Source organism: Curcuma longa, chromosome 17 (assembly GCF_044706935.1).
Source record: "Curcuma longa cultivar G26 ecotype Majalengka, Jawa Barat chromosome 17, ITB_CL_G26_1.1, whole genome shotgun sequence".
Classification (NCBI taxonomy): domain Eukaryota; kingdom Viridiplantae; phylum Streptophyta; class Magnoliopsida; order Zingiberales; family Zingiberaceae; genus Curcuma; species Curcuma longa.
Window position 1 is genome coordinate 10,104,430 of NC_133877.1, and position 117,790 is coordinate 10,222,219.

Consider the following 117,790-nt stretch of genomic DNA (forward strand, 5'->3'; position numbering starts at 1 on the left):
TTTTTTTATTCTTTTTTGTATGTTCTAAATATTATTTAAGGTATCGATATCATTTTAAATAGGAGAAATTATTCTTTTTTGTCTTGGAACTCTAGTTGCTTGGAGAGCATTGTTTCGTATAAAAAAATTTTATCTTGAAACTCTTATTGATTGAAAATCATAATTTATCAAGCTCTAAAAATTAAATATGCTACTATGTCAGGGCCCAAAAATTATAATTTTGCCCAGAGCCTTTATACAACAAGGACCGGCTCTGATTATTTTCAAAGAATTTCACAGGTTTCATGAGATTTAGCACTTGCACACTACTCAAGTTAGCGCCCACATTCACATCTACAAACCACACTTATGTCTAAGCCAATACGTTTGTTGGGACAAAACACACCAACCATTCATTACTTGAATAATCTTGGACATTAATTTCCTATTCATTTAAGAAATTAGTTTATGACGATTTCCTTGAAAAATAGTCAGCCACGTTCCTATTCAAACCAATTGGCTATGAAAACCAATTTCAACAATCAAAAGCACAAGAGTATCATTTTTATGTCATCAACAAAATAAAACAAATGAAGATATTTCAAAAAATAGCATAAATATGAATATCTATGTGTAGTCTTTTTAACAACAATAAACTCATCTCTAACATTTTTGTAAATATTGCAAAAATGTACAATTAAAAAAAACTCTCCAACATTGACTATGGTGACATTTTTTATGAATGTTACAAATTTGAATTATTGATACTTTTCCTATCATATATGGTATTGAATCATACATATAATAGGGGTGGGCAAAAAACTTGATCAAATGGATTTGTCTGCTTTGACCTAAAAATTTGGAATATTTAGGTTGAGTGGGTTTACAAGTCCCGAAATATAGCATATTTGGATCTTGGGTTGAATGTGGATACCTAGTTCAAAGTATCAATTAACCTATTCGACCCAAGTTTAGTAAGAATACTATAGTTTTTGTCTTAGAGACTATAATTATATAGCATTAAGTAGGAGTTTTAATATCATAGTTATGTTTTTTGCTTTGATAGTGAACAAAAATGGTTAACTGACCATCTTAACCCAACTATGATTGATTGTTTCTAGCCAAATACAAAAGAAAAAGATAGAAGGCCAAGGGGAAGATCTATATACTATCAATTACTTTTCTATATATAAGACAAGTCAATTGAAGGAATAGAATAGATTGTTACAATCATTAATCAACACCCGATATTATTAATAAGCTTAGAAGGAAAAGATGAAGGATTTAATGAGCAATGAAAAACTGTCACAACAATATTCACAATAACATTACTAGTGGATATTTCTAGCGATAGTTTAAGATATGGTTCAATGGCAAACATAGCCAAACCTAAATAATTGGAACATATGGATGTCAACTTGTCATGTCTAATAGAGAAGGTTTCGACTAATGTATTAAGGAACAAATGAGACAAGATGGAGGGATGGAAAAAAGGAGGAAGCAAAAATTCTTCAAATTGAAGCATAGGTTGACATAGTTATTAAAGGTGCTCGCCTGGCTACACTTAGGCACAAGGTGCAGTCAGGCGAGCCTCTTGCGCTTGTGCACCTTAAGCGTGCGTCTTGTGAGAGGAGAAAAAAAATCAATCTTAAGGAAATCGATAAAAATTCAATAATACAAATCTAAAACATCTGGTAATGATAATAATGATATGATTGAGGAAGATGATGAAGATTTTGATGATTAGATATTTGCAAAAAAAAATTAATTTGAATTATGCGCAAAACATATTTATTTTACTAGTGAATTTTATATTTACAATATTGTTTAATATTTTATGGACTATAGTTTTGTTAGTGAAATATTTTGACAGAAATTCCTGTTTGAATTGTAAAAATTTATAACCAGAACGCCTTATTTCAATAAGGTGTGAGCCTCACCTTGCGTCATGCGCCTCAGGCCCCATAGCACCTATGCGTTTTTGGACGCCTCACACCTTAAATAACTATTAAAGCTGTCATATCCCACAAATAAGATGTCATTTAAAGGCATTGGAGGAGAAATTACCCACAAATAAACCATCCTAATTATTGAAATGCCCTTAAAATATCTGCTTGCAATACTAAATGAATTCCATCTAAACACTTCTCCAAAATGTAAAATCAAACAGCATGGTAAATAAAGTTGAAATAAGGAAATGGTGGCCATCAAAAAGTAACATATTATGAACTTACCAGCAATTTGATTAATCTGGTTTTTTAAGGTTCAAACAGTAATCTGCTGCTTGATTGAAGAGCTCCTGAACCTGCTTCAACTCTTTCTCTGTGTTAAGATAAATTATCCAAAAAGAATTAAATTCACGAAACTCCACAATTTAACACCATTACATACCATTTGCAAGTTAAACATATATCATATTACCTATAATAATCAACTATCTAGTACCTTACATTTGAAAAGCTAAACAAGTTAGAATAGTAAATTGTAGGAAGAATTACTTTACATCGGACACTTTGGTAGGTGATAATTAACAAACAAAAACAACAAAATAACACTAGGAAGCCTATCTTTGGTATGCTTCTGTTACCAAAGAGTGTATTAGAGTAACACCAATTTTTCTGAATTCTATGTGACTTCTCAAGTATTAATATTTCTGAATCAACAAGAGGGTAGTAGGCTGGGAAAATAAGGAAAAGGATACCTTAGGCATGAAGAAAAAAGAAACTGGAATCTTCGTTCATTTTCTTCAGTGAATAAGTTAGTAGTTGCAATGAGAATATGAAAACAACTATTTTCTATCTTTATAATCTTTCATTAAAATGAAATATCAAAGCATAAACCACCTTTATTTTATCGTGATTTTCATACAAAAGCAAGCCAATGCTAGTTTCTCAAACTTTGGTCCAGATATCATAAAACACAGTGCATGGCTGTAGATCAAATAAACCATCATATAAAAAATAATATGATTTGAAGTAGTACAAGCAATCAAACTGAAAAACTCCACACTAGAATGGTAGAACCACAACATGCCTGCAGCCTCTAGTTGCTTTTGAAGCTCCAAACCTACTGCTTCATTCTCTGCCTGAAAATCAAGTGATAACCAAACATTTCAGCTCACTAAAGTAGTAGTAACATAGAGATGTGTTGTTTAGCCTTCCAAAACTCCAATTCATTTCAATGTGAACTGTGAAGACTAAGCCAAATTATTCATTTTACCTGGAGTTCTGCAATTCTTTTGAGCTGAGCCTCTTCCCCTGATAAGGGCAAGGCAGTAACAAGGACATCAAACTGCTATGAAAGAAACACTCTGCTTAGTGGAAATAAAGCGGATACAGTAATGAACTAGAAAAGACAATACTACTTCAGGTTAGAACTTGAAAGTATATGAGTATTTTTAAAACACCGGATAAGGCTACAGAGTGGCACAAGAAAATATATCAATGAACAAAAAAAGTATGGCATTGATCACTGATACGGATGGTCAAGATGGCGTGGCTCTCCTGTAGGCCAGGGTCAGGAGTCTTCTGATGGTCAAGGTCCAAGCTGAAGTGTAAGCACAAGTCAACATGACCTTAACCCCGTCTCGGCCGACTCCGTCTCGGCTATCTCTCGTCTCGGCCAACGACTGTCCCTAGTCTCGGTCGACTCCGTCTCGGCTACCTCTCATCTCAGCCAACGATTGCCCCTAGTCTCGGTCGACTCCGTCTCAGCTACTTCTCGTCTTGGCCAACGATTGCCCCTAGTCTCGGCCGACTCTGTCTCAGCTACTTCTCGTCTCGGCCAACGACTGCCCCTAGTCTCGGCCAGCTCCGTCTTAACCGACCTCATCTCGGCTGCCCTCATCTCGGCCAACCTCATCTCAGCTATCCCTTTGCTTGGCCAACCCTGTCGTGACTATCTCAAGTCTACTGTCTCAGCCACTCCACTCCACCTCACTTTGGCTCACCACGAGTCTTGGCTTTGGGTCTCTGACACACTAACCTTGTGTACTATATCCCAAAGAAGGACCTGCCTGCAAGTAACACAGGTTTGGTCCCCTCTGATACCCTCCCTTCTGCGTCACCGTACGGAGGGCGTATCAAGTTGTCAGACGTGGTCTCCCGCTAGCCTCCTAGCTCTGCACATAACGTCAAAAGGAAGATGTCGGTGCCAGACCTGATCTCCTCCGATGCCTTTTCCCTGCATATGCAGCCAAAATAGAAGGGGAATGGAAAGGAGTTGCCTTCTATGGCAGGCGGCCACGTACGAAGAGGAAGACGTCACCCTACCCCACAGGGAAAGTCTCTATAGCCTCTTTTTCCTGCATATACAGCCCAAGGAAAAAAGGAAGGGAGAGGAGTTTCCTTCTGTGGCAGGCGGCCACATGCGAAGAAGCGGATGTCATCCTACCCTGCAGAAAGAATCTCTATACAGGTTATAAAAAGATCAGCTCACTACCATGTTCGAGGTCTGATTTCTGAAACTCTTACTACTCTTGCTACTATTTGTTTTTCGTTCTCCTTATCCTCACCAGAACCTTAACTTGAGCGTCGGAGTGGCCTGCCGGGACTCCCCGCCGCCAGTCTAACCTCTTTCTTCAAGTGTGTTTCAGGTTCGGTTTCGGTTCAGCTCTTCAGTCCAACCTCTCCTTTGCGCCTGGTCAGGATAGTTTGTTGACCGGTGGCTTGACCATCCACAGTATTTGGCCGGAACAATTACTAAAAATTAGAAAGAAAATTTCATCTTCTGGTTTTCATCTACTCGTTTTAATCTGTCCCATTTTCCACACAAGAAACTAAGACATATCCATAACAATCACTAAATTTTCGACTTCGTAGGACACTTAGAGTGCACAATTTCTGGGAAATTCACTGCAATCCAGTAAGATCAGAAGAAAAAAAGACCTTCTTTGCAGCTTCAACTAGTGCGGCGCTCATTGTCTTTGGATGCTCCATAATGTCAATGGTCTCTTCTGAAGCATTAGCTGCTGGCTCAGGATAATTAGGTGATAGACGGACAGGGGGAGCATCTCTCTGCAAGGTTCCAAAGGTATTCAAGGTAAGCAAGGCCATGGCGTTCACTTGCTCTTGTAGCTGAGAGATAATATCCATGACTCGAACTCAATCTATCCAGAAACAAAACATTTCCAGATGAGCAGAAACATATAAACATCAACAACAAAAAAATTTAAAAAAAAGTTAGAAAAGACATTGATTCATGTTGATGATTAAGATGGCAACAAAACCCTCGCCGGCCAACTGGCGACTACCAGCCGCCGAGAACGGAAGAATACCAACGACGATTAAACAGAGTTGAAAAGAAAGGAAATACCTACGCACGACTACAGGAGGAGGATGCGCCGCCGGCGGACGAGGGAAGGAAGCGAGATCGGTCGGGACGGAGAGTACGGGCCGAGCGGAAGTCTGGGCCTTTTCGGACGGACTGATTATAAGACAGTCCGCCGCCCAGGACACTACCCGTTGAAATCCTTCGTACCCCGTTTGAGCCACACCCTGAGTTGTTCGAATTAGGAGGGTAAATAAATCAAACATTTTTAAATAAATTTAATATTTAATTTGATAAAAATTTATTTATATTCCTTCATTATATAAAAAATTAATTAAAGAAACTATTTAAATCGTTGATTAATATTCACAAACAAAATTTATACATTAGATACCTCAATAAAAATTTCATCAATATGATAAATAAAATTTTAAAATAAATAAACAAATTTATATTATTAAATTTTATTAATCAATCAAATAAATTTAAAATAATAAATTTTTTTAAATAAACTTACATCGAAAATTCAATAACATTTAAACAAATTAAATTTAAACAATCATTCTAGTAACTTCATTCATTTCAAACTCAATTTAACTTGATTATTTTGTCAAACTTAAACATTATAAAATTTAACTTGACTAACTTGTTTATTGCCTTCAAATCAACTTGATGGAACAAGAAATCAAATTGTACCCCTTCAATCTTATAGGTAAAATTGTCAAATGGATCAACTCATGATAGACAAATCAATCCACCTAGAAACCCATCATATGGTGGAATAAAACAGAACTAACTCACTAATTTGATGGGTTAAAAAATCTTCAACCCAATCCAACCCAAGACATATTGTGAATTAAACAAGCCAACCCACAAGTCTATCAAAAACATAAAAATATATTAAAATAATAAAATATTTAAATTTAGATTATAATTTAAATTAATCAAATTAAAATTTTTAAATTTGAATTATAATTTAAATGGATCAAACCACTAGTCTATTAAATTTTATATTTTAATTTTAAATTTAAAAAAAAATCTCAATTTACGAACCAATCCAAACTCGTCACAAACCGACCCATACAAATCACAAACCTAGACAAATCAATCCATTTGAACCCGTCCTAAAATGAAATTATAAAATTTCAATCTAACCCGTCTAAATTATTTGACAAAACGAATCAATTCGACGGACTCAATCTAAATTAACAGCTATACTCTTGATCCGGCGAGGATAACATGTGGTGACGTAGATGAGGGGTAAAATCCAGGGAAAATACTTGGCGAGGATGTGGACCGAGGGTAAAGAGATCCCGATCTCTTGAGGCCATAAGGAAGGCAAGGAAAGACCGACCTCTCTAAGAGGACAACCAACTCCTCAATACCAGATATGAGGTATTCCTAGCCTTCATCCAAAAATGTCCTAACGTCTCCTCCTCTTGGGTTCAATATTCGCACCCCAAGCAAATAGCCAACCTAACCTAGCAAACCGCCAACCTCATTAAGAGGTCGGCGCACACCTTGATACTTAAGACGACCTTCTCGAAGTTTCAGTCTACAGCTGACCTCATTAGGAGGTCAGATCTCTTCAGCCTCTCCCCCTACAAAGCTCGATCTTGCACAATAATTCATCACCGACCTCACCGAGAGGTCGGCGCATGATTAGGATTTAAGATATAGACCGATCTCGTCCTAACCTCGGTGTTTATATGATCCGATCTCATACGATCATAGTAGTGTCAAACTGATTTCATATACCGACCTTATTATAAAGTCATCGCAGGCCGCAATACTTGGAACAATGGTATATACACTCCGCCCTTTTGCGACAAGCTCAACAAAGCACAAACCTCACATACCGACCTCATGACCTGGTCCCAGCATCGTATGCCGACCTCATGACATGGTCCCGGCATCATATGCCGACCTCATGACCTGGTCCCGGCATATGCCGACCTCATGACATGGTCCTGGCATCACATGCCAACCTCATGACCTGGTCCCGGCATCACTTCCTTCAACTATGGCGTACATAGAAAGCCCGGGGCATACCTAGCTCAGCTCATCAATCCATCTAGGCTCACGACATACCTGCACATCCCTACCACTCATACAAATCGCCCATTTTCGACCTCAGGTTGTTGGACAGATGTCAACGGATCAACACACTGACCTTTTCATCAAGCTTAACAACTTACCTACAAGGATTAGGATAGAGACCCAGAACTCCTACCGGGGTCCCGGTAGCCGTCAAAGAAAGATAACTCACGTTGTTAAACCATCAGATGTTCAGAATCCGTCATAAGATCGATCCGCTGATCTCGCCTCCACAACCAATTGCAAACAAAGAGATCTGAGGATATCGCTCCCGCCACCTCTATATAAACCCCGTAGGTATGACAATCAACCAGATTGAATTCTCTCTACATATTTCTACTTCTCTTTCTGACTGAGCATCAAAGTGGCCACGCCGGGAATCCTCGGTGCCTCGCTAATCCCGGTGCGTTCAGTATTTGTTTCTTTAGGCCCTTCTCGTCAACGTGGAACTGCAGGTTGACGCAGCATTATACTGCCTAATGGCGTGACCGTCGTCGGCATTGAGCCAGAATATTTTGACGCCGTCTATGGGAAAACTGAGCTAGACGACACGATGGTTAACACCAGACGCACCGCTAGCAACGGGGAGCAAGTTTGAAGGCCCAATTCCAAGAAGTTACCCTTCAGAAAATACCTCGGGCAGACAACCATAAGGCCGACGAGCTGGCTAGGCTGGCCAGCGCGTTAACCACTTGGGAAAACTCCGACCCCATGGTACAGGAGCAACTGATCGCCCAGATAGATCAAGCTCCGCGATCCTCCCGACCAGAAGACTGGCAGACACCTATCATTTCCTTCCTAACACAAGGTACTTTACCGGAAGACCCAGAACAAGCTCGGATTCTCAAAAGAAGGGCCACTCGGTTTACTATGGTAGGAGATACACTATTTAAGCGAGCTTTTTCTCGCCCCTTGCTCAAATGTCTCACTGCCGAAGAAGCCGACTACGTGATGCGAGAGATACATCACGGATGTTGTGGCAATCATGGAGGGGAAAGAGCTCTGATTCGTAAAGTGCTCCTTGCCGGTTACTTCTGGCCCACTATGCAAGCTGATGCACAGCAGCTTGTACGCACCTGTATGAGTTGTCAGAAACATCAAACCCTGACTCACCAACCAGCCGAACTCTTGAAGACCTCCTCTGTATCATGCCCTTTTGATCAGTGGGGAATGGATATAGTGGGACCTTTCCCACTAGGGCCAGGACAGAAGAAGTTTCTGTTGGTTGCTGTCGACTACTTCTCCAAGTGGGTAGAAGCCGAGCCCCTAGCACACATCACAGAGAAGAATGTGCTCAAGTTCTTATGGCAAAACATTGTATGCCGCTTCGGCATTCCCAGAAAGTTGGTCTCCGATAACGGAAGGCAGTTCCAGGGACAAAAGATAAAAGAATGGTGTGAGGGCCTACAGATACAGCAAGCCTTCACCTCGGTATATTACCCACAAAGTAACGGGCAGACCGAGGTAGTCAACCGCGAGCTTGTCAAAGGATTGAAGACAAAGCTGGACCACGTAGGGGGCTCATGGGTGGACGAACTCCCCGACATCCTCTGGGCATACAGAACAACACCGAGAGATAGCACGGGGCTGACACCATTTCATCTTGTCTATGGAGGAGAAGCGGTGGTACTAGTGGAAATAGGATGTCAGTCCGTGCGGGTGGAGACCTATGACAACACCGAAGAAAACGCTGTTCGCAGAGCAGCCGAGCTCGATCTCATCACAGAAACAAGGGAAAGAACCAACACACGGCTCAGTACTTATCGACGGCGCATGGGTCAAATGTACAACAGACGAGTCCGACCTCGCTCGTTTCACGTGGGGGACTTCGTTTGGAAAAGGAGGACACCCATGGAAGGATTGGGTAAGCTCGAACCTAAATGGGAAGGGCCATATCGGGTTACCAGCCGGCTTGCAGGAGGATCATATTACCTAGCTGATCCCAAAGAAAAAGGGTTGCCGAGGCCCTGGCACGCCACTCACCTACGACCATATCGTATCTAAAAAGGACAGTACCAGTTCCCTTTCTGCATTTTGAAATTTATGTTTAGCATTAATTTCATGTCGTTTGCTACTTGTAATAAACATCTATGATGTATTTCAGCTTTCTCAATAAATATCGACCTCAAAGCCCACTTGGCTCCGAGGCCGACGACCTCATCCTGTCACCAAAATGAATTGTTCACCTCTTCCCGAGCTCCGCGCTCGCCAACATGGCCTTACGACAGGCCAAAACTCCGAGCTCCGTGCTCGATGACTTAGCCTTATGACAGGCTGGATTCCCGAGCTCCGCGCTCGCCAACATGGCCTTACGACAGGCCGGAACTCCGAGCTCCGTGCTCGATGACTTAGCCTTACGACAGGCTGGATTCCCGAGCTCCGCGCTCGCCAACATGGCCTTACGACAGGCCGGAACTCCGAGCTCCGTGCTCGATGACTTAGCCTTACGACAGGCTGGATTCCCGAGCTCCGCGCTCGCCAACATGGCCTTACGACAGGCCGAAACTCCGAGCTCCGTGCTCGATGACTTAGCCTTACGACAGGCTGGACTCCCGAGCTCCGCGCTCGCCAACATGGCCTTACGACAGGCCGGAACTCCGAGCTCCGTGCTCGATGACTTAGCCTTACGACAGGCTGGATTCCCGAGCTCCGCGCTCGCCAACATGGCCTTACGACAGGCCGAAACTCCGAGCTCCATGCTCGATGACTTAGCCTTACGACAGGCTGGATTCCCGAGCTCCGCGCTCGCCAACATGGCCTTACGACAGGCCGGAACTCCGAGCTCCGTGCTCGATGACTTAGCCTTACGACAGGCTGGATTCCCGAGCTCCGCGCTCGCCAACATGGCCTTACGACAGGCCGGAACTCCGAGCTCCGTGCTCGATGACTTAGCCTTACGACAGGCTGGACTCCCGAGCTCCGCGCTCGACTCGCCAACATCTCCGAGCTCCGTGCTTACGACAGGCCTTACGACAACTCAGAACTCCGAGCTCCGTGCTCGATGACTTAGCCTTACGACAGGCTGGATTCCCGAGCTCCGCGCTCGCCAACATGGTCTTACGACAGGCCGGGAACTCCGAGCTCCATGCTCGATGACTTAGCCTTACGACAGGCTGGATTCCCGAGCTCCGCGCTCGCCAACATGGCCTTACGACAGGCCGGAACTCCGAGCTCCGTGCTCGATGACTTAGCCTTACGACAGGCTGGATTCCCGAGCTCTGCGCTCGCCAACAAGCCTTACGACAGGCTGGATTCCCGAACTCTGAGCTCCGTGCTCGATGACTTAGCCTTACGACAGGCTGGATTCCCGAGCTCCACGCTCGCCAACTAAGCCTTACAACAGGTGGGATCTCTGAAGCGAAGAGGTTATCCCCCGCACTCCGCACCCAAGGACCTAGCCTTACGATATCTTCTAGCTGAATAAAATTACAAGTAAACTTGAAACCCCATGGGGTACACATCACGCAAATGGCACGAAGCCAGATACATTTCATAAAACAAGATATCCCCGGTCAAATACAACTAGGATAGAGGGCCAACAACTAGCCCATCGCCGCCATCCTAATCATTTTGGCCAGAGGACGAAGCATCAGCTGGACCATCGGATAGCATTTCATCCTCCAACGCATACAGTTTCCTTAAGCCATCATGGTATTCTTTCTCGAGTCGCTCCACCTCTTGGACGGCGCTGGTCAGTTCTTGCTGATACTTCTTAGTTTGCTCAGAAGCCCCAGCAACGTCTTTCTCGAGCTTATGCACTCTTCTGATAGTTTCAGTTAACTTTTGCTTTAGTCGCTTGTTTCGAAGGTTGCTTCATCCCGCTCTTTCTCAATTCTCGTAACCGCACTACCATACATGGTCGCCCGTAGAGCCCAAAGCCCCGACTTCTGTTTGGCCTCGTCCCTCTTCTCCCTAAGCCGCTGTAGGCGCTCCTTAAAGGTGTCATCCATTAGACCTACTGGGGAGCCAAGACCCAAAATCGGAGCAGAACGCAGATGACGAGGAAAACGGATAATCTCCCTAATATATATCGGCCACGGGCCAACACCGTCCGCACATACAACCCTAACCACCGATCAAGGCCAGCAAGGCACAGAGAGAACAAAAAGAAAAGCGACCAGCTGTTCCTAAAAAGCTGACCTACGCGGCCTAGACTCCACGGAGAATGACAAACGAGAAAGGTGGTAATATGGCACCTCCTCAGGTCTTGTCATGTAAGCGTCAGAGGGTCACGGGCGAAAAAGAGACGATGACGTTGGCCTCGAAGAACACGTCTGGAAGGTAGGTACCCACGAGAAACAACCACGACGGTCAACCGTGGCTACGCCGAGCTCGAGAAATGATTTCCCAAGGACCATGAAAAATAAGAAAGGTCCCTTGGTCCGCATCTCACCCGTAACGCTTGGAAGCAGAGCTCAAACAAGTGGGACCTCGCCCGTCCAAAGGGTAAAATAGATCCTTCGGATGAGTAAAGACATCAACCCCAGAAGAACGACTGACATGCATATCGGACACAATCACACTCAAAATGTTTATTTATATTCAGACCAAGCAAAAGAACTTAATCAAAGACACCAAGCAGGAGCTCTGAGGGTTATTTGGATCAGCCCATCAAAAACCAAAAAACACAAAAAACCATGCAAACACATAGAAGCAAGAAAGTAAAGCAAAAAGAGAAGCCGAGGTTCGTTAGACCTCGGCAGCCGACTCCTGACCTTTGGAAGCAAGAAGGTCAATAGACTCTGATACGTGGGTAGCAGGAGGGAGATCTGCCGGTATCATGGACACCTCCACCTGGCTAACTGAAGCATCCAGAGCTTCGGGTTCGGTAACCCCATCCGAAATAGGAAAATCTTGTCGGACGACCTCAGGTAAAGCGTTCCATGCTGCCTTTAAATCCAGAAAACTGAGGTCGGCATCCCGAGCAATAAGGCCCGACCTCATGAATTGGAGAATGACACCGTCAAAACCATACTCCATCATTTTGCCGGCCCTTAGAGCGACCAAATGATAAAATTCGGGCGAAGAAAGGAAGGCCTGGTGGCGCTTTGCAAACCGAGCTTCCTCCCTCGTTTGCATATCTTCCATCTCCACTTGGGCCGCGTTGAGCTCGGAGATAAGTTGTTCTTCTTTAGTACGAGCTTCTGATAACTGACTGAACCCACTGTTCACGCTCCTTAGCAAAGTCAGCCTTCAACAGTTGAATCTGATCTATGGCCCCAACCAGGTCGGTCTCTCGTTGCGCAGACAAGCGCTCCGCTTGTAGGCAGGATTCTTGAAGTTGTCTCTTAGCATGACATAATTCTTGGACCTTCGCCTTCCATTTTTTGAGCCTCTTCCTCCGCTTTTGATTGAGCGCTTTGGGCCGTCATCACCTCGGCCCGAGCTAAGTCCACATCCCGCAAAGCCTCGGACAAACCTTGAGGCATAGGAGGTCGGTCGGCCAGTTCTGCCCGCAAACGAGTTATCTCATTGTCCATCCGGGCGATGCGTTTCTCCGACCTGACCACTTGACGGTGCAAAGCTTTTTGTTCCATACCGGTCTGCAAAATGAGAAATTTAGTTAGCTCACGGTATTGTAAAATACCCCCAACGCAAATAGATATACCTTGATATAGGATTCATATAAGTGCTCACTCAGTTCCACCATCCCGAGCTGAGGAAGAAGCCTCTGATGAGCTTCAAGGCGCTCAGTAGCAGCTTCACAGACAGTACGCGAGAATAGACTCCCAGGGTCAATTTGCATGCCCGTTACCGGAACGGAGTGGGGCACATAAGGTTCCAAGATATTCTGCTCATCAGCCACCACCGCACCAGATAGAAGAGAGGGAGAAGGCACTTCATCCCTCAAACCTTTATCAAGACACCCCCGGCCTTTATTCCGAGAGGTCGGAGGTCGGGGCAAGGAGGGAGGCCCCGAACTAGCATTCTCGGCAGTGGATGAGCACCGACGCTTGTTCAATAACTCCACCTCGGCTGATTCAGTCGGAAGCCGGATCTTTTTCTTCTGTCGATTATCCCTAGATGAGGAAGGTCGCGAAGAGCCTTCGGAAATAGCGGTCTTCTTTAGCCCGGAAGCGCTTTGAGTAAATCCAGCGTCTCTGGCCTTAGAATGAGGAGTGTCGTTAGTAGGGTCGGGGTATAGGAGACACCCGAGACGGGGGCAGAGCTGCGGGATCTTCAGTAGGATCCCCGGCCACCCATAAGCTCTCAAGACGGGTTAGATCCCATTTAAGAACTTTATTCATGGAAGCATTCAGCATGATACGACCTGCAAAGAAAATGGAATGTTAATGAGCAACAGTGAAGTCTAGTTACCAAACGAAACTCTTACTTAAGTGATCCCCTAGCCGGATTTGGATAGGACTGAGCTCTGCTCGGTGTAACAAAGCCTCGTTCTCCACCAGATCAGTGACATTGAAGCTTAATCCCTCTAGTCTAGCAGACGCTTCTAAAAAAGCAGGAGATCGACGTATCCGACCTGAAGCAGGAACTGACGGTAGATCGGTCGCCCATAAGGTAGGCCATGAATAGGATTGAGGAGGCCTGATGAAGATGAAGCAATCTTTCCAACCCTTATGAGAAGTCGGATACTTAGTCAAAAAACTAAGTCCTTGCCTAGCCGAGAAGTAAAAAACCCCGCATTCAAACCGACGCAGGGCATACAAGGCGTTAAATAAGGCGGGGGTCAGCAAAATTTGATACAGCCGACATATAATGATAGTACCACAAATAAGGCGGTAAGAATTTGGTGCAAGTTGGGAAAGATTGAGGCGATAGTAGCGTGCCAAGTCCAAGAAGAAGGTAGGGACGGGAAACCTAAGGCCACTAGTCATCTGGTCATAAAAAATAGTTATATGGCCATGTAGGAGGTCGACAAGGCCTATGATCAGAAAGGGGCACATAAAGTTCATGATCAAAAGGAATCTCGAATTGACTCCTGAACAGGCCGACGGCGTCCTGATCATAAACACTGCGGTGGATCTTAAACCAGGGAATTGAAGGAGATAAAGAAGCCATGCAGATCGAAACGTTGACATTAAAAAGGAATCAAAACCAGGCCAAGTAATCAGAATAAGCAACAATGCAATTTAGCAGGCACTTGTATGCAAGGAACGGCAAATATACCGACAAAAGTGCCCGGTGGAGATGGCGATGGGAAGAAAGGAAGGTTGTTAAAGGGAAGTCGGGACGCTAAAAAACCCAATGAGAATACAAGAAAGCAATATGTGCAGTTGTATATGGGGCGGCGCCAACCTACTTATATTAGGGTATCCAAAATCTCCTAAACGTCATAGAAATAGTCCATTCCCAGACTTATTCTACTTACTTATTTAGACCTATCTTTGAGGAAGACTCGGCTCTGTGTTTATAAATACACCAAAAGATCAAGTCATAAAAGCCCACCATAGGGAAGGGGCTTAGGATATCTCTAAAACACCTATTCAAGAAAGTGCAAGGAAGCAAAACAAGGATATAACGAGCTCGGCTGGTTCCCAGAGAAACCTGTTGAAACGTTGATAAAGCTCAATTGAAAAGCAATACATCAGATCAGGAAAAGAGGTAGCCCCTACACTATATTTAAGAGGAGAAGTTCTAAAACACCTATGACGGAGGGGATAAAAGCATGTGAACTAATAGTATTATCCTACGCCTTGCAAGAGTCATATGAATCAAAGACCTGTTCCTTTCAACACCTTCTCAAATCACACAGACTGTCATCAAAGCAAATAAATGAATAACAGGAAGCAATAAGACAAATAAGGAAAATTCCTAACTCAGAACTAGTTCCAAAATGTGCAACTACTACACACCCAAAAAATATTACATAAGAACAAGTTTATATGTCAAGACAAGTTTGAAAGTCTCGTAAAAGAAGTGATCAGTCTTGTTTCTCTGAGGCTGGAAGGCTGTCCCAAACTTTCTAAGGATCCAAAAAACTCAAGTCGGATCCCTTTGGGTATCAGCCCTGACTGTATGAATTGCTTACCAGCGCCATCAAATCCGTGTAATAACATTTTGCTAGTCCTCGCCCCTAGCAATTCATAAAATTCAGGAGAACGTAGGAACACCGCTTTTTTCTCTTCCCAGTGGTTTTCTTCACCCTCCTTCAGGTCGGCCATTTCTTTCTTAAGCAACTCCGAGGCGGAAGAGAGCTTCTCATGATCCAAAGTTAATTGATCTGGCAGTTTCTTCTCCTCAGCCAATTGTAACTCTAGGGATTGCCTTTGACGGGCAGCTTCTTATCTTTCTCGGTCAAGCCTTTCCTGCTGGGCAGCCAATCAACTTCTAGTTTAGTTTTTTCTTCCCGTAAGTGACTCACCTCCTCTTGAACCAGGGCTTTTTCCCCCTGGGAGGTCTTCAAAATAACTTGAGAACTCTGTAGTTCTTGCTCTAACTAGAAGAAGGAGGGAAGTCCTGGAGCTCGGCATCCTTCTTCATCTTTCACTGAATCTGCTGAGAATCTGTTAACTTCAGCATGAGCCTCCTCAGCTTCCAAACAAGCCTTCTCCACAACAGTTCTAGCCTCAACTATCTCTGCTTCAAGAACAGAATTTTTTAGTTGACTCTGGAGCTCGGCCACCTGAACCTCCAATTGACTGATTGCAAACTCCAATCGTGGGACCCTACGTTCTAAGCTCCTGATACTCCTTCAAAACCTGAAGACAAACACAATAACGCAGCCACAGGGTTAGGAATAATTCATAAAAAAGAAGAAAAAGAAATATAGATATACCTTGGCAAGAGAACCATTTATGCACTGACACAACAAGTCATTAGGCAGCTTGGGCAGAACCTCTGTCTCATATCGGCGGTAGTCCTCCACCGAAGTGCAAGCTCTTTCAGCTTGACCTGCAGGAGTGGTCTCGTGGAGATGGTTCTGAACTAGCAGGGGGAACACGAGGAGGACGAGCAGCCCGGGACTTCTTCTCACGCCTTGTAGGCGCACTGGGAGCTGGGGCAGTCTCGGAAGAAGTGGTTGAGGGATTTTCCTTTATCATGGCGCTGCTTGGTCCGAACTTCAGGAGGAAGAGACCGCAGGGGAGAGATTGCCAAGGGCTCTGGCTGCAGAGGGGGTGCCCTGATCCTCCAAAGTCTCAGTCTCAGGAATCTCTATGACAACAGTTGCTGGCCTCCCCGGGTCTTCAGAAGCCTTCTTCCCCTCCTCCCTGCTCCTCTTCTTAGAGCGAGTTTCTCTGACCGTCTCAGAAGTAGGGATTTCTGGCACTGATGCATCTGGAGTTGGCTCGGCCACTGAATAGTTGTCCAATTCCACAACTATGTCTGAGGTCTCCCCTTCAAAAGGTCCGATGGAGGCGTATATGTGGACAGGGTCCTCGGAGGGGGCCAGACTGATAGTCCATCCTCAACAGTAGCCACAGCAGAAGTCCTTGGCTCATCAGCAGCTGTAGAACTCCTGGGCTCAACAGCAGTAGCAGCAGAAGTCCCTGGCTCAGCAGCGGCTGCAGAACTCCCTGGCTCAACAGTGACAAAGTCTCCCTCTTCGGGAGTAGCTGCTGAAGACCCGACAGCATCTTCAGAGACCCACCAACTATCAGTGGTGGTGAGGTCCCACTTTATGTTCTTCTTCATTGAAGCACTCAACATGATTTCTCCTACCAAAACAGAAGAAAGAGAAATTAGTTAGTATTAAAAATGAACCTCAGAGGATACAAAAGAAACTTACTTAATGATGCATCCATGGGGATATTATTTGGACTTAGGCCAGCTTTGTACAGAAGGGCCTCGTTCGCTATCAGGGCATTTACATTGAACTTAAGATCGGATAAGATCTCATCAGCTGTAAGAAAGGTATGACTCAACCTGTACTGATCCAGACTTGGTTGGGGAAGGGGCTCTGGACGCCAGAAGGTGGGCCAGGTATAAGGTCGAGGAGGTTTGAGGAAAAAATACTTATCCTTCCAACCCTTGTGAGAGGTCGGGTATTTAGTCTAAAAGCTGTGACCCGGTCGGGCCGCTAGATAAACCACACCCTCTCCTCCTTTCTTGAGGAAAAAGAAGTAATGGAAGGTGGTAGGATCTACAGGAATTTGGTAAACATTAAATATGATGGAGGCACTGCAGGCTAACCGAAAGGAATTCGGGGCAAGTTGAGAAAGCGAAAATTGAAAGTAGGAGGCTAGGTTTTGGAGGAAAAAGGGCAAGGGAAAACGTAGGCCTCCTTCTATCTGTCCTCGGAAGAAGGTCACGTACCCCGGGGGAGGCTCGTGAGGTCGTGAACACGGGTAGGAATTTGGATTTCATGGTCGAGGGGAATGTCGTATTGGGCCCTAAGTAGAATCTCATCATCCTCACTGAAGATGGAGGACTTACAAGTCTCGTACCACGGGGCTGGCGCAGACATCAGGCCGGACGAAAAAGGAAAGTTACGGTAAGGAAGGCGACTGTAAAACCCTAGTAGAACTGAGAACGATGACCAGTCGAACTAAGAAGAGGACTGCAAAACCCAAGTCAAGGCCAAGAAAAGAACGGAGAAGGCAACCAAGGAAGGATCAGCAGAAGGGTCAGCGGGCAAGAGGAATAACAGGCGCTCCCACAGGAAAAACTAGGGTTTAGGAAAAGTAGACGAAGGCGAAAGAACGCAATTTGACGGAGACATTTAAGGAGACACTTGAATGGAAGAAAACGGACTTACGGAAAGTGCGGGGCTCGTGGAGGAAGAATGAGCAAGGAAGACGGGAAGCAGAGGAGCAGAAGGAACAAGAAGAGGAGGAAGCTAGGGTTTGTCGACACGAGTGGCGGGGACGAAGAAGAAGAAGGGTTTAAGTCAAACGGTCGGTTGATCTCAGCCGTTGAGCTCTAGTCTTAGATCTACGGATAGATAAGCCAATAAATAAGGCAGAAAACTTACCAGAACGGCTTCATTAAAATTAGATCGAAGAGAAGGCATTAGCGGGTTAACTCAAGTTCAATCAGTCGAACTACGTCTCCTTCGACTAAACTAGGTCGGGAGGCTTGTGATCCGGCGAGAATAATCCGTGGTGACGTGGATGATGAGTAAAATCCGGGGAAAATCGCTGGCAAGGACGTGGAACAAGGGTAAAGAGATCCCGATCTCTTGAGGCCATAAGGAAGGCAAGGAAAGACCGACCTCTCTAAGAGGACAACCAACTCCTCAGTACCAGATATGAGGTATTCCTAGCCTTCATCCAAAAATGTCCTGACCTCTCCTCCTCTTGAGTTCAATATTCGCGCCCCAAGCAAACAACCGACCTAGCAAACCGCCAACCTCATTAAGAGGTCGGCGCATACCTTGATACTTAAGACGACCTCCTCGAAGTTTCAGTCTACAGCCGACCTCATTAGGAGGTCAGATCTCTTCAACCTCTCCCCCTACAAAGCTCGGTCTTGCACAATAATTCATCACCGACCTCACCGAGAGGTCGGCGCAGGATTAAGATTTAAGATATAAACCGATCTCGTCCTAACCTCGGTGTTTATATGATCCGATCTTATACGATCATAGTAGTGTCAAACTAATTTCATATACCGACCTCATTATAAAGTCATCGTAGGCCGCAATACTTGGAACAATGGTATATACACTCCGCCCTTTTGCGACAAGCTCAACAAAGCACAGGCCTCACATGCCGACCTCATGACCTGGTCCCGGCATCACATGCCGACCTCATGACATGGTCCCGGCATCACATGCCGACCTCATGACCTGGTCCCGACATCGTATGCCGACCTCATGACATGGTCAGCCGACCGACATCACATAAGAGCTCAATGCCTGGACCTCATGACCTGGTCCCGGCATCACTTCCTTCAACTATGGCGTACATAGAGAGCTCGGGGCATACCTAGCTCAGCTCATCAACCCATCTAGGCTCGCGGCATACCTGCACATCCCGGCCACTCATACAAATCGCCCACTTCCGACCTCAGGTTGCTGGACAGATGTCAACAGATCAACACACTGACCTTTTCATCAAACTTAACAACTTACCTACAAGGATTAGGATAGAGACCCAGTACTCCTACCTGGTCCCGCACGATCCTAGCCGTCAAAGGAAGATAACTCACGTTGTTAAACCATCAGATGTTCGGAATCTGTCATAAGATCGATCCGCTGATCTCGCCTCCACAACCAATTGCAAACAAAGAGATCCGAGGATATCGCTCCCGCCACCTCTATATAAACCCCGCAGGTATGACAATCAACCATCTTGAATTCTCTCTACACATTTCCACTTCTCTTTCTGACTTGAGCGTCGGAGTGGCCACGCCGAGAATCCCCGACGCCTCGCTAATTCGTACGTTCAGTATTTATTTCTTCAGGCCCTTCTCGTCGACGTGGAACTGTAGATTGACGCTGCATTATATTATCTGGTGGCGTGACTATCGTCGGCATTGAGCTGGAACACACCACATTCCTCGACCAGGCTTAATGTAGGAAACTTATTTGGGAAAAGTACACTTTAAGCCTTCTATTCTCATTCATATTGGAAATAAAGCTTTTTTAAATTGTCTTCGTTAGTATACCTTTAATCGTTGTCTTGAACTCTTAAATTTAATTTAGAGAGCATGACACATTAAACCATTCAAAACAAAGGTCCAGCAGTAGACTTGCATCTTGAAAGAGAATGATGATTCAGTCACATCTGATATGACAACCTTCATTAAAACACCAACAATTGAGCATCAACATCGTTCGTCCACATTGATATAAACAAGTATTACATGTCAAAGTGCCATTGTATCATCATTTGTGCTAGCCTTCTGGACCTGAGTATGCCTTTGACACAAAATGGCAATGCCACAAGGCCAGAAAGAACACGACTGAAATCTTAAAAATTAATACAGTCAAGCAGGTGTACTGCATGTTAATACTGTCAACAGGACAGATCTGTCTTAAATATACAAAAAGGAGTCTCAGAGTAATAACAATGAGCAACAGATACTACAATTGGAACATACTATATCAAAATCTTGTACCGCAGGTAGGGAAAATTGAACTGAATACATTCAGCTGGTCACAAAGGTGAACAAACAGGAATATTATTTATTTCATCAAGTTGACTATTCCCTGAATTTTCTATCAACGAACGCCTTGGGCTTCCAAATGTTTTCTTCAACTCAATTGCTTCTTTCTCTATAAGCTGCAATTTTAAAAAAAATAATAATAATATGAACATTGGACAAATATACAAGGCATACCAAGCTCGACTGTATTCAAGCTTGTTTTTAGAAAAATACAAGAACTTGGCCGAGCAATCTCAAAATATTTTATTCAAGCTTGTGTATTAAAAAGCTTCCTATTCTCAAGCTTTTACCAAAGCATTTGCATACTTGTTTATGCCAAGCTGGTTCAAGAATCAAAGCATAATAATAATGCAATCTGTCACAATTAGTATTGAGCTGAAATTTAGGGGGGCTGTCAAAAGATCATCTAACATGTTTTTGGACATTTTCAATTTTTTTCACAAAGCTGCCGCCAACCTCAGAACAGTATCAAATTATAAGCTCTTAAATTGGCATAACATATAATACAGAAGGTCAAACTAGATCAATTGGTATTAAATTCTCAACAGGTGGGTGATGCACACTTAAATTAGAGCCCCCTCTTAGTAACAAGAAAAAGGTGCTCAAAGGGTTAAGAATTATTGGCGTATACCTTCAAAACCTTTAACAGTTATGCTTGCACTGTCACAAGATAATTGAAAGAATTAGATCCCGACAAGGTCAAGGATCTTCTAGGATACAATGGCTCTTTCCAAGAAGCTTGATTGTAATAGCCAGGCGAACCTGAGTGACCTAATCTTATGCTTAATCAGGTCCAAACTGAATATAAAATAGATTCCAACACTAGCAGCAACATCAACATTCTGTGACTCAATTGTGAACGATAAGAACCTGGTTGTAAAAAGAAAATGGTGCACAAAACAATCCATAGGAAGAAAAACAAAGGTAACGAATAAAAAAGTAAACCTCATAAGGCTACCACGACCTTGCAGCAGCCTCTGCGAGGTCACATTTTTTTTAATTTTCATTTCTATTTTTTTTCATAGTTTTTCAATTCCTTACCCTCTCTTAATTTTTTTCCCCACCTTTATCGTTCATTTTTCATATTTCATCATTAATTTGTTTTCCTCCATAAAGAGATAAGAAAAAAATATATATTATCCTATTTAAGAATGGTTTTTTTTTCTCGTTCATTCTTCCATGAGATAAATAGAGGGAAAAAAACTCCTAAAGAATGGTTAATTTATTTTCTCTCTTTCATTTGTTCACGAGGTAAACAAAGAAAAAAAACTCCCTAAGTTGGAGGAAACAAATAGTGTGAAAAAATAAAATAAAAAATTCTACACTGATCAAAATAAATCCAAATTAAATCTAATTCAAAGCTATTTGATACTACCGTGTCTACTTAGTTGACTTCAACTAACCCAAAATTGACTTTTAATTAATAAGCAACAATAACATTTCGTGAGATAATATTAAAACTTGAACGAAACATTCAACATCTCAAATAGTTCTTAATAGCAAGCATTTATAACAATCAAATATTAATAAAAATAATTTTCAATTAATATATTTAGATTTAAAAAAGTATCCTGGCACTGCACGATATAGTACCAAAACCATATCATTCTGGTCTTAAACTAAAACTTCATCACGGCTCAAAATTTTAAACTTTGGTTAACCTTAGTGTTTCATATCTTATACTTAATCAAGTCTACAAAAACTAGATATCAAACTTTATCCTATTTAAAATTTCATATCATAAATTTTTTTGGATAAAAGTCAAAAGAACACTCATTTTTTACCAAATCGTCAAAGGGACGTCCTACAATGATTTTTTTTTTATCAAAAGGGAGTCTGACTCCCTTGTAAAATGACACAACTATCCTTGAGTTCTATTCTCATTATTATCTTGCTTATATCTCCTGCATAAATGCTGAATTGGTCGAGCACATTGTAGTAGCTATGAAATCGTAGCTACTACAGCATAGGAAAAAAAAATTAGGACAAATTGTTCAGAGCCCCCGAAAAACTTTAAACGATGTTTCTAGGCCTGAAATTGAACTGTTATGGATTCCACCCAATAATTAGTTGTAGATCTCTGAACAAGCTTCGATTTGATATATTATGCATTACGTGGTTCAACTAGAGTCAAAAATTATGACCTCTTAAAGTTTAGATTTAACAATCACGTTATAACAACTACGAAACCGTAGCTGCTACCATGCTTTCAAATCTTGAGCAGTTTTGCCCGATAAGGCGAAACATCTCATTTCACCAGGGAACCGACACCGACACAAATGATATCGACGTCGGAGGCATCGCATGGGACCTCAAGATCGGTAATGCCTTCGGAGGCTTCTGTTGAGACTGGCGGCAGCTCCGGAGTTCACTTGGGACGCACGATTGCAATGGAACATACGCTTGAGCTCGACGATGCGTTCGGAGGCTTCGCTCCGGTCCGACGACGCCTCCGGAGGCTTCGTCCAGGATGCGCGACTATAGCAGAACGATGGAACATACAATATTTAATTAAAAATTTAGGTTAATAATTTTAATTAACTCCTAACTATGATTGAGATAATTTAAATAAGATTAATTAAAACCTAATAAAATTATCCTATTAATTTAATATATATATTAAAAATTATTTTATTTTTTATTTTTTAATATTTAAATTAAATTATTTATTTTTATTTAATATATTTTATATTTAATAATACTGAAACTATATCGACACGATACAGCACCGAAATTGTATCATTCCGATCTGAGATTGAAACCTCGATACGGCTCGAGATTTTAAACTATGACTGCTATAATGTGAATATTAAACCCTAAAATTTAAGAAACTATATCTTTAACTCGGGTTGAACTACGGGATGCACAATATATCAAATCAAAACTCATCTAGAAATTTACAATTAATTATGGGGTGGAATTGTAACAATCTGATTTCAAACTCAAAAAAATCATTTAAATCCTTTTCTGATGCTCCGAACAATGTCTTAAAAGAAAATTCCTTGTAGTAGCTACGAAACCGTAACTGCTACACAATTATAACAACTACAATTTCATAGCTACTATAACGCATCCGATTTAGACGGGAGAAAGAATAATAATGAGAACGGTACTAGAGGATAGTTGTGTCATTTTACAGGAAGTAGGTGCCTTTTTGATAAAAAATCAACATATGACACCCCTTTAACAATTCAGTAAAAAAGAGGCGCCCTTTTGACTTTTGCCCTTTTTCTTTCAAAATTTAGATAACAAATTAAATTAAATCAAACTAGTATTTAGGGTTTTCAAGGTCAAAGTTGGTATAAGTTTGGGTAAAGTTCATTGAGTGGTCATGTTAATTGCATGAAGTGGATTTAAATCGAGGTCGATTTGTACTCATTTTAGCTAATTTAGAGTTAAACTATCTTCACATGTGGGATAGTATTGTTTGGTTGTGTTTAGGTGAGTTAGTGGAGTTTTGAGAGAATAGAACTATTTACACCCTCTTGTTACCACAAATTCTCCACTCCCCTCCTCTTTCAATTCTCCTTCCTCCCCACAACACCACCACCCTACCTATGTATGCATAGCCCTACCTAACATCGTCAATGAGTTTCAAACATCCTCCCGCTCTCCTCCAACAACAAGCTCCCTTCTACTCTTTTCCTTCTTGCTCCCTTTCTTACTTGTCTCTACCCCTCCTGCCCACTATCCATATGTGGCAATGCCACTCAGAGACAAGCATAAACAATCATAGACAACACCCCTTAGCTTTCCCTCTCTCTCTCTCAACTTCTTCTCTCACTCTTGGTACCATCTATTTTCGACGGTGGACTTTCCACATGGGCACCTTTCGTCTCCCTTCCTGTTTTCATCTCTAGATTTCGGTGGCAAGCCATTGGCCTTCTTCAGATCGAAGAGCAACCTGTTATATTTATCTTTGTCTAAGATTCTCTTGATTTCCTTAATTTGTTTGTGTTGATAATGATTCCTATAAGGTTTAACCTATAGCTATTGGATATCCTTGGAGATCCAAGTTGTTCCCATAATTGTGCACCTTGTTATCACCTCCTTGGTTAGTGGATAAGAGTTTGATTTCATTATTTAGATTTTATTATGGCATTTTACAAAATCACACACCTAACTTCACTGTTACCCAAACATCCACCATACTTTCGTATTTACCAATTCACGCATCACAGTCCCATAATACCCCTGACGAGTCCACGCATAAAGCACGTGCCCGTCGAAACCACTACGAAAATCCGAGCCACTAAACTATCGACAAGGGAAAATTTACACACATCCTAAAAAAATCCATTTAACATGCAACTGCTACTAATTTGTCATCCTAAATCCTATTTTGATGGCCAAAATGTTCAACGAAGGCAATCTTCTATAGCATCGGCGACATCTAAAATCTTATTCCCACCGAAACTTTCGGGTCTTAATAATCCTAAGGGCCTAAGTACATCATACCCACGCTAAGATACCATTCAAAGAATTCCTTGGAGCCTCTTGAGTTTCACGAAATTAACATTCAAGATTTTGAACATTGTACACCATCAATGAGTCTTGGTCAAAACTCACTATGGCCCTAGCCACCTCAAAATCGACATAAACTATGACTAGTGTGTACCTGTAACCTCTTGAGTCTGACTATTCCCTTAACCATAATTTTCAAAGCTTGGATTTCTTTTTGTGAGTTTCTGAAATCTACACAAACTGGACAAATTTTGGCACAAGTTCAATGAGGGGTCTAGGCTCATCATACCCCACTCTAAGTCACCATTAATAGATTCTTTAGAGCCTATTGAATCTAATCATGCCCAACAATTCTGATTGTGAACACTATATGATCATTAGTGAATTTTCACCAAAATAAATTGATAGCCCAAGCCACCTCAAAATTGAATCAAACCAAAACCAATCATGTCCTTGCATCCTATGAGTTTTTGAAATCTACACGGCCTTAAGAACTTTTGATGCACTCACTAAGAGGCCTAGAAACATCATACCCACTCTATGACACCACCACCACCATAGATTCCTTAGAGCCTCATGAGTTTCCCCATATCCAAAATTTCTAATTTTGGACACTAGACACTATAGGACCATCCATGACTTTTGGCGGAAGCTTACTAATGGCCCTAGACACCTCAAAACCAACTCAAACCATGGTCATTGCATTCCTTACAACCTCTTGAGTCTCACCATGCCCAACATTTTGTATTATAGACACTTCTATGACCATTAATGAATTTTTGTCAAAACTTGTTAATGACCCTAGACACCTCAGAACCGATACAAACCAAGATAGTCCTTGTACCCCCCTAAGTCTGACAAGCCCTTAAACCTAATTTCCAAAGTTTGAATTGCATTTTATAAGTTTCTGAAATCTACACAACCTTGAGAACTACTGGCACACATTCACTGAGGGGTTTAGGCTCATCAAATCCACTCTAAGACACCACCAATGGATTTCTTGAAGCTTCCTGAGTCTAATTATACCTGCCATTTCTAATTCTTAGAAAGTTTTCATCAAAACTAACTAATAGCCCTTGCCACCTCAAAACCAACTCAAATAAAAAACTAATCCAATCCTTGCAACCTCTTGAGTCTGATCATGTCTTCAAATCTAATTTTCAATGTCTGGATTACATCTTGTGAGTTTTTGAAATCTATATAGTCTTGACAAGTTTTGGCACAAGCTCACTAAGGGGCCTAGATAAATCATACCCACTCTAAGACACCAACAATGAAGTTTTTGAAGCCTCCTAAGTCTCCCCGTATCCAAAATTCCTGATTCTGGACATTGTACGATCATAAGTGACTTTTGATAGAAACTTAATGATAGCCCTAGACACCTCAGAATCGACACAAACTATGACCACTATGCTCCTTGCAGCTTCCTGAATCTGACCGTGCCCTTAAACATAATTTCCAAAGCATAGATTTCATCCTATGATTTTTTAAAATCTACACATCCTTGAGAACTTTTGGCACAAACTTACTAAGGGACTAGGCACATCATACCCACTATAAGACACCACTAATGAATTCATTGGAGTCTCACCCTATGCCCAATATTACTGATTCTGGACACTATACGACCATTAGTGAATTTTGATCAAAACTCGCTAATGGCTTAGACACCTCAGAACTAACTTAAACTATGATCACGACGTTCCTTGTAGCCTCCTAATTCTGATTGTGATCTCAAACGTAATTTCCAAAACCTGGATTATATCCTATGAGTTTCTAAAATCTACACAACCATGAAAACTTTTCGCACAAACTCACCGAGGGGCATTGACACATCATACCCACTCTAAGACCACCAATGGATTCCTTAGAGCCTCCTGAGTCACTCCATGCCTAAAATTCCCGATTCTGGATATTGTACAATCATTAATGACTTCGACTAAAACTTGATGCTGGCCCTAGACACCTCAAAACTGACTCAAAATATAACCACTACGTTTTTTGCAACCTTCTAAGTCTGACCATGTCCTCTAACCAAATTTCTAAAGTTTGGATTCCAAGTTGTAAGTTTTTGAAACCTGCATGGCCTTCAAAACTTTTGGGACATCATACCAACTCTAAGACACCACCAATAGATTCCTTGGAATTTCCCCATGCCCAATATTATTGATTATGGACATTGTACGACCATCAATAACTTTTGGTCGAAACTCACTATTAGCACTAGACACACCAAAACTAGCTCAAACCAGAACCACTACGTTCCTTGCACACTCCTTTAGAGTCTCACCATGCCCAGCATTCCTAATTCTAGACATTCTTCGACCATTAGTGACTTTTTGTCAGAACTTATTGATGACCCTAGAAATCTTACAACTGATACAAACTAGGACCACTACGTTCTTTGCACACTCCTAAGTCTCATCATCCCTTGAGACTCTTAAATTTTGACAATTTGTATTAATCTAGTTAGTTATAACTTATAACTTTTTTAAAGTAAATGTAACTTTTTGAGTAACTATTAATATAGGGAAGATCCCATTCAAGACGAAGCGTTCTTTTTCATTAAATATATGTTGACTCACAATTAGAGGAACGACACTCGTCTAGGGAGACTAGTAATTATAGATTCGACATGAATCAACAAAGTCCATGATTGAAGGATGATATAGGCGATATTAGTATACGATTGAGAGACATTTTTAAGGATATTTGAACTCAATAAAAAATTAATGAAAAAAGAGTTAAAGCGAAAATTGAAAGGAATGTCTCTGAGGAAAATTCTTAGCAAATGATATGCACTAATCATTGGAAGAGTGTGTCAACGGTAATGAATACAACGACCTAGAAGAGCAATTTCCTTTAACTCTAAACTTGTATCAGTACAAAGGCAAGAACCAGATGAATTGATTGAATTCTATGTTGGTCAAGTAATGTATTTTATAAACTTTTTGTAAATGGGTTGTTAACTCTGCCAAATTTCAAGATTACAAACATAAGTATATATTTATTATTGTTTCAGGTTTTTGATAATTTTAAGGATGCACTTGTTAAGTATGCAATAAATAGGCAATTCGAAATACAAACCAAAGGACTCCAAGAATATTATGGTAAAGGCAATTTGCAAGAATGAAAATTGTACATGGAGAATAATTGCAAGGGGATATATTGAGTTCACTATTATAAAATATATAAAGTCTCACTAATGTGACAATGCTCTGAAAACAATCAATCACATTGCATGCACTTCTTCCTTTATAGCTTCTCAAGTTGAAGGGCAGTTTGTGTCGTCATATAATTATAGACCAAGGATGATTCAAAGAGAGATGCAATCACGTTTTAGAGTGCATATATATCGTACCGGAACATATACAATGCATGTGAGAAAGCTGAAAAAGATGATTAGTGATTACGATAAATGTTACTTTGACCTTCCTAGACTTTTACGCAAGTTAAGATATATGACTCACATATATATATACTACATTGAAGACGAATGGTGATAATCAGTTTCAACGTTATTTTTGATCTTTTGGCGCATGTTGAAAAGTTTTCCAAGCATATCTTCGTAAACTAATTAAAATTAATGCAACTCACTTAAGTGACAAGTATCCCAATGTTCTATAGATGGCCACAATAGTACATGATAATAGAAAACTTATTCCTATTAGTTTTTCAATTGTTGAGGTTGAGTGTGGTCTTGCTTAGGAGTGATTCCTAAATCTCCTAAAGATATTCCTTACAGTTGATCCATCAACTATAACTATTATATTTGACAGACACATGGAATAATATATGCAATGAATAAAGTTACCCTACTACTTATCATGCTTTTTGTTGTTATCACTTGTCCTGTAACATGGTTACAAATACTCGTGATAAACCTACATTAGAATTGTTTTATGTTACAATTAGAGCAAACACAGTTATAAAATATGATCAAGTTATGCGACTATGTTTGAGAAACATATAGATGCTCATAGCTAGTTACAAAATAGAGATACTATGAAATCGACAAATGCACACTTCTCTGATAGAAGGTATCAATGTTAATTATGAATTATTCTGAAAGCTTAAATGCATTGTTTAAGGATACTCAAGAACCTACTTATTGCATACTTGACAAGTGCATCCTTAAAATCTTTATCGCATTGCAAAAACCTAAAACATTAATAAATATTTATAAAAAATTTAAAAAATTTACATGATCAACATAGAATTCAATAAACTCACCTGGTTTACTCATCTAGTTCTTGCCTTTACACTAGTACAAGTTTAAAGTTCATTACACATAGATCTTCAGATAAAGGAAATTGTTCTTCTACGTCATTGTATTCGTTATTGTCAACATACTCTTCTAATGAATAGTGCACATCATTTGCTAAGAATTTTCCTCGAAGACATTCTTTTCAATTTCCGCTTCAACTCTATTATCATTAATTTCTTGTTGAGTCTCAATCATGTACTAATATAACCTAGATCATCCCCAGATGATGGAGCTTGTTGATTCAAGTCAAAGCCAGAAGTACTAATCTCTTTGTTCACAACTTCAGTTGAGCCAGATGTAAATATCATACCAGTAGTGTCCATATTAATTGTAAGTTAACAGATTTAATGAAAGAGAGCACTTCATCAGGAATGGTATATTCCCCCTACATGATCAAGTTACTCAAAAAGTTACATTTACTTTTAAAAAGTTATAAGTTATAACTAACTTAATTAACACAAATTGCTAAAATTTCAAAATCACAAAGAATGGTGAGACTTAAGAGTATGCAAGGAACGCAATAGTCCTAACTTGTATCAGTTCTGAGATTTCTAAGGGAGTCAATGAGTTCCAGCAAAAATTCACTAATAGTCGAAAAGTGTCAATGTCCAGAATTAGGAATGTTGGGCATGATAAGACTTAAGAGGCTGCAAGGAACGCAGTAATAAAAGTTTTAGTCGGTTTCGAGATGTTTAGGGTCATTAATAAGTTTGGAACAAAAGTCAATGATGGTCGTACAAGATCCAAAATCAGGAATTTTTAAGTATGGGAAGATTCATGAGGTTCCAAGGAATCCATTGGTGGTGTCTTAGAGTGGGTACGATGAGTTTAGGCCCCTTAGTGAGTATGTTAAAAGTTCACAAGGCTGTATAAATTTCAGAAACTCACAAAATGCAATCTAGTCTTTGGTAATTAAGTTTGACGGCACGGTCAAACTCAGGAGGCTGCAAGGATAAATTGGTTTTGGTTTGAGTCGATTCTGAGGTGGCTAGACTATGAGCTAATTTCGACAAAAACTCACTAATAGTTGTATAGTGTCCAGGATTAGAATTGTTGGGCATAATTAGACTCTGGAGGCTCCAAGGAATCTATTAATGGTGACTTAAAGTGGGTATGAAGAGCCAAGACCGCTAAGTGAATTAGTGCCAAAGTTTCCAAGGCATTTCAAATACTCATAAGATGAAATCCAAGCTTTGAAAATTAGGTTTACAGGCACAATCATACTCACGAGGTTGTAAGGTACGCACTACTCATAGTTTGTGTCAATTATGAGGTGGCAAAGGTCATCAGTGAGTTTTAATCAAGACTTATTCATGGTCGTACATTATCTAGAATTATGAATGTTAGATATGGTGAAACACAAGAGGCTCCAAGGAATCCTTTGATGGTATCTTGTGTGGGTATGATATTCTTAGGATCCTCAGTGAGTTTGTGTCAAAAATTCTCAAGGTTGTACGGATTTTAGAAAGTCACTAGATGCAATTCAAGCTTTGAAAAGTAGATTTGAGGGCACAGTAAGACTTAGGAGGTTGCAAGGACTAGATTGGTCTAGGTTTGAGTCAGTCCTGATGTGTCCAGGGCTATCAACGAGTTTCAACCAAAGTCATTGATGGTCATACAATGCCGAGAATTCAATGAACTTTGACATTTTCAAAAACAAATTAATCCTCGAAACACATAGGTTTCAGTTTTAATTAAATATGATAAGGCAATATGCACGAGTAGTATATATTTTTTGGCCAAGACTCACTAAAGAAATGAAAAGAGAAGATAGGGAGAAATCGAGTGTTCAAAAAATGTACAGCGAAAAAAATAAATTATAATAATTTTAAAATAAAAAAATAAGATCATAATAATCGTAGATTAGTAAGAGACCATGGGAACATACATATCTATGCTACGAATTATTGATGTTGTCTTTGACAAGAATAAGATGTTAGATGTATCCAATGCTAGTGAAGATTGCCTTCGTCGAATATTTTAGCCATTGGAACATGATTTAACGTGGCAAATTAGTAACAATTGCATGTTTCATCTAATTTTTTGGGGATGTGTGTAACTTTTCCATCGCCAACAATTCGATGGCTAGGATATTCGTGGTGGTTCGAACGAGCACGTGCTTATACACGGAATGCGTCAGCGATATTATCAGAATATGGTGTGACTTGGTAAATACAAAGTACGGTGCATGATTTATTATGATAAGTTAGTGTACGCTATTAATTTTAAGGATGTTAAGGTTAATTTATTATGAGTGTTGCATTCTACTAATTAGATAAAAGTTATAGCATGCTAATTAGAGCAGAATTTCATTTATTGATCATGTGTTTTAGTTAATTCTTAGACTTTATGTTATTAACATAATTAGTTTTTATCTTAAACCTCTATAAATTTTCCATACACATGCATTTGTATATACTCATCAACTAGTAGAGTTTTGGACCTTTATCTGATACATATTTTAGGTAAGTAAAAGTATTGTTCAACTCGCTTAAATAGCTTTTGTACATAACTAAAATGTGTGAAAAGATTATATCTAATGTCACAATTTTTTTTACTACATTACATTGTGGGTGATTTGTAGGGATTAAAATTAGACTTATTTTCAAAAATTAATATTAATACTAGATTATTCACATTTGATAGATATCTTTAACAATATTTTCCCAAAGGACACACCCAAAATTCTAAAATTCCTAAAGGGAGCAGCATACTTTGCTTTTTACCAAAAGGCGTACCTAATTCCAATGTTATCCCTCCCGCCAATGGATGTAACACTACACATTTTTTCAAACATCCGAGCCACAATTTGAAATGGGAAAAAGTGTTTTTTGGGTTCAGATGCACTGGCCAACCCATGGCGAGACATAGGCCAACCCGTCAAAAACCTATCATATGGTCGGACGGGGCAGGGTGGGGCGAGCCGACCCACCAACTTGGCAGGTTGAGAAATTTCCAACCCAACCCAACCCAAGATAGGTTGTGAGTTAGACGGGTCAACCACGGACCTGTCAAAATATAAAAAAGTATAAAAATATTGAAATTTTTAAGTTTAAATTATAATTTAAATGGATCAAGTTGAAATTTTTAAGTTTGGATTGCGATTTAGACGGGTCAAACCCATTAGTCCATTGAGTTTTATACTTTAATTTTAAATTTTAAAGAAAAAAATAAGTATTCTCAACTAGCAGACCAACCCAAGCTTGCCACGGGCCGATCCACACGAGTCCCGAGCCTAGGCGGGTCGGTCCAATTGAACCCACCTTAAAATGAATTGATAAAATTTCAACTCAACCCGCTTAAATTGTTTGACAAAGCGGGTCAACCCGACGGATCCAACCCAAATGACGGCTCTACACGAACCTTGGACATCTCCTCTCAGCTCGCCGAAAGTGATATCCTCAAGAAACCAAAAACCTACACACGACTCATCTTCTTTCCCTCTCTCATTCTGTTTTAGGGTTTATATCGAAACTCTAATAATCTCTAATCCAGTTTAGCCTTCTCATCCTATGTCCCGACACTAGCTCATCTCTCTCTCATTCTACAATATAGCCTCGTAAATTCGACTTTTATTGCAGAACGTCGAATGAATGTGATTCAAGCTCTTACTTATCTTCAAAGGTATGTTTTCGATTTCTGCTTTAGTCAACATGAAGCCCCCATGTTTATGTGTTTCAATTTTTCTCTTTTATATGTTTACTTGAATTCCTTTGATTTTGTAATGGTTTGCATTGTTCCCAACAACCACACTATTTAATTGTTCTATATTCGAAGTTTGTAAATCTATTAATGAGTTTTTCTCAAAATTCATTAGGGCATAGAATATTATCAATATGAAAACCTACAAACCATATTGTTCCCATTTGAAATTTTGGTTTTCATTATAATATGATGGAAATTTCAGCATTATATTAATTTTATTTTTTTTCAACATTTTAGACATCAATTGATGTTGGAAAGAAACTCTAATGGACCAACCTACGTTTTAGGGCATTTTCATCATTTTTTGGTGGTCCAATAAGTAAAGGAAAGCAATGTAGCTCTGTTCATTTACATGACAGATAAAAAGATCATTAAACAATCCTCATTTGCTTTTTTTAACATACAAGAAATTCCACAAATCCAAGGGCTATTGGTGAATATATTTCAAAGCAACATCTCAAAATGTTAGGTTTTCAAGTGTTCTAATTGTTCAAATCCAGGGGTTTTGTTGTTTGGTATTATAGACAGGGTGCTTCTGTTCCTATTATTTCGACTAATGCAACGAGTGACCCCTATCTTTCTTATTTTGTAAAAAAAGAACCAACTAGATCAAGAATTGAGATTCTTAAAATATATTCTTATAGAGTTGAAGTAGATGAGGATGTTTAAGTATTTTGTAAATTATATATATTTACTTGTGTGTTGTTTTCTTCTAGTCCATATAAAGTTCTTATAGGTCTTGTAGATATCGTAGATGATTTTGACAATCTAAGTAGATTCAATTGGTTTAAAGTCCTCAATCAATTTATAGCTCCACAGTTACCTACCATTAGTGAATTTTTTTCATCAACTAATTCATATGAAATGACCACATCACTTATCTAAAGAGATTTGTTGGACATTTGACTATAAATTTCTATTTTCTAGTTTATATAATTTTTTATAGTGACGAACAAACATGGTTTTTAGAGCATGTCCCAATCCAAATACCATACAATATTAAAGTACACAAATAAATAAGTGGAGGACTACTCCTTTACATATTAGAGTTTTATTGGACTAAGTCTCATCTGAAGAGGTAAATATTAACATTGCCAACTAACTTTCTGTCATTTTTAGTTTCTAAATAATTATGTCCATTTTAATAGGCTATTGTTTATCTAATCCCTACCCCTGTTGAAAATACATTGCTTAAGAACCTTCATTACCTCAATGATACTCCACATCTATTAAAGACATCATCACTACATGTATAGAAGCAAGATACCCTAGTAGTGAATATCATAACTACATTGTTCATCAGAACCAAATCAAGGAGCTAACAATAAATAACATGCAACTAAATGAAAAGGTTAAAGAATTACTTGAAATTATAGAAACAGAAGGCATCCAAGTTGAATCAAGCGATCATGTAGTGTATCCTCATCCTAAAGCAGTTACTACTACAAAGAGGATTAAGAGAGGGTGCGACAAAAGTCGCTATAATTACAAAGATAATAAGCTAGTATCTTAAAAGGAAGGGGAGCAAGAGAGAAATCTATGACCAAAAGAATTTAAGATTATGAGAACATCACGCGATAAAAAGAACAATTGATTGAGCTATCAAAAAGGAAGCTTGAAAAAAATATTTAAAAGTAAAAGTTAATAGGGGCGTGAGAAAAATAAAAAATGATATCGATGAATTGCAAGAAGAGAGAGATACTATCTCAATTTCTAAAGGAATCTGAATAAGAGGTCGATAAGAAGGTAGCAAGGATTGTTGAACTCAACAAAATGAGATAAGAAACCATTACTGTAAGTTAGTATGTGCAAAAGAAGTAGTTTTAGTATTTTTATTTCAATTACTAATTGTATATATGTTTTCTTTATTATACTATGTCAAAAAATAATTTAAGACTCAAGAAGAAAAAAAACAAGATGATGTGACTTACATTGAAAAAATTAAAGTATAGTACTTACATCCCTGTTAAGAAATTATTTAACTGTGTTACAACTTTAATAATATAGAAATTGCAAATATTTATTTACGTTATTGAAAATCAATATTTTTCTTTGCAGACCTATTACAAGTTTTGTTTTGGAGAAAGCGTCTTTTACTTTAACACTAACTTCCCTTCTTCTCTGGTGTAATAGACATTGTTTTTACAATTGAAAAGTTAATTAATACGCATTATTCGATTCTTTTCAGAGGGGCATCCTCATCGAGTAGGTCATACTATAAGTCTATATCTTGCTCATCCGAGTTCCTTACAAGGAATTGAAATTATGAATAATATAGTGATTAAATATGTTATATTAATTTATCAATTATGTCTTTATTTGTAAAATTACAATTGATATCAAAATGTTTGTAAAAAACTGCTACGACACACTATCAAAACGAACTTAGAAGAGGGAACAGTTAGGTATATTTTTATATCTATTAACAATGGTAAAATACATTTTCACTTATCAATTGATACAAAAATAATGACTTTCAATCATTACAACTCACGTAGATATAATGTTAAACCAACATCTGAATTTGAAAGAGTGACTTTGAAGTAGTGGTGAATATACAATATTTTAAAATATTAGTATTACATTATTTGTGAGTATAAATTAATGTTTATGCTAGTTTTATCATTTTATGCTTATAGATATCTGAATTCAAAGAATATTTTTGTGAGAAACTAATATTCGTCCTTATTAGAAGATTACCACCCCATAAATAAATAACTCCAACAAGAAGCGAGGTAAGTAAAATAAAAACACTATGAATATGAATTTTTTGAAATACTAAATTGCTCATGATATTGACAATAATAACTATGGCTTTTTTGTGATGCAATATATGATATGTTTATTATATGATTTGAAGATGGACTTCAAACAAACTAACATGACCAAATTTAGAATAGATGTCTCAGTCTTAATCCTGAGGGACACATTCTTCAAATTTGCAATTGAATGATCCATCTTGCTGTAAATGTCAAGAATACTCGGATAGGGATTGTAAACCTAAATTTATGACTTGTATAACTGTATTAATTAAATGTTTAACTATTCCTATATATTTTAAATAATACAACATAGGGCTATAGTTACAACAGTCTTCTGTAACTTGTATACTAAATTGGTTACATTTTTAATAAATATATTGATTATTTTTTTATTATGGTGGTTTCTATTCTTACTAATGGAGTATTGCATAGTGGTATATATGAATTTATTAACAAGATGTAACTATAGCTCTGTGTTGTATCATTTAAAACATATAGGAATAGTGAAACATTTAACAAATATAGTTATACAAGTCATACATTAAATTTACGTTTACAATCCCTACCCAAGTATTCTTGACATTTACAGCAAGATGGATCATTCAACTGAAAATTTAGAGAATTTATCCCTTAAAATAAAGACTGAGACAAATTTGGTCATAGCAAAAATCTTATATATTCCATCACAAAAAAGCTAGTCATTGTTGTAAACATCATGAACAATTTAATATTTCAAATTTAAAAAAATCCACATTCACAATGTTTTTCTTTTACTTACCTCGCTTCTTGTTGATGACAATTAACTGTAATATAGAGGCCCAGTTATCTATGGGGTGGTAATCTTCTAAACAAGGATGAATATCAATTTCTCACCAAAACATTCAAATACTTATAAGCATAAAATGGTAAAACAAACATAAACATTAATTTATACTTACAAATGATGCAATACTCATATTTCAAATATTGTATATATTCACTGCTGCTTCAAAATTGAATACCGATTTAACATTATATCTAAGTGAGTTGTAATATTTGAAAGTCAATGCTTTTGTGTCAATTAACAAGTGAAAGTGTATTTTATCACTGTTAATAGGTATAAAAATATATCTAACCGCTCCCTCTTCTAGGTCCTTCTAGGTCTGTTTTGATAGTGTGTCTTGGTAGTCTTCCACAAACATTTTGATACGGATTGCAATTGTACAAATAGGGATAATTAATCAAGTAATATAACATATTCAATCATTATATTACTAGATAACTTCAATTCCTTACAAGAAACCTAGATGAGTAGTATACAGACTTGTTATATAGCCTACCCGATGACGAGACCTCCTAGAAAAGAATCGAACAATATGTATCAATTAACTCCATGATTGGAAAACAATGTTAATTACACCAGAGAAGAAGTCAGAGTTAAAGAAAGAAAGTCCCTCCCACACAAAACCTCTAATAAGCCTGAAAAGAAAAATATAAAAAAATATTGTCTTTCAATAATGTAAATAAATATTTACAATTTCTATATTATTAAACTTGTAACAATTAAATAATTTTTTAACAGGGATGTAACTACCATATTTTAATTTTTTCAATATATTTAACAAGTAGGTCACATCTTCATTTCGTTTTATTTTCTTGAGTTTTAAATTATTTCTTGGCACACTATAATAAAGAAAACATACATAATTAATAATTTAAATAAAAATACTCAAACTAATTCTTCTATATATTACAACTTATAGCAATGGCTTCCAATCTCAAACTAATTCTTCTATATATTACATACTAACTTATAGCAATGGCTTCCAATCTCATTTTGTTAAGTTCAGTAATTCTTACTACTACCTTATCAACCTCTTCTTAAGCATTTCCTTCAAAAATTGAGATAGTATCTCTGTCTTCTTATAAGTCATCCATATTATTTTTTATTTTTCCATGTCTCTAATAACTTCTACTTTATATTTTTTTCAAGCTTCCTTTTTATACCTCGACCAATTGTTCTTCTTGTCTCGTGATGTTCTTAGAATCCTGAATTCTTTTGGGCTTATAGATTTCTCTCTTGCTCCTCTTCCTATGAGATACTAACTTAAGCCACATACGAGAATCAATAGAAGTATCCTTGTAATCATAGCGACTTTTTTCGTTATGGTTCAGGATGAGGATCCACTATATTGTCACTTGATTCAGCCTAGATGGTCTTCTCTTTCTCTAATTTTAAATAATTCTTTAACCCTTTCATTTAGCTGTTTGTTTTCATTCTTAGGTCCTTTATTATGAACAATGCAATTATGACATTCACTACTAGCGTATCTTGCTTCTATAGCATATAATAATGATGTCTATAGTGGATGTGAAGTATCATCGAGGTGATGAAGGTCTCAAGCAATGTAATTTCAATAGGGGTAGATATTAGATCAAAAATAACCTATCAAAATAGAAATAACTATTTAGAAACTAAAAATAAAAGAAAGTTAGTTGACAGCCTTAATATTTACCTCCTTAAGTGAGATTTGGTTCAATAAAGCTCTCACCTTGCTAATATGTGAAGAAGTAATCCACTTATTTATTCATGCTCCTTCAATATTATAGTCTCTAGATTGGGACATACTTCAAAAACCATATTTATTTAATATACAAAGTATTACATGCTAATGTCCATATAGAAAATCAAATAAACTAGCAAATAGAAATTCACAATCAAAAGCTCAACAAATCCCTTCTTTAGATAAGGAAGTGACGTGCTCATTTCATATCAATTAGTTGATGAAAAAAATTCACCAATGGTATGTTGTGAAGTCAAAAAATTATGGATGACTTTAACCCAATTGAATCTACCTAAATTGTCAAAATCATCTACAATATCTACAGGACCTATAAAAACCTAATATATACTAGAAAAAAACACAAGCAAATATATACAAAATATAAAATTTACAAAATACTAAAACATCATCATCTACTTCAACTATATGGGAATATATTTTAAGCATCTCCTCAATTCTTGTTCTAGTAGGTTCTTTTTTTTAAAATGAAAAAGATAGGTCACCTATTGCTTCAATTAAATTAATAGGAACAGAAGTACCACTCTATGCAATACCAAGCAACAAAACATATCTCTTCTGGTTAAAGCAACTAGAACACTTGAAAACCTAGCTTTGCGATATATTCACCAATAGCCCCCGGAGTTGTAGAATTTATGGTATGTCCAAAAAAATAGCAAATGAGGACGGTTTAACGATCTCTGTGTCTATCATGTAAACAAATAAAACCATGTTGCTTTCCTTTTTGGACAACCAAAAAAATATTAAAGTGCCCATTAGAGTTTCTTCCCAACATCAACTCATGCCTAAAATATTAAAATATAATACAATGCTGAAATTTCTATCATATTGTAATGAAAAAAACCAAAATTTCATATGGAGGTAGCGTAGTCGGTGGATTTATTTTTCATTGATAATACTCTACATCCACCAATAATTTTTTTTAAAAAAACTCATTAATGGATTTACAAACTTCGAATATAGAACAACAAAACAATGTAGTTACTTGGAACAATGCAAACCATTATAAAATAAAAAAAAATCTAAGAAAATGTGAGAAAAAAACTTGAAACATGTAGAATGGGGACTTCATCATGCTTGACTAAAGCATAAATCGAAAACATACCTTTGGAGTTGATCAAGAGTTTGAACCATATTCTTGCACCATTCTACAATAGGAGTAGAGTTTACAAGACTAGATTGCAGAAGGAGAGGAAGGAGATAAGCCAATGTCAAAACACAGGATGAGAAAGCCACACTTGATGAGCGATTATTGAAATTTAGATGTAAACTCTAAAACCGAATGAGGGAAAGAAGATGAGGTGCATGTAGGATTTTGACTTATGGAGGATTTCACTTTCGGCGAGCTGAGAGAAGAGATGTCCAAGGTTACGTGCATCCGAACCAAAAAAAACTTTTCCTATTTCAAAGTGTGGCTCGAATGTTTCAAAACATGGATTAGTGTTACAGCTATTGGCGGGAGCCCCCTTTGGTAAAAAAAAAGAAGCATGGTACCCCCTTTAGGAATTTAAAAACCTTGGGTGCGCCGTTTAAGAAACTATTTTATCTTTTCACCCCACTAGTTGATTTACATGTAGTTACTTGAATACTTCTCTTATGTTATACACCTTATTTGAAGATCATCTTCTAATATATGGTTAAATTCAAACACATTTATTGAAACGTGGCTTAGGTCAATCCTTGAAATTAGCAATTACTCAAACATGATATGGTTAAACAATATGTAAACTCAAAATGAAAGAATTGTTGAGTGGTAAAAATAAATAATAAAAAGTGAAAACTCTAAGATAAGTATTTTATCATAGCACCTAACCACCAATAGACATGTTGTACCCATATGAAGTTTTATCATCTTTCATCATAGCACCTAACCGTTCATAGAGACGTGGTACCGATAATGGCTTTAATCCCTGTGTTAGATTGCACTATTTATACTCTAAGGAGTTAATTCTAGCAATTCACCTTTTAGCCTATTTATTAGTAATAAATAAAAAGATAATAATTCAAAGTGGATTCTTTTGGAAAATAAGTGACTTCACATAAGAAAAATAAATAATGATAATCAAGTGAAATGACTTATGAAAAAAAATATATGGTAACAATTAAGAAGCATACATATAAGAGTTGACTTTATATTAAATAAAATAACCAACTTGGAACTTTAGTGTTGTAATGTGATTAAATATTAATTAAGATTAAACTTAATATACATATTTTTTTGTTTACTACTTAGCAATTTGTATTCCCTCCCCATTTTCTTTGGCTATAGTTTTGTAGGCAATTGAATTCGAAGTTATCGATACTTTCAGCAATTGTTTAGAATTGCTCGAAAATCTTGATTTAAAATAGGATTTTGATTTACCTACTTTACTTTTTGTTCTACTCATTTAGATATTTTGTTAAGACACATTCTTGTTGTGCTTGGTTTTACAAAATGAATGAATTACTTTTACATATACTTTTTGTTCCTTAATTTAATTATAACATTTGCCATAGTTTTTGATTAATTAGGTAGGGTACCTTTTAGTATGTGGAATCACTGATAGTTAAAGCTATCATGAATTATGAATGTATTAGCAAATATTCCCCAAGATATTGAATAATATATATTAATTGTTTGTTTTTAGAAAATTTTTTGTCATGTCAAGCAATGCAAATTCAACTTTGTTGTTTTAAAACATAGAGGTAATAAATTTCTAAATGATTTTCACATTTTCTTGAATTCAAATATTATTGTGTTTTAGATACTTAAAGCTCCATAAGTCCACTCCAACAAACATTTCAATCTCTATTTTTATCGTTTAAATATCACAATTAACAAAGGAAATCTAAACAACGTTCTTAGCAACAATTACCACTATTCTTTTAGAAAGGTATAGGAGTTTTAATCCCAAAACACTTAAGGGTATAGAATTAGAGTCCTTAATAAAATTTCTACACATCAATCATTTATGCACCGGAAGCGGTCGAAAAAGAATAATCACCTTGAAGATAAGCTTCTTACTAGACAAGAGTCCGTTTAGATAAGAAATATGTTTTGATAATGATTTCTCTTCATCCATAAACTTCTTTCTCTACAAAATATAATAAAGAATCATCAAGAAATAAGAATGATTGAAATATATAATCAATTATTAAGAGCAAATATAATATAAACCTGAAGAGTAGTAAGTTTTCTCAAAGCAATGTCCAGCAAAGCTTCAGCTTGTTTTTCAGATAAATTGTACCCTAGAACAAGGATAACACTCAGTCTCAATGTATATAAACTGAACTGAATGTAAAAACATAGAGAAACATAAACCACATTCCTAAATTTCTTCTAGGAAACTGTTTAAACTCAATAGATGCAAAATAAAATTAGAAATCTTGCAATGTTAATATAAAATTGTCGAAAGACACGAAGCTGTTGTAATTCAGAACATAAATGTGTAGGTGAGCATTAACTCAAATATCATCCAACAAGGTTCTGCTCATCTTACTTTGATCGTGAAAACAATAATAACGAACTGAACTATGTTATCTCAATGCAGAGGTTGAAAATAGATGGAACAAATTTACAAATCTATGAAGCAAACTTTACATGGTTTTGTGATTCAGTAGTTTGCTGCATTAAAGAACATAAGTATTTTGTATACATCACAATTCATAAGACAAACATACATGTATATATATGTGTGTGTGTGTGTGTGTATACACAAAAATATACATCACAATTCATAAAACGCACATACATGTATATATATATATATATATATATATAATATATATAATATGTACAAAAATATACATCACAATTCATAAGACAAAGTATATGATAAATATATATATATATAAAGAAATATTAGTATGGAAATACCATATGAAATTTTGTTTTTGTTCATGAATGAGAGATCAACTATAGCTCATTTTTATTAATTAGACAATGGTTATGATAAAGCATCTAGAAAGCTATTAAATAGTGTTTATAAAAGAATAGAAGATTAATTGCAATAAAAAAATTGCATATTAACCATGATTTAAAATCTCGAGCCGTGCCAAGATTTCAGTCCCGAACTGAAATGATACAGTTTCGATATCATATTATACCGATATAATTTCAATATTTTTTAAATATAAAATATATTAACTAAAAATTAAAAATATAATCTAAATATTAAAAAAAAAATAAAATAAAAAATACAATAATTATATATATATATATATTAAATTAATGGGATAATTTTATTAGACTTTAATTAAGCTTATTTAAATTATCTCAATATAACTAGGAGTTGATTAAAATTATTAACCTAAGTTATTTAATTAAACTAAACCTAGTTAAAAACCTTACGCCTTAGCGCCACCGACGACTGCAAGCTCGCACGACAAATCCGGATGCATTACCAGGCCCGTGAGACATGTTTGGATGTTTCGTCGGGCCCATGTGACAAGTTCGGATGTGTCACGGCACACCGGCACTGAAGGCGTGCTTAAGCCGATGCCAGTCCGCAAGTGGAATGAGTTGTTTCGCCTGTATCAGACAAAACGGCTCGAGATTTTAAACTATATTATTAACACGAGCCTAAAACATAGTTGAACTAATGCTTGTTGAAGTGGTGAATCGGATTGAAACATGTCAGTTGGAGGGATAATGGTCTCTTACAATGCAATAACATTGAAGATTCTGCTGTTCGCAATCCTTTTCCATTAAGGCAGGTTCCCTTCTCGGTTTCTTCAAAACTCAGGTAGGATATTCATCATCTTACAACTGTTGTGGGTGATAACACAGTAATATCACCATGTAGTTATTGCTGCATTGTAGCATTTGTAGACATTGTCGGTGATGATTCAATGCATTTTGTGGTAACACTGGTGTTGATGCATTTGAGTCGATGATATGCTAATGAAAAACTTGCATTGATACATTTGTGAATAATATAATAGTATGGAGTTGCATTGATGCAATGGTGTGAATGTTGTCATATCACCATGTATCTCTGGTTAAATTGGACGCATAATATTAGTTGTTTTGATAGCATTTCTATTCATGATTTTACATGTGTCCTTTTCATACTATTCTAGAAGTCTTCCATTCTGATATCCTTACCTAGCCCCCAATTTCATTAACTGTGGTCGCTTTGGCTGGCTATGATTTTGATGGATATAGTTACCATAAATTTGTTGTTTATTTTATCTCATTCTGCTTTAACACTAGTTATTCGTTAAGATTATGCATGTTTGGGTAAAATACTAAACACCAAGTAGATATGCCTCCTAGGGGAAGGTAACATTAAACTTTAAATTTCGAAAAAGAAAAGGTGACCAAAATCTCAATCCACGATCAAGAATAACAAATGGGACGTAGAGGACCTAACCCACAAACAAAATTGAATGCCCCTTCTCCTAATAGTAAATATAGCATAGACTCTTCATCTATTGCAAAAGTAATGGCATGACGACTACGCTAGTGTTTATTCATTAATCACCCATTATAGTCAAGATAAATAAAGGCATACCTTTCACTAAAGCGGCTACAGCCAGAGTGTTACTAGATGCTTCCCTGACTATGTTTATAATATCATCCAAGTTATCAAGACCAATAATGATGCCCTGAAAATAAAATAAAGTAAAAACAATACTTATAAACTATGCCATGTTAAGCATTTAGATAGGAGAAGATATACCTCTATAATATGTTTTCGTTCTAAAGCTTGACTAAGCATAAATCTTGCACGTCTTTCGATGACAGAACTCCTAAATTCAAGAAACACCTGAAACAAAACAAACATTTTACTTTTGCTATTACTGTTTCATGGCACATAGTAATATCATCATTTATCAAAGAATCTATTACTAGGCAATATCAGTTTATGTTAGGATATGCTGAAATAAAGGTTTCACCCATTCAATTGCATGACAACACCTATCACAATCTATGTCTAGGCATATGAATAACAAAATCAAGAACTTGGTTTTTAAATTCACTAAACATATTAGAAAAACAAACAAGGAATGAGCATAATAGATATTGTAATCTTTTTACCAACTGTATAGAAAGCTAACAAATTAATGACAATGTAACATTCCTCTTCCAACAGAAAATTTCAGAAGGAAGAATGCTGATGGGAGTTATTTTTCATTGAAGATGTACACAAATTATGTAAATCCATGTATAATTTAGTGAATATTTCCGTTGTAACTTGGGTGAAAAGCCAAGAGGGAGGAGAGAAAAATTACAAAATTACATATGGAGTCCCATTGTTTATGTATGTCTTGTGTCAGTTCCCCTCCTTTCCCTTTAGCTTCCATCATTGGCAAAGGTATGCCTCAAATCTTATTATTCATGTAGAGTTGACAAATGATGATATTATCAATAGGACTGATATAAGGATACACTTCGCAGAGTGGAAGGTATCATGAAACAAAAGGCCTTGACTCCCAACTTGGGAGTAAATGTTGTGATAAAGAAAACATGAGTAGACTCGAAGAATATCACATAAACAAAAATAAAGACACATTCCAACTCAAGAGAGTAGCACCAAAGCCCTACTTGCAAACCAAAACAGTAAAGAAAGACACTTGCAAAATCTAGGAGGCAATCTATCTCAAGAGATGAACAAAACAAGTAGACTCAAACACGCAAGAAGCAAAGGACCTCACAAAGGGAGGAAAGGAAGAATATGACATGAAGAACAGAAAAAGCATGTGGTTTATAAGGTAGCATGCATAAGGGTGTCATATCCCAAGACAAAGTAACTAATATAAAGTAATAGTGTACAAACTGTGTCATCCAAATGGGTATTTGTCCCTCAATAACACTTTTGTTGAGGCTTATGAGGACATGGAGATATGATCAACCCTAGCTAAAGATGAAGGATTAAAAGTATTAGAAAATATTCCTGGCCATTATAACTTCTGAAAGTTTTAATAGACTAGACATCCTCAACTGAGTTTCAGTATATGCACTAAAGAAAGAAAAAAATGGGAAAGTTCATAATGCTATTACAATAATAAAACTCAAGCTGTAGTAAAGTAGGTATCCATGAAGGTGGCAAAAATTTTACCATTAGTTTCAAACAAACCCTTCTTGGACCCAAAATATGCATGTTCATTCAGGAATATAGTGAAGAAGCATGACTTTGACAATTCTAAAATGAAAATCAAACATGTTTGCCTTGAAACGCACTAATAGACTACAACAACAACAATGAAAATAAGTGGGGTCGGCTATTATAAATCCACATTTATAAATTCTATACAACAAGAAGGCCAAGATGACTCTAGATTTAAGTGCAGAAAAACCAACTAGAGTAGCAAATGAGTGTTCTGACTTTTGTCATTGCCAACTGATATAATCCTCGAGATTCATATGCCATATTGATCCTTTTTGAATGGAAACAAAATCAATGGTAATGATTATTGAGCAACTTAGCGATTTAGTGAAATTGCTGACAGATAGCAACTTGAAAGAAAACTCAGACAGATGGAAGAAAGTTCTTAAAATGGGGAAGTGAACCACTACCCCTCACATATACAATGACCAATCATCAGTTAGAGTAGATGAATAGATGAGATGGTATAAGACCAGAGAATAGGAAGATGTTACCTGATATAGGCTTATAGGCTATTGAATCTAGAATCCACTGTCAGATCTAATAATGTGTGCAGTGCAAATAGTAGGATTAGCTCCATAAGACAATGAAGGCACAAAACGGCATAATGCACTATTAGAGGTATACCACTTAAGGAAGCACTGTACTCGATAGATACATTACAGTGGGTCTAATTGAAAGAGGCAAACTATTAAGAAAATTATCATGAGTAAGTTACCTAGATATGCAAAATAATAGAGCACATCCATTTCCAAATATTTGATCAGTTCCTGAGAGAGAAGAAACAAGTATGTTCCTAATAAATCTTGAAACAGGAACATATTCTTCTCAGGAGGGAAGAAATTGATCTGGGAGAAGCTGATCTAAATCACAGTAGCAGAATCATGCAACAAGAAAACTGCAATCAGTTCCTGGGAAAGTAGAAATTAAAGAAACTGATGTGTTGCTGAAGGTAGCTAGGAATTCTGAAGGAGAGACTCTGCTGCAACAGCAGTGACAAAAATTCCAAAACAAGGAAGAAACTGGAGAGGAAAAAACAAACACCAGATGGTGTGAAACCAGATAGAGATCAGCACGGAGTGCAACTGGTCATCATGAGAATCTTCAGAGCATAACATCTAGATGAAGGCAGATTTTTAAAGCAGAGATCAGATTTTGGTTTATGGATATGAAAGATTGACCTGCAGCTGTAAATATATCTAAAACAGATGGTGGATCTCAAGCAATCAGATTCTGCAGAATTCCAGAAAAAGGCAGAGAAATCACTACTGCTGGTCATAAGAATGTTGTCGTACATGGTGTGCTATTCTTGAAGATCCACAGATTCTGGAGATTTCACAACATAGTGCAGCATGTATCCTCACTGTGTTGAAGAAGGTGCTGCATTTGCAGAAAACCAGGAACAACCAGGAAAAAGGTGTGCTGCTGAAGAGAGACAACAAAGTCGAAACCTGATTATACTAATCAGTACTGCCACATCAAGCACAAGAGCAAAAGACCAAAAATCACAGCCAGCAAGTTTGAAGAAGAGAAAAAGTTGATTGAAGCAGGAATCGCAAGGTGCCCACTAGTAAGCATTGTAGGCTGTAAGAACAAACTCCAAGTCAGGATGAGCAGAAGTGAATTAAAGGGACGGCTACCTGTACATCCAGAATTTGAGATGTCGCCACTCCCAGGATGAGAAGAGAGAACAAGCGCAGCAATTGTCACTGAGTTCAGCTTATACATGGTGAAAGAGGAGGTCATACCTAGATTCTAAATGCCATGATGCAATGGGTAAATTATTAGGGTTCCTCGGATATCTTCATATATTGTCATTCCTTTTAAAGAACTGGTCCTATTATATTAGGGCATGTTTGGTAAGGGGTAATCAAGCTTGTAATGTAATCAGGATTACATTACAAGATAATTTATTTTGTTTGGTAATATTTAAAAGATGTAATGTAATGTAATCGTATTACAAAAAAAGAGCCCTCCTTTGTAATCTCGATTACAAAGAAAATAATAGGTAATCTGATTACATTACAACTTCTATTTTTATCCTACCAAATCTACCCTTCCCCTCCTCAGGATTTCTCTCCCCGCATCCCGCACGCCGCGACGCCGGGACACAAATCGCGTGACCTGTCTCAGGTTTCGCCGGAACACCGCGACACAACCCTCCTCTTCACCTCTCGCGCGACAGCATAACCCTTCTCTTCACCGCTCACGCGACCTGTCTCAAATTTCGCCGGCCGCGCCACAACCCTAAAAACAGGCTGTCGGATTTCGCCGGCCTGCCAACAGAGGAGACAAGGTTTCGCCGGCCTGTCGTCGCTGCTCTGCCGCCTGCTCGGCTACTGCTCTGCCGCTTAGGTAACCTCCTCCTCTTTCTCCCTCTCAATCCCCTTTTTTCCCGATTGCACTGGACCCTGTTTGCGCCTTCTTAGAACTTAGGGGTGCTTTGTTGGCTTTAAGACAGTAGAGTTTATGAAAAATTGCCTGAATTCAGCTTGATAATGTTGGACTTTGATGGTTTTGATTTACTTTGTCGAAGTGCAAATCTGTTGCAGGGTGGAAGGTTGATGATAATGACAGTGACACAATGTAGATGCAGTGGTTTTTTGAGTGGCTGATAGTTTGTGTTGTCAGGTCTAGATGTTGCTTATGCCTGTATGTGGAATTATTGTGCATTTATTTGTTCATGATTAGTGTATATAACCATCGGTTCATTGGATAGGAATTAGAGGAGGGTGGGGTCAAGTTTGGTGGGGGTTTTAAGGAGAAAGTATGGTTGGAAATTTTGTTTTATGGTTTAGGTGTGAACTTGTCTCAGGATTTTGTTTAGAATTGTGTCTGATCTGATAAAGTCATTGAGATGGTTGGATTAGGATAAGTCTTAATTGTTCATCAGGGCACGTTTACATATGGTTAATCACGCTAGTGCTTTGCTGTTGGAATAGTCATGTTTCGTGATGACCATATTAGCATGGGTTTTTTTATTGGTAGGACCTACAGTCTGTTATTTACTATGAATTCTATTTTCAGTTCATCAGACATGAATCACAAATACCCAAGTTGTTTTCACATTATGTTGAGCACTGATTATAGGATAGAATGTGATTGGGCTATGCATGATGGTAACTACAACATGCTTTTTGTAGCATCTTGGACCTCTTTGCTTGTTACCACGGAAATCCATTATTCCTAATGCGCTCATTACCAAGTAGTTGGCACAAGGTAGGTTGCACAGTCAATGCTCCCATATTTGTATTTGTGTTGGTCGTTGATGCGGTGCATGGTTAAATGTTGCTATGGTTGCACTCTTATTTGTAATAGAAATGTTTAATGATGTTGTTGCGCTCTGGTTGCTTGTTGATAGGTCTCTGGGTGCATTCATACTTGTCACAATCCTACTTGCTAAGTATCTTTGGCTGAATTCTTCCCTTTTCCAGATGAATTGCCACACTGGCGTGGAATCCTTGCAAAGCAATGAAATAGAGATCCACCACTTTTTGTTTAGATTGAAAAGTTTGTGGAATTTTGTAATTGTGTTTGCAATGTTTTTTGTTTGCAATGCTTCTTGTAATTGTGTTTAATTTTGTGTTTTAGCTTCTTGTAATTATGTTTAATCTGCCAACCTTTGATAGGTGGACATGACTTCTAAACCTTCAGAAGAATCTTGCAACTCAAGAAGACCAGGAAAAAACAAACACCAAAGGTCTAATAAAGAAGATGCTGCACTTATCGAAGCATTGATGCAATTAAACAATGCCGGAGGGCTTAGGAACAAGAATGAGAAAGGTTTTAGGCCAGGGCATGGACAAAAACTAAACAAATGTTTGATGTTAGCTTGCCTGGACATGGAATTAAGGCAAAACCACACATTGACTCAAGGTTAAGAACTTTCCAAAAGCTCCACAATGTTGTGCATGACATGTTGTATGGAGTTGGTAGTAGCGGTTTTGGTTGGGACTCAGAAAAAAATGTCTTACAGCTGAAAACGATGTGTGGGTTGAATATCTTAAGGTAATTTAATTTATTATTAAATTTTGTTATTTTTTTTCCTTGTTTAGTTGCTAATATAATTTTTTTTATTATAGACTCATCCAAATGCATAACAGTTTAGATACAAGTCATTGCCTTATTATGAGGAGCTTTCTATTATCTTGGGTGGAGATCGTGCATCTGGGAAAGATGCTCAAGTTCCTGCTGATATTGTGGAAGAATTAGAGAAAGTTGCAAATGAAAATGATGATGAAAGTATAGGTGTTGATGGGGATTTTGCTTCATATGACCAAGATTTCATGTTTGGATCAAAGGATGAGAGTTCTAAGCCAAAAAGGAGAAAGAGCGAGAGCATTAAAGATTTGTCTCAAGTTATTAGAGAGACGACAACTATTCTTGGAGAAGAACTTAACAAGGCAAGTAACTGATTGAGTAAAGCATTGGAATATGATGAAGGCGCTGAAAAAAGAATGAAAGTCAATGAGGTTTTAACAAACTTACATGGCCTTAGCATGTTGGAGCGACATAAAGCGATAAGAAAAATTGGTTGTGACCGTGAGACTACAGATATTTTCTTCACTATACTAGATGATGAGAAAGAAGTATGGGTAAAAACATTATTGAGTGGACAGATTTGAGGAGTACAACTTGTGGGTTTTGTGACATTTCTTTGGACAATGTTTAAGTTCTAGAACATGTTTTGCAACAATTAAATATTCGAATATTGCTTTGGACAATGTTTCAACTTGTAGGTATTGATATATTCGAATATATCTATGTCAGTATGAGATTTGAACAATTAAATAAATATAATTTTTTTATAATTTTTGAATATCAAATATCTAAATATTGAATAATTTTAATAATAAAATTATTCGTATTATTGGTATTTTATAATAATAAAAATTATGTTTCTTATTAAAAATAATGGAAGGGTATTATTGGTATTTTATAATAATAAACATTATGTTCCTTACTGAAAATAATGGACATCAAACACTGTAATGTAATCATCCTTGTAATCAAAGATTACAGCATTTTTTCAACCAAACATAGTAATGTAATCTTGATTACATTACATTACATTACATTACAAACTTGATTACATTACAAGCGTGATTATATTACGTCCTACCAAACGTAGCCTTAAAGAACTGCTCCACACAAAATTCATAAAAAAAGCATAAGCAAATCCTAGTTTTTTCTGTCTATTGATAGTCGTCTTAATAAATAAAGAAATTACCCAAATGATCCCCTTATTATGAGGAATGCCTAAATTGAATCCTATAATTCAAAATGTTCAAATAAGATGAGAAACTTGATTTCATCGAATCAACATGTTTGGGTCCCAGCTTGAGTGACAAAAATATTGGAAAAAAATAAAAAATAGAAGGTAAATGTCATTTATTTCATAAGTAAATTTATTTTAAACATCTTTAGAAATATAAATCAAATAATTTTTAAATAGATTAGCTAAATTAATTATTTCTTGTACTTAATAATTAAATACCTATTAACTTAAATATTTTTGCCAATTTCTATTTTTAAAAAACAATGAACTATTTTCTAAAACAAATGGGTCATTTAATGAAATTGATGAAATGAAATAATTTTAAATGAATATTTAATGTCTATTTTATTTTATAGGTAAACATTATCAAACTAATAATGGTTAAATTTTATCAATTTATTTTTATGAAATTGATTGGACAAACAACTTGATTTTGAAAAATATATATTTTTTTCTTTTTTTTTTGTGACGATATCAATTAGATTAAATAGGAAAAAATTTGTAAATTTTTGGAAATAATTTGGTTCATTGCAATCAGTAAAGCTGTCAACAAACAACTTGACTGACAGAAGTTAATTTGTTTTTTTAAAAGAAAGTTCAAAAAGATTTATTGGCATTTACTCTCTATTTTTTAAAAAATGAATTCCTTTATTTACTCATGCTGTTTTGCCCAAATTTGAACTAAATTTATATTTTTTAAAATTCAAAATTATAATAATAAATTTACTTATAAAATTAAATAGGCATGTCTCTCCTATTTTTTATTTTTTCAAAATAATTTTATTCGCAAACTACTTCAGTGAACCATTTGATTCAAAGACTTCAAGTTGTTTTCAAAAGTGAAATGAAAGGTATTTTAGGCCATAAGAACGAGAATAGCCTGATTTGGACATTTAGGAATATATAGTCCAGGTTTTTCCATTTACCTTTACGAGGGGTGTTATCTATTAAATAAATTACATTTATGCTTTATCTACCAAACATAAAACCAATACTTATTGTCCCTCAATAACCCTCCCTTACCAATACTTCATGGATTGGTTCATTCTATTCATTCTTTTATAACTAGAGTTACTATTTTACATCACCAACTCACCTTTATTCTTATAATTCAGTCTATGCTTGATCTGTTGAACCATGAACTCCTATCATCCTCTCAATAGCCCTCCTTTCCCAATGCATCATGAGATGTGCTTATCCTACTCTTGGTGTCCTCTCAATAATGCTCCTTTCCTAATCCATCATGGTATGGATCATCCACTTCATGCATCCATAAATAGAACAAACATGGTAGATCACCTATTCACATCTATTCCTATAAACTAGTACTAACAATCTCACAGTTTAAGGTATGTCACTCCATGCTAACCTAAAGAGGAATGTCTTAAAAGAGAATGTTGTCTTAGTTCTAAGAAATCCAAGTTAGAGTATAGCACTCCATACAACTAACCTAAACATATCAATTTATAGAAACTACAAACTAGTAATGGCAATATTTTAGAATTATTGAAAGAAACCAGTTTAAAAAACGTCATTTGGGAATATTTAATACCTGAAGCAATTCCTTCAAGCCCATCAGCTTTGGCTGCGCATCAAGAATACTGCAAATGCAAAAGCAAAAGCATAAAAAAAGAAAGCAATTTTGCCACTGGCAAAAAAAAATGAAAGGTGCAATCTTCCATGATCAAGTAATGAAAAGTTTACAAAAGCATGGAAATTGGATTAAATTAATTCACTGCCAATGATAGATAAAAAGGATACAGCTCAAACTTGAGAAATTGCATCCAAAAGTCAACATGGCCCAGAGATAGCAACTTAACTAGTGAATCACCATGATCTCTGACTTTGACTATGCACAACTATTAAAAACTGTGTACTTCTAAGCAGGAGCAGAACCAAGCATGGAAATTGGATTAAATTAATTCATTGCCAATAACAGATAAAAAGGATACAGCTCAAACTTGAGAAATTGCATCCAAAAGTCAACGTGGCCCAGAGATAGCACCTTAACTAGTGAATCACCATGATCTCTGACTTTGACTATGCACAACTATTACAATGAATAACTGTGTACTTCTAGGCAGGAATAGAACCAAGCATTTGATTGAATTTAAATTTGTTCACAATGTTTATACTCAGCAAATCCAATCCTACCATTGTTCTAGTAAACAAACAAAAAAGAATGAAAACAACAAGGAGTCAGGTTTAACTATATGTTGTGACTGTACGTCGGTGGAAGGGGTATTCATGACAATTTTGCAGGTGCTGTTCAACAAGAAGCAATGAAGACAAAGAAGCTTCATATACGGAGATAGATAAGAGTGATATAGATAACATTAAGTCTAACATGCAAACGTAGTAAAAGTCAAAAAGAACTGAAAACAGGAGTAATTATAAGAGATTCTTTAATTGACTCAAAGTTAATCACATATATACTGCATTGTATTAAGTTGGGAAAAAGTAAACAAAGAAATTCTAACATTTCCATATTACAAATAATAATTACTTAGCAGCTTTAAACCTAACATCGTAATGAGAAAGTTCTAAGATATTTGTTTTAGTCCAATACTCAGAAAAATTGTGAAAACAACATCATTAAACTACAAAAAAGAAGAAAATATGGAAATAGTTATAATCTGAATTTATATTATCTTTCATCAGTAATTTGTATGCAACCAAAAAAAATGAAGGAAGTTGCCAGATCTGTTCATATTGAAGCAAATTATAGAGGAATAAGTATCTTTTCATATTTACAACACTTTGTTCATCTAATGAGTTTCTCTCAAGTACAGCATCAGTTGGCACACTGACCACTAGTCTACAGACTTTCAGGGAGGCAACAGGACTTCAAGTTAATAGACTGAAGTCGAACATTTTTCTAACTTGAGTGGATGATTCGACACGCAGTGCTCCTTTCCATTACAGGTTTTCAGGAGGGTGTCATGTCATTCACATACCTCGGGATTCCATTAGCTGCAACGCATCTTCGACTATCTGACTATAGCCTTTTGACTGACTCTCTGATCCGTCGGATCAACGCTTGGCCGAAGGAAACCCTGTCTTATGCTAGCAAAACACAACTCATCACTTTGGTGCTTTAGGGGATCGAGTGCTTCTGGCTTGTCCATCCTTTCGATACTACAGGGCATTATCAATCGTATCTACAGTATCTATCGAGCCTTCATGTGGATGTCCAAGCACCCCACGGTGTCTTGGGCAGATATGTGTCGGTCGAAGGATGAGAGAGGCTTGGGATTCAGAGACTTACGGATATGGAACTTAGCTCTCCTAGACAAGGTTTTATGGCAGATTCAGGAGAAGGAGAACACACTCTGGATCAAGTGGGTTCATCACACCTACTTGAGTCGTAGAAATCTTTGAACCCTAGTAGACAGTCTATTCAGATTCCCCTCTGATCAAGCATTTTCTACAGATACGGGATCTCATCCTAGAGGATACTGAATCACCTGATATTATTAGGCAAAGACAAGAGATTGGTTTGCACAAGATGGAGGGGTAGCTACAGAGCGTATGACTTGGTGTCACAGATGTCCTCGTCCCAAGATGTTGTGGTGCTCAAATGGTGTGGAAGACAGATGTCCTCGTCCCAAGATGTTGTAAGCTCGGATGGTGTGGAAGACTTATTTGCAGTCGAGTCACGTAGTCACTTTCTGGATGTTGGCACTGTGAAGGCTTCCTACCAGAAATAGATAGGATTATCAAGAAGACCAATAATGCACTTTTTGTAGACAGGCGCTTGAGACACAAAAGCATCTGTTCTTCCAATGCTCCCCTATTGCAAAGCTATGGCGGAGGATCCGAGGTTAGCTCCACAAGCATCCGGAGATGTTCACATATCGCCGGATGTTTAAAGTTTTTGGCCAGCACTACTGTGGCAGTAGGACATTAACAAAGGCAAAAGCCCATCACTTGGCCTTGTCATCAGTGATACACTAAGTATGGAGGGCACGAAATCATAATTTTTTGGCGAGGGACAATTAGATGTAGGAAGAATACATAAGAGATGTAGCTTCATGTATACAGGTCTTTAGGCGACTACTCAGATCTAATAGTTCATCGATATGAGTAACCCCTAAAGCCACATTTTGTACATTTTTAACACATGGTATACAACTTTTACTTATAAAAAAAAAAAAGAGTTTCTCTTAAGTAGACAAATACCAAATTCAATACTTTAATTATGAGTTTGAAGATTATTTTATTCCACTACTAGGATGCAACAGACAGATCATGTGAGTAAAAACTATCAGCCAAAAATCAAGCAAACAAAACCTCAACAACCATAGGAACAGTATCACAATTATCATTAAAAAGGAACATGAGGGTGAAGGACTTGAATTGACATATTATAAATTCTGAAGAATACTACTGTGGAAACAATATATATATAACTTATGGTGTTTCAACTGAAATAATTTAATACAAAATATTGATTGTCTAATATCAAACTGCTAATATTAAAATATACAGCTTAACCCAGCAAAAAAGGGTTGCATAATTATATTGATCTTCAAGGATAATTTGCCAGGTCTTTGGAATATCAATACTGAAAGGTTCTTACAAATAACTTCAAGATGCAACAAATTGAATCATAAATAAAGGCATAATACTCACCCTACCATGTTGCAGCTAAAACTAGACTGAAGAGTAGTATGCTGATAAAGTTGGTTGAGAACAATTGATGGATCTGACCCCTTTTTCAGCTAAAGGAAAAATGATATCAGTAAGGGTAGTTCAATAGCCACTGCAAAAGAAGTTCAAATAGGAAGACCTGCTATCACTAAACTGACCTCAATAATAATACGCATTCCAGAGCGATCGCTTTCATCGCGAATATCACATATACCAGCTAAAATCTATTATTAAAATCAAATAATTAATTGAAAGAGACAAACTGTACCTCAGCTTCTCAATAAAAGGGAGTAAGAGACCAAATATTTGCAAAGATATTTGTTGAATATGTAAAATGGCACAAGGATGGGAAAGACACTTGGATATCAAGTGTTTGAACAATTTCTCGACTGAACTTATACAACAAAAATAAATCATTGCATAAGAGCAAATTGATCCATTTTTTAATAAATAAAGTTGGGGAACAATTCATGTACACCCCTTGTAGTTGAATGATCTCGTGTGTACTTGCCTCCTTTTATACACTAAGTTAACTGAATATGGTCAATAAGAATGAATGACAAAAAAAAATACAAACCATCACATTTTTCGTTAAGTTGAAATTGGGCTGAATTGAATTAATTTGAACTAATAGGTGAACCATGTTAAATCACATCTGTAACAGTGGCAACCAAATTTTGTTATTAAAAAATATCATACTGTTGGAATCAGATATTTTACAAAATCCATCATCAATAATTAATATTTGAGCACTAACAATTAAAAAGTCCCTTCTATTTCATTATTTTCCATATTATGGAATAAAAGGAAGTTGTACTGCATTTATTATCACCACAACATTAGAAACGTCTTTGTTTAATTACACCCAGAACCCAATTGCCTTCATTGTTTTCGATATTATGGAACAAAAAGAAGTTGTACTGCATTTATTATCACCACAAAATTATAAACGTCTTTGTTTAATTGCAACCAGAACCCAATTGCCTTCACGTGTCATTGTCACCCACCCCCAACATACACAATTTTTTTTATTTAGCACATTGCCATATAGTTCCCCTTCGTATACATTAAAAAAATTGTATTCCCCAACAATTAGACATTGGATATTACTTACAATAATGGAGATGGAGGTCCTGAAGCTTGTTTCTTTCTTAATTAATGATACACAAGAGTATGGAACATATTCATGGAAGGCACTATACAATAAATTTTTTAGTTTCCATCTAAATCATTGTAATGCACAATTCCATTATACCATCACTTGCATCACTCATCACAAAGTATGGGATTATACGCAAAACATAGAGTTCAAAGTTCAAACATTATTCTGGAGATATTCTAATTTGACCTAATTCATAACGAAGTTGAAAAAAAACACATTCTTGCTGGTTGATAACCAAATATCACACGTCTTGTGCTTGGTTTTTCATTTCCAATTTTTTATCTTCATCTCATTCAAAGAAATCAATTTGCCAAACAAATTTTCCAAAATTAATTTTTGTTTCTATAAAACAAAATGCATGAAAAAGGTCAAACCAAGCAGTATCCAAATTTCCTATAAATTAGTTTCCTTTTCTAACCTTCAACCTTGAAAGTTCTAACAAAAAATAAAAGAAAACATAATGGTATAATGCTAACTTGAACAGGTTGAAATTGAACTTCCAAATTTGCAAAAATACTTATCAGATATAAATGGAATAGATTGGCCAACCAATCTACATTTAAAAAATATTATAATCAAAAGAGATGGAAGTATACATACATGACAGTAGGTAAGAAAAATGTAATTTACATTTAATATAATGTGAGGAAAATTACAAATTTAAATGCAATTTATATAAATCTATGTGGAGAAAATAGCAGATAATACTAAATTTAGCACGCATGGCTTTGAATAAATAATATCTCCATTGAAATAATTCACATGAGGACTCCATTTGATACAAATGAATCTTCCAATACAAATGACCTGGCAATTAGCATAGTGATATATAGTGATACAAAAATACTAATCATGCCACCCAAAACTCACCTCTTGATGAACAAGGAGGAAAATTTATGTTCCCAAAGATAATTAATACAGAAGATAGGAACCCTTTTATAAATCATAATACAACCAAATCATGTGAAACTTATCACTAAGCTATAAAAAACTTTTTAGAATACCTTGTTTTATCACCAAGAAATAGAACCTTTGAAAATTTAAAATCTATAGACCTTCTTGACTAAAACTTTAAAAGATTTCTAAATCAATCTCTAGAAGGGGAGCCTTAGCGCAACGGTAAGATTATTGTCATGTGAGCTAGTGGTCATGAGCTAGTGGTCACGCATTCGAGTCGCAAAAATAGCCTCTTGTAATGTAAGGTAAGACTGCGTGCAATAGACCCACTATAGTTCAATCTTTCCCTGAACTTTGTGGCTTCCCAATGAAAAAAGTCAACATGCAAACGTGGATACTCAAATGCCCCCTAATAATTCAGCATATTCTCTAATTTAAAATGTGACTAATGTTTAAATAAGTTGGTAAGTTAAATAAAGATAGATGGATTAGAATCAATCATTTTCACAATAATAATGAATGTAAATGCATAGAACTTTCTTAGAGAATTCTAGAGCTAATGAATGCATGTGTACTATAGATCATTGTCTTTCACTCTACAAGGTGCATAATTATATGTTTTATAATAATCAATTCTCTACTCAATCTTTCTTCTAGTATCAATGTCCCTATTTGCAAAGTAAAGTCCTCAATTAGGTTGATAGAAAGTAGGCAAAGAAATCAAATCAACATGGTGACAAGTTTTACACTTACAAATTACTAAAACATACTAATAGACATCTTACTAGGATTGTTATAACTAATTTTAGCAAGTTTTTTCCACCTTATTTTTTTTGTACTTTTTCTTTCGAGTCCTTAAGGTAGTGTGACAATCGTAGATTTAGAGTGGGCAATAATGATTTAAATAGTGGACAATAATATGTAAATTAACTATGGGCTTTGCAAATATTTAAGTGAACGATAATCGAGGAAGTCTTCAAAAGATTCAAGAATTCATAGGGGACACTTTAGAAGACTAAGTCAAATGCAGAATCACTAGAAGACTATTTAGAAGCTTAATCTAAAGTCATCAAGAGCACTTTAGAAGAAGTAGAGGATTACTATAGGGCTCTTAAGGAGATTCGAGTAAAAGATCATCAAGGAATCATTAGAGCTTTAATCTGAGAATTGTTGGAGGGCTTTTAAGGAGACTCAAGGGTTGTCAAGGTCTCTATACAAGGTTTAAGTAGAGGATCATTAGTAGGCTCTTGAGAAAACTCAAGTAAGAGATTGTTAGAGATTTCTTTAACCAGCCTGGATAAAGGGTCGCATAGGTCTCCTAGAAAGATTCGAGGAAAATATTTTTAGGGGACACTTTAAGGCCATGTCATCAAAAGGTCAAGTCGTCGAACAATTTTTCTACAGCAAAGACATTAGGTGAGTCCTTTAAAGTCAAATTACTAGGAAGATCTAAACAGCACCTCTGTGTGAGAGTTCAACTCTTTCATTTTAATTAAAAGTTCTTTGATTGGGGATGAATTAAAGACTTTGAATGATGTCTTTAATTTCAATTCACTAATGATAAATTATTTGGGGTTTGCAAATTTATTAGTAATCATCTTTTAAAATTTGGTGGAACATATTTTCATTTCATGCCAATATATGATGGGCCCAACATCTATTACATAATGGTGATTCTAATCTAAACACTGCCAAAATTCAATAGCAGATCTGATAAATTTTTTATTGGTAATTGCTACGCATTCAATGAAGGTCATGTCATAAAGTCAAAATAGCATTCAATGTAGTCCAATTCCATCAAAGCAAGGGTGTCATGTTTAAGTCCAAGTTCGTCATGAGTTTCAGGCAAGTGGTTTATCCTCTAAGCTCAAAAGAATATGATGGTGGATGATGTGAATATTATTCATGGGCTTATATTGTGTGAAGAACTACTTGAATGGCTTGTTATAGCTATCATGATTCTTAAGCTTGTCGTACATTTTGATTTTAGGCCCTTTACAACTTCCATTTATATCTCTAAAAATAGTTTAGGGTTTGCCTCAACATATTCATCTAAGACTATTGGTGTGAATAATACTTCTAAAACAAAAGAATGGTGCACTAGGATGAAACGTGATATTAAGGATGTCACTAAATTAATTTTAATGTTCTCTTTTCTTTTCTTTTTTAACAATAGATGATGGTTCAACTAGGGTACATATAATGTTAATAATGAAATGCAAATTGAATAAGAAAAATTAATTTAATGAATAAATTAAAATTGACAATTAAATAGATAAAAGTAAATTTTCAAATATAAAGAAAAAATAATTATATTGAGATGATGCAAGTCATCCATTACCAAGTCACTATAAGGTTTGAGTCTTACTCAATATACAGAGATTATCCCCTATGTGTTGTAAGTTTTGATTTACAGACAGACTTAGACGAGATTTAGTCTACAGATCAACCTTCTATGGAATCCTAAGGGTCTAGGCAACCTCTTGTTTGCAAAGCATTAGAGAGGATCAAATACAAGATAGGGTCTGTCACTAAACCCTTTCTTCCCTGAAGTCATTTTAGATAGGGTCTGGACAAGTCTCTGTCGAGCAGAGACAGAACTCCAGGCCGACATGAGAATTTTTGCAGATTTGGTGTAATTGTGTAGAAAAGCTTGATTTTAGTTAGATTTGAGGTGATGTGGTGGATCAAAAAGTGACGGAGCTGAAGGGGATTGGATGGGGAAAAGGAAACAATAAAAGAGAGCTACAAGATGATGAATGAATTGGCATTTGGTGATGGTGGACGGTGAATGGACAAGGGACAATTGGGGATGATAGATGACGACACTGAATACCCCGAATCAGGAATTCTTGGCTGATATTGATGCTAATTGGTGTACCACAAACCAATTGTGTTGCCCAAACCTCAACTCTCAACAAACAATGAGGAAAAATAATATTATTGATTTGTCAACAATTAATACAAGAGATCCTAACCCCTTTAATAGACTCTTAATACAACCTAGTTGTTCAAAAAAATGCAACTTACCTCCTCTGGGTTATAATAAACTTTTAAAGTTCTAGTTTTATGTTAAAGAAATATCACAAACTCTTAAAAACTTAGAAATTATAGAATTTGTAAATCCTAAAACCTTAGAAGAAATTTCAAACATTGATCCCCAATTCTTGATTCTTGGACTATCACATGATTTCTTAGAACTTAAGCAACACAGCTGAAATGGAGATCAGCAAAACAGTCTGAATTTGGTTCAAGGTTATGTGCAAAGAGGCATGCTAATATTTATGCCACATCCAGATACAAATGATGGGAGCAATTATCCTAGCAACTCCGCAAAGAATATATAGTGGTATCCTAGAATAACATTATACATGGTTTTACATGGACTTGACTATTCAGGAAATAACACAAACAGACAGAGAGAAAAAAGAGTTACCTTATGCTCCACAAGTTCAGCAATTTTCTCAACTAGAGCAGATTTATTTGTCTGGTAAGGAATCTAGAAAAAAAGAAAAGAACAGACATAAGCTAAAATGCTTAGTATGTCAAGTACAGAGATTAGAAAAATAATATAATCACCTCCTTAATTATTATGGCACTGCGTTTGGCTTTGTTATCAAGTATTTCAACATCAGTCTTCCCTCTCACCATTATGCGGCCTCGTCCTGTCCTATATGCTTCCAAGATCCTTTAGCAGAAGAAAAAGAGTCAGATACTAGAAATGAATCATTGTGCCAAAAGATAAAATAGGACAAAACACTCAACAGAATCAAATAGTAAATAATGAATCATGTGCCAAAAAGTAAAAATGGAGGAAACACTCTAACACAATTTTACCCAAAATTTTCTAAAATTATTCCTCCAGTAGGAAAGTCAGGTCCAGGCATATATTCCAGCAATTCTTGGAGCTATTGCACAAAACAAGGAAGTTAGTTCCTTGTAGAAGACAAGAAATTGAATGGCAAAGTAAAACATCATTGCATGAAGAACAAAAACAACACATGTAGCATAAATGGGTTGGCAAGAAATGTAATATTTCTAAATTTTTCATTCATCTAATAGTTAATTATTCATTTTACTTCAATAATTAATTGATATTTATTAAGATATGTTAAGAGATTTTAAACTGCTTACGAATTTAAATTTGTGTGTCATACATGAAATTTTGAGCTTGTGCTGGTTCAAAAATTTGGCTTTTGAGTCATCTTTTATATGCCTCTAGTTTGGTTTGATTTGGAGATTGTATAGTCAAGTCATTATTGAATCAACATCTATTTTGGTTGGACACAAAGTGATTGTAGCTTTAAAATTCAGTTTGGCGTATTTTAAAGAGTTGGGTCAACTCTTCCTTCTCCCTCATGCACACACAAGTGAGATAGAAGTGTTTGGCTTTCCCTTTCACCAAATCCTAACATCAATACCATCATCTCCCCTCTGCTTCTTCTTCCTTTCCTTCTCTAAGGTAAAGATCTCTACCCCTCTCTAGGTCTTATAGCCAAACCCTAGTTCTTCCCCTTGATTTCTCCTTCCCACTCTCTTCATTAGTAGGCAGCTGCAACACAAAAAAGGGTTTGCAGAGATATTGTTGTGCAGATTGACGGCAGAAAAAGAGATTATTTGTGAGACGTGATTGGCTGAGAATTTGGGTTAGTATAAACCTGAACTACTTGTTGTTCTATAGAATTTTTGCTTTAGGAACATCTTGGAGGGTGTAAATTTGTTTAGAAAGTGGAATTTTCATTGAGATTGATTGGTATTAATGGTTTGTTTTATTTTAGGGCAAAACCTTTAATCAGGATGAGGTGTTGTTAGGTGAAAAAAAATTACTTTCTTTTGGAACGTGGTAAGCCCTCTTGACTGTGTAGTTAAATGTATTTAATTATATGTGTTGCCCAATGCTAATTTGGTGGTCCATTTGGGTTCAACAGTGTGAAGGAAGGGTGTGGATGACTCAAAGATCCTTTAAGTTTAGGATTGTAAATGAGCACGCTTGGTGTTCGGCTTGATAAGAGTTTGTTTATGTTCTTTCAATATACACAAGGTCAATTAAATAAACAAACTTGGAACAGCTCGTTAAACTAAATGAACAAGTTTGAACACATATACATTCAGCTCTTTAATATCATAAACAAATATTGTGAATTGTTCGTGAAAAATATTTGTGAACAATATTCAAGAAAAAAATTTGTGAACTATATTCATCAATAAATCTCTTATCAATATAGTAAATAAATAAAGAAACTCTCAAAATGAACAGACAAACTTATAAAGCTCACTAACCAACTAAACAAGCTTAAAAATATAAAAATTTCAATCAATCTAACAAGCTTGAATTGAGAGTTCAATAACATCTAAATGAATCAAGCTCAAGCTCATAAAAAAGAAACCAAGCCAAGCTTGAATAACTATTTCAACAGCTTGGTTCAATTTAGGCTCGACTTGGCTTGGCTCAACAAACTCAACTCGACTTAGCTCGTTTACAGTCCTATTCAAGTTTCAACTAACTTGGTGTTATAGTAGGTGTTGTCATAGGAGGGACTTGTATGAATTAGTTATATATGAAATGCATACCCTGATAAGACATGGGTTAACCCTTACGACCTATAACATTAGCCAAGCATTTAAGTGGCATTACAATGATGCATTTTGTAAACATATTCACATTGGTCACTCGCATATTTCGAGGGATGTTATATCATATGTTGACCTAAAGTACACACTTGGGAGGGGCATTGTCCTCATCATGCAAATCCTTTACGTAAACTTGCACTCTATTGCACAGAGTTAGATTGTCACTGTATACATGTTTACACTGAACTTGTACTTTATTGCTTATTCATAGATCAAAATTGATAGCTTGTTAGAGAACTAGAAGACCTCTATTCTTCTAGTATTAGTACTACAAGCTTTCTTTACTTATATGTATCATATTCTTATGTATGATTCTTACTAACTGACACCTTACTCGTTATTGTCCCTGTATTCTCAAGCAGGAAGCAGTGCATGTCCAATATCAACTCAGAGGGAACGCCCCTATGATACCAAGTTGTTATACATACATTTTAGGACCTTAATTTTAAGCAATCACACAAATAATATTCCATTTTCTTGTATTGTGTTGTGACTATTATTAGATATACTTGCATGCTCTCATAAGATGTTTTACATTCGAATATGTAGGTTTTGGGTAAGACCATATGTATGGCAGTCATAGATTGTGTCTGATGTTACCTATTTTAAGTTAAGATGGCACTATAATACTTCTACATCTATTCGGTGTGAATGTTTTCATATGCATGGTAAGCAACTCATATTTTTTATATATTCAAATTTTAAGCTCGTTACAAGGGAGATGTTGCAAAAATTTCCCTAATATGTGTTAGTTAATGTTATTCTTTGGACAGAGCCTACACCAACAAGTCCACAAAAAATATTATGCCAATAGAAATTTATAAATTAAACACAACTAAGTTATCATCATGGAGCATTACTCCATCAAGGACAAAATTTACACAACTCATATTAACTACATAAAAGGGAAAAACTATTCACTCATTCAAGACATCCTCAACACTTTGATATGCTAACACTGAACAAGCAAGTTCTTCAGCAAAATAACTAAGACCCATAATTATTTTGTTTATTCAACAAAATAAAAGATGATAGGATAACTAATTATATGTAACATACATTTCAACATCATAGCAAATCCAATAAAAAATATTATTGTTTATTTATAAATAATAGCATAGCAACAAAATCTTAGGATGCTCTATTCTCATTTTAATTCAACCTTTTCTCTATGTTAGCTTCTCCCTCGTTGTTCATGGATTGATTTGAGGATCAAAACATTCTTGATTGTGTGATAATTGGAGTTCATAAGTGATCATTGGAAGCATGCTCTATAACTTAACTAATGCTTTAGTTAACCCATCATGCCATATCTTGTCTAAATTTCTAGATATCTAAATGGTGTAACAAAATTGAACATAGATAATACATATATTCCAGCTTAAGGGATGAGAGTTAGAGGTACTAGATAATAGGGTTATTGGTCGAGTCGGTGTAGTCCTAGATTAGTCCTAGATTGGTCAGGTCGGTCAAACATAGATAATACATATATTCCAGCTTAAGGGATGGTTTAATCATGAGTTAATTTTCGTCCATGTAATGGTTAAGTCATTAATGAATACAATATTTTACTATACAAGGTTGGGCATCTTGTTCCAAGCACGGATTTCAGTCAACCAAAATAAGATGTTTTGGTATTATGTTGAGCATGACATAAGTGATGGCAGGGGCACCTACGAGGAGGAAGGAATTAAGAGGAGAATATTAAAGAAAACAATAGGCGAAAATCTGAACCCCAACCCACATCATGGTCGCCTCGTGAGCTTGTTGAAGCCTCATAAAAAAAAATGTCATGGTCACAATCATCATTGTCACCATTAACACATCACATGAAAGCTCCGATATTGTCATCGTCATCACAAACCACGCGAAAGTCTCACATGAAGGCCAACATCATTGCAATCATCATCATCAACACAAAGAAACAAACAAGGATTTGGCATCATTGCAATGAAGTCGTCATCACATTGTCATTGCCCTCACACAGGCTTCGTTGTGTTGGCCATTTTGTGCATTAGTTAACAAGTGCATCACCATTGAATAGAATTTCTAAATCACATTCCTACCCACCAAATTCTACAATAATATCAAAGCTAGAAAAAATATGATATTAACAAGTAATCACTACAAATTTTATTTATTTGTATTCTAACTACTGTCTTATGAGTTCTATAAATATTCTTATTTAGTTAGTTTCTTTAACTCTGTAAATTATGATTTTTAATATTAATTTTTTTTATTCTTAGTCTACTGATCAGATGTGACCAAATTAAGTTTTTTGCTCAACTAATCTAGTTAGTGATACATGTTGACTCTATGAACTACAAACTCTACCAAAATGGTATAATAAACACAGACTATGTTTTAACAAGATATTGCTAACAATAAGATAATACATCAATGCTACAAAGTTCTTGGAATTCTCTCCCTATGTCAAACATATAAGAAAGCACACATCAATGAAATTATGGTTTGAAATATCGAGCCGTGTCCAGCCCTAAACGAGCAGTATTTATCATTCTGGTGCAGGTCTAGCACCACAACCTCGAGGCCGTCGTGTGCGGAGGGCCCCGCAGTAGCCTTCACGAGATCATTGCATCCACATTTTTTTAGTTAAATTTATTATTTTTTTAAATATGTATTTTTTATTATAAATAAACAGTTAATTATATATAATAATTATAATTATTATTAGTGATAGTTATAAAAAATTTAAAAATTATTTTAAAATTTTATAAAATATTTTCTAAAACAATTTAAAATTTTTAATATATATTAAAAATTGAATGTAATTTTAAAATAATCAAAAAAATTTCTAAAATATAAACATTTCAAATAAATTTTAAAAAATTAAAAATTTACAAATACATTCAAAAAATAATTTAAGACCTTCAAATAATTTTATAATTATCTTTGAGCTTTTGAAATGATTTTATAATTTTAAATTTAATTTTGAATTTTGAGAATTATTTATTTTTTAAATAATTTTTATAAAAATTTAATACGCATTATCTTATTGAAATATAAACTCAATATCTCAAAATATAACATCAATAGTGAGCATATTTAATAATCAAATATTAATAAAATTAATATACACTTATATTTAAAAATTTAAAAAAATATATCAAAACCAGCATGGTACGGTATGGTATCAAACCATATCTTTCCGGTGTGAAATCAAAACTCCAACACATATCGAAATTTTAAACTATGAATGAAATGACGGCCTATCATTTAACACAATAAGAAAATGGGGACTATTGCATCCAACTGCAAAAGATCAGCATAATTTAACAGGCTTACATCTAATTGTATTTGACAACCAACAAATCACTAGGAGACAGCATATGGATGAATCTATTTGGAACCTATTTGAGCAATTGTCCTGTTTGGACACATTGAGCTATTAGGGCAGGTTAAATAGAGCATTAGAAGAAAAAAACATACACGCAGAATGAGCTCGTTTAACTACCAACTCCTACAACATTTTGTGGACAAAATTCAAGAGGAAAGAAATCATGCTTACAGTAGCCTCAGGATTATGGATCAGAGCAGAAAGTGCATCTACAAGTTCCCCAAGGTTGTGGGGAGGTATATTTGTAGCCATTCCAACCTGGTTGTTCCAAAATGTAAATTTATGTGTTGTCATGGCTCACAGCTAATATGCTTTTATAAGATTAATGATTTATACAACAAATTTGTGTAATCATAAAATGAGCAAGATAGTTTGTACAGCGATTCCAGAAGATCCATTTAACAGCAAATTTGGAATACGAGCAGGCAAGAGAGAAGGTTCTTTTTGTGAGCTGTCAAAATTGGGAACAAAGTCAACCTGCAAACAAATGGGGAATAAATAAAAGCACATAACAGAAGAAATCACATATTCTAAAATATATATAGGGAAATATTAGAACCTACAGTATTCAGATCCAAATCTGTTAAGAGCATAGCCTCAGCTAGTGCCTATAAAATGAGTAAAAAATTAAACAGAAACGTGACAATTCAGTATGGACACTTAAGTGAGGATAGAACAAGTCACCTGTGCATACCCATATAAATTTGGCAGCATTCCAACATGTTCAAATCAATATAGAAAATAATAGTACAGATAGAGTAATCAACTGGATAGTACAGCTAATCAGACAAACCAGCAGATCTTCCATTGGCATTAGTACGTCTTTCATCAAGGACTTATAATAGGCATGCAAACATGCTGAACAATAGCAAACTCACATGTCCAGATAATGTCTCAGCAGATTCTTAATTGATTTGATTTGCATGCTCGAACTATAGCAAACTCACATGTCCAGATAATGTCTCAGCAGATTCTTAATTGACATGCTGTTACACATTTCATTTCAAATTTCTAGTTTCACGTAACTTGATGGATTCTTCGTTCAAAATTATGGATGCCACAGTAATGTGGGAATTTGAGATTATATGAACTATCAGGAATAACAATGAATCAAAGATGACAACATTTGTATGGAAACATAGTTTTTAGAATAATGAACCAATTTGGTGGGTGTGCAAGTACAAGAAATAACCCCCAAATAAATGGAACTCACTACTTGTTGACTTATTGTTGTCAATGAAGGTGGAGTTAATACAATAACCCAATGTTATAACTCACTTTTATATTTCACCTTACCTATCATTCATGGAAATGGATAGCATGCAAAGTTTTTGAACCCAAAATGAGGTGTAAGATGTTGATTATTCTGTCATAATCCTCGTCAATATCATCATATCACAGAAACAATGAATCTACATCTCCATCTATGTGAATGACAATATATTCCTTTATCAAATTCAATAAGCATGAAACATTCATCACATAATGATATTGTAGCATGTTGTGTGTGGCAAAATAAGTCTCTTCTGTTCACAAGGCAAGTTTCTGCTTCCAACCTAATCTATGTAGGAACCTCCAAAATGTATGTTACTAGCAATATAGAACACAGAGCTCAACTGTCATTATCGAACTTGCATTCATGTGATGACAGTTGACACCTCTAATGTTATATCTATTAGTTGCATAAGAACATCATGCTAACAATATAAGTAATATTTAACATAAACAGATATGAACTTACCGTACCAGCCAAATAACTGAAACTCATAAAACATGCTTCTAGGAGAAAAAACAAACAATAAATGGTTAGTTGCTAAAACTAGCATATAGTTTCAAAGTTTTAACGAATCTAGCACAAACTTCCATTTTTAGAAAACCTATGCACTTGCTTTCAATTTTGTAATAAAAAGTCTAGCAAAATTTTGAATTAATACATTGCACTACCATTTTAAATCATGCATTGATTTAATAATTTTAAGTCTTGTTATGAATTTTTAAAAATTGAATAAAAATTATTAGTTAAACAATAATAGATTTGTAATAAAAAATTGGAAAAAAGAATTGTCATGTGCTGTTTTGAATTGAAGATGCGATTGAAAGTACATGTATATAGTTGTTAAAAATGTAAATTTGTTGGATTTGTTAAAAACTCAAAAACAAAAGTTATATTAAAAAAATCCAAAAATAAAATGAGAATATTTAATCCATCCACTTGAAAGAAACCTGTATCAAAGCAGATTAAGTCCCCAGCCAAACTATTCAGATAATATTGAACCAAAACAAGAAAGTACAACAATAAGACAGGACTAGTGTGTCAAACAAAAAAGATGTAGAAAACACCAGATTACAATGTCAAGAAATAACCATCAGTGTTGCAGCAAATTTTTTCTGCAATTACTAACATCTTTGAGGAATAAATAAATAAGTCAAATAACAATGTCCAAAGTAAACAACAATATGCTGGCCAAATTCATTCTGCTGTTAGCGAATGAATAGGAGAGTTAAATCTGCATGTAGCATCTCGGAGAATAAAGCTGTTTGAAGTTCGAAAATAATAAAAAAAACAAAGTGTTAGTCATATTTTCCCCAATGATAGAAAAAAATTACAAGCATTGGGAATTTTCTTCAGCATGAGAAATTAACCCTGCACGCTGTAAGCAAGTTCTCCGTTAACTAAAGTATGCTGATGAAAGTCAAAGTATATGTTTCACTTCTGCCGAAGTTTGCAACAGTGAGTACAGCTAGAACATAGTTTGCACCATTGAATACAGCTAGAACATAGTTTGCACCATTGAATACAGCCAGAACATAAACTAGGTAATCAATCAAATATACTGAAAGCTCTATGCATGTCAAAGTTGGCATGGAATTGATGTGTGTGATAACAAAAAATAAATCAAACTTACTTCCAATCTGCACTCTGTATATCTCATTGCAGCAGGAGGATCAGCATCTATTGACCCAAAGTTACCATGTCCACTAATGAGAGGGCATCTCAGAGAGAAATCCTAAAAAATATGTAAAAGAATAGTAGGTCGTGATTTAGTATAAGAGAAAACAATGTAGATAAGCTTTCATATTATAGCAACAATAAAATAGCATGTTGCAAACCAACATAATGTTAAAGACTTTATATTGAATAAATATCTATCTATATATATATGTATATACAAAGACTTGATATTGAATAAATATCTATCTATCTATATATCTATATACATATATATCATAAACAAAAAATTATTGAAACAATCCATGTGCATCCCATAATCTGCATCAATATTTCATTGTGGAAAAACTATAAGAGAAACCAATGTAGATAAGCTTTCAAATTATGACAACAAAAAATAGCATGTTATGTACCAACATAATGTTAAAGATTACATATTGAAGATATAAATCAAAAATCAAAATTTATCCATGTGCATCCCATAATGGCAATTAATATTTCATTGTGGAAAAAAAACATGAAAATTAGTAATCCAAACCATAAGTCCTTTTTTAGTAAAAAAAATAACAAATTTCTGTTACTTGAACAGTAAAAATTTATGGAAATTAAGGAGACCAATAGGAAGTTTTAGAAGTCCCATGACAATGGTAGCGGTAAATTCTTAGCATTAGTGTTTCTGTGTGGTATTAATTATCATAGTCAATAGATCCCCAGCATATACACATTGCATTAGAATGAAGAAACAGATAAATTGAATGTAGAAAAAAAACAAAACCTGCAATTAATGTCCATATGAAATTGTTAATCTTAAGTTTTTGAACAGTAATACAGCAGGCAAGAAATGGAAAAGATTGAGAGAATACCTGCGCCATTCGAACAAGAGAATTATAAACGGCTGTATCACCATGGGGATGAAATTTACCTAAAACCTGTACGAAATAAGTGCATATGAATGATTAAGAACAATTTATTTCTTACAGTTTTTAACCTGTAAGAAATGAGTACCCACATGGGTTGCAATAGAAAAGAGGAAAAATACTCAATGCAGTAGCAAAATCAATAATCACAAGGAGAAGTTAGAACTTATCATTAATTGCAAAAAAAAAGATAAAAATAAAAACAGAAAAAATGATGTTGTCACCTCTCCGACAACCCTAGCACATTTCTTAAATGGCTTACGAGACGAAAGACCCAGTTCATGCATTGCATACCTGAAACAATATCAAAATTATAGCAGAATAAAATTATACCAAACAGAAGAGAAAAAATTAGATAAACAATCAACCAAAATTTAGCCGTTGTAAGATAATTAAACGAGAAACATTAGAATGGCAGAAGTTAAACACAAGACTAGTAGCAATGATTACCAACATAAAATGGTGGTCAAACCAAATGATTATGCAAAATAAATAAAACAGTTACTCCATCACAGATGATAAACCCAAATGCAGATTTGTAGACATATTTTTCAAATTGATGTGAGTGTTGATTTGCAAATTGAAACACCAAAATGCAAGACATTTGGTTTTTTATTTGGATCAAGACAACCAAATATTGCATACTAAAAGAGTCATTGGCAAAGCAGTTTTCACGTAATTACATAACTTATTGTTGGATCAGTATCAAGGCACGAGGGAGGGTAGAAAATACCAACGTAATTCTTAAAGAACTCAAAAGCAAAACACATTCACGCAAGAATAAAAGGTACGCAATAAAAACAGCAAGAAAACTCAATATGTCTACGCACAGTATCCTCCTGTGCACCGGCTTCAAACCATCCCGTACATCCGGCAAAGCACGACCGACCAGCACCGACATGGCATACGCCAGGTACGCCTCTTTGGTCTCCTTGGGGAGCTCTGCAGGGATAACCATTCCCTCCTGGGCGCCACTGCGCTCCTCCACCATCAGCCCACCATTGCGGCCACTCCGGTCGTCCCCCTCCCCCAACCTCGCCGCACTGAAAGATTCCTCCTCCCGGTCGCTCCCCTCCGAACTCACCGTCCGGACGGCCAGGCGCGACGCGGCGGAGAGAGGAGGAAGTTCGACGAAGACGCGGCGGGAAGATGGTACCGATGCCGAGATGTCGGGGAAGAAGAGCAAGGAGCGGAAGCGAGAAAGAAGGATGGAGGAAGAGCCGAGGCGGCGCATGGTAGAGAGAGCCATGGCGAGAGATGGGAGCAGTGGACGATCGTATTTGAGCGGGAGGAGACGAAGAGGACGGGAATGGAAGTGCTTTTTGCTTGTTAGGGTTTTAGTTGCTTGGGAGTGGTGATCCACAAAACAGCTAAAACGAACGGTGGCGATCGTATGACCGTTGGGAACCGCCTTTCGACTGTTTGAAATAAAATAGTATTATTTCATCTGGTATTTTTAAATTTTATTAAATAATTAATTAATTAATAATTTAAATAAAGAGTTTGTTGACGTTGAGAGAGCGACCCATTACACAGTTAAGTTAAGTCTCCTCCTCGTTCCCGAAATACGCTTCGCGCTTAGGTGTAGGGAGGGGGCTTGGGGAGTGAGGCAATGGCGCCGCAGAGCAGCGCTGCGTCCGGCAAGCTGTACTCATCTCTGAGCGACCGCACCGGCGATTGCACGCTGATATAGAGTTGCTGCCCCAGGTAGCGTCGCTCCCAGAGTTCGGACCTCAGGTTCCACATGCCGACGTTGTCGAACGTCATCAAGATCGCCGACCACGACTTGGGAAACACATGGACGGCGTGCCTACTCACCGCGTCGAGCATGTTGTATGTTTTTCTCGCCTCCGGCGACCATTTCCCCGGACCCATCCTGCGTCAAGAGTTCATCGGTAGATCAGGAGGTCAGCAACTGGTCGACAGGTGATATTTGTTGAGATAGCGACTTACCCGACTAAGAAGAAGGAGTAGCCATCCAGGTGGTAACCCTGCACGGCTTTCTCGGAGTTCTCAAAGATGATCTCCACGAAGGTCCGGTATTCGATGGTCTTGACGCTAGGGAGTAGCTTGATGGGAGCCGCGGCCGTGAGGAGTTCATCGCCGGCGATGTCGTACATGAAGTAGTTGCCGCCGAAGCCGAAGTACTCGGCGAGCTTGAGCGGCGTCTCGGTGTCGACGTGGGAGACGCCGTTGAGCGCGTACCGGAGCCTGCCGGCTACGAAATTCCGCGAGCTGGAGAGCCTGATGGTGCGGGTGATGTTGATGCTGCCGTAGTGGTAGGAGCCCTGGGGGTTGGGGCGGGCGGCGCTGGCGGTCAGGTTCCACCGGAATGACCGCCACTGGTTAAAGGACCAAGCCCAGCTGGTGGGCGCCTTGGGTAGCACCGGCGACGGCGCGGTTGAGGAGCCTGCGTAGCGGACAACCGCTGTGGCGGTCAGCTCCTTGTGCTTCAAGAACCGACTGGAGGCCACGATGTAGTAGTCCCCTGGGGTCTGGTCGGCGGTCACCAGCACGGAGAAGCACTGGCCGACGTGGATGTCGAGGGACTCGTACAAGTTCTGCATCGTGTGGGATCCGTCCATCTCCACCAGCTCCATGGCATGGCCCTGGAACCGAAAGTTGAGCGAGGTTTTGATGCCCACGTTGCAGATCCGGTACCGGTACACCTTGCCGGCCTCCATCTCAAACATCGGCGCGTCGTCCTTTCCGTCGCAATCCTTGCCGGGCTTGCCGTTGATGAGGACGCCGGCGGGGAGGCCGATGCTGCTGCCGGAGTCGAGGGTCTTCTCGAGGGCGGTGTGGTCCTTGGTGTACCAGTCGCCGAGGAGGACGGTGTAGTCGTCGGCCGGGGGGTCGAAGGGCACCGGGATGAGGAGGCGGCTGTTGACCCGCAGCCCGCCGAAGCCGCCCGCAGCCTTGTGCATCCCCAGCGACGGGAAGTAGAAGAAGCTGCCGATCTGGTCCTTCACCTGAAAATGATAGGTAAAGTTGGTCCCCGGCAGGATCGGGCAGTTGGTTCCCGCCACTCCATCGAACCATGAATTCTTCCTATGCTGAATTCCATTCCTGCCAAAAGAGAAAAAAAAAATACACAAAAATGTCTCCAACAATCGAAATCAAAATCACATCGAAATCAAAATCACATATACCAAGTGAAGAGGAGGGGTTCGTCGAGATTATTGAAGACATTGATAACGATGTTGTTGTTGGTGGTGGAGTTGATGTTCGGGCCGGGGAACTGGCCGTTGATGAGGATGCCCTGCTGAGGGACACCGAGGGGCGCGATGGTGCCGTAGGTGACGTTCCATGTGAAGAAGAGGTAAGGGTCTTCGGCGCGGACGACGCCGGAGACACCCAGCACCCAGAGCACCACCGTTAGCACAACGCCGGCGCCGGCCATCTCTGAGTACGTAATGGATGAAGATTCAAAAAGGAAAACGCTCTCTCTTCTGAATGAAAATTGTGCAAGGGAAGGAAAGGGACGAAGTATATAGTAATTAGCGAGACGCCATGGAAGTTCCCGGCGAGCGTTTATTGAGGAGACGATCTAGCGATCGAGAAGGGTCGCGCCGGGAGCTTCGAATTGGAGGGGGTGGCCTCGAGGCGTTATATAGCGTGACGGGTGGAGCTAATTTTGGAGGATAGAATTTGGAGGCTCTGGGAGAGAGCTCTGGGCCGCTCATCCGTTTGCCATTATTGTGGCGAATCTTTTGAACAGGAGATTAATTGTAGTAATTTGATTTGGTCGTTTCAGCGTCTGCAATTCTAGATTACAAATTCTAAATTCCTGTTTATTCTATTTTTTTTAAAAAATCTATTTAATACGTAGTTATTTTTTTATTTAGATATTTAATTTTTATATTCAATTAATTTTGAAAGTGAATGATTTAATCTCACAAATCATCATCAAAAAATTTAAAAAATATAGATGGATCAACACTCCAACATCATTAATAATTTAAATTTCACGAACAAAAACTACAGAATTAATGAGGAGTTTGACATGCATGAATATGATAAAATCAAAATGGTATGCTCCATCTAAAAATCCGTTTTGATATTTGGACAGATGAATTGAAAATTTTTATTTTGATTAATGATTTATTTTCTTTTGTAAAAAAGTGGAATCTGTCATGGTCTCACATGGTCGGTCCTACACGGTCGGTCCCACAACCATCTGTGAGGAGGAAGTAAACTGCAAAGAATATTGCTCGATTTCGTAGGAACACTTACTCTTTTCTACAAATTTGTTCGTCGTAACCAACTCAATTAGGGCGATTTATCCTATTTCATACATTCCTAGTTTAAGATAATGAAAATTTCATTTCATTTGATACCGAGCGAGGCCAGTTAGGTGGGCAAATTGGATAAAGCAAATCGAGTAAGTCACTAAATTGATGCACCAAGCCTACTGATTGGGTTAATCTAGCCAATTAGCATAAGTGACTTGGATGAATTGCAGAGCCTATTGGGTCAAAGTGATCAAACACACTAGTTGGGTAAGCTTGTCCAATGAACTATGCAAACTAAATCAGTTGGCACAGTATGACCAAGCTAGATCATCTATGAGTCGAGGAAAATGAACCCAACAATCCAGTCAAGCAAGAGAGTTGGATGAGATAACAGAGCTAGACTTGCTAATTAAATGGAGTTGATGTTATGAATGTTAAATCAAGTTGGCCAAAAGAGGCAAGCAAACCAAATGAATTAGCCAGGTTAGCTCATGTTGATTGAGTTGGGACAAGCATACTAAACATGTTAGTTGGGGCGAGCAGATAGGATAAACAAATCAATAATATTGATCAAGTCAAGTGGACTAGTTGAGCAAAGTGAATTGATGATTATTTGAGTCGAGCTAGTTGGAGCAGGCTAGACGAGCTAATTGGCCAAAGTTAACATGTTGAGCTGAGTGAATTGATCAGATGAAATGGTTTTGTTAGACTAAATGAAGCAATTATGCTAAGTGGACAAATCAAATCAAGTAAGTCAAGATGAGTGAATAAGTTATGATAGGGAGACCAAGCAAATTAATTGGGCTAGTCAAATTAGTTAAGTTAGTTGAGTTGATTGAGTTGTTATTGTCAAATGGACCAGGCAATTGAAAGAGTCAAGCATGCTAAGTGGACCAATGCTATGGAAAAAGACAAGGTTATTGATAATTATAATTATTTACCGATTAAAGTCATTTTGACTATTTAATTTTAAATGTTTTTGATTAAAATTAGGCTTGGTCGACAATGTTTAATTTTTTATCACTAAAGTTAGATTTGGCCAATGATTTTTAATTTTTTACCGGTCAAAGTTAGATTTGATTGGTGATGTGGCGGCAGAAATCTCACCATAATGACGCGGCGGTAGAAACCTATATCGCACCAAAGACGTTGAAGCTTTTTCCTTGTAAGCCTTCTCCTGCCTAAGTCATCAAGGAGCCCCAAATAGTATAATCGAAAGAAGATAAGATCATATCCTAGAAAGAGAGCCCTCCTCCTTTACCTTATATAGGGAGGAAAGTCTAAAAGATATACCTCATGGAGAGAAGCCCAAGAGATTTATTTCACTAAAAGGTTTCATTATAACTGTCATATCCCTTTGCGTTATTGATGTAGGAGAATTCAAGTTTCGAGAGGTCATAACTTTTAACTCGGATTAAACCACGAGACCTTTAATATATCAAATGGAGGCTTGTTCATAGATCTACAATTGGTTATTGGATGTAACCAATAGCAACTCGATCTTAGGCAAAAAAATATCGTTTAAAGCCTTGAGGCTCCAAACAATTTTTGTCATGTTTTAGGGTTATTTTTTATCAGTTGTATCGTTAGGATTTGGAGACTATTTAAACATTTATTTTGTTGATGTTAGAGCATTATTTTTTATTTTGAATCAATTTATTTTGGTTAAATGTAGAGATGGCTACTCTACGTTTGGCGATTTTTTATTTCTTCTCTGTAATTCTATAAAAATAAGCCTCCAGAATAATTGCTATTCTATCCGATGTTAGTGTGTAGGAGGATTCAAGCTTCGAGAGACTATAACTTTTAACTTGAATTGAATTAGTGGGCCTTTAATATATCAAATTGAAGCTCGTTCAGAGGTTTGTAAGATCGAACTCGACGCTAGAGGGGAGGTGAATAAAGTTACAAATTTTACGAGCTTTAAAGGATGAAAAATAACTCTAAGAATATTGATAAAGTAATGCAGTGGAATAAAAATAAATAATTAAATTAAGTATTCTAAGAGCAATAATATTTTTTAGGTTAACTGATAAAGCACACAACAATTATAAGGATACACAACATAAATAAATTGATTCTTATTTCGATTAACTTCTTTCTAGAAAGATTCTATAAGTGGAGAATTATAAAAAGGATATAAAAATAAAGCATAATAATAAAGAGTGTAGACAATTAAGAAATGATAATGTTACGCTTATGTTATCATATATGGAGAATGAAGCACGAAGTTGCAGTGCGTAGTGTCTGAAAAGCACTGAATGTGAGCATAAGCACGTTGAGAATGAGATACTTGAAAGTTCTGCCTCGTGGCTCCTTTTTATGCCTTCTTCGAATGTTAACGTATCACCTCCCCATTGATTGGATCATCCTTGATCGATTGGAAGTCTGTTGATATGACTACAATATTTATCCTATAATAAACGTTATCCACGATTCCGATCGACTAGGCTACCCCAGTCTCCTGGAGCTAGGTCAATTTTTAATTTTGACATACTTTCTCAAATCACCGGATCTCATCTATACTAGTCGCTTGAAAGCATCTACGATCGCTTGGATGCTGCGGTTGCCCGCCCCTCACTCCAATCGCCTGTGAGACTTCGACTCCAACGGTCAAAGGTTATGTCTAGCCAATTGCCCATACTCCCTCCTAGATGCATAGAACCGTTGAATTTTGCTTCTCTGCACTTGATAAGCATAATCAATACGATATAGATTTTAGTTTTACTCGCTCATACCTTGGCTAGATGTTCAACTCCCAACTAACCCATCTAGTATAATTTGCTAAGTCACAACTCTCAGCCTATGCTATCTGGAAACTTGGAGACGAGAAACGGGAAATGCGGAAACGGAAACGGCAATAGTTGAAGTTTCCAGATTTTGAGTTCCTGAACATCGAAGCCCAATTAAAGACCAATTAAATTGAACCCAAGAGCAGCCCAAATTACTTAAGGATTAATGGTTAAAGGGTATTGGATTTATAGTTTATTGGATAATATTATTGGATCTTAACCATTTGATCCGTTAAGAAGCTATCAAACCCATTAAGGCATTTCCCAAATCGCGATTCTCCTTTTCTCCCATCTCCCGATCGTGTCGTCCGCCTCATCCCTGTTCTTCTTCTCCAGCGTCGCATGTGAGGGTTGGCCACCAGTGCCAAGACGGAAGGGAGTCTCCGGCGACCTGGGCCTTCTTTGTTGGCAGCGACAGCGTCGGCGGCGGCAAGGGGTGGTCGTAAAGAGGAAGCTTTCCTCGGTGGCGCCGGCGGAGGGGCCACATGGGGGAGAGGAGGACATCGATGAGCACGAGGAGGTGGAGGAGGCGGACGAGGATGAGTCGGTGAAGGGGAGCGGGCCGGACATGGACCAGCCGTTTCTTGTAAGTTTCTGTATATTTACAGGATGAAAACTTTTCCCAGCATTTCGGAAACGAGGACCGACATGGACTAGCCGTTTCGAGACAGCGTAGCTCTCAGCTGCTTCTACTTGGACTTGTCTGCCTAGTTCCTAACTATGACTTTTCTGCTTGGTTATCAACCAAGACTTCCAACTACCTGATTCCCAACTAGGATTTTCATCTGTTAAGTAATATGCTTTACTTGACATAAAATCATCAATTCACAACAACCTAACTTTACACTTAGTCATACATCAAAACACTGAGTTCACTATGGTACTCTCAACACTAATAATATTTTCATTTTTTATCATATGAAAATTAAATTAAAGTTAGTTATAAAAATAGTTTTATATAGAAAACATGATATTCAATGTATGATAAAAAAATAATACTGAACATACATGAATAACAAATTTTAGAATCTCCCCATTAAGTACAACTCTCCATTTATTTATGTTAAATTCTTAAAAGGATAAGTTAAAAATTAACTTTTAACATTCTCTAATTTTTTAGAGAAATCAATTTTTAACTTTCTCTAATTTTCTCTCCCTTTTTTTCATACATCAAAAATTTAATATTGAGATAATATTTTTCAATAAAAAAATAAGCATGTATAATAGACTAAAGAAAGCTAAATATAATAGTCAAACATGCATAAGTCAATATCAAATCAAGCATCTAGCATGCTAAAAATTTAAAAAGTCAATCAAAGCATAGTAAGACAAAAAGCAGTATGAGTCAAATGTCTAATCAATATATTTTGCATAGTCCAAGTCTTCTTCTAAGTGTACTAAACACAGATTTTATTAACGATTTTGTAAATATATCAGCTATGTTAGATTTGGATTCAATATGTTTTAGTTATATATCACCATTTGTTATATGTTCTCAAACAAAGTGATGTTTAACTTTTATATATTTGATTCTAGAGTAATGCACAAGACTTTTAGTTAGATTAATAAGAGCTAATATTATTAATTAAGACTTGAACCTTTTTATAATTAAGTTCATAATCTTTTAGTGTATTTATCATCCATAATAACTGAGCTATACATTCGTCTATAGCTACATACTCTGCTTTAGTGGTGGATAGAGTCACACAATATTATTTCTATTGCTCCAACTGATTAAGGACTACCCTAAAAATTGATAACTTTCACTAGTACTTTTCCTATCTAACTTACATCCAGTATAGTCCGAGTCAGTAAATCCAACTAAGTTGAAATTATTTATTCTTGGATACCATAATCCTATATTTAAGGTTCCTTTTAAATACCTAAGGATTCTTTTAACTGTTGCTAAATGTGACTCTTTGATACAAGATTGAAATCTTGCACACATATCAATGTGAAAAGTATTTCAGATTGACTACTAGTTAAGTATAAAAGTCCACTTATGACACTTCTATAGTATTTAGCATCAACAATTTTTTCATTTGCGTTATTATCTAATTTTACATTTAGTGCCATTGGAGTATCTAATTTCTTTGAGTTTTCCATTCTAAATTTTTAATTAGTCCTTTCGCATATTTAGTTTGATAAATGTAGATTCCTTCCTTAGTTTATTTGACTTGTAACCCTAGAAAGTAGTTAAGTTCTCCTATTAAGTTCATTTGGAATTCACTTTCCATGGTATTTTTGAAATCCTTTAAAAACGAACTACTAGTTAACCTAAATATTATATCGTCTATATAAACTTGAGCAATGAAGATTTCTTTGTTGTAAGTCTTGATAAATAGGGTTGAATCAACTTTACCTTTTCTAAACCCTTTAGAGATTAAATAGGTAGATAATCTTTCATATCAAGCTTTAAGAGCTTGTTTAGTACATATAGTATCTTTTTAAGTTTTACTACATGATTTAGTTTATCTAAGTTTTCAAATCTGAGTTGTTGAGTTATATATATATTTCTTTATTAATAAATCCATTTAAAAAGGTTGATTTTACATCCATTTGAAATAATTTAAAATCTTTATGTGTGATGAAGGCTAATAACATCATAATCGACTCAAGTCTAGCTATAGGGGCATAGATCTCGTCGTAGTCTAATCCTTTTACTTGACTAAACTCTTGGGCTACTAGAAGAGCTTTGTTTCTAGTGACTTTACCTTTTTCATTTAATGTATTTCTAAATACCCATCTTGTACCAATAATAGTTTTAACACTCGATTTAGGTACTAAGTCACATACTTGATTTCTATAAAACTAAGCTAATTTCTCTTGCATGACTATAATCTAGTCTGAATCAAGTAGGATCTTATCTATAGTCTTTGGTTCTATTTTAGAGATTAAGGCTACTTGACTTAGATTTTGATGATTGATCTAGTTTGAACCCCTTGATTTGGATCACCTATAATTTATTCAATTGGATAGTTAGTGTTAATCCTAGATATTTTTTTATTTTTAAATTGTTGAGTTCTTAATTGTTCTTCATCTAATTCCTTTTGAGTTGTCATTATTTTTAACAATTTCATTTGTTGATTTGTTTTAGTTGAGTCTTCTTCATCAAATGTTACATTTGAGGTTTCTTTAATTTTAAGGATTTTTTTATTATAGATTCTATATCATCTACTATTTGTTGCATATCCTAAAAAAATTCCTTCATCAATTTTACTTATAAATTTAGGTAGATTATCTTTGGTGGTTAGGATTACATGTTTTACACTCAAATATTTTAAAATATTTTATTGGAGGAGTTTTCCTATAAAATAATTTATAAGGTATTTTTTTATTTATATATATTCTATTATGAACATAACACAATGTATTAACAACTTCTGCCTAAAAATATGTTGGTAGGTTGAATTCATTTAACATGGTCCTAACTGCTTCAATTAGGGTTTGATTATTTCGTTTAACTAAATCATTTTGTCGTGGCGTTCTTGGATATGAGAATTCATGTTTGCATCTATTGGTTAACTAAAAAATTTCAAATATATGTTTGTCAAATTCTCCTCCATTGCCACTTTTTATTTTCTTAATTTTACTGCTTATTTTATTTTCTAGTTGTTTAGTAAACTGAGTTAGTTTTTCTAATGTTTTATTTTTATTTTTTAAGAAAAGTCTAAGTAAATTTTGAGAACTCGTCTATTATTATCAGACAATATTGGCTACTTTTTAATGATTTAACTTTATTGCTTTTGAATACATGTACATTCTTTCTAGAATACAAGTAATTTGACTTGAATTAGTTGGTTTATGAATTAATATAACTTGTTTTCCCTTTTTACATGTTAGATTTGAGAGGTGTCCTAAGTGTCCTAAGGCAATCGCCTTACGGTTATACTATTTATTGGATAAATAGCAATTCTATATTTGAGTGCACATTCTATATGTGTTTGATTGGATCTTGAACTCGAATACTGAATATCCTCAATACAATTCATAACGTGAAAGAATTTGTGATTGGATCACAACTAGTAAGCATCTCTACACGTGTAATTATGAATGTATTGGAATTATCCCTAGTCGAGGAATTGATGAGTACAGATATTATCGATTCTGTCGAGACTAGCACGTTTTGAACTCCTTGGTTAGCCAAGCAGCTGATTTCACTGTTGGAGACATTCGATGTTGAGAGTTAAACGTGGATGCTGGTTAAAGGTAACCAGTTCATTGAAGTGATCTGTCATGAGACTTCATATGGTTCGATGCATATGTCAATGAAGATCTCAATGCAGCTTAAGTGCAAGTTTCTTTTGACTTGCAGTATTCAAGTCACCTTGATCATGGAAACTTATACTTTGACATCTTAAGTAAGCATCTCTGAGGAGGTGTGGACTCGAGATGATTGGGTATAAGTCGAAGTGTTGGTTGACAGAACTTAACGACTACTTGAAATGTTGGTTGACAGAACTTAACGACTACTTGAAATATTTCAAGTTGGCGTTATAATTGCTTACACCCACCGACCAACACCGAGCTTCAATCCTGGTCTAATACAATAATAGAGAACTGACAAAGCCATTGCCCAGAGCTAGGTTTTGTTAGTTTCAACTTAAACGTTAGGAGGGAGGCGTGTGGTCAGGAGCAATTGCATCTTGAAGCCTGTAGGGCACATAAATTGAACTGTTCGTCAGAGAATTAGTTGCATCAGAGCTACGTTCACTACAAAAATACAGCCTATTTGCGATGAAAAAATTTCGTCGCAAATTAGAGACGAAATTTGCGACAAAACTTGTATTCATCGCAGAAATGCAACGAACTTTGCGACGAAAAAATTTTTGTTGCCAATTTGGGATGAAGATTTTCTCCGATTGCTTTTCCCACATACAATAAGTTGAAAAACAATAAGTTGAAAAGTTCGTCAAAAATGAAACTCCACCAGAGCGATGAGAGAAAAATCTGCACCATTCATCGAAAAATATTATGCACCGGTCCGATGCTTCTCTACTTCTCTCCCTTTGTCATTTCCAAGCAGCAGAAGATGACCGTTCATCAAAAATTTCCCTGTGTCATTCGTCAAAAAATAAGCTGCACAATTCGTCGGTCATCGCCTTTGCTTCAGACAAACACAACTTTCTCCAAGAAAATTTAAGTGCAGTTCGGACTGATTTTTGGTTTCAGACGATCATGCGACCATCATGAGATTTTTGTGAATGGTAAAATGGTAAATGCATCGAGCAAAGGTTGCGCGATTTGGACAATATGAAAATCGTCTACACAATTTGGGTATTTCGCAAAACCATCTACGTAATTCAAAAAATTACCATTTTTTATTAATTAAATTCCTTTGATTTTCTTTCTTTATTTATTTATATTATTTCTATAAAAAAATTTAATTCAACTTATTGGGTTCATGGACTCAAACTTGAGTGGAGTCGCATGTGGCAGATGGAGCTTATGTTACCTTATGGTGAGAGCCCATTTATGTTATCTCAAACCTAAATGAGCCAAGTCAAATTAAATTTTATAATATTTAAATTTAATCAAATCAAATCAAGATGAGTCTAAAATAAATTACGTCCTTGAAATAGTTATTTAAGTTGAATTTGTTTTTTTAACGAGCTTAAGCTTGGTTAAGTTTGATTAAGCGTGATTAATTTAAATGTTTGATTATTTAAAATGTTTACTTTTTAAAACTTATTTAATTAATTTTTAAATTTGATCATGTAAATTTATTTATTCATTTTAAAGTTTTATTTATTAATTTATTATATTGATAACAATTTTAATTATAAATATGATTCATAAATTTTGTTTATGAATATTATTTATTAATAATTTATAATTTTTATTTATTAATATTAATAAATTAAATCTATAACATATATAGTTAAATTTATTTAATTTACTTTTGCAACCTATCTAAACCCATCTAAATTAATTTAATTTATTTTTTTCATCCATAATTTACAAGTTAACCATTTGTTTTTTTCATCTAAATTTGAACGATCATTTCAAAAATTTAATCAACTCGACGGTTGATTTGCCCTAGTCACGTACGGAGAGGGAGAGGAGAAGGGAGGAGGATGGAATCGCAGGGTGAAACGCCGAAGGGAAGGCGAATAATGGTGACATTCGACATCGATGGGACGCTGATCCGCAGCACTGGGAGCTCCTCTAACCATCTGCATCGCCATGCCTTCTCCCACGCCTTCCTCCAAGTGTTCGGCCTCCAAGACGCCACCATCGACGTCGTCCAGGTGCGCTCTCTCTGACGATTAGGAATTCAAGATTGATAAGCGCTTGTGGATGTCTTCTTCCTAGAAATGACACGTTTCCCACAAGGAAAATGCAATTTTTTTGGAAAACCAAGCGACATCTCATGCGATCTAGTTCCTACTCCCTCGCAGAAACGTTCTATCTGGTTTTTGGTGTCGTAGGTACACCGTGAGTACATTTAGAACAAATATCTCTTTTCTTTATTTAATTTTTTAGACGTCTATGATTCAAAAGCATTGGAAAGTAGTTTTTGGTATTTTGTTTGTGGCATTAATTTGACGGCGGATCCTGAGCCTGGGAGAGAGTCCAGCCACGAACTGTAGACAATTGATCTAAATTATGTTTTTTTGACTGTCGAATCATTGGAAGCAGAAAAAACTTCGATTTTCTGTTTTTGGAATAAAATTTCAATTTAGTGCAAATTGGATTGATATTGTGAGATGATAAACTTCCTCAGCATAAGACTGGAAACCTCACCAAGGAAATGGATTCTCTAAGAATCTAATAATGAGTATTACTGTATTACGACACTCTCCATCTAACAAAATATACCAACATTTTCTCAAGACACTCTATTTTTCTTGTTCTTGCAAGAAAAAAAAAGAATTGTCTAACATTTTTGAAAATTCTTTATCCAATAAAACCTCCAAAAGGATGTTCTAATTAAGTGCATAATGTATTTTGGGCTCAAACCATTGGCTCGCAGGTTGAGTAGTGCAACCTAGTATAGCATCAATGCTTGTTCTCACCAAACAATTTCTCATACAACTAATGGGTCTCCATCAGGTGAGATATACAGCTAGAAGGAAAAAAAAGAGAAAAAGGGGCAAAACTAAGTCTAACACCACATATATTTTTTCTCTATGGGATCAGTAGGTATTCCTCTCAGTTGTTGTTTTGTTTTTTCCCCTTGTCGCATTGATACATTTATACTTTATTTTTTTCTCTTATCTTATTTGTTCTTATTTTATCTACAGCATCATGGACAAACAGATCCCTTAATTCTTGTGGATGCAGCAATTCACTATGGTGTACCTCCTGATGTTAGTAACTTCTGAATTAGTATTTATTTTATTTTATTTTCCTTTATTTATGTTATTGAGCATTAAATGCTCCGTATTATTGTAAATTCTTTTGTATATGTTTGTTGCGTAGTTAGAAGGTGGAAAATATTTAAAAAAGGAAAGAGAACAGTTCCCAATAGAATGTTAACATGAATAATGAATTTGCAGTTTTGCAGAAATAGGGGATAGTTCTTTGATGATAAATTTTGAAAAGTTATAGCTTGAACTCACATTAGAGAATCAATATATCTTGGTAGCTGATCCCATGTAATCTGTACATAAGCCATTATTGTGCTCTTGTCATTCATCTTACAAGTGATTACAAGTTTCAGTGTCCAATTTTGTTTTAGCATAGTCGAGACCACACAACTTGCTTGATATTTTAGATTTTTCAAACTTTGTGTCACAATTGACAACTCTATCCTTGTAGTTCAATTACAAGTATTCATGCAATTGCCCTTCTGATTTTCATAACAATATTCCACTTGATCACTTATTGACATTTGATAAGTGTTTCATATTTCAGTTCATATATTTGAATAGTATAGTTGATGTGCTTCAGATTCTAGTTTGTATGCAACAGATAGTCACTGCTGTCCTCAAAAAGAAGTATGAAGCTCTTTAACATGTCTACTTGGATCAGATGCCAATCAAGTTCAATTTTTTGTTGTTTTGATTAACATCAGTCATTATAATTTAGATATTCCTCTCTTTCTCTCTCCATGTGTGTGTTTGTGTATGTGCCTGAGTTGGTTTTATTTAGGTTGCTAGAGAAAGACTCCCAGAAATGAAGTTGAAGATGATTGAATATGCTAAAGAACATACAGGAGAAGTTGGAGAAGGATTAGAGGTTCTTCCAGGTGTCACTTCTTTGTTGGATAATTTATCATCCAACAACGTGACTATTGGACTGGTAAAGTGTTTATCTTGATATTTGTCATACTTTTGATTTGCATAATGCATGCATCAATCTAGTTTTTATTGGCTGAGTTGTTTTTCTTCTCACATGGAGTTTGTTTGTTGCTTTCTGCGAGGCAAATCTCATGTATCCATACATCTCTCAAGTCTATGTTAAAGCATCCATGCTCTTTTATTCAATTATGTTTTTGACTTCTTGTTCACTTGTTTGTTGGATCCTTAGTTCCTTGAGTTTCCTATTTAGTTTATTTTAGTAGTTTTAAGCATGGTCATATATTATAGGAATAGGAATAAAAAAGAATGTATCACCACTATAATTCAATAAACAAGGCATGGTAATCTTGTTGGTGTTAGACTCTAATATACAATACCACAAATAGGGATAACAATTTTTCCCACCTAATCAAGACCTCCTACCCAGATAAGTTCATTCTACCATCAAAAGTAGGAACATTTGTTCCACCACGCATAAATGCACATATTTTCATGAAAATAATTTAATTTTTCTCTAGACATCGGACAATTTGATTGTGTATGAGTTTGCATGTTATTCATGAAATTATAAGTGTAGAAATAATTATTTGGATGAATTGTTCTGGTTCTTATGAAATTAAGCTCAGCATTTGCATGAACATAGTTTAGATGATAACTTCCACTCATAAAATATGTATATCTCATGTATTTAATGGTAATTGGAGAAGTATCTCTTATCATGTTAATCTAAGCATTACAAGCAATGTGATAAATGTAATGCATGAAAATATGATGGATGATAAACAAATTAAGCTGCAAATAAAAGAGGATGAATGATCTTCTTTTTAATCAAATGATGGATAAACTAAATAGGAAACAATATGATGTGATTTTGATTTTTATGAATGATATGTGATGGCATGCAAAACTTGTGAGAAAAACGAAATTATAAATTAACAACTAATTAAATAAAAATTAACTGTGAGAAAACTAGTTAAATACAACAAATTATAAATTATCAACTAACCAAACAAAATTAATTTTCAAAGATAGAGAGGTAGCAATTATACTAAGGTTATGTGAGCTTTTTTGATGTTGAAGTTGTCACATGATTTGAATTTGACCAATGGATGAAGATACTCGATACTGCAATTTTAAAGATGTTGAAGAGGTGTCAATTAAAGGATGTTACAGTCCCTATGAAGACAAGACAAATGGTGGAGATCGAAGATGTACAACTAGTAGATGGAGCACAAAAATATATATATTTTTCCTTTTGTTGATGACTTTTCCCTTTTTTATTGGAAAGTCTCGTAAACATTTTTTTTTAATTTTTGTTAGATATTCTTTATTACAATAATGAAGTTTTTTAGACAAAGAACTAAAATATAAAATTATAAAAAATGACTAAAATGCAAATGTCAAAAAAAGTTTTAATGTGATTTTTTTAGGTTTTGACAGCAGTGTGTGGGGTGTCACAGCGGGGTGTGGCCATTGTTGTTGGTGCCATTATTAGTAGTGGTCTGGGAGGTGATGCTGGTGGCACTAGAGGAGATCTTGATGTGTTGTTGGTTGGTAGGCACAAATGGGCATTTGTGCAAGAGGATCACAAGGTGGTGGCTGAAGATTGAAGGAGCTTGAACTAGTGTTTGATAAGTGAATTATTGTAGCACATGTGGTAACGGGAAGGTGTGGTTGTGCTAGAGTTGGTTTTAGTGTAAAGGAGGCATTGACATTGATGTTGAGTGATCGATGCATGCTTGGATGCGACTAGGTAGTTGCTATAGGGAGGAGTCATGCTGACATGACCCATGGAGAGGCACCTTGCAGAGAAAGGAACTCTATAGACAATGGAAATCAAGCGACGAACGAAGGATGTCGTTGCAGTTGCGTTGGCGGTGTTAGCACAAAGGAGGGGATGTTTGCTGGGGTTCTCACGACTGGGAGTAGACTTTCGCCTTTCTTGGTTAAGAGGTTAGGAAAGAGTGGGCAGTGATAATCACGGGTCTGTTAAGGACAACGAGCAGTAGCAACATTGTGAAAGGAAGAGGATGAAGCACTGTGAGGAGGAAGAGGATGAGCAACACGTGAGAACAGTCATGGAGAGATAAGCAGTAGTGGAGGGAAGGAACGACAGAGGTGGCGAACAAATGTGGCAGGGAAGGTGGTGGACAAAAATGAGCGACAAGGAAGGAAACAGTGATTGAAGGAGGATATATATAACCAAACCAATTCTCGACTCTAATATCAATTGATGCAGCTCAGGGACTTGGACAAAATTGGTGATGTGAAGCATGAAGGGAAGATAAGGAAAAACTCTTACATAGTGAATTGAAGGGTGGGATCCTAACCCCTTTTATTAATTGAGAATAAGGCTTGTTCTTCATAAAATAAAAAGTCAGATTATCCCAATTAAACTTTATTTAAAAACTAAACAACTTTTTAAAACTTCTCTCGCTATTTATAAGAAATATAGCAAACTACAAAAATTTGACAATTTAGATAACTTTGAACCTCTGAACAATTGATTTAAAATGTCAACAATTTGACTTAAATTTTTGACTGTGTTACTTGGACCCTAATAACTAAAAATGACTATGTTGCAAATCCTTGGATGCTATTTTCTAGAAGATTTTCCTGTTTCATTGCACAAGTTATGGATATAGTTAATCCATATTTTTTTAGCGTTCAATACATAATTTGAAAGTTCTGGTCAAATTTTGCATCGTGAGAAACACAATACCAGTTCTATGAACTTTCTTGATGCACAGGTCACAGGGAATTTTGAAGAGATTGCTTGGATAAAGATGGATGGGTTGGGTATCAGAAAATATTTCACAATTCCCAATTTTGGAGGGTGTGTTTAAATGTTTTGAGTTCTCTACCATTTTCATTTTTGTTGTTACGGACTTGTGATATATGTTTCCTTGAACAATTATAAGCATGTTTTATTCTTTTGACTGCTAGATTTGGAAGTGATCATACTGATCGTGGGGAGCTAGTGAAGATTGCAACAGAGCGAGGTCAAAAGATATCCACTGAAGTATTTGAATTGCGAGTACATGTTGGAGATACAGTACGTCATTTTAATTCTCCCCTATGGATCTCAATATTTTGATAGAAGATATGAGAGACTAGAAGATTGCATTATTTATATATAATTTTGTGATTCTTTCTCTCCTTTCTTTTATATTTTCCATCCAACTAATTGGACCCCAGTGTAAGCCTCTCTTCATTTAGGAATGACAAATGCATAGGATTATGTTTCTCTATTTCAAATTGGTATCTTATGAACAGTGCACCATTATTGGGTGCCGATCACAAAATGCATTTTGCTTCATGCATAGGAAATCAACACTACTTTGTTCATAACATGAAGCAGAGAAATTTACCTAAAACAAATCTGCAGTTGATGAATGAATTCGACGTGATTAAAATGGAAATTTGTTTTAGTCTCCTTGTATACAACTAGCAAAACGGTACATGTATCCATGGTGTTGCAACATACTGAGAATCAAGATCGAGACATGGGTTCATTATCATTATCTTATAATCTCTTTGATGTTTTTGAAGCCAAATGACATTAAGGCTGCAGAATATGGAGGAGCTCTTGCTGTTGGTGTGTGTACGGGTATATTTACCGAGGCGGAGCTGAAGCAAGCGAGTTCTGGCACTGCAATCATACTTCCTGATCTTACCGATAGCAAAGCCTTCATGAAGCTACTGGGAATTTAAATCTGTAGCTGAAGTGGATCTCTTTGTGATTCTTCTCATAAAAGATCTTGAGACCATACTTGAGTTACACTTTGTATTTATAGCTCTTTATACTCTAATGTGAGCTGCAATAATGTTCCAGAGTTCACAAAATTGGAATGGAATCGCATTCAAAAGCTGGTACTTTAAAGTCCCAGAAATTAGTGTGAAATTTGTTCACTTTGAATGAGGTACTCTCAAATTGTTTGCTTTAGACCTTGACATCGTCCTCTCGAGGAGTTTCTTTAGGACCTCGACTAGGAGTTAATCGAACCGAGCTAAAAAAAGTAATTGATAATCGAGCTCGGTTCGATAGTTTTTAGGCAATCTAAGTTTGAGTAATGCATTTATTTGTGGATCTCGAGGCTTGATTCGAGTTTTAATTTTTAAAAATTAAAAAGAAATCGAGCTCGGCTCGTAACCAGAAATTAAATAATTCGCAAACGGCTCGACGGCTCAATCCAATGCTAACAGTCAATTCCTTTGCATGTGTATTGTTGGTGGACAAAGGGTAAAATAATTCTACATCAATCGATTAAGGTATGTTCGAAGTTGAAGTTTACTTTAATATATAGACAATATATAACAATATATATATATATATATATAGGTTATAATAAAGAATACAATAATGAAGAGTTTTTGAAAGAGATTTTGAACCACGCAGAGGATAAGTATTTGCTTATTTGCCCTTCGCATTTGTATTTGACACATTCGTTAATACTAACTCTATTGTAAACCGAGCAAACGTTTGAAGCAATCAATTTGCTTTTATATTACCCCTCTAGTATCCTCTATATATCAATCCTACATAGAAACAAATTATGAAGCTAAGTGAGTTGATTGGTATAAGCAACCAATCAAGCTAGACAAACTTACTAGACTAGTCGATTTGATCATGCTACTCGGATCGATAAAATTGGATGGGTCGGGTAGTTCATTCAGACTAACTTGGTCGTGTAGGATAAACTACTCGAAGAGTAGAAAATATTAAAAATAAGTGCAATAAAAAAAAGTGCAACATAAAAAAAGTTTAAATAAGTATTGTAAAAAAAATTAACAGAGTTTAAATAAGTACAATATAAAAACTATAATAGCAAAAAAAGATTATAAGTATTTACGGTGGGGTAGCCACGTGAGACGGGAGCCCCCTCTAAGATTTATAAAATGATCCAATGGATTTAAGTTAATAAATTTGATTCAGCTTGATCAAATCAAACTCTAAATCAATTCTGATTTAAATTAATAAAATATTTATCTTTGTACCTATCTATTAGATTCAGCACTATTGCTTCGTGTTTGACAATTTAGTTTGTTTATTTATTATTATTATAAAAATCTTCTTAATTTATTTTAAACCGATCGATTTAAGTTAATAAACTTGGATCGATCATAAATTAGTTAAATCAATTCATTTAAACTAACGAAATTCTTATCTTTGTACCTACTCATTTGTACTACATGCATGAATAATTAAGATGAATGATACATGCATAAAAAAAATTCATATAAATTACAACAAGTATAATATAAAAGGAGTTTCACAAATACATAAATATATAGTATAAAATTATTATCACATCATAAATCAAAATCTATATTATATCTACTTCACAATATTATATTATTGTCATTATTCAAAATCTAATTTCTACTTCACAATATTATAGTTGATTAAATCGAATTAAATAAGAATTCTTCTAGATCGTAATTTTACGTGAATTCTTTAAAATCAAAATATATTTAATTCATATTCATTTCTCTCTCTATTTCTTTTTTAAAATAGTCTCAAACCCTTATCGCCATTTTGACTGACCGATTCACCACCATTAGTCATCGAAAAATTAAATTGATCACATATTTAGAAAGCATTCGACCTAAGCTGTCTATTAGTATCATTTTTGCGAGGAAATATTGTGACTTGGAATGAGTCTATCGGCCCTCTTCTCTCACTGGAGTTGTGTGACTCATTTCTTGCCATCACTATTGGTTCTTGCCGTTGAAAATTGTGATTTGAGAAAGCATAGACTCAGTTTTAGTACTAGAGTGTGATTTCGAAGGTTGTGGTACGGTGAGTGAAAGTGGAACATCAGTTCACTGTTTTATTGTTTGTTCTATTTTTTGATATTCAGAGTCCAAAATTTAAAATTTTAATTGATTAATTGAGTTGTGTTATATTCTTCAATAGGTATTGAAGAAAATAACTTCAAAAATTGATAAATCGTTGTTTCAACTAGAACCAAGAGATAAAATCAAAATTTTTAAATTTAAATTCATTTTAGCTCCTTAATTCAAAATTTAGACTTTTGGATTGTGAAAATCAACCTACACTAATATTTGAAATTTGTAAAAATTACAATTTATATATTTTTAAAGTATTTTTGAGCTTTTAGAGTTGGATAATTTGATTTTAGAAGTGTTGATGTATTATAATTATGAAATATAATTTTTAAAAATTATCGTGTGTAGTTGCGAAGTAAAATGTAAAGTTTAAGATTTTTAAAAAATTTTATCTGAATTCATCCCCTCTAGTTGAAAATCATGACTACGCCATTGAGTATACTTGGTTCATAATTTAAATTCGTACAGTTACATCTTAAAAATCTTCTATAGATTTGTTTTCTAAAGCGGATTTTTTTAAAGGGTACTACTAAAGATAGAAAAATAAATAAAAATCAAGAAGACATCTATTTTTTTTCCATCAAAAGGGCATTTTATTTTGATTTTTTTTTATCAAAAAGGGCGCTCCACTCTACTGTTCAACTATGTATAATTACTCAATTGTCCTTTAATACTATTCAGTACTGTTATCTCCCGTCTAATTTTTAAATCGGTCGAAATTATAATAGTTATGAAATTATAGTTTATGAAATTATAGTGCTCCACCCTATAGCCGTGTACAATTACTCAACTATCCTCTAGTCTATTCAATACTATTATCTCTCGTCTAATTTTTGAATCGGTCAGACACGTTGTAGTAGTTATGAAATTGTAGCTACTATAACGTTAACAAAAATGGTAGTAATTCATGTTGTAACAGCTATAAAATAATAGCTGCTACAACGTGCTCGATTAATTTAATATTTAGATGAGAGATAAATATAAAATAATATTGAAAGACATTTGAGCAATTATATATGATTGAATAATAAAATATGATATTTTTTTTTATAAAAATGAAAATTGGATGCTTCTCCTTTTGACTTAGAAATAAAAGTAGTAAAAATAAGAGTAGTAAAAAAATAAAATATTAAACTTTATGGTAAATTAATTGAAAGGTATTGGGACAAAGGCAAGTAATCATAATTAATTATTATTTCATCGAATAAAAGTATAAAACAAACAACCAAATTGAAATTACGGAAACATAAAAAATATTTGAGTTTGATATGTATGGAAATGTATATATATTAATGTTTAATAATTTAAAATCGATGAGATCTCTAAATCACTGATTACGGAAGAATCGAGTCACCTCCAGCGGGGAATTGGGCGATGGCTTCGTCGGCTTCCCAGCGGAGCGGTTGCTTTCTTCTCCTCTGCATCGTCCTCGTCCACTTACCAATTTGCCATTCCATCTACTGCGACGACGACGACTGCTATGATCTCCTCGGGTAAATTAACAATTCACCGCCCTTCCCCTCCGATCTCCCCCAAGGTACAATTTTTTCTCTTATCTCCCTATCTACTTTCCTGTTCTAGGGTTTCTCAGAGCGCCAACGCATCCGAGATCAAAAAAGCATACTACAAGCTCTCCCTCAAATAGTACGCTCACAAGTTCGATTTAGCTTATTTGACTTTTTTTCCCACTTAGCTCTTTCCTTCCCTGATAGGCTTATTTGTGTATGATTTTTCTAGTCATCCTGATAAGAACCCTGATCCCGAGTCAAGGAAGCATTTTGTGAAAATTGCGAATGCTTATGAGGTGGGGTATTACTACTGTTTCATTGTTTGGGAAACTACTTTTGTTAGTGATCTGCTCAAAGTTTCTGTATTTGGACTCAATTGGGCATACTCGTGGTGATGGCATTAACATACGATTCTTTATAGTCTTAGATAAGTATTTGTCTGGTGTCGCTATGTTTGTTTCCTTTCAAACAAGGTTATAAAAATCTACTGCATAACACATTTGAGGCATGAGGAGACATGCAATATCAAACTATATTTAGATTGATAAAAATGATAATGTATATCCAACAAAGTATATTATTCAATTCATCCTATTCATAACACTATATAATAAAATATTTGTTAATCACACAATGCAAAACACATTATATAACAATGTGTAATAAGTCATATTTAGAGGTAACTTGTATATAATTAGTATCTAATGTGTTTGCCACTTGAAAAATAAATGCTCAACACTTAAAAGTTATGTGCTATCATACTAAAAGTTTAATTTGCGAATAAGGTCCTCAGAAAGTCGCTCATTGTAAAATAATTTGACCCAATTTTTTCTTTTTTGTTGCATAGGTGGGTTAACTAGCCTGCTTAGGCACTTGAACTGCATCAAGGGGCAATTGTTAGATATGTGATGCGGTCCCTTGTCTAGAACTCTTTGTGCATTCCTTTCAAACACTAGGTCTTTGTATATACTTGAAAATTAGAATAAAGAGTAGCCCGGTGCATGAAGCTCCTGCCAATGCGGAGTTCTGGGAAAGGGTCTATTGTACATAACTTTATCCTGCTTTGCAAGAAGCTGTTTCCGAGACTCAAACCCATGACCTACCGGTCACACAACGACAACTTTACCATTGCGCCATGGCTCCTCCTAAACTTGAAAATTAGAATACTAAGTGTAAAAAGTGCTGCAAACCATAACTTTGTTAGTGAATAATGCGCTTAAGGTAAAATTTTATTTCTATTGTCATCATTAAACTTTCATTTTGTTTTATTTTGAAGTTTTTGTCAATTTAATTTAGGAAGCTAACAAAAAGCTATTTAGGATGCCCATTGCTAAGTCAACATTTTGTAATACAAATCTTCAGTCCTTTGTTATCTTCTTAGTCAACTTTCTCTCTTCCTCATTCTTATTTTCTCACATGGCAGCAAGAGAAGCACACAAAGTATAGCGAAGGCAAAGAGTCTAATACCTACTATTTGTTGTACTACACAAATTTATACTCATTTAATAAAATGAGTGCCTGAATTGTTAAATGTCCATATAAATTTTAAAAACTAATATCTATACACACCCGATTAATTAAATAAGTACCTAAACACCGCACAACTATGTTAGGTCGTTGAAGGTGCTCAAATAAATTCTTACCAAGGATGAAAAGGGATGTTGATTAACTTCAAATAACAAACATGACATCACATATTAGCCATCTACTGTTAAAATCATCAATTATCATGAATACAACTAAAAGACTTTTTTTGGAATGTGTTATCAGAAAGTATTATCCACTTTAGCAGGGAGGCTTGTGGAGCAAGGCACGATTTGTGTGATGTGCTAGTAGGTGCACATGCATAGGGATGACAATATGTACCCTAATAATCATATATTGAGGAGCACCTAACTTAAACAACTACTAATACCTTAAACAGGTCAGGTTTTGGGTACCTGTTTAAGTTAGGTATCTGTGGGTACTCAATTGTTAGGGCAACTGCTACCATCCATATGCTTGTGCACCTACTAGCATGATGCAAAAGTCATGCCTTGCTCACACATGTATGTGCAAGCACTTATTGTTGGTTCCCTTGACACTTTAGTCAGTAGTTTTGCATTCTCGTTGATCCACATACTTCGCGAGCAGCAAGTGTTTGCCTTACCCTCTGGCCTTGTGTTCTTATGTAGCGTTGTATGTTTGTGTCTTTGCAGAATTGTTTGACACCCCCTGACCAGATTGCTTTGCCTCAAACAGATAAATCAATAGCAAATAAAGGCCATAGTGGGCAGTGGAAACATCATCATGAGGATTGAAGCAATGTGGTAAGATGTGGAAAAGTAGGAACCCATGAATTTGGCAGGTGAGGTTAGATGAAAAGAAATAAAGAAAGAGTTACATGTGAGAAACTTGACCACATTGACTTAATAATAAGTTGACTAGGTATTTTAGTCAGCTTACTAGTGAATATTTAAATGAGTCATGACCAAAATGAAATGCTAGTGAATATTCAAATACGACGTTGAATCCAAAAAATTTTGTACACTGAATCAAAAAAATTCTCTTTGTGCCATTCTGAAGAACCTGCAAGAAGAAGCTTTCCTTTATAATAAAGTGAAAGAAAATCCATCTCCTCCCTTCCCCTGGAAAGCACATCTGACTTGAAACAATAATTATATAGTATTTTTGTATGTTTGAGAATTCATGAATGGGAGAATGGTATATAAGAGTTGGTCTAGGTACTGGGATTTAACACAGCTCAGACAAAAGGGATCATAATGATGTACAATTGATAGGGACTTCATTATTTACTTGCTAACATCCCAAAATCTGGGGGGAAAATTAGAACTATGATTTGGCAGATCACTGGACAACATCCAATATGAGATTATATTTCTTGTTCTTTCAGTGTGCACTATGTTCTGAACATGAGAACGAAGAATGGGATGCAAATCCAAAGAAATGCCCTAAGATTTGCTTGTATGTTCAGTGAGTTGCTTCCATATTCAAACTTAAGAAAAAAGTAAATACCACATCACTATCTACCACATCTTGCAATTATTAGTTCTAAATTAAAGAAACAGACGTCATGCAACATGCTCTTGTAGATACAACCTGATGTCATTGGGGTCAACAGTGTGATTACCATTTTTGTCAAAGGCATTAGACACTATAAGGTTTCAAGGTTCTATAATGTTAGGGTCTTTAATGTGATAATTATCTTCTTAATCAAGTTTTGAAATTCACTGAAAAATATGGGGCATGCTTCTGATAATTGTGTTTCGTAATTGACACGAATAAATTTAGTTCTCGCACCTTTGCCTTACATGCTTCTAATGGTGCTGATTTTGGTTCCTTACCACTTTATTTTAGATGGCTGGAAATACTCTATTCTCATAATCCACTTCATTACCTGTTTACCTGTCGAATTTAGATGCTTCTTCAATGGAATTGAAGTTTTGTAACTGTAGCTTAATTTCTCTAGTGTTTCAAGATTTCTGAGTAGACAAATCTGATTTTCTGCATATAACTGAGAAAATATTTTATATTCCAGATTTTAAAAGATGAACCCACAAGGGAGCAATATGATTATGCAATTGCACATCCTGAAGAGGTAAACCATTGTTGATTATTTTGATTTTTTTGTATCAACTCTTTTTTCATGATATTTATTGTAGCCTTCATCAATTTATTTTTTATTTCTTTTGTGGATACAAAGTACCTCCTGGAAATGAAAAATATTCTATAGCTAGACAATTTTTGAGGATTTATGTTATGCATAATTTCAAAAAAAAAATCCTTGGGTAGTTGTCCAGGTAAAACTTGATGGTTCTTTTCTCCTCTATATTTTCTTCATTTACTGTCTGTTTGTGTTTAACAAAGTATTAGTCTGTGCACTATGCTATTTTCCAAAAACACGAGGCCTGTCTCCAATTTTAGTATTTCCACTGTCATTGGGTACGCTGGTCAGTGTTCTCCAATATTGTGGCTTTGATGTGGTGATCATGAGAGATCAGCCGCCAGCTGGAGAGAGAAGGTTGAGAGCTTCTATAGAGTTTTCTTTTTCCTGTATCTCCACTTCCCTGTCTTCTCTTTCTTCATATTTCTCTCTATGTATCCCTCTCCAGCCTAGCTTTTTCCCCTTTTTTCTTTCTCTCTCTCTTATTTAGACAAAGTGAGGCAGTAAGATGCAAATGATAGGTTTTGCTCCCATACAATCTGGCCTGCTGCAATATGTAGATCATTCTTCTTTCTTTTTCCTTTCCCCCCAAGTTTTGCCACATATATCATGTTACTGAAGGAATTGTTTGGATGAGTTTATTCACTATTCCAGATGCTAAATTGGATATTTATTGCCAAAATTTCTTCCTCTTTGGATTAATATATAATCTATGTTTATCTTGGTTCTGGAACATCTGTTGCATAACCAATGCCTAAATCACTATCTATCAGGTTTACTTTCTTCCTTCTCTAACATTTCACACCTAATCCTATCCCTTTCATGACACTAGTCCTTTGCTCCATGCACTTTACATGCTCAAACAGTGTCATGCATTTATGGAGGTGTTTGTGCAACACGATTTGATTAATTTCTTAATAGAATGTAATTTGTGCCTGTAACACTATTAATATTTTTTTTATAAAGTTAATTGATCTTGATGGCTTGCTTAATGCTTAAGGCCTGATTCATAAATATGTTCTTAAAATTTGATTTGTCCAATAAGCATCTTACAGTACATTGAAGTCTATTTCAAGTTCTGTTTAAATGGCTTTGCATCTGTATAGTCGTATTACCGGGATGATAGAATTATCTCATACCAATTCAGGTTCTAATATTAAAGCTACATGCAGAACTTAGTTGATCTTTCAAAGAGGCAAATTCTTTTATCGTGTTCATGTAATTGTCTGCAATATCAGTACTTTTTCTGTTTTTATACAGGTATTCTACAATACTGCTCGTTACTACCGTGCATATTACGGGCATAAAACAGTAAGACTATCATATAGTTTCATGAAACTATTATTTTGATTTTCTAGTTGGCGCTTTATGACAATATCAGTAGGATCTGATGATGAAGTTGCAATCACTACTTTCTGTCCTTTAAATGACAGGATCCTCGTGCTGTCTTGGTGGGCCTTCTTCTGATTGTTTCTGCTTTGCAGTATTTAAATCAATGGACAAGGTACACACAGGTATTGTGAGAATTTTAGATCTTCAAATTGGGAAGCTACAAACAATATGCAATCTTGTTCTCCTTTTTTGCTGAAGCAAATTTATCTTTATTGCCGTTCTGTCTAAAATAAATTATTATTTTTCCTATGACTGAAAATATGTTACTTTTACAACCTATTCCTTGCAGTGCAAGTGTCTACAGTCAATAGTAGTTTATCACTCTTAGCATAACACACTAAAAATTATGAGCTTGTTGGTGGATAGCATGTGATATATTTGAAAATTTTGTTTTAGAAAAAGAGAATTATTTGTGAGGTTTAAACAATGGCTTAACCATTCATACGAGTTACATGCATCAAGGATTTGCTTCTGTGCCTGTCCATTTCTTTCTGCTTATATGGACCACAAAGAAAAGTCTGGTCGTACCTGCTTAGTATTAAGACACAATATAGCCTTCTTAGGAATAAGAGAGAACAATGAATCTATAAAGTTAAATCTTACAAATCTATCTGGTCTATACTAAAAATCAGTTGTTTCTTGATCATCCTTGTATCGATGAATGATATAGATTGGTACTGTTAATATTGAGAATTTGAAAGTAATCAAGAGAGCAACTTGTTCTCACCTCATGGGCAATTTTGAAGTATTTGCTTTGACTATTGGGATCATCATATATTGGAGTTAAACTTAATTACTCTTAGATATTATATGCTTTGTTTTATGATTTTTAACAACTCTCTGCATACATCTTAGCATACTCATCTTTGCTATATTAACCTTTAAGACTTATTGCTTCCAAATAGCTAATCAATTTGTCCCATAATGTATGTCGGTAAGTACCATAATTTATCAAACTTTCTTTTAGCCTAAGGGGCAGGTGGTGATTACACAAAACTCTAAAAGATCATTCCTATTTTGATCATTCATTCTTTATTCTATTAATGATATCTCCATCAACACCCTATTCTTGTTGAATAATAGCTCTAAGATATCTAAATCTCTTACAAAAATTTTATGATCATCCAGCTCAACTATTGCATTGACTCTTTTATTTTTGAAAGAAAATTTTTAGATTTCATTTTGTTCTACTTATCTTAAAACCTTTAGGTTATCTTGTAACTTTTGATTTTTAGTTGTAGATGTGTTAACCAGGAAAACTTCTGCATGCTAACCTTTTCGCGTTTGGATCCTACTGTTAGGCTAGAAGAAGCAAGAGAAGTCGTTGTTTTCAATTCTTGATTGGCACCTTATCAGTTCTTTGCTGTGTGCTTTTAGTGATGAATTTCCTTAATTTTATTGCAGGCTGTTGCCATGGTCAAGAAAACACCAGCCTATAAAAATAGGTTAAAGGCACTCGAACTGGAACGCTCTGGAAGCGGGACAAACAGGAAGAAGGGTCAGAAACAAATTGACAAGTAGGAGTGTGCTTCTTTTAAGTTTTTCTCCTTGCTTGCAATTTTGGAAATGCTAAAAACTGATATGCAATGGAATTTGAATAATTAACATATGTAGCACATGCAATCCAAATTTTATAAAGCAATTAGGACAGTATGCTTCACACATTTAATCATATCCTGATTTATCTCCCTTTGATATCATGAGATTTCAAGGGAGTCTTAGTTTGTATCTATAATTTATACGTAGAGTTGGTCCATCTTGAACCGATTTATTAGGAATAGATTTTTATTTGATGCAGTCAGTTGATCAAATTAGGGAATCTTGTAGATCAAGTTTACAAGAGTTGTCAGTGAATGAGTATTTGGCTGACCAAGCTCTACTGAGAAGTGGTAACTATTGTCATGAATAAATTATAAGCATTTCATGAATATGAAGATTAGTGCTTATAGTCTCCAGGCGTCATTGTCAAAATTGGTATGATTGGAAATGGATGGTCAAAAAACCTAAATCCTAGTCATATCAAATCAATAGAATTGATAAAATTGCAGTTGTTAAGGAAAAAAAATAGTCTCTTATGTGAGATAACAAATTGTATGCATTCATAATAAGGATGTAAATTATGGTTCATCAAGGATCATATAATTAACAATGTACACTATAAATAATAAATATTAGAAATAATAAAGTTACATTAGTAATATATAATATATTATCACGATACTAATTGTGGTATTTTATTATCATTATCAATTAGCAATGTTATTATGGCTATTATTTGATAAATGTATATTTTGGAACTATTAGGTCATACTATATCAAGATGTATATGTCAATTAATATGGAAGTAATAAATCACATAAATATTTTATAAAATATAATAAAAAAAATACTATGGTAAATGTTAAAATCACATTTATTGCTATAAAGTTACTGAATAATATTGTATTATTATTTTTTCTTGATAAAATTACTTTATTATTTAATATTTCATATTATATGGTTTATTGGGACCTAAATTATCTCTGAATCGGTTCTATAAAATTTCTCTCTATGAGTATGAGATAGATAGATAATGTGCTTGGTCTAGTGGTTGTTTATAGTATGTAAGTTGCATTATTGATCTTGTGATAATCTCCCATGGTGCTGAGGTCGAGTAATTTAAGTTGAAATTCAAGAGGACAAAAAAGACTCTAGCCCTCTTGTATGTGTTTGCCAGGATTAAAGCTCTGACATCAAAAGGTTTGCTAAATCCTCAAGTTTACTGAATCAACCAATTCAACCAAATTTCAACTGATCTCATCCATTTTTTCTCTCGATTTGATAAAATTTCATTTCCATCTATTTTCTAGCAAAATTAACTCATTTCTATATTATTTCTTCTATTTTTTTTTAACTTCTTCGAAGATCTCTGTGAAATAACTGGTTATTGGGAAAGATCGAATTATCCTTTGTCAATATCCATCCTACTCAGATGCTCTGTCTATTGGCTGATCTTAGCAACCATAGTCCCAATAACCATAACTGTGACCTAGAGATACAACATTCTCTTACATTGAATGTTAGCAAATTTGAAGTTGCCTTCTTTATCGATGAGCTCCATCTATCCCTTCATCCATTGTATTTGATGATTCTGTTTCTTAAATTTATGTTGCTAGTAAAGTGTTTGCCTTATTGTTTTTCTCTGATCTCGGGTTATTAGCGACACCTCCTGATCAATTTTTTCACAAGTTTAACATCTGTCTTAGAATTTATATTCAATCATGTCAGGAAAGTTGAAGATGAGCTTAGTGGTGAACTTGAATTACATATTCAGGGAGCTGAGAGACCTTCCATCTGGAATCTTATTGGCGTGCAATTTATACTTCTTCCCTACACCCTTGGCAAGGTTTCTGAGTCTATCAGAAAAGTACTTAATAAAAAATGTGAATTTTGTATTATACTGTTAATAAGCCTTATCGTGCCCTTCTTTCTTGCATATTTCTATAAGAATATGATTACCATGAATATCTAAGAATTGTAACCTTTTCCAGCTGTTGATTTGGCAAACATGTTGGTTTTGGAGATATCAGGTCAAAAAGCTGCCATACTCATGGAATGATGCTTGTTACTTGACACAAAAATCTCTCAGAGTACCATTTGAGGCATGGAGAAATATTGGTAACGTGTTAGTCTGCTCCATTTTGAAATTCTAATTATCTGCCAAGCTATAATTTAATTTGAACCTTATTCTTTTTAGCATTTAAATTTCTGAGAATTCCTAGCCACAATTAATTTTTCTTTCTGAATACAACCTGTTCTAGAAAAATAATCTAATCAACTGTTGGAAGTATATAAGTAGGAATAGATTAAAGGTTTAGAAGGCAATTGTCAGATCACTGTATTGACCATTTGCAGTATTCAAGCCTATTTGCAGATGCATATGTGGTCACCATTAACAAATTATAGGCCTTTTCCATACCTGGGAAGGGTATAATTAACAGTTAATAATCTAAGAAAAATTGGTTTGTACCTGCGCTGCAATATGGATAAACACAGTTATATTGCAGTGGAACATGTCATGTTTGAGCCCCCATTTTCCTTGTTGTTTAGGTTGGTGCATAAACACCAATTATTCATGACCTCGAATCTTTTCCTGTGGTGATTTATTCAATCATCATCGTATCATCAAGTTTTGCTTGTCCCAGCTATTGCGATTAAGTACATTTTAGATTTAAGTTCTCCAAGTATATGATTATTTGTTGTCTTTAAAAATATTATTCAATTTCAATATATTTCCTCTCATTTTAGATTCATATACTTACACCTAATAGCTCTTAAACATTAGTATTTTTCCCCCTCCTTTTCTAGTATTTTCACATATTTATCTAAAAAGTAACTATATGTATGTATACCGCGACACCAAGTCTGCCGATCATATGAAAGATACATGAGCTGATGGTTCGTAATTAGAGCAACTACACTGCCTCCTTCAATCACTCTTTCATTGGCCAGATTACAATTGAACTACATTTTAAGGTTGTGATTCCAATCCAAGTAGTAGGCCAATTAATAAATAATTAAGTCTTAATGAAAGTTTTTAGCATCATGCATTGTCCATAACGTAGTCAAGTTCTAAATCCTGAACACATTTTCTTCACAAGATCAACTTAGTTCCTAGCATACTTAGACTTCCATTCGACTTAGACATCTTTTAACTTTGTTTTACACTGTCCAGATGAATCTACGAAGGATAACCTCGTCCAGAAACGTTTATGGGAGAAAACCAACATGGAGATCTACATGGAAGAGATGAGAAAAGAATCAAAACGCCGAAGATAAATTCCCATGGATCGATATCGTTCTTCAAAAATGCATCTTCCTTTTTCTTTCTAAAACAAAATCTTTTAACTGTTAATTCAGCCCATTTTTTAGAAAGGAAGCAACACGAGGTGGACACTTGAAAAGAAAGGGAGGCAGGGTATCCGAGTTCAGTATTTTCACCTACATTAACCATGATCATATTTCCAGGATTATTTACGCCTCCAAATTTCTTTCTTCTTTTTTGGACTATTTGTTTACTAAGTATTGTTTTTTGTTCCAGAGGAACCATAAATTTTAGCAATTTTAATTTTGGCTAGTCAGTGTTTGTACTCTATTTTCTCCATGTTACATGTTATTGTATTTTTGTTAAACTTACAAGATGTGATATTTATTTGTCCCAGAGGACGTATTGTAATCTCTCTCTATATAAAGAGGAATGTGAAAAATAAATAAAATTTTGAGTTATAAAGTTTCCGCCGCATTTTATAGAACTGCTTATTTGGTTTTGCGAATTACTCAAAATGCGCATTTCATTTTCGAATTGACCAAATCATGTGTCTTTTTCGATACTCATTCCCATAATATTCCTCTTTCCTTTCACAGTTCATTCGAAAAAAAAATCTAAAGTGCTTTATTTTTTTTCTATTAAAAAAAATATAATCTTGGTCCTTCTTCATCTATGTCTTGATTTCATCTAATAGGTAAGGAGACACGGTAAGTCAATGACAGCTTGAGATCAAGACTAAAGCTTTTGATCAATCTATGATGGGCTTAGGAAATTAGTGGTGTGACTCCGATCGCAAGAGTGTCGGTGTGTTCTTGGCGGTAAAGTAAGTTTTTGATATCGGATCAAAGATGTGAACTTTGTGTGTTTTAGAGCACTATCAAGGTGCAAATGAATGTGAAGGCAAACACTACCTGGTTGTTTGTGAATGTTAGCATGGATGAGACTTTTTACTTGAAGAAGATTGATTTTAATATTTACAAGGGGTACAAGAAGCTTAGGGAGGCATTGGATAATATGTTCAAATGATTTTCTCTAAGTAAGTAAGCACGACTTAATTGTTACTACCATCACAAACTAATATGTATTTGTATTTCTTAATAATTATTCTTGCGGGAGAAGTATCAAGAAAAGAAGGTTGTAATGGATGTGAATATGACATCATTTACAAAAACAAAGATAATGATTTGATGTTGATTGGAGATGTTTTTTTGGAATGAGTGTCATGTACTAACTTATGTGTATTTGAGGAACTATTTTTTCTTATGAATTAATAGAAATATTTTTAATTGATATTTGCAGAATATTTATATCTTCATGCAAAAGACGAAAGATAATAAAATGATCTGAAGCAAGAGGCTTAGAATCAAGATAACAAAAAGTCAATCAGTTGTGCGAAGAGATACAAATGAAACTTAAGCGTTTACCTTATGGAATTAATTATTTTGTCAAAGTTCATAGACGTTGAATAGAGAAAAGAAAAATTAGAAGTAGATTTTAGATCACCTTATCGTCTCTATTCAGACAAGAACTTAAAAATATGAAAAGAAAAATTGCAAGATAAGATGTTAAACGTTGTTCAAGCATGCATTTAATTAAGAATATCATTATGTTATATATAAGATGTGCTATTGTTGTGTGAAAGAAAAGAAAACTATCAACTTAAGATCTATTATTATTTGTCTATTGTAAATTGATATTTGGTGTGTTATTAAATGATATATAGTATATCACATTGTTGTTTGAGGACATAGATCTATTTAGAAGTATTAGATGAGTATATAGGTTTTTGTTTGAAATCATTCTGAGTTCTTTAGGTCCATCAACCACTTTTGGATGAAACTGACTGATGGACCTTCATTATTCAAAAAATAAAAATTTGATATCTTGGAAAAAAAATGAAGTCTAAAGAACTCATTTGTGATGTTAGTCAGTGAGTATGATTGTCATGACCCTTATAATACACTTTTGACATCATTTATCATACTTGAATCGAGTTAAAAAAATTACTGTTCTCAATATAGTGTATCGTGATGGTGTTTGATAGTATGAGTGTAATAAGGAGACTAAGCTGAGCACATAGGAGTTTATTTGAAGTAAATCGAACATCTTTAGGTCCACCAATCATTTTTGGGACAAAATCGACTAATGGACCTATGATATTTAAAAATCAAAAATTTAATTTTGTCCGACATAGGGGGAGTCCCATGAACTCATTTGTAGTGTCGGATAGTGAGTATCATCGTCTTACTATTTACAATAAGCTTCTAACATCATTTCTCAAGGCGAGAATGAGTTAAAAAAATTAGATTCAATACAGTGTATTATGATAATGTTTGATGGCATGAGTGTAATAAGGAGACTTAGCCGGGAATATAGAATTTTATTTGGAGTGATTTGGACATCTCTAGATCTATCAGCCAGTTTTAGGATGAAATTGATTGATGGACCTAGGACATTTTAAAACATATTAGTCCGCCTCCATCTCTAAGTCATTCTGTGTTGTTGGTCTTCAAAAGATCATTAACATGTTGTTGCTCACAGACCCCCCCTTCGAGGTCTCTAAATCCATCAGTCACTTTTGCTCAAAATTGACTAATGGACCTTGGCTGATCCAAAAATCGAAAACTTTATATCTACTGAAAGAGGAGAGTTTAAGGAACATGTTTATGGTGTCGGTCAATGAGTATCATCATCGTGCAAATTATAATGAGCTTCGGACACCGTATCACAAGTCGATTCGTATTCAAAAAATCAATGCTCTCAATATAATGTATTGCATTGGTGTATGAGGGCATAAATACGTTCAGGTGGACTGCCCAAGCACATAGAAACTCGGTCTCATGTCATTCCGAGGTCTCTAGGTCCATCAACAACTTTTGCATGAAACCAATTGATCACAATAGGTGTATCAATCGATTGGTATATTGTATCAATTGATTAGTAGTATGGGTTCATGATCATAGAAGGGTTTTTAATTGATTGCTACACTATAACAATAGACTAAGAGTCCAGATCATCGTCACAGAATGAGTATTAATTGATTGCGACACTTTACTAATTGATTAGAAACAATGTTCATTGTCAAAGAATGGTTTTTAATCGATTATGACACTATAGCAATCGATTAGGATTTTAGATCATTTTCACATTGGGGTTTGCAATCGAATGATTTACTGTAGCAATCGATTGGGTTACTGTTCATGGTCACCAAAGGGGTTTGGATAGATTCATGTACTATAGTAATCGATTGGGACTCGAACATGGGTACAGATGTGGAGCGAATCGTTGCTACAGTGTAAATAACGATTTGGTTATCAGTGTATATAAACCCTAAACCCTAGCCATCGATTCGCTTGAATCCAATTTCAACAGGTGTCACCTTGTTTGCAATTGTCAAGCTCCTACTCTGGTGGCCCCTCCGGTGAACTCACGACCCGATAAACTTCAAGTAAGCCTAAAATCTTCTTCTTTTAGTGATCCAGTTGTGGCATTCCACTATTAACCCTAGATTTGGTCTTCTTTTAGGGATCTTCATTTCCTCTTAGTGTTCACATAGGCAATTAGGATCTCACCGACTTTGTATTTTAGCGACTTTAGGCATCTTTTGGAACCTACACTAACCTTAAAACCCTCATATGGCATCCAAGTAAACCTAATCACAACTTTTGTTCTTAATTATGTTACTTTTAATTGATTCACTAATCAGTTGCCATTTGTTTGTTTTCGATTCATGCATCAATTTGGCATTCACATGATTGCATTTTTGATGAATTATGATTCATGTATCCTTTATGCATAAATAGACAAAAACGTAAAAAAGTTGACTCCGATCAAGGCTCATCAGGTACACAACAAATGAGTCTCAATGCATCCGATCAAGAAACTTATCCAATTCCAAAGTATCAACTGATTGCAGCGAGGTCGATTGATGTATAATTTTTTCATGACAATTGCTTTAATGTGGAACAAATCATTCAGCATTATCAGTTAGAAAAAAATTATCTATTGTGAATGAGATATTCACTTTAAGTTAGTTTTTGAATTTTACAACAATCTAAGTCCATTAACTAATGGTCTTAAATATCAGACTCGCATTGCTCGTCGTAACTTGGACTTTACTCTTACCATTCTCTAAGACTTCTTAGGATGTCATGCTTCTACCAATGATTTTGTCTTCTACTCGGCGTTGAATGAGCCTCTACCTACGCCCTTTGAGCATATATCATTGTCTTCCATATATCATCACTTTTTCCAAAACCTCATCCCGATAACCTCAATACGTTTCTAGGTAATGAAATCACAACCCCTAACAATGTACTGTATAAAGTGATAGTCAATTGCATTCTACCTATAGTGAGTCGTACATTGACCACTATTAGACCCCCACACTTCTTTATGTTATATGCATTTCGTCACACTTTTGACATAAATGTGGCATTGAACATGTTTCATTGCATCATCCACTTCATCAAGTCGATCCAAGGTAAGGTTTGTTGGTGCAACAAGCACTAGATTTTGCCTAGAGTTTTGATGTTTGACAATACACCTAGGTCTGGTCAATTTGACCAAGGGGTTGATTCAAACAAGATCTGATATTTAGATGTGAGAGAAGTTTAGTCAGACCAGATGACTAGCGAGAAGTCCTAGTCGGTTAGATTAGGCAGTGGAAGTCCTGATCTGAAAGATTGGGTAAGGGAAAGTCCTAATTGTAGGTTAGGCAAGGGAATGTCCTAGTTGTAGGCTAGGTAAGGGAAGTTCTGATTTGGAGGATCAGACAGAAGTCTTAGCAAGGTCAATTGCACCAGGTGCAAGTCTATGCAGTGTCGGAGGACCGAGAAGCATGGTCAAATGCCAATCGAGTACGGTCAGGAGGACCAGAGGGTTGGTGAAGTCTGGGCGGTCTGGAGAACCGAGTCACAGCAGCAAAGTCCTGGGGGCCGAGGACCATGACTAAGCGGGAAGTCCAATAAGTCTAGAGGACTTGTTGGCAAAACTTCTCCCGAGTGGAGTGGGTAAGGGCGCATTCCCGGAGTGAAACAGTAAGTGTCAGACTAATCTAAGATTTCGGTAGAAATCCAAAGTTAGACCTATAAAGTAAGGCTTAGGTTGTTTGTATGTTTGCATGATTGTCTTACAAGAACCAGGAGCTGGAAGCAAGATGGAGAAAGCATAAGTCAAGTAAATAAAGGTAGCCAAACCAACCAGTCTAGGAGATCCAGTCGATTGGAACTGGAATCCAGTCGACTGGAAAGTAACTCCAGTCAACTAGAGATTGGATAATCGTAGCAAAGAGGCAAAGTTTATCAAGATCTTCCACGTTAGCTTAGAGTCGGCCGGAATGGATATTCTAGTTAACTTGAAGGCCAAGTCAGCCGCGGAGAAAGAGGATTGCGGTCTATGTGGGGTCGACTTGAGATGGACTCTAGTCGATCTAAAGGTGCTATAAAAGAAGGGTGGACGTGCACAATCAAATCAATTAACTACAAGCCCTCCTCTCCTTCTAGTGGTGGTTCTGAACGCGAATGAGGCCAGCCGCTTGCAACCGGGGAAGATCCAAGAGTAGTGCGCGGCGCTCAGGACTTCCAGAACGACATTAAGTGTTTGTCTTTAATTTCTATCTTGTATTGCTTTTCTTTATTGTTATTTATACGGACTGTAAGACGGATTTCTCCGCCTTTGAACAACGTTCAGAAAGGAGACCACTAGTGGACGGACGCCTCCCGTACATAGGCCTTGGACGTACTGACCCTGGGGGGTTAGAAACCAAATAAATCTGCATGTCCCCTACATCTTTTACTAATCCGCTTCTTAAGTATTTTGATAGAAATGAACAAACGAAAAGCGACAACGCATTATTCACCCCCTCTAGTGTGTTACAAGATTCTACAAGGTTCACATGCCTTTTGATCACATTATCACAGCTTGGTTGGAATCCGCATGTATAAATGTCTCTCAAGGTGTGTTGAATTCCATGACTGCCAAATACAACAGGATCACCTTGAGGACATTCTCCTTAGTGGGGATGACACATGTACATGAAAAAAATGGAGTGGATTGATCATCGACAAGTGGATGAGAGACTAGACTGAGATTCGGGGGTGGACGAGATGCAGCAAGACATGTGGACCATGTAGGGCCTATATTAGAGGATGAGGTTGAGATCAATTTATATGATCAATTCGACCAACTGGAGTCTCAATTTTTTTAGTTGAGGAGTCCATCGATACACACTTTGAGGAGCTCAGTCTGGAGCATCAACAATTTAGTCCTCGGTAGATCAAGGGTTTTTAAAGTTAAACGAAAGTGTAGATATCATCCTGTTATATTTGAGAGGTGTCCTAAGGCAATCGTCTTAAAAATTATATTATTTATTAGATAAATAAAATCACTATTTGAGTATACATTCTCTATGTATTTGATTTGATCTTAAACTCAATTACTGATATCCACAATACAATGCATAGCATGAGAGAAATTATAATTAGATCACAATTAGTTATATACGTATTAAAATATTCTCTAGATGATGAATTAATGAGATTAGACATCGTCAATTCTATGAGACTAGCATATGTTAGACTCCTCGATTTTGTGAAGCAATCGATTCTCACTAGCTAGAAATATTGAGATGTTGAGAATTAACATATGTATGTTGGTTAAGGGTAACTAGTTCATTGGGAGTGACTTACCATAATATTTCATGTGGTTCTATGAGTGTCTATAAAGATTTCATTGCAACTCGAGTAAAAGTTTCCTCTGACTTGAGGTATTCAAGTCATCTTAGTTATGGAAACTTATACTTTACATTTTAAGCAAGCATCTCTACGAAGGTATAAATCTGGGATGATTGGATATAAGTCGAAGTGTCCAAAGGTATTTAAGTGACCAACATAGGATTCACTATTAGGTTCGGCTCAGTGCGTTGCACGTGTTTATATGTTTTACAAACGTGTGCAGCGAAACGAAAAATAATAATTAAAACTAATTATTACAATACTTGCAATACATGCATGTAGGATATAACATGTACATGACATAACTGAAAATTAAAAATTTTTAGAATAATAATTTATTCTAGGTATACCTGACGTAAGACGTTGAGCGGGAATAACATCAATCGAGCGACTCTATCAAAGTTTCGCCTCTACTAGTGATCCACGCCAAGCCCTCATCTAGACGGCTTTTCAAGCCACAAGTCATGTCACCGTCTTTGATACTAGACGACGAGCAGTAATGGTCGATACGAGAGAAAACTGAAAACCCTAATATCGAAAACACACAACAACACACGTCGCGTTCATTTTCGAGGCTTTCTAACTATCATCGACAATCTTATTCCTGGGGTAGTTATGGTGTAGGGCATATGGTCGGAACTCTTTCCGATAAAGATGAAATTTTTTTGAAAGCACCCGAGCTTCCGGTGACGAAACCCCAGTGGCAACTCGATGTCCTGACAGCAACTCCGACAACCTCCTTCTCTGGTGATCGACGACAACTCTTCACAAGAGCTCTGACGGTGGATGGGAGGCAAGATTCAACAATGAAGGATGGCTACGGGAGTATGTGGTCGCTGGTGATCGGAAGAGAGGAAGGAGACAGGTGGGATATGGCCAGTATTCTCCTCTCGTAGTCGGCGCTGAGTAGTGGCGGCCTAGATTTTTCGATCTCGAGAAAAGGAATCAAGCAACTGCCGAATCGCGATTCGGGGTGAGCGTGGAGGGCAGTGCTAGGGTTTCTTCATCGTCCCTCCCACGAGGCCAAAATGGCCTTAAATCATGATTCACGCGATTTCAATATCGATGGAATTAATCTTAATCGTGAGGTGAAGGTTGTGATTTTTATTCCTGTGTGCGCACGACGACCAATTAGAGAAAACTAGAAAAAATAGGGGAAAGGTTGAATCGGGTTCAACCTAGGGTTCACTATCATGAACCGGACCAGGCACTGTAGCAAATCGGACCAGGCATTGTAGCAAATTGGGTTTAATAAAGGTAAGGTTTGAATGGTTGTAATCAATCATAACCATTAGGATTTAATACTAACCGCTCATTCCTATTCGATATTATATCTCATACGATATTTTATTGGGTTTGGATCCAATCTAAACCCCCATCTCTTAACTCAATACTCGAAACTCTTATGTCGATTAACTTAAGTTCAGTTCAAAATCAAACCAAGTTGGTCCAATTTAGTTCATAACCATATTATTCGGTTCATTAACCAAAACACCTTCAATCTGAACCCAACCAATTTTGTTCATTTCGTCTTTATAAGACGAAGTCCATCATCACTTCTGATCTATCAAAATTTTTTCTATTAGAACCAAACTAATTCGGTTCATTTCATCTTCATAAGATGAAGTTCATCATTTTTGCCCTTTGTCCGATCAAACCAGACTTTTATTTCTCTCAATCTTAGAATCTAATTCTTAAACTCGTTTTAAGTCCTTCGGAGAAACTTGTAATGTGTGTGACCCAATAGGTTTTTAGCTATGTGCGCCGTCCATAATTAATCATTAATTATGGGACGATCATGAGTGACACCTAGTAGTATATCATGATCCCCAATTGATCAAAAAATCAATGATTGATTTCAGAACCATTTCTGAACCTTTTAGCAGCTACAATGAAAATGTGCTTCATTCCTTTCACCGTCTATTACCTGCTTAGTTCAGGATATGGTCTATATGTGCCAGTCCTCACTAGGCTGACTACGCCACACCTAACTTAAGCTTGCTTTTTTGTCATATGGATTCAAGTTACTCATACATGTGTCCAAGAGTACCATACTCTTGACATGTAATGCTTTGGTTAAAGACTTTTAGTAACAATCCTAATAAGCGAACGCAAGGTATACATCTCCTTTTACAAAGAACGGTGAATCCTCTGTGGGCTATCCAAACATCTTCAGGTACTTCGACTTATACCTAATCATCCCGGGGCCACACCTCTTTGAAGATGTTAGCTTAAGATGTCAAAGTATAAGCCTCCATGACCAAGATGACTTGAATACCGTAAGTCAAAGGAAACTCACACTTAAGCTGCACTGAGATCTTTATTGATATATTCATAGAACCATTTGAAGTCTCATGGTAGGTCACTCTAATGGACTAGTTACCTTTAACTAGCATTCACATTCAACTCTCAACATCCATCTGTTTCGTAAATCAAGGAGTTTAAAATGTGTTAGTCTCAACAGAATCGATGACATCCGTGCTCATCAATTCATCGACTAGGGATAATTACAAGACATTCAGAATTGCATATATAGAGGCACTCACTAGTTATGATCCAATCACAATTCTCTCATGCTATGAATCATCCAATCACATTTCTCTTTCACTATATCAAATATATAGTGAATGTGCACTCAAATAATGAATTTCTATTTGTTCAATAAATAGTACAACCATAAGGTAATTGTCTATGAATACCTCTCAAATATAACATTCCCTATTTCTTTAATTAGGAGACGTATATCCTATGTCCACTTGTTAAGATTGTTACTCGTAAGTCTTTGGCCAAAGCAATAACACGTTAAGAGGATGGTTCTCTTAGATAATTATTTTGAGTAACTTGAATCACAGGATAAAGAACTATAACTTGGGTTAAGTGTGATGTAGTCAGTCTAGTGGGGACTAACACATAGACCAAATTCTAAACTAAACAGGTATAAGATGGTGAAAGGAACAGTGATCAACCATAGTTTTTGAAGGGTTCAGAACTAGCTTTAGAATCAACTGTATTTTTTTTGATTAATTGGGAGTCATGATATACTATTAGGTACCACTCATGATCGATCTGTAATTAATGTTTAAGTATGGAAGACCAACATAAATCCAAAACCTATAAGGTGACACGTATTACGAGTTTCTCTAAGAGATATAAAATGAGTTTGAGAATTAGATTCTCAAATCGAGAGAGATTGAGTCTAGTTGGACTAGATAAAGGGTAAATATGGAAGATATTTTGCCAAAAAGGAAGCGTGGATGGGTCACGTCTTTTGAAGACGAAGTGGTCCTTCTTTGGTTTAATTATAAATCAAATTGGTTTGATATAAATAAAGGTAGTTTGATTTTAAACCAATGCGGGTTGGTTGTGAACCAAAATTAAGTTTAGTGGTTTGGACTTTTGGATTAATGGATGCGGGTTTTTGATTAGTGAATCAAACCCATTAGAGGTCTATGAATATAACTCTTATGAAGAGTTATTTATAAGATTTAAAACCTAATTTTTTTGGTTTAGAACCATTGCCCCTCTTCCTCCTTGTCGTTCAAGCAACTCGGTTTGGTTTTGAACCAAACTTAAGGCTAAAAGATAGGAGTTTGGTTTAACAGATTCTGTTAATATTTCTTAACAAATTTTTTGCTATTAAACACCTATAAATATATGTCTTATGAAAAGTTATTTACAAGGATTAAAAACCTAATTATTAGGTTTTAAAAATTCAAAATCAAACCCCCCCTCTCCTCTTTTGCCGCCGCCCACAACAAGAAGTCCCCTTCTTGTTGCTGCCGACCAAAAGGTCTCTTCCAATGCTCACCACTAGCTTCTAATCCTCCAAGGATGAGTACCACCCAAGGGTCGATCATTCCAAAAGCAAAGGAAGTTGCAAACCGACAGTGGAAGCAAGGAACGAAGGAGAAGCAACAGTTGTTTCTCCATCTAAATGTATCACTTCTTCCTTTTGATTTGATTTTTGTTTTAGGGCAATTGTTACTGCTAGAACATCTACATCATATTGGTTCACTGTCCATTCTTGACACTGAATCATACGACCTTTGAACGGAGGCATGATCCCCTCCGTCCAAATCGATTCATATTGCTGGGTTACTTTAAGCTGCCAGATTTAGAATCGGATCATAGGTCCTCTCTTGGATTGCTTGTCTCCTCTTTTCGACTAGTATCGTAGCGGAGACAAGACACGTGACATAGGAAAGTCATCTCTAGGAGATCTCGGCATGGATACAAGTAGAGGCAACCTTGCTCAAGGTTGCCAGTTGATGTCGTTTCTGCTTCACATTATTTAAAAGGCATAAACTTGTTTATATCTTTTTTATAATTATGTTTACATGCGTGTGTTTCCTTGGATGAATTTTTGTGTAATTAGTGATAAATTTATTTATTACGCTTCCATTGCCATAATTTATAAAATTAAAATTTTAAATTACACTTGTAGAAACTCAACAATGGTATCTGAGTCATTGTGTATTCAACAAAGATCGTAGATCTTTGTTTGACATGTTGTGAATTGTCAAAAATTTTATTTTGGATATGTTAGAATATTTTATATAAGAAAATTATTTCTTAATCCAATATATAAAATTTTCACATTTAGAAAACTTTCAAATTTATTTGAAAATCTAATTTTAAAAATTATTTTCTAATAAGATTAGAAAAAATTATTTTCTAATTAAATTAGAAATTTTTAGATTTGAAAATTTTCTTAATATATATATATATATATATATATATAATTAGATTTGAGAATTATTTTCTAATCTAATAAAAGAATTATGATTTATGAAATCGAATTCCTTGATATATATATATATCCAAAACTAATTTAGGACAACGAACGACATAACTCTTGTCATAATGTATACCATGTCATATGCATGATTAATATAATTAATACATGTTATATTAAAATATCATTATTATGTCATATAGATTCATGTAAATGGTTTTTTATGTTGCATGTAGTTGATAAGACCTAATAGGAAAGCCCTTGTTTAAATTTTAAAGCTTACACCTTTCATTAATATAGTTGCGAGAATCAGAGTTTAATTATAAGCATAGGTTGTTGGACTTTCTCTAAGCTCAATTTATAATTAAATATGTTAGAACCATTGAGATATGATCTTATGATTAATAGATCAACTTTAATTTGAAGGATTAATTTGTTGGACTCTCTCCAAGGTTGATTGTCACGTTCCGAGAGATGATCGTCCAAAAAATTTTGGTAACATCTCCCCTGTAACTATGATAATTTCCCTGAATACATGTGTATAATAGGCCAACACGGCCGTAATATGGACAATACGTCCAACAAACACACACATATATGCAAACCGATAATAACAAGACTCACACGGCCACAACTACTGACAGTCATGCAACATATAACAAAATATGCATAACGGAAACATCGAAAATCTGAATAAAACAAACAACCACAAATACAAGTCCAACACCACAACTATAGTCCATGTAACAACACAAACACAATTCTAAACAACGAACATATACCAATCTTTCTGCTATGAGATGGATACAATCAGTTAGATCTCCAAGTTCCAAGTTTTATCCACCTATCTGCTACTTGGGAAGAAAATAGGACAACCCTAAGGTCTGGGTAGTGAGCATTAGATACTCAGTGGATACAGAAAATAGAAGTGCATGATAAGATAAATCAGCAGGAATAACAAGAGTATGCAGGCTAGGATAAACATGTATAGCAGAAAGAGATAATAATCAACAGGTAACAGGAATCAGCATATAACATGAATCATGGTCATAGGAATCATGTAAATGTAATCATGTATGTAATGTCTCATAGTGCAACAATCATAGTAAACAAGTGCATCAGCCACAACCATATGAATAAAGTAAACTATGTAATAACCTACCAATGAATGCATGTAAATATGTAACAACCATCGCAATCAAATGCAAGTCACTGTCTGCACTCGCCATCCTCAGTCACCCCCCAGGGCAGTGAAATAGGGTGCACAACAGGACGTACTGCACAGACTCCAATAACGAACCACCACCAATCTAGTGGGGAGCGGGCAGTGTAGCAGGAGGACAATATAGCCAATCCTGGTCGCACCCAACTATAGTGCAACATATGCACTTGCCCTGTATCTCACCACAACAAGTGTCGGGCAAGAGCCAACAAGAACAGCCAACAACGCTGTCAACAACATCTACAACTAGTATGTGGATGTAATGAAGATCATCCCAACATGTAATAACTACAGTTAATTAGCATGTTCAATAGGAATCAACATGAGTCAACATAGGTCAATAATACAACAGTTAATACTGTTCATCAATAGATAGATCAAACAGAGGTCATATGACATGTATCAAGCAACGAATCATACGAGTATCAATAGAGTGAATGATACAGATAACAAGAGTATCAACATGGAAACAATAGATCATCACAGGGTCAACTGATAGGTATCAAACAACGATTATCAAACGGTATCAATTAGATAAATATATCAAACAACATGGATATCAACAGGATAAATAAACTAGCAATATAGGTCATGCACCGGAAAATAAACCTGTATTGATCAAGTATAGGGTACCCACTTGAATCAGATGTCTATCAACAATAGAACCCCAAAAAATATACCCAGACTCTGTGTATCTCAGGATCAACAAGTCACAATCCTGCAATCACAATGTGCAACACTAAACACACCTAGATCCCAAGATACCCAAGATACCTCATAGGGTTGCAAAAAGGGGTATTTATAGGCCTGTGCGAGACACGACCATGAGGTTCGCTTTAGCGCTTTCGCGAGCACAGTCATGCCTGGTGGGCATGACCCTAAACTGGTCTCATTTTGGAAGAAAGGCACGACCGTGCCTTGTAAGCACGACCTGTGATCTGATCCGTTTTGAGTTGAGGACACGGCCTTAGACCAGTCTATCACTAGAAAACGGGCACGACCCCTGATTTGGTTCCTTCTATGTTGGGGGCACGACCGTGCCTGGTAGGCACGACCTGGAGTTGTCTTCAATCTGTAGATGGGACACGACCGTGTCTGAGCCCTGGAAATGTGAGGCATGACCGTGTTTAGCTTGACATGACTGTGTTTGCTTTGTTATTCCTTTTCCTCTATTTTTTCATGTTTGCTGCGTAAGAGACTTGCCCGTGATGATGAGCACAGCCAGCGTGAGTCTCTTTTCTCCACTCCTTGCTCCACCATTAAATATGCAACATTTTAGCTTCAAATCACATCCTATCAATCAAAAGCGTACAAAGAGCAGATCTCCAAGTAAAAGAAGTAGAAACATGTAATAATAAAGAAATAAGGTATGATAAAGTAGATCATATACAATGAATTACAAGTGAATGAACATTAAACGAAGCTAAAAATCATATATAACCTACGTTCATCAGTTGTTCACAACTTCTTTTATAAGTCATTTTGAGTGCTTGAATTCCTTTCTGGTAGCCTCGGTTTGATTTGATCCGATTCGCTATCATCATGATTGTGTCCATCCCTGGGCGCTTGGAACCCTTCCGTGCACTTGGACTGTTAATCTGGCGAGAGCTGGGTAAAGTGATCTGATTCGTATCTGATTGTAACTTATCCATCCTTGGGTGCTTGGATCCCTTCTGGGCGCTTGGATGCTGACATGCTCTATCCAATCAGATTTTGCCAACTCGCAAAGAAGGGCAGGTCGTTTGGACCTCTGGGCACTTAGAACCCATCTGGTCGTTTAGAGTGAACTTGTTCTGGCCACCTTCTAATTTAGGTTCTTGCATCACAGAGTTAGCACAATAGACATAATATTTTAAATGATGACAGTATTATAATTGTCTGGTCTTAAATTTTGGATTTTTTTATAAAATCCTAGGTTAGATCGATATCTACTATTCCCTTCAAAGGAACACGTCCTCACTCACTTCTCTCAGGAGAGTTTGCCTGGTGCCAAACCTCGGTCCTCTAAACCTATTTTGGACTTTTTTGCTTAACCTTGATCCTCAACCCGTAGTCTTTGGTTCGATTTGATTTTGGTCCTCTAGACCCCATCAAGCCCTTCCACATGGTGTCTCTGATTCTACTATGACTTTCTTGCTCGGCTATGGTCCACCTGACTAGGACTTTCCCTTGCCTAACCATGATCTAGTTGACTCATTAGGGCTTTTCCTAGCCTAGTCATGGTCTAGCTGACCCACTAGGGCTTCTCCTTGCCTAGCCATAATCCAACTAACCCATTAGAGCTTTTTCCAACCTAGCCATGGTCCAATTGACCCATTAGGACTTTCTTTGCCTAACCTTTAGTAAGAGCTTTTCTGGTTATGATACATGCACATTTGGTTAACCTTGTTAGATCACAACACAGTTTAACTTTGACCCTTTGCCATTATCAAAACTCTAGGTTCGATTATTTGATGCTTCCTACACCAACAGTAAAGTCCAGCAACAACGTGTTGATGATTAAAGTGAGATTAGCAACATGTTGTTGTTGATATGTTGAATACCAGCAACA

At 36.0% G+C, this 117,790-nt stretch overlaps 5 protein-coding genes across 7 annotated transcripts; 2 read left to right on the plus strand and 3 right to left on the minus strand.

Moving 5' to 3' along the window:
• Nucleotides 1–1,932: 1,932 nt before the first annotated feature.
• LOC141811822 (mediator of RNA polymerase II transcription subunit 21-like) lies at nucleotides 1,933–5,455 on the minus strand. Of its 3 annotated transcripts, none has more exons than XM_074699879.1 (6): nucleotides 5,293–5,455; nucleotides 4,866–5,086; nucleotides 3,199–3,273; nucleotides 3,013–3,064; nucleotides 2,214–2,301; nucleotides 1,933–1,993 (listed from the first exon to the last, which is right to left on the minus strand). In XM_074699879.1, exons 2-5 carry the CDS (start codon nucleotides 5,070–5,072, stop codon nucleotides 2,225–2,227), a joined length of 411 nt encoding a protein of 136 aa, XP_074555980.1. In that variant the 5' UTR covers nucleotides 5,073–5,086; nucleotides 5,293–5,455; the 3' UTR covers nucleotides 1,933–1,993; nucleotides 2,214–2,224. The 3 variants fall into 3 exon arrangements, with proteins under 3 accessions (XP_074555980.1, XP_074555982.1, XP_074555981.1); XM_074699881.1 differs by having other exon boundaries at nucleotides 1,942–1,993; nucleotides 3,199–3,270; XM_074699880.1 differs by having other exon boundaries at nucleotides 1,957–1,975.
• A 14,600-nt stretch (nucleotides 5,456–20,055) lies between these two features.
• Nucleotides 20,056–71,330, minus strand: LOC141848479 (DNA gyrase subunit A, chloroplastic/mitochondrial-like). Its single transcript, XM_074736511.1, has 18 exons — nucleotides 70,882–71,330; nucleotides 70,276–70,345; nucleotides 69,998–70,063; nucleotides 69,091–69,192; nucleotides 66,748–66,792; nucleotides 66,563–66,661; nucleotides 66,356–66,442; nucleotides 61,033–61,103; nucleotides 60,775–60,883; nucleotides 60,632–60,694; nucleotides 55,295–55,360; nucleotides 55,119–55,207; nucleotides 52,036–52,084; nucleotides 43,778–43,864; nucleotides 43,610–43,703; nucleotides 41,272–41,342; nucleotides 41,099–41,188; nucleotides 20,056–20,471 (listed from the first exon to the last, which is right to left on the minus strand). Exons 1-18 carry the CDS (start codon nucleotides 71,298–71,300, stop codon nucleotides 20,346–20,348), a joined length of 1,803 nt encoding a protein of 600 aa, XP_074592612.1. The 5' UTR covers nucleotides 71,301–71,330; the 3' UTR covers nucleotides 20,056–20,345.
• A 299-nt stretch (nucleotides 71,331–71,629) lies between these two features.
• LOC141848480 (L-ascorbate oxidase homolog) lies at nucleotides 71,630–73,454 on the minus strand. Its single transcript, XM_074736513.1, has 3 exons — nucleotides 73,204–73,454; nucleotides 72,005–73,120; nucleotides 71,630–71,927 (listed from the first exon to the last, which is right to left on the minus strand). Exons 1-3 carry the CDS (start codon nucleotides 73,452–73,454, stop codon nucleotides 71,630–71,632), a joined length of 1,665 nt encoding a protein of 554 aa, XP_074592614.1.
• A 9,658-nt stretch (nucleotides 73,455–83,112) lies between these two features.
• On the plus strand, nucleotides 83,113–89,236 carry LOC141811886 (uncharacterized). Its single transcript, XM_074699960.1, has 6 exons — nucleotides 83,113–83,329; nucleotides 84,326–84,391; nucleotides 85,176–85,325; nucleotides 88,075–88,160; nucleotides 88,271–88,379; nucleotides 88,877–89,236. The coding sequence occupies exons 1-6, from the start codon at nucleotides 83,156–83,158 to the stop codon at nucleotides 89,036–89,038; spliced, it is 747 nt and encodes a 248-aa protein (XP_074556061.1). The 5' UTR covers nucleotides 83,113–83,155; the 3' UTR covers nucleotides 89,039–89,236.
• Nucleotides 89,237–92,503: 3,267 nt separating this feature from the next.
• LOC141848481 (dnaJ protein ERDJ7) lies at nucleotides 92,504–102,848 on the plus strand. The gene is made up of 10 exons (XM_074736514.1): nucleotides 92,504–92,670; nucleotides 92,759–92,821; nucleotides 92,915–92,981; nucleotides 96,224–96,283; nucleotides 97,610–97,660; nucleotides 97,783–97,863; nucleotides 99,146–99,258; nucleotides 101,009–101,126; nucleotides 101,272–101,398; nucleotides 102,456–102,848. The coding sequence occupies exons 1-10, from the start codon at nucleotides 92,552–92,554 to the stop codon at nucleotides 102,557–102,559; spliced, it is 903 nt and encodes a 300-aa protein (XP_074592615.1). The 5' UTR covers nucleotides 92,504–92,551; the 3' UTR covers nucleotides 102,560–102,848.
• The last annotated feature ends 14,942 nt before the right edge of the window (nucleotides 102,849–117,790 follow it).

What these genes read in the sequence shown, in the direction of transcription:
- LOC141811886 (XM_074699960.1), top strand. Translation starts at nt 83,156, where the DNA reads ATGGAATCGCAGGGTGAAACGCCGAAGGGAAGGCGAATAATGGTGACA. An exon ending in ACAACGTGACTATTGGACTG is followed by an intron (nt 85,326 to 88,074) that starts GTAAAGTGTTTA and finishes CTTGATGCACAG; the next exon opens with GTCACAGGGAATTTTGAAGA. An exon ending in GAGTACATGTTGGAGATACA is followed by an intron (nt 88,380 to 88,876) that starts GTACGTCATTTT and finishes ATGTTTTTGAAG; the next exon opens with CCAAATGACATTAAGGCTGC.
- LOC141811822 (XM_074699879.1), bottom strand. Translation starts at nt 5,072, where the DNA reads ATGGATATTATCTCTCAGCTACAAGAGCAAGTGAACGCCATGGCCTTG. An exon ending in TAGTTGAAGCTGCAAAGAAG is followed by an intron (nt 3,274 to 4,865) that starts GTCTTTTTTTCT and finishes TTTCTTTCATAG; the next exon opens with CAGTTTGATGTCCTTGTTAC. An exon ending in AAAGCAACTAGAGGCTGCAG is followed by an intron (nt 2,302 to 3,012) that starts GCATGTTGTGGT and finishes ATCTTAACACAG; the next exon opens with AGAAAGAGTTGAAGCAGGTT.
- LOC141848480 (XM_074736513.1), bottom strand. Translation starts at nt 73,454, where the DNA reads ATGGCCGGCGCCGGCGTTGTGCTAACGGTGGTGCTCTGGGTGCTGGGT. An exon ending in GAACCCCTCCTCTTCACTTG is followed by an intron (nt 73,121 to 73,203) that starts GTATATGTGATT and finishes CTCTTTTGGCAG; the next exon opens with GAATGGAATTCAGCATAGGA. An exon ending in TACTCCTTCTTCTTAGTCGG is followed by an intron (nt 71,928 to 72,004) that starts GTAAGTCGCTAT and finishes CTCTTGACGCAG; the next exon opens with GATGGGTCCGGGGAAATGGT.
- LOC141848479 (XM_074736511.1), bottom strand. Translation starts at nt 71,300, where the DNA reads ATGGCTCTCTCTACCATGCGCCGCCTCGGCTCTTCCTCCATCCTTCTT. An exon ending in ATGGATCTTCTGGAATCGCT is followed by an intron (nt 66,443 to 66,562) that starts GTACAAACTATC and finishes TGGAACAACCAG; the next exon opens with GTTGGAATGGCTACAAATAT. An exon ending in GAATGCGTATTATTATTGAG is followed by an intron (nt 55,208 to 55,294) that starts GTCAGTTTAGTG and finishes TTTTTCCTTTAG; the next exon opens with CTGAAAAAGGGGTCAGATCC.
- LOC141848481 (XM_074736514.1), top strand. Translation starts at nt 92,552, where the DNA reads ATGGCTTCGTCGGCTTCCCAGCGGAGCGGTTGCTTTCTTCTCCTCTGC. An exon ending in CATATTACGGGCATAAAACA is followed by an intron (nt 97,661 to 97,782) that starts GTAAGACTATCA and finishes TTTAAATGACAG; the next exon opens with GATCCTCGTGCTGTCTTGGT. An exon ending in TTCCCTACACCCTTGGCAAG is followed by an intron (nt 101,127 to 101,271) that starts GTTTCTGAGTCT and finishes AACCTTTTCCAG; the next exon opens with CTGTTGATTTGGCAAACATG.